The 144,179-nt window shown below is 34.9% G+C and overlaps 1 long non-coding RNA gene across 1 annotated transcript; it reads right to left on the reverse strand.

Moving 5' to 3' along the window:
• Positions 1-6,447: 6,447 nt before the first annotated feature.
• Positions 6,448-105,970, reverse strand: LOC119238248 (uncharacterized). Its single transcript, XR_005123507.2, has 5 exons — positions 105,934-105,970; positions 57,874-57,975; positions 24,292-24,393; positions 8,611-8,761; positions 6,448-6,562 (listed from the first exon to the last, which is right to left on the reverse strand). It is a non-coding gene; the product is annotated as an uncharacterized LOC119238248 (long non-coding RNA).
• Between the last annotated feature and the right edge of the window lie 38,209 nt (positions 105,971-144,179).

Below are 144,179 nucleotides of genomic sequence, written 5' to 3' on the forward strand. Positions count from 1 at the left end.
CATAGGTTGTGTCTTAACCCCTTGTGTCTTAACCAGGGAGGCCCTCTCCTCAAGAGGTTTTAAGCAATTGGAACATTCAGTTATTTTTAACTGACTAAAGCTACATATAGGTGATTTCCAAATTTGTTTTAATAAGTTATATCTGTCTTAATTGCTTTTTTTTGGTATAGATTTTCTTGGTATAGATTTGGTATACATTTTGAGATAAGTCCTGCTGTTTAGTTACTTAAACTAAAGAACAACAAAACTGCAACTGTATATTTTTCATGTAATTTATACTGAATGATATGGATTGATTAGTACTCTCTCACAAATTTACAGCAATCATGACATGTATAGTAGTATTTTCATGTTTACTAATGCTTCATTGGATTCTATACTTCACAGTCTTAAAAGAAAAAGCAATTCTTGGAATTTCACTGTTTTTTTTCCCTAAAATATCTAACCACTTTTTATTTATAGAAGTAATGCCACATCCAAATAAATCCTGCCATACATTGTTTACTGTTTTGCTTTTTATTCTCATCTTATATATCTTCTCTTATTATTCATATTTTGTGCAACAATTTGTGATTGCAATATATTGACCTGAAAAACTGAGCAACATCATTGCCATAGGTGACAGGAGTTGGTATAATATGTTAAGGCACCATATATTGAGAATTCATGTTTTGAGTGACTCATTCAATGTAATGAATATTTACTGTTTACCAAATATGTGCTTTCTGTCGGTTGAAAGTTTAAAGAAACATTACCCTGCCTTCAGAATCCTACAATCCAGCAAATAAAACACACACATACTTCTCCACGTATGTGTTTACCAGTCCTGGAAATCATAAATTTTTGGTATGAAATATTAAGATGATTTAGAAAGTATAAAGAGTATTGAATTATAATTTTGGCTTATCAATTTGTCCATGGAATCATCCCCAATTTTCTTCTATGTGATTAAAAATAAATTTGTTTTCAAAAATCTTAGAGTCAGAATACACGAGTTCTTTTGGTAGTCAATGTACTGAAATGTTTAAGGATCTAGAGTTCACTATCAAACAACATATATAGTACTTGCTGAAAAACGATGCTATTATGTATACAAGTCATTATTATATGCCTTATGTTACTATCTTAATATATGCAAGAATAATGCAAATAACTGTATCCACAGTAGAAGGATAAAACAGTGTCTAACATTAAGCAGAAGTTATTTTTATTGAATTAAAAGTAGTAGGGGAAACTTCGTGAAAATGCTGACAAAATCTTAAGTTTCTAAGAAATAGAACATATAGTTGAGCTGTCATTAATTGTATAAATAAAATGATAGGGAAGCGGAGGGGATGAAAAACAATAGGGAATACAGCTTTATCAGTCAAACTGACATATTTTTAATGAATAACATGGGATTTTTTAGTGTATGAAAAAAATGAGTTTGAATTTTATAGCTATTCTATAAAAATAAGTGGCTGCCATTGCTATATTTTGCATGGCACATGTTACTTCTCAATGAAAGTGCCATAAAGAGCTCCTAGTACTAACATTGCAACAATTATTCTGTTAGTGTCATGTCATGCAAATGTCTTTCCTTAACTTTATTTTAAATCCCAAAGTTGAATTTGTTGATGGAAAACACGAAGCAAAAGGTTCTGTTTGTGGAAATAGAAAGGAGTGTACATGAGGGGCAGAGTGTGTTTTGCTTGGCAGTTCCTTTGCTACCATTTTGTTTTTGTTTTTAGTGCTGGAGGGCAGCAAATTGGCAGGTGTAAATAAGGCTCTAGCTAGTTTCATACTGTATTTACAATCAGTTATTATGGGTTAAAATGTCTGTGGTGCATAGGGAATTAAGTACACAACTTCTGTTAAGAATAATGGAAGCTTAATGTCTAATTTCAAACATTGCATGAATGTAATTTTTCAGTATAATCTTGCAATAATTTCTAACAAATCTTATAAAGTGTACACACATGGATAATTAGGAATCCTTCTGCTTGGGCCTTATTTTGCACTTGCATAAAGTTCAAATTTTTCAATATACATATTTTTGTTTCTAAAATGCAAATGTAGCATATAATTTACCATAATATACAACTGCTAGGTAGGGAATAAAGATTCCTTTACAATGAGAGAGAGAGAGAGCGAGAAAGAGAAAGAGAGAGACAGATTCCTCAATGGAGAAAATTTACTGTCTTATGGTATCAATATAGCATATTGTTATAACTTTAAATTTTGAAAATAGCAAACAGCAATTTGCTTCTCTAATTTGATGTAAAACAGAATCATTTTATGATATAGTTTGCACTTTTCTAGGATTTGCATGTACCACATGTCAAATCATGTCCCAGAAACATAGCAACCACTAGCAGATAAAGCCTAATGTCACATGATGTTTTTTTTTTTTTTTTGAGATGGAATTTCCATCTCAAGAAAAAGAAAGCAAGAATAGCTTTATAAGAAATTTAGAATCGACCGCATTTTCACAATATACTGATCTGTAACAACTTTTTTGAAATCTTCTGGAAACATAAACAGCCCATGTCTCTGTATTTGTTCAGCACATTCAGACAAAGAACCAGATAATCTTGACTTTGAAGAGGAACAGAGGGAAAATATGATAGGAGAGGGGCATGAAATAAATAATAAATAAATAAGTGACTGTTGAATAAAACAATTAGTTTTGCCCCAGGCTTCTGCAATAACTTATGAATTCTTACCAGCATTAGTTTACAGCTGTAACTTCAGGATATAATAGGAGATTGAATCTTGTACAGGCAATGAAACAGATGATCAAATTCACAAGGGATTGTGTCAGGCTTTTTCCAGTACTAAAGAAACATATTAATCCTTGTCACTGTTTTCAGAAACGCTGTGACAGAAATAAACCTGTACTGTAACTTGGCCCTTTTAATGAGCTTCTGGAGTGTGGGCTTTCCACTCAGCACCTGAAAAACACAACAAAACACCTTTTATATTAAAGATGTGAGGTTTGCTGCTGGCTAAATTTGTACACAGAAGTCTATAAACCAGTGCTCAGCCAGCTGGGAAGCAAGAAAGCAAATTCAGATTCTGCCATGAACTTCACAGACCAATTATCTACTTGGAATCATGGGAGTTTAACAAACAAATACCAGCCCCTGCTGAGCCTTTTCAGGCCAGCAGCTTATGGGTGATTCAGTTGCATCCGAGGCTTTTAGACTGATCAATTCTTAATCACAAAGCGCAAAAATTATTCTCAGACTCATGTCAGTTTCTTTGGACACGTTTGTTAACAATCTGCTTCAAATCATTTTTTTTTAAAGAAACTGCAGACACTGTTTTTATTGACTCCCCACTTGTAAAATGTTTATAGCTTGTTAATTTATATTTACCCCTTTACTTTTGCTGCAAATCAACATCACTTAGCACAGTTTGGTTACACTTTGTCCAAAGGAAATTACAGAAGCCTGCTATGGGGCTAAAATGAAGGAAAGCTGCGGAAAATCAATACACTGCTGATTAAACAGATCGTAGCAAATTCACGGCTGTATGCTACAGCATGGAGACATCAGTGTGATGCCTATCTAGCAGTTAATGTGCTTTCAGTCAGGTGAAGAGAATTTCAGAATAAGGCAAAATCATCCAGAAAAACAAGAACTACCTTACACAAGAATGTATGTGCTTATATGAAACCTACATTTTGTGCCAGTTAGTATTTCATTTGGCAAATAGAGGGGGTGCAGAAATTTTACAAAATGTAGCAATGTAATATCTTTATTATGACATTTACCTTTTGTATTATGAAAGGAACTAATGACATTGCAAGATACCACCTATTAACTACCACAAGTCAAGGTTTATTTTTCATTTTATGGAATATGTGCTTTATTGACATTTTCTTGTATAATTTCAATTTGGAAGTAATTGAAATGACTGCTAAGTAGATTATTTGTAGTGAATGTACAAAAGTAATAATGATATGTAAATATTCTATGCAATCCAGAAAGAATAATTTAATTTCCAATTTCAGAGTAGATGAATAGGAAATAAATCAGGTATAAAAGGGAAATATGTAATTATTCTTTTAAATGTAGTGGTAAAGGATGTATCAATACATCACAGTTGTAAAGATTAACACTTACTTGTAAGTCAGAGACAAAGGCAACATTTGGGTGACAAGGAAGACCTGATGTATCCTGACTAAGGCAAGGATACTCTGAGTTAAAGGATATATGATCATTTCCATGCTACCCAATGCATGTATACTCTAAAAACTGATTAAGAGGTGGTACTTCCTTTAATCCAACTTAGAGAATTGCATTGAACCTTCCTGCAAAGGAATTAAGGAAGTTAGAAACAAACAAAAGTTTAAATACAATCTTTCCAGAAAAATGTAATATGAAATTTTGTTTCAACATTTTAAAAAATGTTTGACATACACATTTATTTATTTAGACTACTGTAATCTTATACCAATATATTTTTTTTTTCTAACTTGGTAGGTAAAGTTTGTGACTCTAGTGACCATTGTTCATTCAGGAAAACTACAGCTTTGATTTATTACAGAATTCTGGGAGATAACTTTCAGTAGTAAAACCTTAATATAAAAGAAACACTTGAGGAAATTATGTTCTAAACACAAAAGCCAACTTAAGTTTCAATCTCTCTGTTGTTTTTAAGTCTTTTTCAAAATATCAAAGTCTTTCAAATGGTAACATGGTTAAGTTCTTTGCCAAATTTCATGTGTTAAAATGAAGGTGTTTTTGAGTCATCAAAACTTATAAAAAGACCTTTAACAAGTAAACAGCTTTTCTCTCATTTTTTTAACTGGAAGATGTGGTATAAGAAAACACATTCATGGACACCATATGTGAGGCAAGTATTATCCCAAGATTTTGAGATATTTGAGAATTCCTAGAAAATGAAGGATTTAAAATTGTAGTTTGAGAGGGTCACTCAACGACACCATTTTCATATTGGTATAGCTACATCTACGTAGACACATAAAATATAGTTGTTATATTTTGATTATTCTCTTTAGAAAAATCTTGTATAGGAAAAGAGATCTTCAAATAGCTCAGGAATATGAAAAATAATCATTTACTTCAGTGATTTTGTTTTAGTGTAAATATTAACTTCCCTAGTGTTTTGGTAAACTATCAAGTTTTTAATGTGTAAGCTTAAAATGAGGTAATTTCTACTTAGTTAAATGTCATGGTATTAAAAATTATTGGATATCAATGGAAAGAAAAAGCATTATAGAAAATATAGAAAACACCTATATTTGAAATACTTATTGGTCTGCTTGCTTAATTTGCTCTTTAGTGTCACTGAAAGAAAATTTGTTCTTTGTGGCACTGAAGGAAAACTAAATTGAGTGACAGAATAGAAGGTGATATTGGAAGAAGAAAAAACTGAATAATACAAGTATAAACTTCTCAACAAAAACTATTTTCTAAAGTTCAGAGTTTATGAAAACACTTTGATATTTTTGTTGTTTCAGTAAGCTAATATTGTTTGTAAACATGCTTGCTTTCTTTAAAATCATTTACTGTATAAATATGAGAGTTGGCAGGTGTTTGAATTACCTTTGGTAGAAATCCACTTTCTTAATAATACATAGTAATCTATCACCATTAAGTATATGATCCCCCTGGAAAAAAACTGATGCACATTGCTCTCAAGACTATAATTTCACTGTTCATGATATTAATATTTAATTAAATTATAGTTATTTTAGAAATGTATATCCTTAATTAAATTATACCATGCACATAAAGAAGAAATAACTATGGCATGATTAAAACACTTTTTAAAAATGTACCAAATTTTGAATGCTGTCTGTCATCTCCAAAGTATGACTAACTAGGCTTCAGAAATGACTAGAAAGTCAACTGGAAAAATTGCCAAGTAAAACTACTTGGCTCTTTCAAGAACTGTGCATTAAAATTTTGGACAGTTTCTCTATTAAATCTAAATATACTTCTTATAGCATATACAGTATTACATTTCTAAATTAATTGCCATACTCCCATTTGTTAAAGAATTTCACTCCATGTGAAAAGCAAAGTCTCACTAGATGTGAATTTTACACTGTGCTAGATCAATCCCAATACCAGTAAATGGATATTATTAAACAGCATGGGGTAGTGCAAACTGGGAAAGAAAACTTGTAGTGTGCTGCCTTTGAGCAGACCTGGCTTGCATGCTGTGACAGGGCAATTGTCGACATGCTTTTTCATGCCAATCTGCAGCTTTTTCAACTCTAGATGCTATGGCAACCAGGGTTTAACAGACTAAGCAGCTAACAAGCTTCCCTGATGGAATTGTCTGGTTGTGTGATTGCCTTGTCTTAGGGAAAATATAAAATAGAATGAAGACGCTTGTGGACATTTGTCAAACTGATTATAATTTGGACAGTTGAATCATAATTGTCTGTTGTATACTGTACAGTAGTGACATACGCTATTTTCCACGTTCCTTGCAGAGCACACCATCACATTCCCGCATAGGCTACGTTTCCCTGGGGAACAATGGAGTCCTGGTTGCTGTGGGTTTGGTGCAACATGGCAGTCCACATATCACACCAGATCATCTGGGAAAGAAAAGAATAGTTAACAATTCTTATTTTTTTCCTCTTTGAAAAGGCTTATGTTTGATTTGAACTATATTTGCATGAAATATAATGAACACAAGTTGACGTGAAAAGATATTTCCCTTTTATAAAATGTTCGTGTTCATAGGGTAAGTTGTAGATCAAAATATGCAGGTGAATTAATTTGTTATTTATGATTGGGCATAATTTTAGTTCTTTGGGAATATTGATTTTTTAAATTTGCAACCACTTAAACATGTATTTGTGTCACCAATCATATGCATAATTTAAAACACTGAGGAAATAATCAAGCTTCTCTGATGGAATGGTCTTGTTTTAATACTCCCTTGTTCTATTGAAAATGAATAGAAGATACTCTATTCATTGTTTTAAATGATTAAAAGTCTACTAACAAAATTTCAGTCTCTTTAAATAGCCAAAGGCATTATATTTTCAAGATCGTTTGATATCATATCTTTGTTTTCCTCAAAAGGATAATCTTTTTTAAAAAATTAAAATCATTAAAACAAAATCTAGGTTTCCATTTTATAGACAGTTACATTAAATAAAAAACGAGTAAGATGACATCACAATTTTATAGAATATTGTGAAATAGACTGTTTTTGTATTTTAAAAATATCAATGTTATATCTTGGGATAAAAATTTGATATTTTCAATAGGCTCTGAACTGACTGAGGTTTGTTAAGTCTAAGTTGATAGTAAGAAAACCTGAGCAGAGAGAGGGTACATATGATCATGTTAGCCCAGTCATCTTGGCTACATCTCACCAACCACAGTTCTGCTTTTTTTCTGTTTTCTTAATTAAATTTTGAAATATTTCAAATTGGTGCCTCTAGTTGGAGACACTGAGGCCTTCAAGAAGAGTAGGGTTCTCTCTCCTTCATTTCAGTAGAATGGGCAGCAATTCAAGTTGCCTTTTAAAAATCCTTAAAAGTCACAGACAGTGACTTCTATCTAAATGGTTCAATTTCTAGAACAGGTACATCTCTAGCCTGAGAAGCTTATTCTTTTTCTTAAACAGAAAGACCTCAGCATAAGAACACATTCTTCTATGATGAGTGATGCACACAAGAAGGGTAAGAAATGAAATTGGGAACGTTTTGCTCTCTTCATAAAGAACCTCCCATAGACCCAGTTGTAAAATATACTGTTTCAGAATTATAGTGTATGTAAATTAATAAGCTAAGAATTACTGCCATAAAAGCTTTATTTTAAATGAGACTTAATCATTTTTCATAAAAATCGTTTTACTCATTGGGCTACTATGTCTTCCACTCTAACTCTATCTTAGTTTTGAAATTAGCCTACTTGACTTGTTGCCACAGTACCTGTTACTTTCTTGTTGCCAGCTACTGCTGCACTAGAAAAACATCTCTTCTGTTTTATCCCACTGAAGAATATAACTTTACTATCCTCAGGGAACTTAGTAGAATCATATGCTAAACCACTATCATTTCAAATTAAGGAAAGTCATTTTTTTTAAGAGGAACGAGGATTTTTGACTATATTTTTTCTTCTGAATATCAAGGATTCAGATTTGGTAATTTTACTTTTGAACTCCTTGAAGCTCCTTTTTTTAAATAATAGATTCAAAGTTAGAATGTGATATATAATGCCTATTTGGAGATTAAAGAATTATGCCTGAAAGCAAAGTAATTCTTTCAGTCATTGCAGAGAAGTATAAGAGTCAGGGGCTTTTTATTAGTCCAGTGACTGCTTTTCAGAGGATAAGAAAATTATAGTTTAAGGTACAAGTGATTTCCTTCATGTTTAGGAACTAAAGGCACAAAATTGGTTCCATAACATGAAGGTCAATTGTCATTCACCATAAGATTATACCATCCATACAATCTCTCACAGTGACTTTTTCAGTGAAAAAAAAACAAAAAACAAAAACAAAAACAAAAAAACTCTTTATCCTTCTATTAAACTAAGGCACTAGTACATGTCATTAAAATGAAAATATTACATGGACATCATTAACATTTTAGTACAAATTATTTTAAAGCATTAAATTGTGTAATACCATCAAAGTTTCATTTGGAGTTGGGCAGAGATTCTATCTTCAATTCCCCAGTCAGTTAGTCTTCAGCACCCATTTCACTTCTTGAAGGACCAGAAGAGATGAAAGAAAAAGGCAGTAATACTGGTGTCGTGTTGTCTCCCTCACTGAACTTCTGTAAAATAAGCAATAATTAAAAATATATAGAAATGAAAGTTGTTCCTGAAAACAAGTACAGGGTCTCCTTGAGAATATCAGAAGTTGAATTTTAAGGAAAACATGAAGTGTGCAATAAAATGTATACACTAAGATCTAGCAATAACTTCAGTATTTTTGTAAATTTGACCATTCTCATAATCTCAGGCAGATGAAGTGATATTTACAGTCTGACTGATATTCCCGTGTAGTTGAGGCATTGTTCACTTAGGTTACTTCTTTCTCAAAGGTTTATTATTATTGAACCTAAGATACTTTATATTGTAGAACTCTAGAATTCCGCTGACCAGGAGAGGCTATCACTGCATTGTGGAAACTTGTTACTTTAAAAATTTTCCTGCTCAGGCACAGCAGACCTCTCCTGTCTCACCTGCTGCTCCCCTCAGCAGTGTATTTCAATCAATCCACCTGTTCTGTTCCCCACTCTGTCTCTGGTGAATCCTCTTACTCCCCGCATCTCTGGCCTGTACCCCAGCTCTTGTATGTATAAAATCTTTAAAAAGAAAAAGAAATTTCCCTGCTTAACTTCCATAATTTTTCAGTAATGAATGACTGTATATTTTAAGTTGGTTTTTGCTTTTGTGTAAAATTCTTAGTTGAATAAAGCTTTCTAAAAAATAGTACAGGGTCTGGTGGAGCAGGCAGTTGAGTGCCTCGCTGTAAAGCTGTTTGCAGCCTCTGAAGCGCCGGTTTGATCCTGGCTTGCAGGGCAGAGTCCCACATGGTGCAGCAGACCTCTCCTGTCGCACCCGCTGCTCCCCTCAGCAGTGTGTTTCAGTCAGTCTCTCTGTTCTGTTCCCCGCTCTGTCTCTGGTGAATCCTCTCACCCTCCCGCACATCTGGCCTGTACCTGGTTCTTATATGCATGAATAAATAAATCTTTAAAAAAAATAGTACATGAAGAAAAGTTACTTTCTGATAGTTTAGAATAAGCTTTCCTAGCTATACAGTAATACATAGCCTCTTGGCAAGTTCTCTCAAACATTGGAACTTCAACTCTGATTGAAGGTCTCAGTATATCACTGGAACTAAGTAAATGGTTGATAATTCTGGACAGTGATTAGCACATTTGGAGTGATATTGGAAGAGACTTAAGGGACATGGGGAATACTGAGGACAAAGGGCTGGAGAGACAGGGAGCCTGATTGCTCTGGGATGTAACCACAGAAGCAGCTATAAGTATTTCTTCTCTCCTCAAAGCATTCTGTTCAGTTGGCCTCAAAATGATTAATAGCTAATTATACATCTCATCCAGATTCATAAATATTGAAATAGATTTTAACATTTCTCATTCTGCATTTACCTGCATACAACATTTAGCCTCTTTTGGAGATTCCTCTCCATTTCAAGTGACGAGGGATTAAAAAAAATTAAAATCTTTCCTTACTTTTTCTAATAATTCACAAAAGCCCATGGGAAATTATTTTAAATTATCACTGGAATTAACAGCAGTGTTTTGTTTTGTTTTTAATATTTAAATCTATTTTTTCCTCATGACAAGAGTAAAATGTCTGCCACAATAATCATAATACACAATCATAATGAAGATAAGTTAACATGTATTTAGTACTTCCTATATTCCAAGTTTTCATCTAATTAATGTATTAACTCATTTAGTCCTCCCAAAAAAACCTAAGAAAAAGGAACTGTTATGTCTATTACATAAATGGTAAAAATGAGCCACAGAGAAATTACTGGCTTGTCCAATGTCACAGAACTAGTAACTATGGAATCAATCAAGATTGTCTGAGTTCAGTATCAGAATTCTTAAAGCTCAGAAGTCTTCCTTTGATAACTAAAAAACTGCATTCTGAGGCTCAACACTAATAAGCATTTCATTAATTCCTTTTCTCAACTTGAAGATGGCCAAGGGTTTGTCTCCAGACATCATTTGATTGTATTCTTCACGTGTAACACTTTGCAGAGTTCTAACCAGAGTAAGTGTTAGAAAAATCAATGCTTAGTTTATCTCTAAATATAATTATATTTATGTAGTATTGAGTGGCAGAACAAAGGGAATATTAGTGTTCCTATTTGCATATAGTAAGAAACTTGTATAAAGAAACTTCTACACAAAACTAATAAATGACTACGAGTGAAATTCAAACTGAGGTATATTCAAATTCACATCTTCCTGTCAATGTTTATTATTATTAAACCTAAGGTATTTTATATTGTAAAATTTAAGAATTGTAGAAATGAGAAGTTATACCTTTCTCTATTCTTATTGGTAGTAAAGATAAAAAAAGAGGGAATGCCATTAATGACTTCATAGAGGTTGTAGAGATTCCACTTTTAAAAAGCTATTTGAGAATTTATATACACATTTTCAGCATTTCGGCTCCCAAAGATCTATCTTTACCCTGTAACAGGGTTGACAATTTACATGTAACCTATTTTAAGAAGTAGCTTCCTTTATTATGTACTGATCTTGCTCTGAAGTCTAAGGTCTATTTACAAAGAAAAGAAATTTTAGTTTAATTATAGGTAGCTCAGTTTAAGATTTTTTGTTATCATAGTAAGATATATCCACAAATTCTTTGATACACTTCTCTTCAAAAAGTGGAGGCTCAGTCTCCTTCCCTTGAATGTTAACTACTTAATGCTTTGCTTATAAAGGAAAAATTAAGATGAGTGTGACAATCTTTAACTTCTGAGATTAGCACATACATGCCTTATAGTTTCCTCTTAGTTCCTTCTCTGGTGTCGCTCACGCTGGGGGGAAGCCACGTGCCACCTGATGAGAATACTCAAAATGTCCATAGAGAGACTGATATGGCAAGGAACTGAGGCCAACAGTCCATAGCTAGTGAGGAAACAAGTCTCCCACTAAATGCTGTGGGAGTGAGCTTGAAAGCAGACACTGAAGCCCTAATCAAGACATCAGATGACATAAGCCCAGACTGACATTCTATTTGCAATCTCATGTGAGACCCAAAGTTATAACCATCCAGCTTAGTCATTCCTGAGCTATTAAGGCAATAGCTATTTTGAGGCAACTAATGTTTGTAGTTTTAAGCCACTAATTTTTAGGGTAATTTGTTATACAACACCACCTAATAAAATAGTTTCCATGAGGTAACATTCATTTGATTTCAAATACAAAAAGTCTCCTCAAAGAGTCTCCTCAAAGAGATTGTCTTTCCCTACCTGCTTTCTGAGATGGAAGCTTTCCAGAACAAAGCTTATGAAACAAGTGTTTTGTGCCATTCTCTAGGTCCTGTTCTCTCTGTCGAGAGGAACTTCAGTTCACCTGGAAACTAGCTTTTCTCAGTGAATTCCACTGAGGGGCTGGCCCATTTGAACATTATTCTGGAATCTTCTTCTGACTGTGAAGTTGGCCTTGCTTCTGGTTACAAAATAGTTGCATCTTTCAGACTGCCGTGGCCCTAGTTCTCCTTTTATTTATTTACCCGTATTTTTCAGGGATTAAGCATGTGGAAATTTTGGATGCCTTACTTATCAGGCACTCACCTACCATCACAGATTGCTCCAAACTTGTAACTTCTGAGGTGCCATGTTTTCAGTGCCCTATCTGTCTAAGATTTTTTTTTTTAATACAAGGAATTTATTTATTTATCTATCTATCTATTTATTTATTTATTTATGATTTATTTATTTATACAAGCACTGGGTACAGTCAGAAGCGCGGGAGGGTGAGAGAATTCACCAGAGCCAGAGCCGGGAGCAGAGCAGGCAGAAGGACCGAAGCACACTGCTGAGGGGAGCAGCGGGCGGCAGGAGAGGTCTGCGCGCCATGTGGGACCCTCCTCCAGTGGCCGGGGAGCAGCCAGGGATTGAACCGGCGCTGCAGAGGCTGCAGGCAGCTTCGCAACCCAGCGCTCAACCGCTGCGCCACCAGGGAGGCTCCTGTCTAAGATTCTTAAAGATTTCCTAGCTATATCCTGAGGACATAGGAGCATATTCTTTTCTGGGAATTCTTTAATTTTTTTATTGTACTTGCAAAAGATTGGAAACAACTTAAATGCCTAGATACAGTAATTAAATAAATTATGGTACATCTATATAATGGAGTGCAATGTATCTGTAAATAAGAATGGTATTTTTTTCAGTATATACTTTTCCGTGAAAAAAAAGCAAAGTGCAAAAAGAATGTGACCATATAAGCAAGAAGAACATATAAGAGAATATATACATATCTGCTGATTTGTAGAAAAGACACAGAGAAGGATACAACAAATTGGTTACAGACAGGGACTACTTGTAAGAAAGGGATGAGGCAATGGAACATGGTATGAGGTTAAAGGAGAAGCAACACTTTTGTGAATATATATATATATATTTCTTATTTAGCTCTTACTCTTAGAATCAAATCCAAAATGTCTCCTCAAAGAGATATTGTTTCATATATATCCCCAATAAATACATGATTAAATAATCCAGGAAGTGAGGAGAACTGAAAATGTAAACAAATAGTAAAAAGTGAACCTAATTTTATGATAAATTAATAAAATAACCACACTGATGAGAGTGGGAATAAAAGAATAAGTAACTTTAGAAAGTATTTTGACAAGAGACAAACAAAAAATAAGCTTTACACAAATGTTATAATGAGTTTAGTAAATCTATTTTTTAGGTATAATGAACAATTATGAAACTATTTTTATTTTATTTTATTTTATTTTTTTATTTATTTTTTTTTTTTAGAGGCATGTTTATTTCTTTATTTATTTGTTTTGTTTGTTCTGTTTACACATGCACTGGGTACAGTCAGAAGCGCGGGAGGGTGAGAGAATTCACCAGAGCCAGGGCGGGGAGCAGAGCAGGCAGAAGGACCGAAGTACACTGCTGAGGGGAGCAGCGGGCGGCAGGAGAGGTCTGCGAGCCATGTGGGACCCTCCTCAGGTGGCCGGGGAGCAGCCGGGGATCGAACCGGCGCCGCAGAGGCCACGGGCAGCTTCGTAACCCAGCGCTCAACCGCTGTGCCACCGGGGAGGCCCCGAAACTATTTTATGTTATATTAGTTTGATCAAGTAGACAAATACATTGTTAATAACAAGAATCACAAGAATCACATTTTTCAATGACAGAGGTTATCAATGAAAATGAGGAAACACTAAAATGAACCTTCTAATGCTAAATTGGGATAAAAATATCAGTATTTTTTGATATATTTTTGAGATATATATATATATATATACACAGATGACTAGATACACATAAAGAGGTATGTGTATTCATGTGTTACTGTATCTCTATATATTCCCTAGCTCTCTTCTCTGAGAGGGTCTAGAAACAATGACATCCTAATAGCAACAAGCATACTTAGCATTTAGATCTTAATATCTAAGTATTATTTTTCAATAAGAAATACCAGGATTCCTTAAGAAATGGTTAAGGCTAGGAAGAATCAGGGCAGGAAAAACAGGAGATAAATGTCAAGTATAATAGGAGGTTTATATGTACTCAGAGAGTTATGGACACATCTCAAACATCAAGTTTAAAGAACTCCCAAATGGCCAAAGTTGGTCCAATTAGAGAACAAACCAAATAATATAATGCTAGATGTGAAACATAATCCTTAGATTAAAATAACTGCACACAAATCTATGGGATGGAACATACAAATGGAAAAAATAAAGAGATGGCTCCCCTTTACATAAAATATTAATAAAACTATAAGGAATAAGGGGTGTAGGAAGTTTTCATTGAATAAATACCACAGTAAATTTGCTATATCTATCTACAAAATGTTGAGTGCATGTGAAAATAAATGAGATGTACAATATTTATTTAGTTTAAATGTATTTCCTCACAATTCACTTATCAGTTACAAAGGAAAAAATGTTAACATTATGATGGAGAAGCCTGGAAAACATCATTTAACCTTGTGGTCAGAGTTAACATTACCAGTAATAAGACACAGTATCAACATATATCCCACTGTATAATGTACTGAGAAGGATGTAACACCACTTCTGTATAATTTTAGCCACAAAAAGTATAACATCAAACTACTTGTGAGAAAGCACAAGACAAACACAAATTGGACAATCTAAGATATCTGGAGTGTACTTTTCAAAGGTGGCAAAAAAATGAAATACTGAAGAACTAGCACAGATTTAAGGACTATAAAGAGAAAGGACAATCAACTGCAACATCATACCCTAGACTGGATCCTAAGCTAGTAAAAAAGAGATATTAGTGGAAAATCTGGTAAAATTATGATAAGGTCTACACATTAGTTAATGATATGGGATCATTGTTAATTTCTTGGTTTTACTAATTGAATTAAGGCCACATGATCTTACTAGTAATAAGATGTTAACATTATGGGAAGCTGGGTGAAGGGTATTAAAAATTCCTATACTATTTATATAATTCTTCTATAAGTCTAAGTTAATTTTTTCAAAGTCCTTTAAAATCCTGGCAAAACTTAAGTCTTAGTGAATTTGCCTCGGTTAATTTATATTAAGTATTTGAGAAATACTTTCAATGTCAACTGAGCTCAACAGTAATTTCAGACCACCATCACTTAAACAAGTGTGATGAAACTGAAACAGTCTATGTAACTTAACATTTACTCACACACTTGCACACTCTTACATTCTATTATGTTAGCTTCCTCACTCTTTGGGGGGTGAAGAAATGATGAGAAAGGATGAACAGATTGATTTCAAGAATTTTCCTTTATTCTGTCTTTCTTTCTTGATTTCTGCCCCTAGAGACAGAAATACTTTTTTTTTTTAATTATCTAATCTGATAGAAAATGCTTCGGTTTATACCCTCCTTCTGTTGGTGGCATTCACTTTATCCTTTATTCATATGTGCACCTCTCAAGATGTGCTGAGTGGTACTTAGATGATACCACTGGACACATGTAGACTGCTCTATACATCTTAATACCTGATATCCTCCCATGTTAGTTCCCCAAAGTTTCTCTTTATGTTCCTGGTTACATTGTAATGTCCTGCCAGGTTAATATCTTACCTATCACTTGTCCCTATACTATGTAACAAACACCACTTAGACCGTGGATATTTTGTTGAGTTTTTGAAGCTGATCCATCACAAATCACCTTGACTACAGGATTAAAGAAGTATGGAAGGGTGATCTATGAAGAACAAAGTCTATCAAAATTTCCCTTCCTGCTTGTTTTTGAAAGGTTTGTCAATTCTATGAAAAAATTTGCCCAAGTAGTTTACCTTAAATTTTTCACTTTGCTTTTTGTATCATAAATGAAAAGTCATCATATATAAATTCTACCTAAAGATCATACTCATCTTCTATAGGAAGATGGTAATTAAAAAATATATTGTGACTTGAGTGCATATAGTTAAAAAGGCTATTCATGACTTGAACCTTCATGTTTAGAAAAATTCTTGGAGAAAACATAAAACATGACTTTTATCATTGCAATCCTAGCTTCATCCTTTGAATTGTGATAAATTTAAACACATTTTTCATTTAAATGTAACACTGAATGTGGGCAAATGGAGTAATATATATGGATATTTAGTAGTAGAATATAACTCATACAATGCTAGAGTTTGTTTTAACTTTATAGTTAAATGTAAAGACATTTTGGCAATTACAGGAAAGAGAAAATTTAGAAATGTTTGCTTTGAAAGCATCATGCTTTAATTTTCTAATTTTCACGTGTGCTTAACTTTTATTTATTTTTTTAAAGATTTATTTATGCATACAAGAACTGCAGTACAGGCCAGAGATGCAGGGTGGTGGTGAGAGGATTCACCAGAGACAGAGTGGGGAACAGAACAGGCAGACTGACTGAAATACACTGCTGAGGGGACTAGTGGACCAGTGGGCGAGACAGGAGAAGTCTGCTGCACCATGTGAGCAGCTCCCTGGCTGGCTGGGGATCCAACTCATGGTGCGGATGCTCTGGACAGCTTCATAGTGCTGTGCTTAACGCCTCGAACCTCCAGGGACGCCCTGCACTTAACTTTTGAAGTATGATTTTTTTCTGTGTGCATGCTGAGATGGTAAGAATAGACTTGCATTTTTTTCACAGGATTATATTTTTTAATATTGTTGAAAATTGCATATTCATACTGAACAATAAACTGATTGAATTCACTGAAAAAAGGACACTAATCTTGAAGATATCTGTTGCTTTTACATGCAATCTTGATATTGCTATTTCTAATAAAAACTTTTCTTTTTTCAAGATTACATTATAGGTGGGAAATAGCAATTTTCTTATTTTGGAGGTGCCGATTACTATAACAATAATTTTGTATGACTTAATTTGAGGTGAATAGTTGCAATTAGGATATTTATTATATTTTAAAAGATGAAACAATTATAAATTTCTTGTGAAATTATCTTGCCTAATTATGTGTTTATGCTTGAGAAAAATAACAGCAAAACAATGCAAACAACAAAAACATATTTTAGTTTTACTGGTTATTGTCCATGTATGAGAATAGCACTACCAATCCTACAACCATAATTAGCTGCTCCATCAAAGGAGCAGTACAGTTCCTCTCTCTTATATTTCTAGTAGCCAATTAAATGTTCATTGAATTTTTTATTAGTAAATGTTACATTAGAAATATTTAACAATATTAATTATAATTAAGAAAAGCTTATATTACTATGTTTATACAGCTAAACATAGGATGAGAATGGAATGTTACTCATCATATTAAAATAGCAATATGTAGTAGAGTTATGATTAAACTAGGAGGGGGCATGTTTAGGTGGGAGAAGAATCTAAAATAATAATTATTCAGCATATTCCTAGCACACAAAACAAGTGTACTCTGTTTCACTTCATCAAGGAGTTTATATTCAAGATGAAAACAAATAATGAAAAAATAACATTTTTCATAGAGCAGGTTTCTACAATGTGATGAAAAATGATAATAGTTAACATATATTAAGAACTTACTATAGGTCAGACACTATGTTAACACCTTTTCAGACATCAATTTATATAACATTTTATATAGTACTAACATAATCAGAAAGATGCTTTCAAAGGGTTCTCTGGAACAAATTCATTTGTATAATGAATTTTTTTAACTGTTAACATAAGCAGTTATAAGTATATTTTTTTCAGTGTAATTCTTTTGTTTTTCAAGTTATCCACCACTCTGTATTTGGGGATCCTGTTTTGATCTACAGTATATTTGCTTAAGATTGAGTTTATCCTTACATTTTTAATTAATTTTACTACAATAATATTAGCATAAATATTTATGATTGGGGGGTCAATTTTTAATGTTTAAGAAGAAAATGAAACAATGGATTGAATTTATTATTAGACCACAATTTGGAGGAAAAAAGTACATGAAATTGGGGCCTCCCTGGTGGTGCAGGGGTTAAAGACAGTGCTATCAAGTTGCTGCCAGCCACTACAGCATGAGTTCAATCCCAAGCCAGCCAGGGAGCAACCCACATGGCACAGCAGACCTCTCCTGTCTTGCCTGCTGCTCCCCTCAGCAGTGTAAATCAGCAGATTTCAGTATATCTGTTTGTTCTGATCCCCACTCTGTCTCTGGTGAATCCTCTTACCTCCTGCCCCTGTGGCTTACACCCCAGTTCTTGTATGAATAAATAAAAAAATCTTTAAAAAAAGTACATGAAATTACAGACACAAAACAAATGAGCCCCCCAAAAGTAAATGAGTCCCAAAATAAATTTTACATAACTTTAAAAAAATAATAGAAGTTTAATGGATTAAATAGAAATTACAGCATCAATATCTTCACTTGCAATACTAAAAAGAAAAGTAGAGTGTTTGCTTCGGCAGCACATATACTAAAAAGAAAAGTAGAAATGTGCTTTTAAAAAGCCTACAAAAGTAGAAACCAGTCCCATTAATTTCTAAAGGTTTGGTCATCCTGCCCAAATTTTAAGAATTTCATGCTTCTTTCAATTCTGAGTTTTATATAAACTTTTACTTGAATCCTATGTCATATATTTTATATTATGTACTATGCAAACATACATACAGTTATAAACAACGACTGATTTTAATTTTTATGCTCTCTTTTGAGGTAAGAAAAATCTGAACAATTCCCAATTTGGAAATAGCTTTAGGAGATATTAGTGATAGAAAAAATTTTTGAAGTAAGATTATTTCCCTGTCCTATGTATTCAGCTCAGTATATTATTTCCTAGTTGGTTTGAGAATATTAACAAAAATGTTGTACTGTGTTAAATGGATATCTGGTTCACTCTGATAAAGAATACAGAATAGTCAGGAAATGATGATACCAAACATGTTAAAAATAACTAGTTTGTACTGAGTGGTTGATATGCATCACACAGTATTCAAAGTGCTTTATATGAATTTTATCAGGTAATTCAAATCATTATCACCACCATCATCATCATCCTCATTTTCCAAATAAGCTTGGGTGTTTAGAGAGGTCAAGCAATTTTCCAAATGTGACAAATAGTCAAAAGGCTAGAACAGAATTTAAATCCAAGAATTCTGGCACTAAAGTACATTCTTAAATGTTAACACCTAATTGAATAAATGAAAGGTAAGTGTTCTAAGGGTTAGATTAGACATACTTGTAAAGCTATTACCTATAGAAAGTCAGTTTGTGTTATTGTGGAATTAGGGTCAAGCCAGAGCTGTGTGAAGTTTCTAAAAGGGTTGATCACTTATTTCTAACAAGATGCATTCATACCAAACAGAGACACTTTCCCATCAGTAGACTTTAGGGTAACGTCAAAATGGTAGTTTCAGTGAAATGGTCTGGGCTAGTCTGGAAAGAGTGACTCTTAGCAAACTTCAGAGGTACATGATCATGTTAATTTCAGAATATAGGAGATTCCAGGAATCAGAATAGTCCACATTCCTCCTTAGGTTTGGGTCTGCTTTAAACTAGATAGGAAAAGCAATGGGAAATCTTTTTTTTTTTTTAATAGAGGCATGTTTTATTTGTTTGTTTGTTTGTTTGTTTATACAAGCACTGGGTACAGTCAGAAGCGCGGTAGGGTGAGAGAATTCACCAGAGCCAGAGCGGGGAGCAGAGCAGGCAGAAGGACCCAAGTACACTGCTGAGGGGAGCAGCGGGCGGCAGGAGAGGTCTGCGTGCCATGTGGGACCCTCCTCCAGTGGCGGGGGAGCAGCCGGTGATCGAACCGGCACTGCAGAGGTTGCTGGCAGCTTCGCAACCCAGCGCCACCGGGGAGGCCCGCAATGGGAAATCTTAAGAGGACATTTCCGATATGCTAATTATGGACGAATTTCTTGGAAATAATATGGTATCTAGAGTTACATTCAAATGTACATCACACCAATACCTCTTTTAAGTTATTCCTGTTTAAATGGACACATTTTGCTCTTTAGGATTTCTTGTAAAAACCTATTGATATGCATCGGAATAATACAAATAATTTCAAAATGTAATTTGTTGACATTAATAATTCATGTGATGCTGGTATATATTAGAATTTAGAAAAGAAAACTAAATAAGCAAAAAGTTTTTAGCTTTAGAGATTCAACAATGTTATAAATATCCATTGAATGTTATTAGTCATATGCTCAAAATCTGCAGAAATTCCCCATGGGGTAATCTACACTCCAGCTACTAAAATGCAGGTTTAATTCAGGATATAAACTCAGATCATTAACCTGCAGGCCCAATGTCTGCTCTCTTTTGAGAGCAGGACTAGAGTCTTCACATTTGGTTTAAACATAAATGGCAGTAATGGAGCGTGGCCATATAATGATGTGAGGAGGAAGTGAAAACCCACTCAAGAAAAGAGATATTACAAACATACTTCAAAGGCTACATGTTGGGATGTACTGAAATGTTAAACTCAGTAATGAGAGATGATGGAAAGTCTTAGGCTACTTCACTGTGAAAATTGGGGCTTGCCACTATACTCCTCTTGTGTGGAACTCCCCCCAAACATGTAGATTTTTCTTTGATTTTATAAACAGGAATTCACTGTTCACACTACTTCCATTAAATACATTCTTGTTAAAAATTGGAAAGATGATGAGCATTTTGAGATTGAGATTCAGAGATGGCTGAATTTAGTTATGCTTTAAAATTTCAACTTTAATCTTTTTCTCATTGTCAAGGATTATGTATTTTTTATTTTATATAGAATCTGTTATACTCAATACTAGTTAATAAGAAACAACAATGTTAGCAAAGGTAAAAGTAAATAAATATTTGATGATTTAAGTAAGTCTGTTAGTTTGATGAAAGCCAAAAAAAAAACCAAAACCTGATATTACCTTTGCTTACTATATTTTCATTGTAGTTGTCAGATTTATATTAATTATTATTATTATTATATACTTACATGTGGAATGTAGCAAAATCAAACAAAGGTTGGATAAAGACCAGCTTAAAAACTAACCCTTGAAAGCTGACTACATAGCTGAGGTTTCCAGAGGGGGAGGAGGGCAAGATTTTGGAGAGGGAGCACAATGGACTCTGGTGGTGGTTTACAGGTGTTTTGGGCAACAGCAATAGAAACTGATGTTAACTCAATAAAAAAATCACTAATGAAAAAATGAATCATTTTATTAAAGATGTAACTGTTTATAATTAACATATGATAGAATAGTTTTTTAATAAATTTATATTCCTCAAATTAATTTTTGGCTACAAGTAGCTGCTTGATATCTGAAGACTGTCAAGTGGATTCCTTTTGAGAATGATTATCTATAAAGATACTGAGAAAAAGGCCTGGAATTTAAAATTTCAGTAAAAAAAATGACTAATGGGTTAAAATAGTTAATCTCAATTGAATTGGACCAATTCAGTCAACTGATCAGTCAACAAACATCTGTTGCACACATCCTGTATTCTGAGATGATGAAAAGGTTAAAATCATTCAAACTTTTGAGACAATGACAGTATTAAAACACACATATAACATTCTATGGAGAATTAGGCATGTGAACTAATTTACCTCACTTGCCAATTCAACTTGTATTTGATTTTCTGAGGTTAACAATTATGAAATGAACCCAGGCAGTATCAATGTACTCAGTGATAGAGGAAAAGATGGTAATTGAGTACTAAGGGAATTTGGGGTATATTTTGATGATGTGGTCAATTGCATGGCCTTTGTGAACATTCATGGAAAAACTGGTTTTACTTAATAAGTCCATTTATGAAAATAGCATCTATTGCACATTGGTTCTTATCAACAGCATTTTTTTTCCTTGAAGAGACTGTACATATAAGGCATCAAACTACCAATTAATGTAATTTGTTTATAGCTATTTTTCTTTCTGTACCATCAAGGCACTAGCTATCAAAGGTGAATGGTAAAATATCCAGCCCAATATGGGTTGAATGGCTATCCCAACAACTTAAATGAAAGGAGTAGCAGAGAACATATGTGTTTCATTTACCCAGATTTTTCCTTTAACTGAAGCTTTTAAACTAAGATTGATAGAAAACAGTGTTTAGGAATAATGCATACTGATTTATATAAAATGCTATTCGCTGTATTTTTCTTTTTGTATTAGCTTTAATGAATAGATATGCCTTTTTGTTTTGTGGTACCCTACCATTAAATGATACCATCATTTTTTTCTGCCTAAATAAATTCAAATTCTTGTCACCTACTATCTGTACAGGAAGATTTGAGACATTATTTCTAATTGAGATTTTTACTGAATATCTTTTAAAGATAAATTTGTTTTATTCTTTCACCCACTATTTAAAAGGATTTTCACATTTTTATCTTTTAAAGGAATTGTCAATGAGAAACTAAAACTGCATAGACTATACATTAAAATCACTTTAGTTTTTAAGCTGTCATGAACTGTTTCAAAAATGCTAAGTTGCTATTGTTTAATGTCTGTCATTTTATAATGCTTTAGAAGTTATCTATCCTGTAAAATTATTAACTGATGCTAAAATTGCCTTGTAAGTATTAGGACAATAGCAATTTTGTAACAGCTGGGACACTGCCAATGTAAGATAAGTACATTTTGCTCCGTAGATTCATAAAGTGCTTTGAAATGGTTTGTAACTGATGGATGGATGCATTTTCTAAGTGTAGAAAGCAATATTTTGTAGAAGGAAATGGCTTGAAAGCTGACACACATGCATGCAAATGCCATTCTCTTCAGTAAGTAATTTGCTTTTTCTTTCAAAAGCATAAATGGCATAGTTAGACACATTATTTTGTATATTGCACATAACAATACAAGATGCACAAAAACAGCAAGTACAAAACATTTCATATTGATAGAAGAACCCATGGCTGTGGTATATGATTAGCATAAATGTATACACACTGAAGTAATGCCTTCAGGATTAAAAAGTGAAACTGAAAAAAAATAGGAAAGTTCTACTAAACTTGAGGAAATGACAATATTTATTATGCTTTCCTTCTTTTAACTTAAATCTGCTACTTGATTGGAATGGTGTATTTTTAAAATGTAAATATTTTCCTTAAGACATTAAATATTAATCTTGGTGCAAGTACATGGTTATAAGTTGTTTTGCATAGCTGCTTATGATGGCTAGTATTTTTCAGCACTTAGAAAAGTCAACAATATATTTTCCTGTATGACAAATATTGATATAGGACTAGTTTTTAATCAGGTTACAATTGCTCTGTGACCTGAATTAGAGACTAAAATTAAAAAATACATAGTAACTGATGAATCATGAGTAACTAGAACAGACTGACAGGAAAGATGCAGCCAACAAATACTTGTATCATGAATTTCTGAAGTATTTACAAGGAGGAACAAGTTTGAATTGAACTATCTTCTAGAATTACTTGATTTAAAGCCATCTTTAGCAGTTCTGTATTTATAAAGAACTTCAGTTTTGGAGTCACTTGGGTTGGGTTTGAATCTGGTATCCACATTAATTAGTTTTGTAAGTTTAGGTCAGCCTAAACTTCACTAAAGTTAAAGTTAAAGGCCAGCGTTTAACTTCACTAAGTTTCAGATTTTTATTACACAAAATGAAGAAGCTAACGTATACTTACAGAGTAGTTATGAGGAATAAAACTATATTAGACAGTTTTGCATAATATTAGGCATTTAATGCTTGATAAATTATAACTTTTTGCATGATATTATTATTGTTACAGCTCCAGCATATCCATATTATCAGGTAGTTTGCTGTATCCACACAGAATTAGCTCACTAATTTAAAATGTTCTTTTTCCTTCTTGACTTTGACAATTTCTATAGAAGTCACTTATATAACTTTGCTCATTAATCAGAGCTGTGTCATCAGTGGAAGCTGTACTTTTATTTACTGAAAAAGTTATTTTTCCTCTTCGAAACATATTTCATTCAACATGTTCAAAGGAAATACAGAAATTATAACATTTCCTGGTTTGGGTAGTATTTGCGATAAAGACAAAACCTACAAAATATATTTTAGAATATGCTTCATCAATATTTTTTCTCAGCAAAATATATTAGAGCATCTAGATATCTTTGGATCCATCAGTCAATGGAAGATGTTATACAACATGAATTGATTAAAAGACCTACACCTTTATGAAATCTCACCTTTCTCAAAAGGTACATTCATTACTTACCATGAAGATTTTGTCATGAACGCTTTCAGACCACAGGTGTTTACATCTGAGTTACTTTCACTTGAGGAGACCTTTGATGGAACTTCTTAATTTCAAAGTCTTCTATAGGAAGAACAGAAACAAATACTTGTTCTTTGAAAAGCTTACAGGCAAATTTTGAAGACTTCTCATTTTTTTGATTTTGTGAATCATGTTGTATATTAACTAGCTACAATATCTCATGCTTAAAAACTTTGCAATATTCACATAGCTCATTTTACTTTGCTATATACTTTTAACTCTTGGGGCAGTCTATGTTTGTACATATATTTGTGGTTAGAGTTGGACCCTTTAGTGTTTATAATATTGCTTGTGTTCATTATAATAGTTCTTCCCCAAATGTCCTATGTATAAAAATGACAAAAAGCATTTTTCTAACTAACTTCTTATCATAAGGTGGTCCTATAAGTTTCATTAACCTAAGCCCAAAGCTCCTCAGTAAATATCAAAGGCCTTAATGACATCTCTGATTATTGTCCTAGAGATGGGGTCTCAATCTACTTTTTCTCTCATTATTGTGGACCCACTGAGGAATAACGTACTTCCCTGCTGGTCATCTACTTCTTTATCAAATTCATCTACTAGAGAAATGTTACATTCCACTCACAGTAGCTTTTTTAGACTTTCTCTCAAAAGTCTGTCACAAGCTGGGATCCTCAGATTACATAGATAAGAATTACATATATAAGATTTACATATGTAAGGTTTATATATTTATTATATATACACATACATACACACATATACACACATATATAGACACATTTCAGGCAGGCACGAGCAGGTTTTGGCACATATATCCAGCTATTAATACTTTTTATACTCTACGTCTTTGTAGACAAATCTGTAGGAACACCATTTGAGTTCATGAACTGGCAGATCTAGTGGGATAAATCAGTTTTGTGTTCAGTCATCTGGGTTCTACATGTCTTGTGGTTTAATAGCACTTTCATATCATCCTTTGTTTCTATGTCATATGACTTAATACTACTTTTGCATAAATTGCTCATCCTTTAAGGACAGAAAAATAAACGTTTTCAATATTCTGTCCATAAGATCTTAAGAGTTTTATCCTGCTCTGCATTTATTTCCACGAAAAAATCCCTAAAAATTACAGGTCACCAATCTGTTATTTTCAAAAATCTCTTGAAAGTCTTTTAATAGTTCACATAATTCTAACCTATTCATTTTTTTTTTTAAATATTAAATTTTATTTTTATATTCCCCCATACAATTGCAAACGCCCCATTCTGACCCCAATCCCTCCCCTCCCGCCCCCCACCCCCCAAAAAGTGTCTCTGGTTCATAGTTTTTTGTTGATTTTGATTTTCACTTTCTTATATTCATTTTCCTGGTCCCTTATTTAAGTTTTCTAGATTCCTGCTATGAGTGAGACCATCCGGTATTTTTCTTTTTCTTTTTGGCTTATTTCGCTGAGCATGATCCCTTCCAGTGCCATCCATGTTGCTGCAAATTGCATGTGTTTATCTTTTTTGAATGCTGAGTAATATTCCATGGTATATATGTACCACATCTTCTTGATCCAGTCATCTATTTTTGGGCATTTGGGTTGTTTCCAAAGCTTAGCTATTGTAAACAGTGCTGCTATAAACATAGGAGTGCAGGTGTTCTTTGGAATTGATGTTTCTGTGTCCTTTGGGTAAATACCTAGGAGTGGAATTGCTGGATCATATGGAAGCTCTATGTTTAGTAGGTCCAGAAATCTCCACACAGCTCTCCATAGTGGTTTGACCAGTTTGCACTCCCACCAACAGTGCAGAAGAGTTCCTTTTTCTCCACATCCTCGCCAACATTTGTTGTTGCTAGTTTTTTTAATATGTGCCATTCTCACTGGTGTGAGATGGTATCTCATGGTAGTTTTGATTTGCATTTCCCTGATTACAAGTGATGTTGAACATTTTTTCATATGCCTGTTGGCCATTTGCATTTCCTCTTCAGAGAAGTTTCTTTTTAGCTCTTCTGCCCATTTTTTGACTGGATTATTTTCTTTGTTGTTGCTGAGTCTCATCAGCTCTTTGCAGATTTTTGTGATCAGTCCTTTATCATTAGTGTTGGGTGCAAAAATGTTCTCCCAGTTGGTGGGGTTTCTCTTTGTTTTTGTTATTGTCTCTTTTGCTGTGCAGAAGCTCTTTAATTTGATGTAGTCCCAGCTGTTTATCTTTGTCTTCACTATCACTGCTTTGGGTGATGTGTCTGTAAAGATGTCTTTGATGTGCAAATCCCGTAGTGTTTCGCCTATATTTCCTTCTATGTATTTTATGGTTTCAGGTCTTATGTCTAGTTCTTTAATCCATTTTGAGTTGATTTTTGTGTATGGTGTGAGGTAGTGGTCAAGCTTCATTCTTTTGCATGTAGCGACCCAGTTTTCCCAGCACCATTTATTGAACAAACTTTCTTTGCTCCAATGCATAGTCTTTGCTCCTTTGTCAAAGATTAGTTGACCATAAATCTGTGGGTTTATTTCTGGATTTTCTATTCGATTCCATTGGTCTGTATGTCTGTTCTTGTTCCAATACCATGCAGTTTTGATGATTATGGCTTTGTAGTATAGTTTGAAGTCTGGGAGTGTGATGCCTCCATTTCCTTCTTTTTTTTTCAGTAGAGCTTTGGCTATTCAGGGTTTTTGGTGATTCCATATGAATTTCATCAATAATTGTTCTATTTCTTTGAAGAATGCCATTGAGATTTTGATTGGAATAGCATTGAATCTGTATATTGCTTTTGGTAGGATGGCCATTTTAATAATGTTTATTCTTCCAATCCATGAGCAGGGGATGTCTTTCCATTTCTTTGTGTCTTCTTCTATTTCTTTTAACAGTGTTTTATAGTTTTCTTTGTATAGGTCCTTTACCTCTTTTGTTAGATTTATTCCCAAATATTTGATTTTTTTTGTTTCGATAATAAAAGGGGTGGTTTTTTTGATTTCTTCTTCTTCAGATTTATTGTTTGTGTATAGGAAGGCTACTGACTTTTGCGTGTTGATTTTGTATCCTGCCACTTTACTGAATTGATTGATGAGTTGAATTAGTTTTTCTGTGGAGATTTTGGGGTTCTCTATGTATATTATCATATCATCTGCAAATAGTGATAGTTTGACTTCTTCTTTTCCTATTTGGATTCCTTGGATGTCTTTCTCTTGTCTTATTGCTCTGGCTAGGACTTCCAGTATTATATTGAAAAGCAGTGGTGAGAGTGGACATCCTTGTTTTGTTCCAGATCTTAATGGAATTGCTTTCAGCTTTTCACCATTGAGAATGATACTGGCTGTTGGCTTGTCATAGATGGCCTTTATGATGTTGAGGTATGTTCCTTGTATCCCAAGAATTTCAAGGGCTTTTATCATGAATGGGTGTTGCACTTTGTCGAAAGCTTTCTCAGCATCTATTGATATTATCATATGGTTTTTATATTTCTTTTTGTTGATGTGTTGGATAACGTTGATTGATTTTCGGGTGTTAAACCATCCTTGTGCCCCTGGAATGAATCCAACTTGGTCGTGGTGAATTATCTTATGGATACATTGTTGGATTCTGATAGCTAAAATTTTATTGAGGATTTTTGCATCAGTGTTCATTAGGGAGATTGGCCTATAGTTTTCCTTTTTTGTGTTGTCCTTATTCGGTTTTGGTATTAGTGTAATATTGGCTTCATAGAACGTGTTTGGTATTGTCCCTTCCTTCTCAATTTTTTGGAAGAGTTTGTGAAGGATAGGCACTAATTCGTCTCTGAATGTTTGGTAGAATTCATTTGTAAATCCATCAGGTCCTGGGCTTTTGTTTTTGGGGAGGTTTTTAATTACCATTTCAATTTCGCTGCTTGTAATTGGTCTGTTTAGGTGTTCTATTTCTTCTTTATCTAGCTTTGGGTGATTGTAGAGTTGTAGGAATTTGTCCATCTCCTCTAGATTGTTGAACTTGTTTCCATATAACTGTTCATAGTAGTTACTGATTATTCTTTGATTTCTGCTGTGTCCGTTGTGATTTCTCCTCTTTCATTTATGATTCTGTGTATTTGTGCTTTCTCCCTTTTTTCCTTTGTGAGCCTGGCTAGGGGTTTGTCTATTTTATTTATTTTTTCAAAGAACCAGCTCTTGGTTTCATTGATCTTTTGGATTGTTTTTTTAGTTTCAATTTCATTTATTTCTGCTTTGGTTTTTATTATTTCTTTTCTTCTACTGGTTCTGGGGTTTTTTTGTTGTTCTTTTTCTAGATCTTTGAGCTTCGAGATTAGGTTGTTTCTTTGAGTTCTTTCTTGTTTTTTGATGTGAGCTTCTATTGCTATATATTTTCCTCTTATTACTGCTTTTGCTGCATCCCATACATTTAGGATATTGGTGTCCTCCTTGTCATTCAATTCAAAGAATTTTTTAATTTCTTCTTTGATCTCCTCGTTAGTCCAGTGGTCTTCCAGTAGTGTGGCTTTTAATCTCCATGAGGTAGGATAGTTCCTTGCCTTCTTTTATGATTTATTTCTAGTTTGATGCCTTCGTGGTCAGAAAAGATGGTTGGTATGATTTCAATCTTGGTGTATCTGTTGATGTTTGTCTTGTGCCCCAGTATGTGATCGATCCTGGAGAATGATCCGTGTGCACTTGAGAAGAATGTGTACTCCGTTTTTTTTGGGTTTAGTGTTCTATAGATGTCTGTTAAGCCCAAATGCTCTAGGTCCTTATTTAGAGCTTTAGTTTCTTTACTTATTTTTTGTCTTGTTGATCTATCCATTGTTGATAGTGGTGTGTTGAAGTCTCCCACTACATATGTGTTTTCTCTGATGTCTGTTTTCAGAGAGGACAACAGTTGTCTGATATATTTTGGTGCTCTTTCGTTTAGTGAGTATATGTTAATGAGTGTTATTTCTTCTTGAAGTATTGTCCCCTTAATCATAATGTAGTGACCATTGGGGTCTCTTTTTATTTTTTTGAGTTTGAAGTCTGTTTTATCTGATATAAGTATAGCTGTTCCTGCTTTCTTTTTTGGCCCATTTGCTTGTAGGATTGTTTTCCATCCTTTGACTTTGAGCCTATTTTTATCTTTTGTAGCTAAATGTGTTTCCTGGAGACAGCAAAAGGTTGGGTTTTGTTTCTTAATCCAGGCTGCAACTCTGTGTCTTTTTATTGAAGAGTTTAGTCCATTTACATTTAGAGTTAATATTGATATGTTAGCATCTGTATTTGCCATTATGTTTGTCTTTCCTTTGATTTATTTATTTATTCTTTTAATAACTTTTTTTTTTTTTTTTTGGTCTTCTTTCGTTGTTATTCGTCCCTCTGAGGTTCTGGCTTTAGGATTCCTTGTAGTATTTTTTGGAGTGGGGGTTTAGTCGCAATGAAATTCCGGAGTTTCTCTTTGTCTGGGAAGGTCCATATTCTTTCTTCATGGAGGAAAGAGAGCTTTGCGGGATAGAGTATTCTTGGTTGGCATCTGTTTTCTTGGAGTCTGTTGACTATGTCCCTCCACTCTCTCCTTGCCCGTAGTGTTTCTTCAGAGAAGTCTGATGTCAGCCTGATTGGTTTTCCTTTGAATGTTATCTGTTTCTTCCCTCTTGTCAGCTTCATTATTTTTTCCTTGTCCTGGATTCTTGGGAGCTTTACTATTATGTGTCTTGCTGTGTTTTTCCTTTCGTCGTGGAAGTTTGGTGTTCTTCTTGCTTCTTGTATATCAATTTTCAGCTCCTTCTTCTCATTTGGGAAGTTCTCTTCAATTATATCCATGAATATTTTCTCTGTTCCTACATCTCTCTCCTCTCCTTCTGGAATTCCTATAACTCTTATATTTCCTTTCCTCATGGAGTCAGATAGTTCCCGAAGTCTTTCTTCATTCTTTTTCCTTCGTACTTCTCTTTCCTTTTCTGTTTTGGTTCTTTATATTTCTGTGTCTTCAAGATTACTTATTCGTTCTTCCATTTCATCTATTCTGCTTTCATTGCTTTTCCCAGAGTTCTTTAGTTCCTCCATTAATTCTTTGATCTCCTGCATTTCTCTTACTTCCCTCTTTAGGGACTCAATTTCCTTCTTCTGATCTATCACTTTTTTAATCATGGCAATTTTAAATTCTCTTTCTGGAAGGCTCAGAAGTTCTTCCAAGTTGCTGTCGTTGCAATCTGGGAGTGGTTTTCTTTTTGTGGTGTGCTTCTTTCCTGAGGAGTTTTTAGGTTGCGTGTGGTTCTTCTACTCCCTACTGTCTGTTTTCTAATTTGTCGTATGCGTTGGGACACTGTGTTGCTCGGACTGACTGACATCTTGGGTGAACTTCTCCGCTCCCCTCTGGCTATTCCAGGAGCCATCTCTGTCTTCTGGGGGAGCTTTCTGCTGGTTTTAGGCAGTTTTTACTGAAGAAATGTCCCTGTTCTCAAATGGCGAAGCGGGATGCAGTCCCTGTGCCTCCGGTTTCAGGCACACTCTTCTGCGCACCTGGTCTGCCCCGGACGTGGGTGCCTGCTCCCTCTGTGGGCTCAGACTGCTGGTCGGAAGGGGCCTGGCGTGGAATAACTTCCCGGCTGGCCACTGGGTCCTCCAGAAACCTTCTGCCCTTTTCAAGCAGTCTTAAGAAATGTCCGGCAGCCCGGGCTGTGTGTGCGTCTCCCGGGGTCTTTGTTCTTCTCTAATGGCGCCCGGAGCCGTTCGCTCACCGCCGTGGCGGATCCTGCAGGGTTCGCCTCAGCTCCCGTTCACGGGGTGTGGTGGCTGCAATAGTTCCTTTCCACTCACAGTCCCGCTTGCTGCGTCGTTTGTTCTTGTGGGCCGTTTTGGTTTGCTGTTTCCCTCCTCTCTGCCGGTCGGAGAGTCTACCCTATTCATTTTGATTGTTGTAGTGTTTCACGGTGTGAATAGGTGATAACTTATTTTGCAAATCTCAACTGACAGGCATTTAGGCTATTTGCAATGTTGTGCTACAAGTAATGTTTTGATATATTTTAATGAGCATTCTTTTATCTGTGCTCTTGTGTATGAATGAGTGTGTGTGTATGTGTTTGTGTGTGTATTTAAGGTGGATAAAAACTTATTAGATCATACAGACTCTGCCAAATCAGTCTTCCAATTTGTACTCTCACTCTTGGTCTAATACAAATTACCCCATATATTAGACAAAGAATATCAACTTTTTAATTCAGGTTAAATTATCTTTATGGGTTTAACTTACATTTCTCAATGTACTATTAGTTTGTTCATCTTCCATAAGTTTATTCCACAGCCTGTTTTTGCTTTTTTTGTGAATTTTCTGTTCACATAATTTGCATATTTTTCTTTTTTAAAAAAGATTTATTTATTTATTTATACTAGCACTGGGTACAGTCAGATGCACGAGACGGTGAGAGAATTCACCAGAGCCAGAGCGGGGAACATAACATGCAGACTGACGAAACACACTGCTGAGGGGAGCAGTGGGCGCGGCAGGAGAGTTCTGTGAGCCATGTGGGACCCTCTCCAGCGGCCTGGGATGGAACTGGCGCTGCAGAGGCGGTGGGAAGCTTCTCAGTCCAGTGCTCAAGGCAGCGCCACCAGGGGAGGCCCTAATTTGCATATTTTTCTGCATTGGTGTTCTTTTTCCTGCCCATTTGGAGGATGGCCTATTATTCGCCATGCTTCTTTATTATGTACGTCTTTTCAACTTTTATAAAAACTATGTCTTGTTAAAGAAACCATATAGTACACCATTAATTTGTAAAGCATAATTGAATTATTTGCATTTTAGCTGATGTAAGCTTGGCCTTATGATAAATTTTTGAAAATTTAATTTTAAATATTTAACCCCTTCCAATAATTATGGGCACTTCAGATTTTATCTCAGATTATGCCAGTCCTTCAGAAACATTCTATGCAGGCTGCAATATTTTGACCACTGTGACCTGAATTGATGGCCATTTTTTAAAGTCCTATGAAAGATTATTGCTTTAATGTTAAAAATTGTATTATCTGCAGGAAAATTATGAATGTTATGAATTTGGTTATATTCTGCAAGTTGATCATCAAGGGAGAACTATTTCTCAAATCATGTTATCACAAATAAATACAGATTTTCTGAGTAATTGCTTTAAAAACATACACCACTACATAGTTTGTTTACTTCTTTACATTGGTTGCCAGACAGCTTGGAACAAAATTTATCAGAAGATAGGTTCAAAGCAATTACTAAGATACCAACTATATTTTATAAAGTTCTGTGTACTTTGTTATTTTTGCACACTTACTTTCACTATGTGCTTATTTCTTCTCTTGCTTTTAAGAAAGTATGTTGCATCTATATTTGAAAGCTATGAAAAGATTTTGTAAATTAATTTTATTTAGGTAGATAGTTAGATACAATCTGCTTTTACACAAGATGTTACAGTGAAACTCATATTCTATTGTGCCAAAGCTATAAAGCTTTGACTAATGTTTAAATTTGATAAGATACAAAGGAAGGAAATATTTTCAAAATGCTTTCTATTAAACAGAAAAAATGATAGCTATCTTGTTCATATAAGAGGTATATTCACCTGTTAATAATGTTAGTAAGGGATTGAAAAATTATTGAAGGTTTGCATTTACTGATATAAAACATCACTAAAATAATTTTTTCATGGATCTGTTTTCTTTCATAAAACATACTGGTAAAGTTTTTTTAAAGAAAAATTTTTATTAGGAAAAGTATAAATAATCAACTTAGTCATAAATAACTGTTAAAGTAATGTTTTGCATTAATTGACTATACTTAGATTTTAGGATTAATCACTACAGGTAGTTGTTGTAGACTTTTTGTGTCCCCCTAAAAAGATATGTTCAATTCCTGAACCGCAATAAATATTTGTGAATGTGCCCTTGTTTGGGAATATGGTAATTGCACTGTAATTAAGTTAGAATAAGGTCATAATGGGTAGGAATAGTTCCTGATCCAATGACTAGCTTGCTTACATGAAGATGGAAATAGGGACAGACAGGAGGAATGCTATGCGATTGCAGAGGTAGAGACAGGAGTAATGTGGATTCCAAAGGTCAAGGAATAACAAGATTAGAAACATCACAAACTAGAAAGAGACTAGAAAGGATTCTTCTCTAGAGATTTTGGAGAGAGGTCTCTGAAAACACCTTGACTTGGGACTTCTAGCTCCAGAATTGTGAGCCAATAAATATTTGTAGTTTTGAGTCATTTAAGTTTGTGATTAGTTTGTACAGCAATTCTAGGACTCTAACAATGGTTATTATTTCTGGACAGAATTATATTACAGTACAGTACCTAAGAGAAACATATTAGGGACCAGTAATACTTTGTGTTCTCCATTTTGTCTCTATGATTATGACTAATGAAACTAAAATGTTGAATTTTGATACCACAAATGCCAGTCAGATAGGAAATTTGGAGATAAAGGGGTTTTAAAAAATTACTCCAGGAATAAATGTAAGAATTTCAATATTCAAACTAAATAAAGGACTGTATTAGGAAAAATTCTGTAAATTTAGGTAGGAAAGTGTCTGATCTCCCAAAATCAGGGTCAGTTTTCATATTTTAAAAAAATGAGCAATGGTAAATCTAATTATAAGAACTTTATCTACAAACATAACAATAATTTACCTTTTTATCTATTTTCTCTGTACCAACATTTTAAAAATCACTGAAGCTACTCTTTCAATAAAATATTTTAAGAGATTGTATTTTTCATTAAATGATTCATGTCTAGAAAATTGCCATGGACCATTCTTTAAATATCATATATGCAATTCTGTATTTACTTAAAGTAAGGAACTACATTGTCTAATGAGAATGCCAATGTTTGAATGACCTAATTCTGAAAGATTGCTACTATGGGAGTAAGAAAGAAATCAGAGGACTCCCTGGTGGTGCAAAGGGTTAAGTCTCAGCACTATGAAGCCATCTGCTATCACTGCAGCATGAGTTCGATCCCCAGTAAGGAAGTGACTGACATGGCACAGCAGACCTCTCTTGTCTCACCCACTCTCCCCTCAGCAGTATATTTCAGTTAATCTGCCTGTTCTGTTCCCCACTCAGTCTCTGGTGAATCGTCTCATACCCCGCACCTCTGGCCTGCACCCCAGTTCTTGTATGCATAAATAAATAATTTTTTTAAAAAGAAATCAATTTAAAGAAGTACTAGTCTCTACTGTTTACTAAAGTGTGTTTAGTCGTTATGAGCAAGAAAATAAAAAATAAATAGTAGAGGACTTATTAGTTGCTAATCAGATTACAGAAAATACAACAATCCTTTGTGATAACATATAGTCACCTTGGATAGATGATCTAGTCACTTTCTAACTATGGAATTTTCATGTTTAGAAATATTCATTACCCTAAAAATTCATGAGATGTACCACAATTGTAGTCTGCTTTAGGTACTTTAAAGTTTTCTTCACAATGTATCTCAGCCATAAAACTCATTCATCACGTTAGATGGGAGAAGACAAGTTTCCCATGACATGATCTTAACTTGTATTCATGATGATTAATCATTGCACAAGAGGAGTGAGGTCAATGGAAATTCATCATTCTCATAGTTTGCCATTTAAATTCAAAGAAAAAGGGCCATAGCAGAGCAATGTAGCCTTTAAAAATAGTTCTATAATATGAAGCTCCTAAATTTTCTTTAGAATATAGCAGTGGTAACAGTGTTCTTTTAACCTTGGGATTTTTAGCTATTTTTTCTACTGAGACATTTATCACTTTGGGATGCTTTCACTAGAAAATTTACATACATGGATCTAATTTATTAACATAGGTTTTGCATAATTTTATAGAAGTAAGATTATTATAAAGGTGATTCTAATATGTTAGTGCATAACTATCTCACATTTGTGCAGTCCTTACATATTTAAAAATCTAATCATTCTATTCCCAAGTTTTATAATTTTTTTCTTTTTTTTTTGTGAAGAGGCCTGACAGTGAGATTTATAATTGAGAAATAATTTTGAACAAGCATTATATTAATTAGAGTTTGGATTACTTAACATTTCTGACACAGTAAGATAAATAATAAGTTAAAAGCTACAGATAATACACTTTAACATCCATGCATTTCACTATATGTAAATTTAACTTCAATTTAAAAAAATCCACAAGAAGACTTAACCAATTCTCTGCTCTTACAAAAAATTTGATATGTAAGAATGAAGGATTAAAATTTCTAAATATTATCATTTATTACATATTCCCATCAAACATTTTACAAATGATAGTCTGATTTTCTTGCAGTGTATGTCATTCTAAGATAAAAAATTGAGACATTTGCTTGCAAAATAGCAATTACTGCAATTATTTTCACAGAGAGATTCAGGAATGTAAGGACCTTTGTGATGTGGTACTTAACCACCTCCCTAATTTCATTTTTCATGCTCCCTCCATGTGCTCCCATATTAACAACTTCATTCCTACTATCACTTATTCTTTTAAGCACATACGTTAATAGCACAAAGAACTGTCTATGCAAAATCTTGTCTTCTAAGACCTTCTAGGCACTCTGTTCCCACTACCTCACAGAAGTTGCAGTCCAATATTCTCTTTGTTGTGAAATTCAGGGGTCACTTTTCAATCTATATTTTAATTGTCAGCAGAATTCAATGTGAATGATTCCTTCCTCCTTTGGTAATTTTCTATTTTTGTTGACTTCTACTCAGCCATCTGATAACTTCATATTGGGACTCCTCTTATCTCTCTATGAAGACACACATGCTGTGTCCAAATTCCAGTCTTACTACTTAACTTACTGTATGATTTTGGGAAAGTCTCTTACCCTTCCTGTGTTTCAGTTCTATCATCTCTAAAATGGAGGTAATGATAGTACCTACTTTACAGAATTATTGTACTAAGAGATAATATAAACAAAATATAACAGTCCCTGAACTTATTAAGTGCTTTATAATTGTTAGTGGTGCTTATTATCACAAGTCCCTAGAATATCTCCTTTAATAGCATTACTTTAATTACTATCTCCATGTTGATAATAACCAAATTTGTATTTTTTTAAACAGTGAATATATGTTTCCACAAATAGTTTTAGCTGCCAATTTGGCATTTCCACTATATGTTTAAAGGACATATTAAACCTTACATGCACAAAATGAAAATCTAGATATATTTCTTACACACCCATTTTATTTCCTTTTGGACACTATCATCAATTTGAAAGCTCAAGTGAAAAATCTTGGGAGTAATCCTTCATTTATTACTTTTTCTTATTAATTGATTTACTCCATTGGCAAGCCCTATTTGTTCTATCCTTGTGGTGTATAGTTTAAACCCATTCTTCTCTCTGAATCTCCATCGCAACCAGTCTCGTCAAAGTGACCATCACTTTTTGTCTGATATTATTTTCTAGAAAGTCCTCCAGTTTCTATTCTTGCCATTTTGTAACTCATTCCTATACAACTACTCTGATAATCTTTCTGAAACATGTAAGTTCACATGAAGTACATCGCAGTCATTCAAAAATACTTGCTGGATGAATCAATTCATGTGTTATGAGCTAGGTACCAGAGAATCTCAGTGGTGTTAAAAAAAGCAGACACTGTCTTAAGTTTAAAGCTTTCTTGAGACAAAATTCAGATTATTATGAAGGAGAATAAATAGAAAGTGAGCAATTTACTTACAGCAAGACTGTTAAGGAAGTTTACTCTTAAGTGGGTATATTTTAAGTAGACATATGCAGAATGAGAAGGAGCTACTCTGGTGAAGGCAGAGGATTTCTGGGAGGTGAAAGCTCTTGTGCTTTTCATAAAATCCAAAGATAGTAAATGTGTCTGGAGCTATGTTAGGGAAAGAAATAAGTTTGGAAATTAGACCAGGGACAGATCTTCTTAGACTTTGGTATGAAAACTGGAGGTGATTTTTTTATTAAGAGACCACTCAATGGTTTTAAGCAGGGACATTAAATAATCCAATCTATGTTTGTAGAAGCTAAGGACTGGCTTCTCTGTGGAAGGGCTGGAAGGAATTGAGTGAAAAGAGGGTAACCACAATGGAAGTAACAATTTGGTGATAAAATGAATAATCAAGATGACTTGCTGATATATGACCATGAAGAATGGGGAAGGAAGCATTTAAGGATGGTTCCAATTGCCAGTGGATATTGATGCCAGCTTGTGAATTGGGAGGTGAGAAGTTCCATATTTGACCCAATTCAAGAGAGAAGTTTGTGTTAGAGACATAAATTTGAAAGCAATCAACACACAGAGGCATATTATCAAGGCAATAATTGAAATGTCCTAGAAAGAAAGCACCGAGAAAGACTAGGGACGAAATTCCAGTTATTAAAGCTTGAAAGAAAGAGGATATCAAGAATGTGATACATATATGCCATATCGCTTTTCTATATCTATTTCTTTCACAATAGCACCTTTATAATCTACTTTGGCAAACTTCTCTTCCTCACAAAGACACTACTTTTATTGCATGTCTATTATAAGTAATGACAATTATTTAACCAATATTTATCAAGTGATTATTAAATGCCAAATGTACCTTAAATACATGTGTTGAATGTATTATTCCACTTAACCCTCATTACAACAATTGTGTGAGGTAGCTATTATTATACTATAACAAGGATGAGAAACAAAGTAACTTATAACTGGTTACCAATGGAACTGAGAGTTGAGCCCAGATAGTTAATATTAAAGTCTATGTATATTTCCACACTGTTTTGTTTCATACATATCTAGCATTTTACTTTCACAGTGTATTTTGCATGTGCACAGAAGTAATAAATATAAGAATGAAAAGAAAAAGGAATATAAATAGAAATTTAAATTATACTTTTTTTCTCCCTTATTAAACTATTAGCAAGTGGAAATTACAATTCATGGACTACTGAATTTTGCAGTGTCTGTGCCACCAGTGTTTGATGTACATAGCAGATACTAAACAAATACTAGTTGTATGAGTAAATGCCTGACCCAATTCAAGAGTTAATTCTGATAAACTTTTAAGTTCTTCTACTTCATCTGTTATTTGCATATCTATATATTCAATTGTTCAAGGTTAGAGGTAGAATCATATCTTCATCAGTGGAATTTTAAATCTAAGCTCTTAGTTAAGTTTATCAGACCTAAGCTTTGCTGTGTACATCTTCTCCCTACCAAAATTACTTTTTCCAAGATTACATCACCAAAATATCATGCTGGTTGTTTATTAAATTATTTTATGTAATTTGTCCTAAGTTGTTATTTTATGCAATTTGTTCAAGCCTATCTTTTTTTTCTGGATTCCCCACCATTTTGAAGTAGTCTTCTATTACTAAGAATTTAATTTCATGCTGCTCTCAAGTATCTTGAATGGAGACCAAAATGTGTCTGACTTCTGGAATGGTAAAATACTAATTTTGTATAATTCACCAAAGATAACTGTGTTAAATGTTCTTTGCTGTAAAAATGCAGTAGAAATAAAGAAATATTCTTTTAAAGTAATATTAATTCAGCAAACTACCTTTTATTGTTAGAATTATGAAAGAATGTAGCTTTAAAAGGACTAGAATTATTACTGAATTAAAAGATAAATTGTCTCTATTTTAACAATGACTGGGTTCTGCATCAGAAAAGTTGACATCATTAAAATGTTTCACTTTGTCAGGCAATTTCCAATGAGACCACTTCTGTTATTAAGACGCTTTCATTTCTTTTACACACTTTCCAAAATGCAAACTGTTTTCCTATATAATTGAAGCCAAAACACTCAAAAAAATGTTTCCATGCAACGTGTATTATACAATCATGGGGCTGTATCTACTAGTTTAAACATCATTTCTATTTCATTTGCAGGACAATTTTGCTTCCTCCCCTATGCCAGGTATAGAAAGATCTCAGCTGGAATTCACAGGTAACAGGTTATTTTTGGGTAGAGGGAAAAATCATTGAAGACAATTTTATACTCCTCCAAATGGGCTTAATTGGAAATATATTTTAAGTTGAACATTCTCCTTAGTTTTACTTAGTCTATGTTTTGATACCTGAGAATCTCTACTTAGCAGACAAACTTCCATATAAACATTCATTCTGCAAAATCACTCAGTACATCTGCTGTAATTTAACAATTTTCTTTTCAAGTTTTAAAATTGAAGCAATATTGCATCATAAAATTATGTAAGTTTAAAGTGTGTATCATTAAAAGTCAATGTGTATTTGTTACATAAATTTCATTTTGGAGCTTTTAATTTCCATCCCATATACAAGTCATATGAAGATATACTTAAAAATTAATTTTTCAGTTGTTCATATATCTGTGCAACTTAGGGGTTCCATTTTATTTATTCAGACTTGCACATATTTCACTTACCCTTCCTCCAAACCTCCCATGCCAACATGCTCTCTCTTCTTCCCCTGTCCCCCTTCTTCCTCCCCACTGCGTTCTTTCTGGTAATCAGTATATTTTTCACAAAACGTAAGAGATATTTTTGCTGTGCTTTGCCAGTATATATTTTTTGTTATTTATATTCCACAGGTAAATGAAACCATCCATATCTGTCAGTTTCTGCCTTATTTTACTTAACATAATCATCTCAAGGCCTATTTCATCTTTGATATTATATGAGTAGTATTCCATTGAGTAAATATTCCTATATTCCTAATAGTTATATGTCATTGGGCACTTAGGTTGTTTCCATGACTTGGTAATTATGTTTAGTGCTATTATGAAGATATTATATATACATATTAATATCTTAATATTAGTATTTTCATATTCTTTGGGTAAATACTTAGCAGATGTATTACTTTCCACTTTTATTTTTTAAAAGGATTTCCACTTTTATTTTTTTAAGGTATCATCATACTATTTTCCATACTTAATGATTTTCTAAGGATGCTTTGTATATGGCAGGTGATGAGTCATTCCAGATTTAATATGTCCTCTAAAGAACTATATCCAAACCAGTCTGGTCACTGGTAATATCATAAGTCATTCAGTGGTTCTATTTTGTGGTTTAATATCATTAATTTTTGTTTATTATAATCTATTATTTTTTATTGAAGTAACACTTGTTTAGAACATTGTATTATTCTACTCTGTTGACCTTTCACTTGTTACCTTCAAACTAGTTCCTACTATGCCCTGCACAGAGGAACAAATGAATTTACATGCTCTAATTTATTACTTGCCATCCCAACTCCTTCATTACTTTCACTTTTTGTAAACTACCTCTCATTGTCACAATGAACTTTAGCCTCTGCATTTATGTAATCTATTGCTCTACTTTGATTAATTGGAATCTTAATGATACACTTAACATTACAGAACCTATTATCTCTTTGACCTACTTAGTATCTCTAGACCTATTATTAACATCAATATTATCTTAAATAATCCCTACCTTCCATATGCTATACTCAATGCCCACACTGTATAGCTATAATTAAGAATATTATTAACAATGTGCTTAAAGTGCACTAATAACGCATGTTAGCTAACTTCGTCTTAATCCACATTAGAACAATTATATTTTTATTTCTCAGAAATCACCAGATAAAACCAATCTACCTTCATGGATCACCTCCCTTTTTCAACAAGGAGATATAGAAATCTTCTAAACTAAAAATACCGGGGTGTAGAATTGAGGCAACCAGGTGGTGGTAGGGAGGCAGCCCAATGGACTTTAGTACAGGATTATGGGTGCTTTGGTGGTGGGTATGGAATGGCAACACACATTTACAGAGGTGAAAACCTATCAATATTCCCCTAAAACATAGCGTTGCAAATGAAACATAGTGGCTGCAAACCAATACGAAACGCCAGTTTCTTCTATTTCCGTTTCTTTTTTTCACTACCAAAAAGACTGCTTTTTATTTATTGATTTCTCTTTTCCACATACAATTGCCTTTCTGTCCCCACCACTACAGAATCTGGTTTCTTGAAAGTAACTAATGACATCTTTGGGGTATTTGTACCTTTGCCAATGTGTCATTCATCATGCCATGTTATTTCCTTGGTTTTCCAATATTATAGCCTTCAACCTCTCTGATAATTATTTTTGTCTTATTTGTATATCCCTTTCTATTTTTGTCCTTTAATATAGGTATTTTATCTTGAATCTCCTTTTAGTTCTCTCAATATTTTCTTTCACCTCTTTGCATTATCCTTATCATCTCTGTGTACAACCTCCAAGTTACTATCTCCAGGTCTAAATGTGATTCTTGTTAATACCAGATACTATTCTAGGCATTATCCCTGTTCTCAAGAAGCTCAGAATTTTCAACAAAAATGGCCACGACAAACAATTAAATGAAGTTCTAGTTAAATGCTAAGTAGAAGTTGCTAAAGATATTATGGCAGTATAAAGTACATTTGACCAAAAAAGCAGAAAGGAATGGGCTTAAAGATCAGTATTTGGTAGAATTTACATAAATAAATTGAAAAAGAGGAACCAAAACATTTTTGAAAGCTAACACATATGTATTTTCTTTTGAGAAAACAGAGTAAGATATTAAAATTATATAGCTTAGGTAATAATGACTATGATTATTATTTACTTATGTATTATCTACTTTTTCTTTAATATGAAAAAGTTTTAAAATGCTTATAAATAGTAGGCAGGAATTTTATATTCAAATTACATATACCACATTCATTTCCTATGTATATATTCTTACATACTGTGGCTGGTGGAGAGAGATTATCCTGCTGAGTTTCTACCTACGGATATATAGTATTATCACGCAGATTTGCTTTCAATTCTTTCAAACATCTTCAAATCCCACAAGGCAGAAACATTTTTTCCATGGTCATTTTTGTACTTACTTTATAACCACCACTGTTCATACTCCTTATTTAAAAATATTCAATATAAAGATAATCCATAAATATATATTTATGTGTATATACAGTATATGTATATAAAGATAATACACTTCAAAGATAATACATACCAGAGTAATTAAATGTTTTATACTTTTAATAACATACCCATTTCTCCCTTCTTGTGAAAATTAGGTGCCTATTATTTCTTAATATCCCAGATGACAGTTATTCTATACACACACAACAAGCTGAAGTGGTCCAAAATTTGGTACTGTGTGCATGAATATCTGTAGTCTTTATTAAAATCATTAAAAGGAATCTAACTAGTTCAAAGATACATGGACAACTCCCGGGAGCCATTTTGTTCCTTTCAAATATGACATCTGAAATGGAATCCAACCTCATCACACTTCAGTCCCAAATGAGACTAAATTTTATTTTTTCTGGATTGACAGTGAAAAATGATTGCAAATTTTGCCCAGGAAAAGTGAGGTAAGATTCTTCTCAGCTTCAACCTTTTGTTAGCTTTATAACTTTAAGTTTGAATTCAAAATTTTTATTTTAGACATAATATATACATAGCAATAATATATAAACATATATATATATATAGAGAGAGAGAGAGATAACAGTGACAACGTTTACATGATTTAGAGGTATAGGGTGACCCCTTTCAAGTGTATGTTATTACCACAGCACATCCACATAAAATTTTAAAAATATAATTAAATTTTCTGAGAGGAACCCTCCCAAAAGGTGGTAGACATCATGACATTTCACAAAATTTAAGCTCTGAGAAGCTAAGCAACTTAGTTCTGAGCTTTCATAGCGCAATTCTGGGCCTCAAATAGAATCGAAGATATGTTTAAGTCAAAGTTTTTAAAAGAAACTCACTCTATAACACATTCTAGAGATGCACCCAACACATATTCAACTTTCTGATTTTCTGGGCTTTTTAAACCATTGCATTCTTGGCATTTTAAAATAATACACAACCAAATTACACTAATCATATGTATTATAAATATATGGTTGACCTTATCCAGCAATCTTGTTTGAATGATCAGCAGCTTTTATACTTTGTTCACATGGGAGACAGATTACTCCAATAAAAACTCAACATTGTATTGGAAGTTGTTATCCAGGGACTGTGATTAAAATTTTCCTAGGTTTTAGTAGCTAAAGAAATTTGTTGCACATGTGTTAGCTTCCTCAAGTGATACGCTTACCTATTATCTATGGAGATGACTTTAGAAGAAAAGACTTTGTTTTATGATATAGAAAAAACAGAACATTTTTATGATAATTGGAAGTGAATTTTCCTACATTTTTAAACAGCTGTAGCAGTGCCTTAGAAAGTGGAACTTTTGCTTTTCTCACAGGTGGCACTGTAGTTTTATTTTATTTTTTTGGTCTTTGCAAGACATGCTGAGTCAGCAGGGTGGGAGAGGGCATGAAGTCCAGGCACAGTTGCAAATGTGGGGTGGTAAGGAGGTGGTTAGGGGAAGGTTTGCTCATATTTGTGATACTGCCAATATTTCTCCTTCAGGAGTCCCAGATCTGAGACTTGGCAGTTTGTGCATGTCAGTACACTTAATCGGATTAGGTTAGTAGCAGTCCTGAGAGATGGGGAAGGAGTGAAGTTTAGTTTACTTTCTCTGTTTCTTCCTTTATTGAGGATCTGACCTACATGGAGCAACTCAGCTTCTCCATATGGTTTCTGTTTTCCTTCTTGCAAGAGTATGCACTCCCATACCATTTCAGCTCTCCTTTTTCCAGGGCCCCTTTCTGAGACAGCCACCCTAATGTGCGAGTCCCTGCTCTAGTCTGCAGCCTTCAGGTGTTTCTCTCCACCCACCCCTTGTCAATGAAGAATGAATCTTTCACGTAACTCTTCTTAACAGTTTGTATTGGTCTCTGATATCCAAGGTGGTGTTTCAATGTCACCCCACGCCATGCAGCTTTCTTGGTGTAGTGTCCCCCATGTTAACTGTTAAGACATTCCTCTCAAGGAATCTTGGTTCCTTTCTGGAACAAAATAAATCAACAACAGAAATGAACTTCTTTTGTCCACAAGAAATACTATTCTTTCCTTTTATCTTTCTATTCCAGCCATCCTGCTCTTTTAAATATCCAGATGTGTAATGCTCCCTTGGTCTTATTACATTTAGGTATAGTACCTTTTCATCTCTAATCCTCAAGTAGATATCATCTGCTTACCCAGACTAGGTTAAGACTCCTTATCACAGTTATTTTAACATCTACATAACTATACTTACTTATTGAGTGTCTATTTTCTCACACAAAATATATTTTATTCAGTGACAGAGCCCCTCATACATTGCTATTCTTACTACCTGTATCCTGGTTGGCACTTTGAGATGTATCCATTTATCAAGCCATTGAATAAACAAATACATAAGAACATAAGAAAGTCATCATTTCTCAATAAAGTTGAGAACTTTATTTGCAAGAGGAATTTGAAGATATTTCAGGAACAAATTCATTAAAACACTAAGAGGTGGGCCTCCCTGGTGGCGCAAGGGGTTCAGTCTCAGCACTATCAAGCTATCAGCAGCCACTGCAGCACGAGTTGGTTCCCTGGCCAGGGAGCTACCCACATGGTGAAGCAGACTTTTCCTGTCTTGCCCGCTACTCCCCTCAGCAGTGTATTTCAGTCACTCTGCCTGTTCTGCTCCCCACTCTGTCTCTGGTGATCCTCTCAACCCCCGCACCTTTGGCCTATACCCATGCTCTTGTATGCATACCCATGCATACCCCAGCTCTTGTATGCATGAATAAATAAATCTTTAAAAAAAAAAACATGAAAAGGTTGTGAAACTATGCCCATGCTGTTATTAATTATCAGTGACAAAGATTAGATTGGTCTTCAGTATACCACTGGATCATATATGAAGCACAGAAGTTGCTTGTCAAATGCACATTTCTGGTCCCTACACCAAAAAGTCCAATTCAATAATATATGTATTAGCCACATTATGCACATACTCTAGGAACTATAACACTTTCAGGAACAGCTTTGTGAAATGTTTTAACTTTTTTTAACCAAAAGGAAAAAATACAAAATTTTAGGTTCAAGAAAAATTAAAAACATAATTATTACTAGATTTGGCCCTCTATATCCAAGGTTCTCCATACTCTGGTTCAACCAATGACTGATGAGAAAATACATACTATTATAGTTAGGTATATGATGGTTGCCTCTGTATTAAACATGTGCAGGCTTTTAAAATCATCATTATTTCCTAAGCAATACAGTATGAAAACTATATAGCATTTACATTACTTTATGTACTATAGGTAATCAAGAGATGGTTTAAAGTATACAGGAGGATGTACCTAAGTTACATTCAAGAACTGTGTTATTTTACATAAGGAATTTGAGGATTTCCATTATCACTAAGTAAGATTTAGCATAGCCAAGAAACTTTGGAAAGATATTTAAAAAAATCACCTAATTATCTCAAAATGATGATGAGAAGAATTGTTAAACTTCCATATCAATTCTAGATTAAAATACTAAAAATTATGTTTGTAGTAATTCTTTCTTAGTATGACAAAGAGTATACATATAAAACTTGGAGGGCCTCCAGGTTAAGCACAGCAATTTGAAGCTATGATCCCTGGCCGGCTAGGGAGCTATCCACCTGGCGCAGCAGACATCTCCTGCCTCGCCCACTGCTCCCCTCAGCAGTGTATTTCAATCAGACTGCCTGTTCTGTGTTCCACTCTGTCTCTAGTGAATCCTCTCACCCCACCACCTAGGCCCGCATCTCTGGCCTGTACCCAAGCTATTGTATGCATAAATAAAAAAATCTTTAATAAAATAAAATAAAACTTGGAGTCAACATCATACTTAACGGAGAAAATAATAATAATTCTGTTTAAAACAGATATAAGAATGCACTCTGTATCAACTCTTATTTAATAACATATCAGGGCAATTAAGCCATAGCTATTCAAAAAGGAAAATTAAGATGTAAATTTACAGAGTTGTGTAACTATCATAATTCATTTTTAAAACATTTTTATCACATCAAAGAGATCTCTCCTGCCCATTAGGTAGTCACTCCATATTCCCACTGCCAGGACCTGGCAACCACTAACCTATTTTCTTTCTCTATAGATTATCTTTTCTATACATTGCATATAAATGGATACATGGGTCCCTTTTTTTGTAAGTTTTTTTCTTAATTGAAGTAATACTGGTTTATAGTACTGTGTATGAAATTCAGAGGCACAGGATCAATTCTCCTCAGATGCATGTAGTTATGCCACACCCACTGCCAAGGCACCAACAGTCTTCCACCATCAGCCACTGTGCCCCTTCCCACTGCTTTCCCTTACCAACCTCCCCAGCTGTAGCCTCAATTCCATAGTCAGATTTCTAGGGTTTGTCATTGGTTTGATATTTTCTGGCCCTTTGTTTTTTCCTGCTGTATTCCACATATAAATGACACCATCTGGTTTGTCTTTCCCTTTCTGACTTATTTCACTTAACATTACCATCTTTAGTTCCAGCCATGTTGTTGTAAATTGCAAGACTTCATTTTTTTTAATAGATGAGTACTATTCCATTGTGTATATAAACCATATTTTTCTAATGCACTCATCTGTCCTGGGTACTTATGTTGTTTCCCTAACTTGCTTATTGTAAAAAGTGCATCAACAAACATGAGTGCATATACGCCTTTGGATTAGTGTTTTTGAGAACTTTGTGCAGATACCTGAAAGTGGAACTGCTGGGTCACATGGTAGATCTATTTTTAACATTTTGAACACTTATAATGGGAGTATTTTATGGACTGAAAATATACCTTAATGTTTTAAGAAAAGAAAAAAAATACAAATAGGTATTATGTTATTTATAGTGTTGAAAATCAAGTGGTTTATTCTTATATCAATGTTCTTCCATTATAATATAGCGATGCCTGTCAAAGAAAATGTGTTTTTTAATCTACAGTCTTCCGAATGAGTTGGAGAGGAAGAGGGTGTTACAAAACAGTACTAAACTTAAAAAGTAAAAATATGAGGAGCAATTTTTCAAAGGAATAGAGAAGAAAATGGTAAATGTATGATAATAATGAAAGTGGTAGCATTTGTTATGTTTGATTTAAGGAGAAAGTGACTGAAAAGGAATTCAAAGATTCTGTGGAGATACTAAAACAAGGAAATTATGGTTCTTCAAACAGTGAGGAAAGTTTGGTAAAGCTTCAAGTAGTGAGGTTGAAGAAAGAGCAAGCATTCAAATTCAGTATTATAAAAAATAAGGTAGATTTGATAATATGTAAATTGGCAGACTTGAATCAGAAGATTTGAGTTTACTCAAATTTGTATGTAATTTAACTTTTTGAAAAAGATTTATTTATTTATTTATTTATACAAGCACTAGGTATGGTCAGAAGTGCGGATGTAATTTAATTTTAATATCCGTTTTCTCAAGTGTAAAATGGAGAAAATAATTCTTCATCTAAGAAGGTTCTTATGGGTCACAAATGATATAAGGAAGGTAAAATAATATTTAATTGTAAAAGCTCTTCAATGAAAGAAATGAATTACCATCCATTTATATATTTTTAACAGTTAGACATTTACTACCTATTTCCCCTACAGGATATTGAGATTATAGCTACATTTCTTAACAGTTTGCCTAGAACCTAGCTAAACAAATATCTGTCAAATGAATGAGCAAGTGATTATAAAACAGAAAATGAGAAAATAAATGACTCACATCTACAAAAAGTAAGGTAAACGTCTAATAAAATAATTAGATATGTGGATAGATGATGATAAACAGTAAGTAATTTTTGTTATATGTATCTTTATATTTCTGTCTTTGGTTTTACATTTTTATTCCACACACCTAACCTAACATTTTGCTAAACTTAAGACTCTTGATTATCGGGTTTACTCAATGTGGAATTATTTTTTTACCCCAAGTGCAGTTATATTAGGCTAATAAGAATGTTGTGGGATATGTTTATTACCTTGGCCTGCTCATTAATGAGACTCATGTGGGTTTCAGTGTGTAATTATCCACCTTAAGGGAATGAGGTGGTTTCCTGCCTGGGAGTCAACTGCTACCAGATGAAGAGTAACATTATTTCACCCCAGCAGTTTAATTCTACTTGGAGATAATAATATAAATGACATACTATCAGGCTTATAATTTTCAGTGTACTTTGTCAACATTAACTGATTTATATTTAATGTTGTTTGTTTATCTGGGTATCCAATTACTAATGTGATTTTGAAAAAAAAGTGCTTTTTGATGATAAAAGCTAGAGGAGTTGGATCACTGCACTGGGATTAGACATTGAATGAGAACTAGTATAAATTATCCATGATGCTGTTTTATTTAAAAGAAACAGAAACAAATTTAAGATAGATTTTGAGCTGCAATAAGAGCTCTGTTCCAAAACTGTGATTACTAGCCATTTTTTAGGAAACCACAAATAATTTTCTTGGGAAATGTACTTATTATGCTAGTTCAATATTCAGATCTACCAAAGCAAATATACTGTTAAATTGACTCGAACTACAGGTAGTTACACCTACTTAAGTTATATACTTATTTCAAAAAAGTACCAGTTAATTGAAGGGAAAATATATTCCAAATTCCAACTTTAATGTCTGTCTGAAATATGTAGCACTGAGAAAAGAAACCTATTCCATATACTCTTAACTTCCATCCAGAGAGTAGAATTAGATTCTCTTTTGATCCCTGGAGAGTAGTAACAGCTCTAGTTAGGAAGGAAAAGGTGTTAAATACTCCAGGGTACAAGCTGGCAAGCTTCTTATGTAAAAGGCCAGATAATATATTGGTTTGTGGGCCAAGAAGCAAAATTGAAGCCATTATGTAGGTATTTATAAAAAAGAGAAACAAATTTCCGTATTTTTATTTACAAATTCAAAATATAATGAAGTACATTTTTTGTAATTAGATTTACTAATAAAAAAGGTAGAGTCCATATTAAGATTTCTTTTTAATATTGGCTCAAAATTAGTATTCTCTAGCAATAAAAATAATTACAGATATCATGTTAAATCTGATCTGGGAGAAGATTTTAAATATTTTTTTACATTTTTTTTTTTAAAGATTTAGTTATTTATACAAGCACTTGGTACAGTCAAAAGCCTGGAAGGGTGAGAGAATTCACCAGAACCAGAGCAGGGAACAGAACAGGCAGACTGATGAAATACACTGCTGAGAGGAGCAGTGGACTCAGCAGGAGAGGTCTACGTGCCATGTGGGACACTTGCTGGTGGCTAGGGATCGAACTGGCACTGCAGAGGCTGTGGGCAGCTTCGCAGCCCAGCGCTCAACCGTTGGCCATCAGGGGAGGCCCGATTTTAAATATTTTATCTTTAAAAATATCATTCAACAGATAGCCATTGCTAAAGTTGATAGCAGCCCCTGAGTTACGACCTTAAATTAAACATACATTTTATTTGGAAGGCATTTATAGAATTCTATTAGATTATTCTTTTGACATTGGCCATTTACTGTCATTACTGTCACTTTCTTGATGGTATTATTTGTGACATAAAGGTTTGAAACTTCAAAAAAAACCAAACACTTTCTTAGTCCATATGATTTGTCTTTTCCTTCTGTTACTAGTCTTTACAGAACAAAGTATTTAAGTTTGATAAAGTCTGAGCTATTTTCAATTTAAATATTCTTCTGTCATGTATTATGCTTTTGGCATAGTATCTAAAAACAAATTGTCTCACTCAAAATCATGCAGATTTTCTCCCTTACTTTCTTATAGAAATTTTATACTTATACATTTTAATTTAGCTCAGTGATCAAGTATGAATTAACTTTTGTTTGCGGTGTTAAGTATGTGATCATGTTCATTGCTTTTTCATATTCATGTCCAATTTACCAGTGACATTTAGATAAATTATTCTATCTCCATTGCATTACTTTTAACCCTTTCCCAAAAATCAACTGGGTATATTTGTGTGGTTTCTTTATTCTGCTTCACTGATGTGTGTCTATGCTTTAGACAATACCACACTGCTTATATTACTTCAACTTTATAATAAAACTTGAAATCAGATGTGAATATTCCAATTTTTTCTTATTCCAGAATCACCTTGGTTATTTTAGTTTTGTCTTTCTATATGAGTTTTAGTATCACCTTGGTGAGACCAGCAATAAAGCTTGCTGTGCATTTGATTGGCATATTACATTGAATGCATACACAAAATTGGGAAGAATATAAACATCCCATTGATGATAATATTGAAGCTTCCAATGTGTGTACATGGTATACTCTCCATGTATTTTGAGATTCTCTCTTTTTATTTTATATAGTTTTTACATCATTTTTCATTTTTGCACAATGTATGTATTTTCACCAGGGTTATTAGTCCCCATACAATTCCCACCCCGCCTTGTTTGATCCTACTACCTCTCCCCACCCTCCCCCCATAGTGTGTCTCTGATTTATAGTTGCTTGTTGATTTTTATTTTTATTTTATTATAACTAGGCTTTTTCCTGGTCCCTTATTTAGGTTTTCTAAATTCCTACTATGAGTGAGACCATCTGGTATTTTTCTTGTGCTTTCTGGCTTATTTTACTGAGCATGATCCCTTCTAGCTCCATCCATGTTGCTGTAATTGCATGAGTTTATCTTTTTGATTACTGAGTAATATTCCATTGTGTATATGTACCACATCTTTTTGATCCAGTCATCTATTTTTAGGCATTTGGGTTGTTTCCATAGCTTACCTATTGTAAGTAGTGCTGCTATAAACACAGGGATGCTAGTGAGGATGTGGAGAAAATGCAACTCTTCTGCACTGCTGGTGGGAGTGTAAACTGGTCCAACCACTACGGAGAGCTGTGTGGATATTCCTCAATCTGCTTAAGATGGAGCTTCCATATGATCCAGCAATTCCACTTCTAGGTATTTACCCAAAGAACACAGAAACATTAATTCTGTCTCTTTTTTTTATGTGTTTTTTAGCTACCTGTATATTATACTAAGTATTTCATGAGTAAAACTGACTTTTTATGTTGATTTTTATCTTGCTAAATTCACTTATTAGTTTCAGCAGATTTTTGTAGCTTCTGGAGATTTTGTACATAGACAATTATATAATCTGAAAATAAGGACAATTTTATGCCATTCCAGTTGTATGGATTTCTTTCTTTCTTGTTTTATTTCTGGTGTGTTTTATTCTTGCCAGAACTTCCAAATATAAAGTTGATGCCTTGTTTTTGAATTTTTTCATTTGAAAAAATATTTTTCAAGATACTTAAAAAATAAACATTATTAGGCCTCCCCTGGTGGCACAACGGTTATGTGCTGGGCTGCGAAACTGCCCGCAGCCTCTGCAGCGCCGGTTCTATCCCAGGCTGCCAGGGAGGGTCCCACATGGCGCGCAGACCTCTCCTGCCGCCCGCTGCTCCCCTCAGCAGTGTACTTTGGTCCTTCTGCCTGTTCTGCTCCCCGCTCTGGCACTGGTGAATCCTCTCACCCTCCCGCACTTCTTACTGTACCCAGTGCTTGTATAAATAAATAAATCTTAAAAAAAAAAAAAACATTATTACTAACTTTCAGGCCATATAAAAACAAGTGGCAAACTGAATTTGGCCCATAGGCTGAGTACCCCTAATCCAGAGCTGTGGAAAATCTAGAGTGGAGGATAGTAATAAATGTTTCAAAGACATAATCCTAGGGTTGGCCAATACCCTGCCATGTATTATTTTGAGAGCAGGTAAGTCTGTGTATATATGTGTGTGTAGATGTGTCTATGTGTATGTATAAAATTGAGAGTTTATGTGAATAGATTTTTAGGTTCAGGCAAATGTATGCATACATATTGTAAGTATGTTTATGTATTAATATGTGATATGTACGGGCATGTAAGTGTTTTTTGTGAATATCTGTTTATTTGCAAATGAGTAAGGACTCAGTAACAAATCTCACCTTTTTCTCTTATGAGATGACTTCAGGCTTTAGCTCAAAATTATACTACCTTATAGTTTTATTTTTTTAATATATTATTTAACTTTCTGGAGTATTTAGAGATACTATTGACAAAGGGAGGAAATATCAAGTGTAAAAATTTTTCACATCGGTATGACTGTACGCGGGGGCTAGGGAGAAAGGTGGACAGGTCAGTACACATTTTCTTGCCAATTCCATATGTGAAATTCATGGGATACTCAGAAAATAGTGTGTACCTCAATCTACTCAGCTGGAAAGTTGGATTTTAAAAAATGGCGTGCAGAGAGAATATGGAAGGTATGGTGCTTGGCAATTGAAGTGGACTGTAGGAGATTCCAAACACATTACACATCTCAAATGATGAGCACTCCAAGTAATATAACAAGGAGAAAAAGGTTATTATCAAACACTGCCTTCGTCAACAAGAGGGTTTCCTGCTGTCTGTGGACATGGAGGGATGAGAAAACATGAAGTCACGGTAAGTACTGTTTGCTCCAAGATATTTAGAAGTAATTTTATCATAAAATTTACTTCTATTCTGTAACTGCCAGAAGCCTTTGGAAAGGAAACAAAGCTTTGGGCAAAGGAACAGTCACTGGCTCCACCATTTAAACCTAACTTTCCACTTATTCAAGATCTAATTATTTTATGTCTGTAGATTGGCTTCTTATGGGCTGGGGGGAATAATCTGACTTCTGTTCATATTGAAAATTTTTCTGCTTTAATTTCTAAGTAATTCTTATAGTTGCTTTTCATCCCTTAAAAATTATGTATTATTTTCTTATGTTGTGCTTCTAGCAACACTTAATAGGAAATTTACTTGATAAATAAGGTATCTAAACTTTTGTCTTTCTCAAGTGTTTTGCCTGACTCAAAGAGGATAGATGTGTACTTAAAATTAACTGATATAGAAAATTCTGTCTCCCAAACATATCTGAAACACTTGAGAAGGAAAGAAATGGGAGCAGGAGATCTAGACGGTGTCCACACTTAATTAACTCCTAGACTGATGAGACATTTGAGCTGAAATGTATGTGACCCATGACTGCATTTCTGTGTCTGTCTCTTTAAATATATCAGTCTGAATTGAAAAAAGAATTAAGAGATTACAAAAAAAAATTAAATCAATACATAAATATTTAATGCTTGATCTTAGCTGAACCTAATTATAAGTTTTCTTTCTGTTTACAGATAAGGACGTTTTCTCCTAAACTGTTAGATTTTATCATCTGTATGACATACATCTTTTCAGCTCCATACTATGAAAACATCCATATGGATATGAATCATTGCTTTTCAGGTGTCAAAATTTGTTGATAAATATATAGTTTATAAGAAGCATGTAAGTGGCAATTTACCAACTGTGACTATTAAACTAATATGAAATTCAAATAAAATTATATGTGTGGTCTAATAAATGAAGCTGATGGCCTTGTCCTAGGTTCAAATTAGGAATGAAATAGTTCTGTTGGTGAAATTATTTACCTAGGTATGCCTATAAAACAATACGAAAAAAAGCAAGAATTTATTGAAAATTATAAACTATGCTTAGTTTCTTAGTAAATCAGTCAATACCTTTTTAAATGAAAATATCAGTAATTTCAATATATAATTGTTTCCAGGCTATATTATGCTCAGGAAGGATGATTTTTTTCATGATATAGAATGGCTTAATTTGGTTAACTGTGTTTCTTTCTCAATATACCATCTGTTTGAGTCAGGGTTAAGTTGAAGATAACTGAAACTACTCTGACTATTTTAAGCAGAAAATGATTTAATACAGGAATGAAACTCATACAAACTTGTTAGGGGGAAAAAAAACAAACCTGAAGGACAAGCTCTAATACCACAGAAGCTGCCCAATGAAGAGGATTTTTTATGAAGAGGCTTTTTTCCTTTTTATAGTTACAGGGCACTGTCATTGCAACCATAGGATCAGGAATATGTCATTTTAGTTTTTTTAACCATAAATTAGAAGACTATGTACTGTTGACTTGGAAAAAATGGATGCTCTGAGCCCTCCAAATATTCATAAATCATATATGGAGCACTAGGATCTCTTCAAATGTTGTTGGAGAAAAATATTCTAACTGACAGAAATGGTAGGCCCGTGACCTCCACTTTACTCCCTCTTCCAAATATCACCTAATTGTATCTGTCTAAACTAAACTATATGAACCATGTGTGCAAGAGACTTGGAAATGTAGATTTTTTGCTTCTCAATCTCCTAAGTGTCAGAAATAACATTAGAAAGAGTGAGTAGTTACTAAACAAGAATGCACCATTAGGGCCTCCCCTGGTGGCGTAGGTGGTGAACGCCGCACTGTGAAGCTGTCCCCAGCCTCTGCAGTGCCAGTTCCATCCCGGCCTGCCAGCAAGGGTCCCACATGGCGCAGCAGACCTCTCCTGTCTTGCCCGCTGCTCCCTTCAGCAGTGTATTTCATCAGTCTGTCTGTTCTGTTCCCTGCTCTGTCTCTAGTGAATCCTCTCACCCTCCCGCGAATCTGGCCTGTACCCTGGTTCTTGTATAGATAAATAAATAAAATATTAAAAAAAAAATGCACCATTAACTCCCAGAGACTGTCTGTTGATCAGATCATGTTTCTTTCCCATATATACATTTCCAAGTAATAGTATTAGCAGTAACTGTTTTCCACATAATACAAAAAATACAGTGCAACTATTCCCCCAACACAAGTGAAAACCTATCCTGTGCCCAAAAGAAGAAACCCAAACTTCTATTAGTAGTAGGATCCTTCCTTGGCTGCTGTTCACCTCCTTCTAGTTCACCAACTTTCTCATCTATATATTCTATATATTCAGTGACATCATCAAAGAAAAATATGCAATATAAAATGATGTAAAAATGTAAAGTGAGTGTAATAAATACCTGTCTAATAAAAGGCTACAACAGCCTTTGTTTCTGTGAATGGTCATAAGCTCATTATTATTATTCATTGCATTCTTCTGCTTTGAATTCTATGCTTCCATCACCCTCAGTTCTTTGGCATTAAATGTTGGGTGAGTTAAAGTAAACCTGTATTCCTGATGGGCTTGAGCCATTGGTGAGCACACCTGTCCTGTCCTGGATTGTTGAAATTATACATGAACTTATACCTCAGGATATGGTTATATGAGGACATGCTCTAAAATATTCCCTCCATTCCAGATCCACACCTAATCCTTCTGACACACATTTTAATGGCAGCAGTATATCCCCTTAAAACCAATATTGAGGGCCTCCCTAAGGTGCAAGGGGTTGAAACAGCACTATGAAGCTATTGGAAGTCATAGCAGCGCAGGTTTGATCCCCGGGCTGGGAGCAAACCCACATGGCACAGCAGACCTCTCCTATTTTGCCCCTCAGCAGTGTATTTCAGTAGATTTGCCTGTTCTGCTCCCCATTCTGTCTCTGGTGAATCCTCTCACCCCCCACATCTCTGGCCTACACCCCCGCTCTTATATGCATAAATAAATCAATCTTTAAAAAAAAAAATCGATATTCCTATTCAACAAAGAAGCTCTTTTCCTGGTACTTGAAGGTCATGAGGAGTCCACAAAGAGCCTCATAGCAGTCCCAACCTCCAGTTTTAGGAACCACTGTGTCATCTGGTAGGAATATTATTTTTTCGGTTATTTTATGACTCTAAACCAGAAGAGGTCAAAGTTACAACTACAGTACTTTTCCAAGAGGAACCCTTCTCAAGTTCCAACATTAAAGGAGAAAATGCACCAAAATTAATGCTGTACACTTAACGTATCAATGAAGTTCTTAACATGACACTGGGACTTCTGTGTCAGAACAATGCAGTCACCATTACCATACTTTCCAGCAAAGACAGCAGAAACAGTGGAAGCAAAATCCATCTTGCTTCTATCTCCAAATATCATGTGAGTGCCTCTGATTATGTGAACCCAGATCATACTGAAACCCACACTGCAAGGGAACCTGGGAACCATAACACAGTGGAAAGAGGATTCAATGGAAGTTGAGTATTAATCCATCCTATCCACCACACCACTGCAACATTCTTTTAAGTTGAGGTAATAGTAATCTAAATCTAAAAGCCAAAAATGATGAACTTTTTTTTTACTACTAACGTTACTTCAAAAGGGCATAAAACCCTCCAATTTTTCCCTCAACAGTTTAACTGTATTTCTTGTTTTACTCTAGATCTTAATTTTAATTCTTCCAGAGAAGTCTCTGTCAAATTTGAATTTGTAACTGTAGGAGCTAAGATTTTATATTATTTCTATGTCTGCAGTGGTTCACTTCAAGTTATCTTGCCCATGGCAAACTCTTACATCCCGTTATCATTTTCAGCTAAAAGCTGTGTTTGCCTCCCACCCCCACCCTGCTGCCTTGAAATGACTTTCTAAATGAAGTTCTCCTAAACCCAGTCTCTGAATCTGCTACTTAGTCAATGAACAACCCTATGTATTGCTAATTATCTTTAGCCAAATGTTGCATATGTATTTGTTTCTAATACATACTACTAAATACTCTTGAAATTTTTACTCCTGAATTTTAATTTATATGACTCTCTTCCTCTTTATATAAATATGTTAACTTTTTTCCTTTCATAATTCAACAAATATTTACTCAGTAGTACTATCCTAAGCAGAATGTTTTAACTGAATCCACAGGATAGGAAAATGTAGTCTGAAAAATATAGAAAAGTACCTTATACACAAAAACTCTCATAGTGATTATGACTTAATGCCACAAGAGAGACAGTTAAATGTTGGTCATAGACCCTAATCATGCAAATCCACACACATTTTGCAAATATATCTATCACACTGCATATTGAAATTTAAAAGAAGGGCTTCATGGATTCAATTTTTTTTTTTACTTTGCCATCAAAATATTCAACTTGTACACGAGAATAAACACTAAATAGGTAGGTTTTTTTAAAACTTACATTTCAGCTACTAACATTATTAGACTTTATGTTTTCAGGTTCATTGTTTAGTTCTTTTGAATTCAAGGATTATTCCACAAAGGAAAAATTAGTTTTTAAAAGATTTTTAAAGGAACATTTAGGCAATAATTGATTCTTTTATTTCTCCTTGCTTAGTGGGCTTCATGAAGTCAAATTCCTTCATAAAAGAGAAAGAAAACATTTCATAATATTACCTCTTTCCTAAAACTACATATAAAATATCTAGCAATATTTATTACAAAATAATTTGAGTGAAAGTTCTTCCACATAACTCTTTCCTTTATTGTCTTGGTTGATGGCTGGGGCCTATTTGGTTCAAAATTTTAAGAAAGAATGTTAGTGGTACATATAACCTAAAAAATGATCAATATAACTATATGTAATATTTTATGTTCATGTATCTATGGAAATAATATAGCCACATACACATAAGCAGTTAAAATGTGTAATTTATTTTGGCGAAAACAGTTTAGAATATACTAGTCAATTTTTTAATTGCACCCGTATCTATCCAAATCTTTAAATTTCTTGAAACTGCCATTTACTTCTCTTCTACCAGAAATTAAATGAATAATTGTGTGCCTATTAAACTGATTTTTCTTGCTTCTCAGTCATTTTTATTCATGTAATTTATCCAAACTGCAGGAGAATTTATTTTTATTTCTGCAAGGAGATACATTCACCTATAAATACGTCCTGCCTATTTTTAAGAAAAGTAAAACAGTAGCTATTGATTTTCAAACTTATTTAAGAATATTTTAGGTTATAAACAATGTGTATTTAAGTTCAATGTAGTTAGAAATCCTGAAACAAAATCAGGATTGTATTAGCATATTCACACATATATCAATTAACAAGAGAAAACTGTAGACCCATACCTTTATGTTTCTGCAATTGCCAATTACTAATACAGGTAGCAGGGTATAATTGGACCATTTCTTGGTGTGAAGTGGTGATGTCTTCTTTTTTAGGTGCTGTACCTGTAAATCATAGCAGGTAACACATCTTAAAACTGAAGTGATAGGACTGACGCATGCATTCACACACAGTTGGTGTAAGTCTTCACACTACGTTCTATATAGTGCAATAATATTTGTCAATTAATATTACTTATACTTAAAAGCTTTAAACATATTTCTCTCTTCAAAATTACTTGGGAAGTTTAGAGTTGCGCACAAGAGACATTTCTTGAGCATCTTGGTTCAACCCTGAGTTTTAAAGTTAGTTTTAGATAGGCCCAAGTTACTTAGTAGGTGAAGGGACTGGTCTATAATGAAAACTCTCCAAAACTCTTGTTTCCTTCAGTTCTAGAGGCTGTTTCTCCCTTTGGGAACAAATGCCTTTTTTGTAGTTCACCCTATTATATTGTTCTGTTCCTGGAGCAATCTGATCAAACTATAGCTTAGTCTCATACTGAGATGAACAAGTTATGACTCATTTGCACATTCTTATAAAATGGATTTATTCCAGTATAATCCTTTATCTTCTAGAATTTAGGCTATTTCTTGATGAGTTGGGCATTAATCATCTACATTGGCATTACACGACTTATTGGCAAAATTGTCGCTCTTGCACCTTACCCACAGACCTATATATCAGAATTGGCATTAGAAATGGGGATTTTTTTCATACTCCACAGTCTTATAGTCACTAACAGAAAATGAGTAGTGGTTAACAGTTACATAATACAGTGCTTTTAGATAGTGGGTGGAGATCAGTTTGAAGTTATAGTTTGCTTGTCAAACTCTCTTGACTCTGAGCTCTTGGACCCACTGGCTTCATCAGTGACAAAAAGCTTTTCTGTTTTGCCAGCAGAGGTTATGGGCCAGGTCAGATGATTGTGACATAAAACCCAAACCTAACAGTCAGGCTATATTATTGAATTAAGATTAGAGTTAGACAAAAGATAAACAATATGCTGACTATAATTGTTGGCAGATAAAATATACACCAAAATAAGAAATGCCTAGGAGAATAGGGAATATACTGAATGGTAGAATTAGGATCCAAAAACACTTTTACAAGCAATCACGGCATGGAGGTGAATCATAATAGGTTTTAATTTAAACAACATCTCTAAGTCATTTTATAAGATAATTTATACTTGGTTATACAGATAATTGAATTAGCTAAATGTATTCCAGTAAGAAAAAGATAATACTCTTCTAAAGCAAACTATTTTTTCTTTCTTCATTTATAAGATCAAGATCAATTAATGATAAAATTCTGGATCCTATTAAAGGACAGAGTGGCAAATCTCTACCAATATTTTAAAAATGTGAAGACATTTCAATATCTTTATTAATTTTGATAATATTAAAAATAATCAATTTATTGATTTATTGGAAAGGTCTTTAAAGTATAAATGGACTTTCATTCAGTAAATAAATTGTTAAATCACGTGTATCACTTTGAGATATCTATGCCCTGGATATAGAATTACAGCAGCATTTTATTTTAATGCTGTTGTAATTAATGCTAAATTAGGATGACAAAAGTACAAAAGCAATGAATAGCAAATGAGCTAATACAATAAAAAACAAATGAATCAGTACTGACAGAGAACTTATTAGATTGATATAATTACAACTTTCTTTAGTCAATTTGAGGCGGTCTTTGAATTTTATTTTATTTTATTTTTTTTTTAAAGATCTATTCATTTATTTATACAAGCACTGGGTACAGTCAGAAGCGCGGGAGGGTGAGAGAATTCACCAGAGCCAGAGCGGGGAGCAGAGCAGGCAGAAGGACCCAAGTACACTGCAGAGGGGAGCAGCGGGCAGCAGGAGAGGTCTGCACGCCATGTGGGACCCTCCTCCAGTGGCCGGGGAGCAGCCGGGGATCGAACCGGCGCTGCAGAGGCTGCAGGCAGCTTCGCAACCCAGCGCTCAACCGCTGCGCCACCAGGGAGGCCTAACCCTCACTGCACATTTTGACAATAACCCTGAGACAGCCCTCTACTTTAATCACAAACTTCAACGGAGGGCTCTCCCTCCAGAGATCTACACATATTTGTCTGATCCTCTCTATCATACCAGGAAGGAGCAGGCTTAGATCAAGCTGAGGAAGTCCTAAATTAGGATGGGCTGGGGAAGGAGCATAACGAAGAAGTGAAGGGATGAGAAGGAGTACAATTTCTCCTCTTGCCCATGATTAGAGTTCTTAATATCACCAGGTAAACACTGGCATTATGTCCTCTGGGTGCTGACATCTACTGGGATAATTAACTGAAGAACACTGCTAAACCAAGGAGGTGGGCAAGAATTGATGGAAAATGTGTAACTTTAAAAGAACTGGATGGAGGAGAAAATAAGGAAGGCAACAGTGGGAAACAGTGAGGCAGGGGAGTGAGAGACAGTAGAAAGGAATTCTTGTGCCAAAAAAGTAGGGCAACTTCTTAAACAGTCCTCCGTGGCCTTGCTAGATTATTCAGGCTTACTAAAAGACTAATTTCTTGAGGAACATGACAATTTTACACATTTCACTGGGGTCCCTAACATAACTTGAAAAATTTTGTGTTCCATTACCAGTTATTGATTAATAAATTTGATTCCATTACCTCCCTTTCTAACTCCCTTCTACGCTCTTGACTACAATTTGGGAATGCAATAGGCAAGAAAAACTAGCCAAAAATGACATGCACTGATTCAGTATATTTCACTCTGATGATTTTTAAAAAAGATTTATTCAATTTATGCATACAAGAGCTGGGGTACAGGCCAGAGATGCGGGGGTGAGAGGATAAACCAGAGACAGAGTGGGGAGCAGAACAGGCAGACTGAAATACACTGCTGAGGGGAGCAGCAGGTGAGATAGGAGAGGTCTGCCTAGCCATGTGGGTTGCTCCCTGGCTGGCCGGGGATCGAACTCATGCTGCAGAGGCTGTGGATTGCTTCATAGTGCGGTGCTTAACCCCTTGTGCCACCAGGGAGGCCCACAATCTGATGATTTTCATGCTCTTTCCATATCAGAGAGCATTTTGTTATAGTTGCATGAGTGGGAAATACAAAATTGCAAAAATGCTCCAAATTGGTAAGACATTTCCACTTTTATTATCAGGATTTTCATTAAAGAAAAACATTAAATGCTTGCTCCTTTTTGAATAATTCATATTCGTTTTGTATTATTAAACTTTTGCTACTCAGATTGATCTTCATTCACAAAAGCAAATTTATGTAATGGCTTGGTTGGTGATATATAGTAATTTCAAAGCCACTTTTCATAAGACTTTAAAAAGAGTTAACCAACTTTCCTTTCAAAATATATTTCTCATGTATAGATGATGTTGACATTAAATGAACATGATGGGGCAGTTTTTCACAAAATATAGTAGCACTAGACAAAACAATGTTTTATGTAATTAGTGTTATATATTAATAACTGTTCCTTATGATATATCTTTTCATTATTAGTGTCACTGCAAGAGCAGTTTAGACAAGGATAAAAATCCACAAGATGACATCAGTTAATATAGTGAAGACAGCTGAAAATGTAGAGCATTCATACAGGAGACAATGTATTGTAATGGAGATTTCCGTTTCATCTCTCAGCAGAGAGCAGCCACTGTCTTTTGTATTTAGATAGACATATGGATATATGAAAAATTATAGACTAGGATAGAGGACATGGTAATCTAATGAGTGTTCTGACCGAATGTTCTAACCTACGAAATTATCAGTCCATAACTGCATGTTCAGAACTTATGAAAAACATTATCCTGCATTATATCAGTAAGAACATTAAAGGAAATAGCTGGAAGAATAAAATTAAGAAAAAAGATTTTTACTTAAAAAGCTTTTTTTTTTTTCCAGGACTGGTAGGAGTTTTTCCCCAAGACACCTTAATTTTAAAGTGGCTACAAGAACTTGGAAAGTGGTACTAAAAGTAACTAAAAGTATCTTAAGAGGTACTCACTTTCAAAGCTGTTACTGCACTTCATGTTAAATTAAATGTGTGCAAAGAAAAAGTGTAGAAAATTATTTTAATAATCTTGACTACTTCTTTTGATTTGGACCCTTTAGGTTTCTTTTTTCTCTTTGAAAGTCCACATTAATGAAATATTAAACAAAGAAACATTTAAAGAAACACACAATTCACTGAATGAATCCTTCGCACCATTCAGAAAAGCATTAAGTTCCAGCATATACTATAATAGCAAATACTCTTTTGGCTTTTCACAAGTATAGCTCAGGTAAATTAGAATCTACTTATTCCTTAGAGGCTTTGAGGAGAGTGTCATACCATTGGTGCTGAGAAATATAGTCAGGGAATATTAGTTACTCAATGATGTCTGCATTCTTCAGCATATTTATGAATATAACTACACTTATATACACACATACACACATTTCCTATTGGTGGGTGATCTGTCCAACTCATCTGGACAGCAGGAAATGTTATCAAAAATACCTAAATAGAAGATTAATGGTTAGAAATTATGTAAATTAGAGCCAGTCATTTCACAAATTTATTTTTTTATTTTTTTTTTATTAAACATTTTTTTTATTTTTTTTATTTTTTTAAGAGGCATGTATTTTTATTTATTTATGATTTTTATTTACTTGTTTGTTTGTTTTGTTTATACATGCACTGGGTACAGTCAGAAGTGCGGGAGGGTGAGAGAATTCACCAGAGCCAGAGCGGGGAGCAGAGCAGGCAGAAGGACCGAAGCACACTGCTGAGGGGAGCAGCGGGCGGCAGGAGAGGTCTGCGCGCCATGTGGGACCCTCCTCAGGTGGCCGGGGAGCAACCGGGGATCGAACCGGCGCCACAGAGGCTGTGGGCAGCCTCGCAACCCAGTGCTCAACCGCTGCGCCACCGGGGAGGCCCCACAAATTTATTTTTTAATCCTTTTGATTATCTATCAACTCAAACCACAGGTAAGCAGAATTTATAGTTCTTTAGAATAATCATGCATAAAACTGACAACAGATGGGGGACATTTTCTCCACATCTGTCTGAGGGTTGGAAACCTATACTCCTGCATAAAGATTAACTTACAAATAACACACTTTCCATTTCTCTCTTTTGAAGATTTACTTTGCCATTCTTTTTGTTATCTTACTTTCATTCACTCAATAAGCAAGTATATCTTAAGCTCCATGTGTTAGGCATAGATTGAGATACTGAGGGTGTCATATCCCTTTCCCAGAGAACTTCCATTCCAGTAGGACAAGGCAGACAAAATGAAAGTAAGTAATTAGAGCTAGTTTCAGAGAGCCATAGTGCTTTGGAGATGAGCCAGATATAGAAAGAAAAATACTGCATGGTCTCACTTATAACAAGTTGAATTCATAGAAGGCAGTAGAACACTAGTCACCACAGATGGATGGGTAGGTGGGGGAAAAATGGAGATGCTGGCCCAAGGGTACAAAGTTGCAATTATGCAGGAGGAATAAATTCTAGATACCAATGTACAGAAGTGTAACTATCATTAATAATATTGTACTGTATTCTGGAAATTTGCTAAAAGTATAGATCTCACACATATACATACACAAAATGGTAACTCTTTGAGGGGCTGGATATGTTATTTAGCTTGACTGTAGTAATCATTCCACTATGTGATGTATATCAAAATATTATGTTATACACCTTAAATATGTATACCTTCTATTAAAAATTAGTAAGTGGACACACACACATATTCAACGGAGTACCATTCAGTTATTAAAACAAGGTGAAATAGTGACTTTTGGGACTAAATGGTGACTAATTATGTTAAGTGAAACATGGTTTTATTTTTGGGATACAGATAACCAAGGGAAAAAACACTGGCAAAACACTCTTAGACTCTATGAAAAATACACTGGTTACCAGAGGGAAGAAAAAGGAGAAAGTGGGGTAACATGACAGTGTCTAGCACTGGAGATAAGGAAGAAAGTGAGGGAAATGTGTACATATTGCAGTATGAAGCTTTACTCCCCAAATTATATAGTTATGTAAATGAATGGCAAATCGATAAAATTTTATTGAATTGGAAGGGGTTATGCCAAGTTAAATAAATCAGAAGGAGAAAGACAAATACCAGATGGTGTCACTTATATACAGAATACAGAGAAGCAAAACAAAGGGTCACACAGAACCAAACTAATGACAAACGCTAGAAATCTGAATGTGGAATTGGAGCTACCAAAGGGGGGGCAGGGAGGAGAGCAAAGTGGGGAGGGGGCGCAATGGACTATGGTGAAGGACTGTTGGTGCCTTGGTTGTGGGTGTGGTGTGGTAACAGGCACCTGAAGGGTATGATCCTATACCTCTAAATCATATACATTGTTTTTAAATCAATTTTTTTTCAATAAAAATTTAAAGTTAAAAAATCACTAATGTATAGATGATTGATATAAATTTTTTTGAGCAGACTTTGATTATCTATAAATCTTAAAATAATGGATCATATCAGTGAGAGAAGAGTTACTTGCTGCATTTACTCCTATGTTTTAATATGAAGAGAATTATCAGAATTGTTTAAATAAAACCTTTACTTAGTTTGGGATGATAAAAAAGATAAGCTTATGTGGTAGAAAACACTTCTTTAGAGGAAGGAGTATGGGAAGAGCTTCTTCAAATAAGGGAAGACCTTTCTTGAAATGTAACATTTGGGCTGGGAACTGAATGTGAAGGAAAAGCTGACTATCAAGAAGTCCAGGGGAAGAATGTTCCAGGCATAGGGAACTACAGGTGCAGAGGATATGACAGCAATGAGGCAGGTCCTGTCAGGGAAGAGAAACAGGTCTGTGAGCCTGAAGCCAAGAGTACTAGAGGGAAAGAGGAATAAAAAGGGAAGAGAGGCAGGCTGGAGATAGGCCATCTGCAGCTTTGAGGGACATGCAAAATAAAGTCTGGATTCTATTTAAGGCAGTGGGAAGCTATCATATAACTGTAAGCAGGAGAGTGAGATGGCCTGAGTGTTTCACATTCTCAGACAAACACTGAGGTGTAGCTGAGATGTGTATGTACAGGATAAAGTCACTGCCATTTCATGAAGACTATGAATCAGATCATAAAGAAAAAACTTTATCCTTCCACTGACTCTTATTTTTTGTGTCAATCATTTATAGTTCTGTACATTAAAATCTTTAAAAAAAATTCAACTATGTCTCCCGAATTTCTGTGAGTTCTTTGAGGAAACAGATGATATCTTGAATTTTGTCATATGCTCCACTTTCTCTAATGATGCCTTTAAAATATCAGGTACTGAATAGCATTTTTTAATAAAATTTTATTGATTTACCATTCAGTTATGGAACTCTATAATTTCAGGAATATATATATATATAAATTCACATCTCAGGTAATTATATATATAGGTAGATATAAAAATTCACATCTCAACATTTTCACATGCTTCATTCATGCACCAGCAAGCCCCAATGCCAGTACACTATCACATTGCCACCTCTATCTCCTCATCCCTCCACTCTCCCACTTCTCTTAATTTTGGAGGATGTTCTTTGAAAAATTAGTAAGTTTTGTGTTCAAACCTCAAGTTTTAAAATCCATCTCCATTTCTCAAATAGACACTTAACACCTTTCCTATTTTTATCTGACCAAGTATTCACAGAAGAGATATTGACTCACATAGCTCAAAGAGCATGTGCAGCATCTGAAATTTTTTAATTTCTGTTTTAACTCCAACACTTTTTCCCCTCCCATATATCAGTCAGAGAAAGAGGAGAAAGAAAGGTCAGGTTGTCTTTGTGTTTGAGAGTAATCATGGTTTCCTTAATTGTCAGCCACTATTGACAAGATGTTGCTCTTTCAAACAGTGCAGCAAACCTTTATTCCTGGACAGTATTTTAGTGAAACTTGATATGATGTCAGAGCTTCATTGAAAACTTAAGGCAGAAAGGGCCCTTATTAAATCATCTGTGTCTATCAGTCCCTACAGAATATTGAAGGATGCCAGAGTGATTCCAGAATAGATCCAATTAGCCTGAACACTGTAAATGAAAATTGTTTCTTTCCTTCTCCATTTATCAAAGTTCTTGTATTCAGCAGTTGACCTTCCTGTTAAAGTGGTTCATGTTACTATGTAAATCAGTGTTCTCTATCACTTTAAATCCACTATTTTCTGATCATATCAGTGACAGAATAAAAAATAATTTCCCTCCAAGAAATATTATTTTATATATTTTATGCTAACATATTGCATCCATTGCTCTTCTTCCTGAAATTATCTACACTGCATATTCAGTTGCTACGCATCCTGATATTCTATTTTCTTTCTCTGTCTTCTTTGTTTACTGATTGGGTTATACAGCTGCACCTATTAGCATTCTGGGCCCAATTATGACTTTAATTTCATAATACTCTGTTGCTTTAGCAGGAAAATAAAATCACTGGCTTCGATATCACATTAGTACTTGTGTGGCATGCATCTTCCCAACAATTTCACATCTGCCATCTTTATAAATCCCAACATGGTCTTTATACAGCATGAATTTTTTCCTCCTCAGCCCTGCTCCTCTCACCTATCACAGATGGATAACAAGAGGAATGAAAATTTTAGAAAATGAAGTCCTGAAAATAGTCCCACTCTAATAGTTACCATCCACTTGAGAGTGAAATCTGTGTGTCTGGAATATATACCCACCCCCTTTGCTTGTTCTTTCAACTCTATTCAAAACATACATTTACATTTTCTTCCCATTTACTATATAGAATGGTTATTTATAGAGTAGGAATCAGGAGGGTGAACTCTGGAATATGACACATCCAAGCCTGATCTCTGGTTCTGCTTATTTCATCTGGAACCTTGACAATGATTGAAGTTTAGCAAAATCAGTTTTTCTTATTTATGAAATGCCTGCTCACTGACTAACCGAACACTGAAGTCTTTCCAAAGATGTGCAGTATCTCCCAGGCATCTGTTATCTGTTCACCCCCTAGGTTCTCTCTCTCATTCTTCATGTTCCATGTTAGTTAAATTTTTGAAGAGTCTGGTACACACAATGTACCTGTATCCATTGATACATGCATCCATTACACCATCCATTTCCTCTGCCTGATTTCCTCATCTCTCTTCCTTTGTCTATATCTTGCTCCTCTAAAGTCAGACATCACATGCATATAGACACCTTCCTTTTCTGATACCTGCCAACTCATCTCTTTGTAATTGCATTTATCATTTTATTATAATTGCAAGTGCTTGAATTCCATGATTATCCATCTGTCAACCCCACCCCAAATGCAAACTTCTCAATATCAAAGGTCAAATTCTACTTATCTTTATATACCTGGTGCCAAGTTTAGTGACTTCTGCTACTTTTGCTCACATTAGGGAATCAGTAGAACTCCTCCCACTATCGACATATTAACTTCATATCCTGTAGAGACATACCAAGCATTTAGGGTAAAGGAAAATCCACTTGAGAGGGAAATCTGTGTGTCTGGAATGTACCCTCACCCCCTTTGCTTGCTCTTTCAAGTCTATTCAAACATACATTCTCTTCTCATTTACCATCTCTGACTAGCTGCTTCCTGCTCTACACTTCTAAGATACTTTATGTCTCTGTTTCAGCTTTTACCATACTGCATCTGTGTATGACCGTCTCCCTCTCTGGAGTGTGTTTCCTAAGAACAGGAAGGGAATGTCTTTTTTATTTACCCCTTGAAACAGTTGCCACATGTGGCACATCAGTGAATAAAAACTCAGTAAATATTGAATAAATGATCCAAGTCAGCCTAGTGTTTAGGAGCTGCCAGTCAATATTACCTGCTGGTCAGGAGGAATAAGAGTATATTAAGATATATTATAAAAGGCAAAAAAAGAGGGCCTCCCCTGGTGGCGCACCTGTTGAGCGCTAGACTGCGGGGCTGCCCGCAGCCTCTGCAGTGCCGGTTCATTCCCAGGCCGCCAGCGAGGGTCCCACAAAAAAAAAAAAAGGGCAAAAACAGACAAGCCTTTCACTATGAAGAGTATGGAGTATGTTTTCAGTGCCTTCTTAAATGTCAAAGGGTGCTTCAAGTTCATAATGTTCCTGATGATTTAAGGCAGAGAAAACTGGCATATCTTAGTTATGCCAGGACTCTTTTTTCCTAATTTGAATGTAAATATTTGTACATTAAAGAGACTCCACTGATCTGGATAAAAGACAATTTTCTGAATGTACTGGAGACTCCAACTGCTGGTGATGTTTCTCTTATGACTGTGGTGCTTGCTTTCAGGATCTTCCTGTTCTCACTTATATTTTTTTTTAAAGTAGAATTCACCTGAAGCCAGTTTTCACACTGCAGAGCTAATTTCTATGCAAAAGTGAATGATGTCTCACATTAACTATTCCTCAGAGCATAAAGCTGACATTGAATGTATAATTTGAAACAGCTTAAGCAGTATTCACTAAAGGGTTGACACAGGAGCAAGGATCACAGGAAAATGTAGGTGAGAAGTGAACTGATAGGCTTTTCCCATCACCTTAGGATCATCATAGCCTCATTTATATTGCTTTTTACATGGGGTTCAATTTTCATTTTAAAAACTGGGTCAGATTCCTTAGGAAAATTGAACCTTTAAACAAAGAATAGGGCTATTTGAAGGTTCGTTAAATTTTCAAGGACACCAGCAATGTGAGGGGGCAAAAAAAAGCAATAATACAGTTTTCTAATTGTTATCTTTAATTATTTGAAATCCAAATGAGAGTTTTTAATGACAAAGTTTTAAAACTCAAAATGACTACCTTGTGCTAGAATTAAAGTTTACATGTCTAATTCTTAAGTAAATATGTTAGTGAAGAGACATGTTTCAGTCATCAGTAATTGTAAATAAGCAGATTTGGAGGAAATTCCACATTTGATGGCATAAAAACTTAGATGCCCTCATTCCAGGATAATTTGGATTTTAGCTCCGGCAAAAGCATTACTTATTTAGAAAATAATTTGAGATGGTTGACCTTTTGCTAAACATAGTCACTGAAGAGGAGCGTGTGCATTTGGCTAATTTCACATGCGGTAAGTTATGTAAATGCAGAGTGGAATGCAAAAGAAACCATAAATACTTTTAAATTTATATGTAGCACAATATATACATATAGATTGTCCTTTGTATTTGAAGGTGATGCTGCCATTATTGTGTCTGCTATTTTTTGTGTGTTCAGATCTGGCTGTTTGATTGGCAATTCCTACTGTGTACAGACTGCATATGTGTCAACTAACAACTGCAGCCATTGCCTGGAGGGCTTGATTGCCGGGTTGTTCAATATTTATTAAGCACCCAAGAAGTGCTAGGTGCTGCACTGAATAGTGCTAGTGTAAAACTGCTGCTGTCCTCTAAAAATACTATTTCAAGGTGACTAGTAGAATGCATGTGCTTTTTATTCTTCTTGACAGTCGACTGAAACTATGTAATTAGAAAAGGGAACTCCATTTACCAGATACTATTCTTCAGTTATGCATAAAGTAGGTAACTAATGTCTTTCCCATTCATTTTGAGTAGTGTATGCTTTCTGCAAGTATTCAAGTTAAAAGACCATGTTTGAATGAACTTATTATAATGGTCTACTAGATGTGAAAACCAAGAAAGGATGAGGTGAAAATGACAGAATAAGATGTGAAAATGACAGAATAAGATGTGAAAACAACTCTGGGTTAGGGAAACTTTGTTTAAAGATAATGGAAGGAATCCAGTACTCTTTTTTTTGGTCATAGTAAGCTTTTGGGTTATACTGAGTCACCCCATCTTTGGACACTGCTTACATTAAATTCTGATTTAATTGTTCCACATTTTAATCAAAGTATTTATATTGATAATGACATTATTTAAGATCAGAATGGTAACCAGTAGCCTCAAATCACAATATTTGTTTTTTAGAGTTTGGGTACACTCTGTTAAATTTCTAAGGTATTTGACACCAATAGTTGTGTTTTCTTTTAGTGACAATAGAATCTTAAAGTAATCGAAATCAGTGAATTGACAATAGGATTTTAAAGTAATTGAAACTGAAATGAATAGGATAAAGGTTTAAGAAATCAGCTGAAATTTTATGCAGTGCTATTTACAGTTAGTGTTAACCCAAGCATATCATTGTTAAAAACAATTAATTATTCCAAAGTATAAAGAAATCACTATTCTCTTAAATGTACTTCTTTAACATGAACCTGAGCTTTTATCCTCAACTGAGTTATTTATAAGTAAAATAGCCAATTATTAGACTGTGAAACATGAAGGATTCTATGTATACTAAAAAAATATAATAATGTGTTGCATTTTCATTGCAATTGAAGAAAAGAGCATATTTAAGTTTAAAGTTTAGGAATTTTTGTTTTGATACTTTTCAAATGACAAAGATGTCATCTACATAATCACAATAACTCTTATTTTTACATTCAGACAATTTTAAGGCATTTAGTTCAAAATACCCTTAATAAGATCTGATAAAAAGAGTGCTAATGCAATGTCTTTTCTTTAGTCACAATTATAACAAAGTGAATGTTACACAAAGAAGAGTTGGTCAGGACATGAGTAATAATGTAGTATTGACAGCCAAACTGCTCTCTCTTTTGATGATTTTAATTTTCTGGGATTTAAGTAGAGAAGTGTAAGAATGTCAACACCCACTTTGCTGCTACTCATCTAATAGCTTCTTATCTAATGGGATATGCATTAATTCTTTTAACTGACTTAAACATTATCCACATTTTAGTATAATTTTATGGCCATAACTTATCTTGGAACTATGTGGGTAAAGTTAAGAAAAAGTCATCTGCAGATTTTCAGAAAATCCAGAAACCAATTAGCTTTGATACAGAAGTTGGAAAGTTCCAAAGATTAAATTGGAGAAAATGAGGGTAGCAGGTGGAAGAGAGAATGACCTGGGTAGGGTGTGGGGTGTGTGAATTAACAGAAGGGCAGAAGATGGTATGGAGGAAGTAGTAAAAAGAAAAAAAAAACATTAAAAATCAGACTACTGAATGAAATAACTTAGAAAGTTTTATCTGCAGATGGTTATGGGTTCCAAGTCTATGTGAATAAACTATTGTTCTTGGGTACAACTACTTTTTGCATTTTGCCTCATTTGATGGTCACATTTATTTTCAGTCAACAGTTCTAACAACAGAACCAAGTCTTAGTTCAGAGGAATGGGGAATTTCCAAATTAGAACTCTATTAGTAGAAAATAGTCCTTTCTTTCTCTCTTTCTCTCTCGCTCTCTCTCGCTCTTTCTCACTCACACTCACACACACACACACACACACACACAGAGATTTGATTAAAATGCTGCACTTCTACTAAAATAACCAAAGAGGTCATCAGTCTTAAGTCCAGTAATAATTCTAACACTCTTCTATTAAGACTATTTCTTGGGTATGACTCCCATTTTACAAGGAGGAACTAGATCATATTGAGTAGGATGTTTTTCTAAGCTCCGTGGACAATAAAAGAAGAGACAGGGCTAGAACTCAGGAACTTAAGTCTTTCAATTATTAGTGCATTGATTTATTTGCTTTCATGCAGCCTTACTTTGAACTGAGTTCTTTAAAAACAGGAATGCTTGTCTGGAGGTGTGTATTGTTTGGTTTTCTCAAAAACTGAAACATACTGAATTTAGGATTCAATAATTTTGTTTTGTACTTGCCTTGAATACAGAGAAGAAATTGAGAAGAAAAGAGCAGAGATACTGAAGCTTGAATCTCTACAGTGCCTTTAGAGTTGTTTAATGCACTTTAAAGTTATCATTCCTTTAATACTGTACTCACGAAAAAGCTGATGAAAAGTAGAGAAAAACATTTATTTAAATCATCTCAAATAAACAGCTGTTAGCATTATGAAGATAAATTTTTAAAACTGTGATCCACAAAGCTGTGGGATTGTTGGAACCCTTTTAGGAGAAGCCAGGGTGAAACAAATTAAAGGTAGTGGGAGGCTGGACTCTGTACAGTCCTCAACTCCACAAGAGCAACCTGACTTTGATTGCTAAATATGCTGAGGCATATCTGGTCTTATCTTTTGAAGAAAGAGCAGCAGGACTAGATACAGACAAAATATTTAGATATTTTTTGCAAGTCTACATATCTGAAATGGAACCAATGCCTCAGACAGCTTATCTAGGACTTAATTAGAGTTATAACTGTCATAGGTTATACTTTGCTGATAAGAAGACCTTGGCCCTGAAAAATAAAGTGCCTTTTCAAGAGTCTCATAAAGTGTCAATGGCCCTACTGAATATAATTTTCAAGGCCAGGCATTTCTAGTTCAACATTTTATCCACTAGACAACACTACCTCTTTGCTTTCACAGTTGTTTATATTTGGTTTAACAACAGTTTTCATTAATGCCTCCTAAATGATTGAAATATAGTTTTAAAAAACCTGAATTGTTACAACTGCATTGTTACCTTTGTCTTTATTAGTAAAACAATCTTTTTTTTTTCTTGTTTACTCTGGTAAGTGCTAATGTAAATAACAGCTTTTATTTAGTGTATTTTTGCTGACTGTTTTTACACTTTTTTGCTACCTCTAGCCTAACCATATTTGTCTCATTCTTTTGCAAATCTTCTAATTCTAAATTAAATGAAGCTAGGATCTATTCTAAAAAGAATGGTACAACAGTGTTCCTGTTTTTCAATTCTAATTAAAGCCTTCAACTCCCCTGCACTTACACTTTTGCAAATTCCATCGTTGCTGTACAAATGCTATTTCAGCTTACATGGGAGTAATTTTAATATCATTAAAGTGATCTAATATTTCAATTGTTTGCTGAGAAAGTAAGTGCATTCTTTTTAGACATTCCTCAGTTTAACTTCTAGACAGCATTGAAGGAAAAAAGTCATCTTTATAATCTTATGGCTGATAAAATTTTTATTCTTGATATGATCATTTAAATATTTTTTTTTCCTTCAGCACTGCCTGATTGCTTGTTTAAAATTACAATTCTGGTGTTAATAAGCTGTGTTGTTGTAAGAAAAGCCACTTAATCTCCTCAAAGTCTTTGTTTCTCCAATGGAAGTTTTATTAAAGAAATGCTCCCTGCCTCCCTTGCAGTATATATAGGGTTTACAGAGGAAGTGGACTTTACCAGCTTCCTCCATCTGGGTTACAGAGGGTGAGCCCACATTCCTTTTGAGTTAAAGCTTTCACTCCGGCCACGTGAATACTGGAGTGGAGGCACTAGTGCAGGTGTCTCAACCCACTCATTGATCCCAGAAAATCAAATATAAAACTGTGAATCACCAGTTTTGTAGCTTACAGCTTTGGGCATAAACTTTGGGCTCATATCTTGGAGCCAATGGCCACTTGTGGCAAAAAAAAATAAAATAAAAAACAAAAACAAAAACACTTTATATGCTCTATTGATAATAAGGTCTTCAAGCAGTTTCAGTTCTGATATAACTGAAAGGTAGATAAGTCAATTTCTAAATATTTGACCACCTCATTTTTTTGGAATAAAAATGAAGTTCCTAGATTAGATTATTAATCTGATGGGTTAGCTACAAAGAGCAAAGGTGAACTACAGTGAAAACGTAAAATGTGATTGTCTTCCTATTCCATCAGAAACCTATTATACAAACCATTTTAGGTCTGTTTTTTCCGTCTTTCAGTCGGCCGCAGGCCTACTACCTTGGCTCTTATACAGGGTATCTTTCACAGGATAGTGGTTTCTCTAACCTGAATCAATTTCATGAACACCCTGACCTTTTTCCATTGTACATTGGCTGCTAAAAACAGGACAGCACCCCAACCCCATGAGAGCTTTATCGGCATTCCTCTTCATCTCCAGCCCCTGTCATTTATTCATTTACTCATAAGAACAGATAAAAACAAGAGAAACAGATGTTGCTGAGCTCATCAAACTGTGCACTTTTCTTCAGCTGAATCTCACCTAGCTTCAAACAGGAACATGATGTTCTTTCTGCTATGGATGTTCTTCTACTGCTAATTTCCAATTCCTTATAATTTTCCCAAGACTCAGTTTAACGATATCAAAAGTAAAAAATGCTTACATGAAGGCAAGATCTTCCTTTAATGAATGAAAGAGCTCTTAGGAATTCTTATTACAATATAATCTTCTCCAGAAACAAAAACACTAATTGAAACAGAATTGTATGGAAGGAACAAATCAGCAACTTTCAAACTTGTTTTTTTATGACTACAAGAAGTGTAACTTTATGGATACTATCGACCTTTATTTTTCTTTCCTGCATGTCTGAGATCTTCCTGTTGTCATTTTGGTTTTCCTATTTGCAGAGTTGATAGCCAGATGCACTGTCTCCAAAAAATAGAAATTTTAGAGGAAGTCTCCTAGTATGTTCTTTCTTATCATCTACTGCATTGATATCACCAAAACTCAAATAAATTTTATAATCCTAAGGAATGATAGTAATGAATATTAAAAAGGCCTATTTAGGAAATTATAATAATAGCAGAGAGAGAGAGTGTGTGTATGTATGTCTGTATGTCTTTTTTTGAAGAGGAGGGAGGTATAAATTATAATTTCAGGGCTGTTGGGACACTGTTGAGAACTTTTACAAAAATGGATTTTTTTAAAATGGATTTTTATAAAAACAAGATTGGAAATCTTTTTGTGGATTTAGTAAAGACCAGTTGGGGAAGCCAACTGGAAGCCTAGTTAGTCAAGGAGATACAATGCATTTCAAATGTAATTTAATTTACTCTGTAGAACAACCCATAGAAGCAGATATCACAAACCATACTTTAAATGTAAGAAAATTCAAAATAGTTAGACAACAAGTCCAAGGACATGCAGCTAATTAAAGGCAGAATCAGAATTTGAATTCATGTTCTTCTGTCACAATATTGACATCTTTACTTCAGAGTAATAGCCAGCATTTTCTGTCCTACACCCATATGTAAAATACTAAAAGATATACAGACGAGAAAGAAAAAAAGACACATAAGAAATAGGTTGACATAAATGTGAAGGGGGTGTGTCTAATTATTCTACACTACAGAAATAGTCGAGAGACACTTCTTTCAACCTCTTTTAAAGCAGCAAACATTATATACAAAGCACCCATTCTAGGTTGTCTGACTTATCTAAAATCATTGAAGTCAATTGTGGGGACAGAAATAGAACTCAGTTCTCTAAACTCTCAGTTTCTTGTTGAACCACCAGAGAACACTCCTTTCCTACTAGTTCACCTTTGTAAGTATTTTGCTAATGAAAAGTGCTATTATTACCTTGGAGCTTTAAAAAAATTAAGACAAAAACATTTCTAAAACAATTATAATTGATTATGTCATCCTTGCACTTTAAGCTGCTGAAGTTCACCAAATTATAGTGCACTAATAAATGAAGATAGTACTTCATTAAAGACTTTAGACATTTTCTGAAATGAATTAAAATTAACAAAAGGATCTAAGGGTGAAATGCAAATCTTCTGTAAATTTCTTTTCTACAAAACTGTTCAAAAGACTAAGTGATTAATGCAGCAGTAGATTAGTATGAATTTAAAACAACATGAGTTAACTTTGAAATCAAATAAATGCAGTTTTCACTTTTTTTATGTCCAGACACTGTTAACTTATTACAACAACACAGAATTTAGCTGATAAATTTATGTCTGTGTACAAACACAGGAAAAAATACTCTTTAGCTCTGCTGAATCTACCCAATTCTTCATTGCATGGATTCCTTTTATTAGCTAAAATCTCTGGTCAAATAATAACACTTAGTACATACAGAGCTTCTAATTCTTGTAAAGAGTAGGGAAAATATTATCTCTGCTCAGACAAATGAGGAAACTGGTGATCAGAGAAAATGATAAATGGGAACAACTAATAAATGGGAAAGCAAGGATTTTTATCCTGATGACTTAGCCTCCAAAATTCGTATATTTCAACTATGATTTTAGTTAGAAAGTAAGAATTCTAAGTCATTTCCTATTTATTTTCTGTTTTTTTTAATGTTGTGTTATATTTTGTGTGTGTGTGTGTGTGTGTGTGTATGAGGTGGGGAGAGGAAAAAGAGAGAAGTACTACAACATATTTGAAGCTAAAATTACGGATTGTTTAGATCTCCTTTTTTTCATGTATAAAATACAAAGAAGAAACCAAAAGATGTTACCTGGCACATATCAATCTGGATTATACAGATCAATCTATCATCAAGTTCTGTTGCCTGTTAGAAACCCACTCAAAGTGTCTGCCAAGAAAACTTCCTGTGAATAAATAACTTCAAGTTACCAGAAAATTTTATTCTTTGCCTCAGATTTTTATCAGTCTTGGTGGTATTGTCTTCGGTGAAAAAAAAAATTGTCATTTATGGATCTCCCATATTAACAAGAGTATGCTTTAAATTACTATTTTAGTTTTGTTAATATTACTTCAAAAATCAAAACCAGGTTAATCAACTAATAGTTAGCTATGATCCTTTCCATATGATCTTTTCTTTGCAGACATATCTCAGCTTCTGCAAAATGATTTTCCAATCTAAGTCTAAGTTAAGAACATCTTAACTACGTGACTTTCCTTTAGGAAAGGCTGATTAAATAAATAGCAAATTCCCTACATTTTCCCCCAAATTAAATAGCTATATTTTATTTGTAGATGTCAGGACAGTGACTAACATATACTAGTGGCCCAAGACACTGTTCATTGTACAAGCAAATGGAATATTAATTTAATGTAAATAAAACCATCTTTTTCCCAGTAAGGAAGAATACTGGAAAATTACATTTTTCATATCCTAAGAAGTTTATCCTCTATATGATGTATCTGATAACTGTTAAGATTACTTTATTTGCCCGATATATCACTTCACCTCTATAATCAATACCAGTTCCTTTTGCAATAGCCTATATTAATAGGTCTGAAAAAAGTCTTTTACTTTTGACCCATGAAGGCAATTCTTTAAAATAATCTCTGAAATTATTAATACTTAAGAAGAGATCAAGTAGTATGACATCATCAATAAATATTTTGGATTCTCTATATATGTATTTCTTTTTGTAAAGATTTATTTAAGCATTATTTATGCATACAAGAACTGGGGTGTAGGCCAGAGGTGGGGGGGTGAGAGGATTCACCAGAGACAGACTGGGGAGCAGAAGGCAAGACAGGAGAGGTCTGCTGTGCCATTTGGCTCAGCTCCCTGGCTGGGGATCGAACTTATGAAGTGGCTTGATAGAGCTAAGACCTTTATCCCTGAGCCACCAGGGATGCCCTATATATATAATTCTAAGTGGGAAACTTTTTCCATATAAATGAGGAAGGAATAAGAAAGTAAGATTTTTTACTGTAAAAATAAGACTTTTGTAATATTTATTGGGATGAGACTCTCAGCCCAGAGACAGGATTGTTAAATTACAGGATTTAGGTAATTAGGAGTTAGAAAACCTTGAGAGTACATATAATATGCACATAAAATATGTAATATATTATCATATTACACGTTATAGACATATAGTTATCTAACATCTCCTCACCACCACACTCATCTTTGACATTTATTTAGAACAGGATGAAATTGGGAGATTTGGTGGCTTTGGTTTCTAAAAAATCTCATAATCTCTCATTCTGAGCTGGACTTGAACAATTTTAGATTCATATAGCCTATCGTAAACTATGTCCAAAAATATCTCCTAAAATTCTTGTAATTGATATTTCATTGTTTTTTCCTTTACATTGTCTTAGAAACTAAGTGGGTGCAATGACTACTGGGGTGCTACATCCTGGAGAATTAACTCTCCATGACTTTCATGTACTTTTCTTCTAAGTTTCTTCTATGTCTAGGACATTCTTTAGATTGATTCCCACTTAGCTACAGACAATAATCAATCCCCTTTTTTTGTCTACTTCTTCCTAATCTTCATTTCCTAACAAAAGAAGTCTAGAAAGCCAATAAACCTCACTGTTAGAAGAAAATGAATGCTTAAGATATATTTTATCTAGAATGAGTAGGGCTTAACCCAACTGCTACCACATTGGTTACATGGCATATATAGACCAATATAACATAAGGAGGATGAAATTAATTCTGTCCCTTAAGAAGACTTTGTAAGAACTGTTCCTTCTACCTGAAGTCATTCTATTCCTTGTACACTTGGTGATGTCCGAAACACCCTTCAGCATCCAGTTCATACCAGTCGCTTTTGCAGCCTCTACTGGCCCTCCTTCACACCCATTAATAGCTATTGTCTTCTTGGTGCTATAATCATTCTTTATATACGTGTTATATATGTCTGTTTTCCCTAATTAGCTTTGAACATTCTGTTGAAAGAATCATATTTTTCATCTTTTTTTTTTTTTTTTAAGATGTATTTATTTATTTATACAAGCACTGGGTACAGTTAGAAGCGCGGGAGGGTGAGAGAATTCACCGGAGCCAGAGCGGGGAACAGGCAGATGGACTAAATACACTGCTGAGGGGAGCAGTGGGCATGGCTGGAGAGGTCTGTACGCCATGTGGAACCCTCGCCTGGTGGCTGGGGATCGAACCGGCACTGCAGAGGCTGCAGGCAGCTCGCAGCCCAGTGCTCAAGTGCTGTGCCACCAGGAGAGGCCCATATTTTTATCTTTATTAAATAGATGTTTCTGAAAGCAAATGTGAACAGAATGAACAGAAGGAAATACAGAGGAAGAAGGGAAAGCGAAGGAATGAAAGAGAAAGAAAGGAAGGAAGAGAGGAGGGAGGGAAGGAGTCGAACATATTTTGGATTTGGGTTTGAACACTGTGTTTTCTTTTTGCTGGACTTCACATTTTTTTTTTAATGTTTGTCTCTGTAACCACAGCAATGAATTTAAACTCTGGAAAAGAAATATCCAAAAGTTTCACCCATTTGCTCTGATTTTAATTTGCTGATTAAGAATTATTAGGGGCCTCCATGGTGGTGCAAGTGGTTAAGATGCAACCTATGTGTTTATCTTTTTTGATTGCTGAGTAATATTCCATGGTGTATCTGTACCACATCTTCTTGATCCAGTCATCTATTTTTGGGCATTTGGGTTGTTTCCAAAGCTTAGCTATTGTAAATAGTGCTGCTATGAACATAGGGGTGCAGGTGCTCTTTGGAATTGATGTTTCAGTGTCCTTTGGGTAAATAACTAGGAGTGGAATTGCTGGATCATATGGAAGCTCTATGTTTAGTAGGTCCAGAAATCTCCACACAGCTCTCCATAGTGGTTGGACCAGTTTGCACTCCCACCAACAGTGCAGGAGAGTTCCTTTTTCTCCACAACCTCGCCAACATTTGTTGTTGCTAGTTTTTTTAATATGTGCCATTCTCACTGGTGTAAGATGGTATCTCATGGTAGTTTTGATTTGCATTTCCCTGATTACAAGTGATATTGAACATTTTTTCATATGCCCATTGGCCATTTGCATTTAATCAGCATTCAAAAAAGATAAACACATGCAATTTGCAGCAACATGGATGGCATTGGAAGGGATCATGCTTAGCGAAATAAGCCAGAAAGAAAAAGAAAAATACCGGACGGTCTCACTCATAGCAGGAATCTAGAAAACTTAAATAAGGGACCAGGAAAAAGAATAACTATAAAAAAGAAAATATCAAAGTCAACAAATGACTATGAACAAGAGACACTCTGTGGGGGGCGGGGAAAGGAGGGCTTGTGGTAAAAATAAGGGGGTTGTAATTGTATGGGGCATATAAAAATAAAATTTAAATTAAAAAATAAATAAAATTAAAAAAAAGAAGGAAAAAAAAAATAAGATGCAACCTATGAAGCTAACTTCAGCCACCTCACCATGAGTTTGATCCCTGGCCAGGGAGCTACCCACATGGCCGAGCAGACCTGTCCTGACTCACCCACTGCTCCCCTCAGCAGTGTATTTCAGTCAATCTGCCTGTTCTGTTCCCCACTCTGTCTCTGGTGGATCCTCTCACTGCCCGCACTTCTGGCCTGTACCCCCCCATTCTTGTGTGCATAAATAAATACATCTTTTTCAAAAAAGATAATTATCAGAGCTAAAAACAAAAAGACATAAAATCTCCCTCCCCACCTTTTTTCCCCTTATGATAGCCTTTATATTTTGATGAATAATGTCAACACTAAAAAATATTAGGTAAATTTAAACAAAGTTTGTTTCATTATAAACTTGTAATGACAAATTTGAAAAGGTAAAAATAGCTCAACACATTTGGTTGGAATAAAAATGATGCTTTATGTATATGAGAAACTTATATGGTAAAGTTTATTCTTCCCATTTGGATATTTGACCTACCAGAAATTTTGAAATAGTGGTTATAATGACTAAGGCATTAATTATTGGTACAGTCACAAGGAATATGAATCTTTGTTCTTCCATTTGTCTACCCATCCACCTATTTACAATATATGAATAAAGATTCTCTCCTTTGTAGGTACCCTCATTTTGTTCCAACTTCCAAGTGTGCCAGAACTCTTAAGTCAGACTTTTCTCTATCCAGCTCATTAGGCTGCCACCTCAAACCAGTTACAGCTCAAATTATAAAACAATGAAATGTTACTCATCTTAAAGCCAAAAGACTAATATCATAATGAACATTTCAAGTGGCCCATATTTAAGACATTCACAAACTTTTAATGATTATGCAGATTTTTCTAATAATTTCATTTTACTGTAAAATTTATATTCTGCTTATACTTTCATTAAGTTTATCATTCAGTATGTACTTTTCTTCAAACTAGTAATGTTACTATCTGTTTCTACTTAATATGTGAAAATATTACAAAAAAATACTGAACTAGAGAAAGTCATGGTATAAAAGAGAATCTTGGCAGTTACCCAGTTTATTTGATTACTCTGGGATACCGGTCTGTATAATCTAATCTCCAGTCTTATTTTTTTATACCTGATTTATATGGTTCAATCATCTGCTAATTCTTAAATTGATAATCACCTTTTATTTTAAAGCAAGAAAGGTCTTCAGAGTACTGGGTTTCATTTTTATGAAGATAAACTGATAATTTATAATGTTTAAATAGTGGCAAAATCAGGAAGGTGTCATGAAAGAATCCAAGCCCTGACGAAGTTATTAACAATTCAGCTTTTCCAATACATGTGGAAATATTAATTCTACATCCTAAGATAATTTTAGAGATGTGCTTCATAATATGAAAACATCTTGCCTGCCCACTCAGGCTGTTGTTTTTAACCCTATCATCTGCTATTGTTAACATAAGCACAGCCCTTTCAGTGGCCCTTAAATAGTTTATTATGTCTGGCAATTTGCAAATAGTTCAACTAATAAAAACAGAATGAGAAGAAAAAGTGAAAATAAAAGCCATAGAATAGCAACATTTCAAATCATTTAGTAATTCTAAGAAGGAAAAAAATGAGATTTAAGTTCTAATCTTGAAAACTTACCTATTATACTTACAAAAAGTCACTTTGATTTTGGAGAATACAGTTCATATCTCTGGCCTCAGCTTCCTAAGGTTTGCTGTGTTTGTACTATAATATATAATCTTTAAAGTTTCTTATGGGTCTAAAATTCTTTTTATTTTATGTTGTGTTTTATTATATAACATCATATTTAACTTCTCATACTACACTGGAAAACCACATTCAGAAAATAATGGGGTTTTGGTTGCTCCTGTCTGTACCTCTTATCCCATCCCCTAAGTTCCCAGTGGACATGGATAACACTTGCAGTCAAAGTTTCAGTGCTGCAACCAGAGGACTTGAGAGACTCCTGTCCCTAGATAGGAGGTTGCTTCCCCAGAAAGACATCCAGACGTGTTATCAAGATGGCAACAGAGGAGGTTTCTTGTGTCACATCCAAGGAACACCTAACAGTTATCCAGGACACTATACACAGAGAATCCCACGACTTGGTGAAAAATTGGTGTACTCCTGGGATACCAGAGACCAGCATAGACTGCACAAAGCAGACAATGAGGACAGTCAGACTTTGTTGAACAGGAGGTTAGCAGAGAGTAATGGCAGGAAAATAAAATACTGTGGGACAGCTGGCTCAGCCAGGGGGTCTACGGAGGGAAGAGCAAAATGCATGAGACATTTTGCTTATAGATCTCACTATTTGGAGATCCATCCACTGTCATCATTATGCTAGTCGGTAGAGCCATCTATTCCATGGAAAGGAACTATTCTAGCAACATCTGTACAGCTGCATAGTAGTCAACTCTGCTCATGAAGCAGAGGCCAGAGCACAGAACAACAGCTCCTTTCAGATTTCAGAAGGGACAGGCTTCAAATTTGCAAGGGTAGACTGGTGCTCTTAGTAGCCTGCAGAAAAGGTTAAACTAAATAAATGGCATTTCAGTTTCTATGGATAGTTTCTTAAATTTACATACTCTCCTTTAGGAGTTTTTAATGTAAAAGTCTAAAATTATGGATAATTTTCAGTTTCAAGTAATAGTGCCTTTTTTACAGCTGAGGAGTAGTACACAGCTAGTACTTTTACTTCCTTTTACTTTTACTTCTGGTTCTTTTAACATTTACTTTCTTTTTGAGATTTTGGGTTGGGGTTAAGTATAGAATTTATGAATTATAATTGGTGAGAGGGTATTAAAGCTCAGAATTAAGTGAAGTAAAACACCACAACATTTTTCATTTTTGCAATGTTTTATGTTAAGCACGTCGACGACTGTATATTGATGATCCAAATATACATATAAATAGTTTTTTAATTATACATGTGATTGCGCCTTAACTTTACTAATACATTGTTACCATGGAACTGAGAGATTTTAATTTTAAAATATATTTTATCTTAATTTGCCTTCATTTTATGAATTTTTAAAAACAACACCTACAAGAGAAAAAAATGCCACCTCTCTGGTGACATTTATGTATTTGTATACATACTGATCATTCAGACTTTAACATTCTTGCAATAGTGAAGTAAGTTTTCAGCTGTTTAAAGAATTGTCATTTCTAAACGAGATTTAATATTCACCTTTCCTTTCTAATTGTAAACACTGAAAAATGACTCTGCAGGGTCATATTTTTTCTACACTTTAATGAAAAGGTCTAGTGTTCGGAAATGCTTTCATGCTCAGGTGAACTTATATATGACATGTAATTATATGTTCTAACTAGATAGTATCATTTATGAAGGATGATTTACCATTGGACATATTTTTTACTCATTGTTCAAAAGCTCATTTAGTATTTTTTGGACCATAATTTTTTGCTTTTGTATTAGCTTTTATGATTAATTTAAGAGCAATTTATAAAACAGAACTTAATATATTTGATGTTCATGAGATCTTACAGAAGTGTGACACAGACACTATTGGGTGACAAGCCCACTAAGGCCCCTGCACTTGCCTCTCACCATGGCTTAAATCATTTAAGTGATTTCTCTATTTCACTCCAAACATGTGGTGTGAACATAAGGCTGCAAGAGGTTGCTGTTACCTTGCCTTCTGGTCACAGTTGGGAAGATGTCCCTCTCTGATTGAAACTTAAAGACAGGCTTATTCATTGTTTCTGTTATCTTTATTCTATAAAATTCCCATTTTTCTCCTCCATTCCTTACTGTTGGCACCTTACTCTCTCTAGGAATACAGTGCTGTCCTTCCTGTTTCTGCCTTTGGCTGCTTTCCCAAAAGGAGAAGATAGAATTAGCACATACTCCCTGAGGAGGACGGGAGGAGACTCAGCAGGGTGCTTCCTTAGTTCCTTCAACCACTGGCAGGGAGTATTCACAAAGGCACCCCTGGAACCAGCTAACATTGTATTTTGTGATGAGTGGTACCAGTGCCTCTGTATTCATGTATAGCCAACCCGAGGGAAATAATACACAAATATTAATTATTTGGAGATAATAATATGTGTACTGCTCTTGATCTGTGTGTACAACTTCCATTGATATTCTATTAGGAAAACAAAAACACATTCACAGTCACTGTTTGCCCAACTTATTTTTAAAGAAGTGTGGGTGTCTTCCAAGGGGAAAGGTATAAAGAATCACTGCTTATTAAAAACACAGGCCTGAGTATAATTTTGATAGTTAAAGTTAGACTCTAGCATGAAGTCTTTTGCATGCTATTACCAGGAAAGAACGCTAAACTACTACTTCTGTGTAAGCAAAATCTTCAAATTAACTGAGTGAATTTGATTAGGTTTTGCTGATACAATTGGATTTGCACAACAAGAGGAGGTAAGAAAGTAAGTTCATAAGTTAATTATCCACATTATTAGAGGTCAAATCAAGTGAGGAAAATTTAATGTACTTTTTCCAAGTACATTAAAACTTTAATAAATAAACCTAAATAAATGGTGTAGATTATTTTCATTTCATATATTACTTTGTGGGGATAGCTATTTCTAAATACAGCAGTGTCATATGGTTTGTCTCCATTAGCACTGGAAGATTCTTCTCCAGAACCTCCCACTAGCCAGATACATACTAGTTGAATTTCACATCTCTCCTTCAGTTCAATTCCACGCTGACACATCTTCTCTCTAGAGAGAAGAGTGTGGCCTGGTGGTAGCAGCACACATTCTAAGAGCCAGGAATCACTGAGTTCTATTCTAAACACCAGGTTCCTCAGTGACTTAGGCAAGTCACTTTCTTATCCCTTAGGTTCCAAATCTGTAAAGGAGAGTTGACAATGCAATCATGGTGTGAGTGGTAATTAATGTTAGTAAAGTGTTACCATAATTCTAAATATTATTATCATTACTTCAACACAGTTGGTTCATTTGAGCAACCTCCCCTGAATTGAAACGTGCTAGCTGATTTAACTATAAATACATATGGTATATGTTTTCTGCAATCAGGTATTTGCCAAAAGTGTTAAAAACTTATAAGTAAATCATAATTCAAAAATTTATTGGAAGGTCATTTATTATTAATTTGGGTTATATTTATCTATAGAACAGTGTCAGTAGTTATTTAGGCAAGCCTATAATGGCCTGTCTCTCATGATGTGCATTTGCAACAAAAATATTGGAAACTGATATTAAATTCATCATATAGAGAAATTATTTTGATATTATTTGCTATTTTTGCTATTATTATTTTTGCTATTATTTTTGATATTATTTGTTATTTTTGAAAATAGCAAAAGAAACATGAAGAATTTCACGTTTAGAAATTATGAAGACTATAGGTCAGAAATAATCCAACACTAAGTCTTTCATTTATTAAGAAATAATACTTGAGTACATCTTCGGTTAAATAATATTACAGGAGCTGGGGACTAGGAGAGAATAAGACTCTATTCTCCAAGTTGGGGGGAACATGAAAAATAGACATACATAATATTTCAGATTTACATTAAGTGCTATGAAAAATAATGAAGCAGGATACAGAGGGTAGTTAAGAGTAGGGATGCTGTCTCCATGCTATATTCATAAAAGATCTGCAATTAGATGATATTTAATCATGCACCTGAATGAAGCTGGAAAACCAAGCATGTGAATACCTGAAAGTATATCATTTTAGGAACGAGAAAGAGCAAGTGAAGAGCCCTGCTAGGAATGCATATTTGGCATATTTGAGAAACAGTACAGGGGCTGATATGACTAGAGTATAGTTAATGAAGGATTTGTGGTATTAGAAACCAGTGCAGCGGTTAGAGGGTTTGATCATATAGAGTCTTTAGATTATTGTTAAATTCTTCATATTTCATGCCATGTAAAATAGAAAACAAACAGAATATTTGAAATTTGGTATTGACCATGGCCTGATTTCTGTTAGTTCTCAACAGAATTGACTGTAAGGGAGTATGGCAGGCTGAATAATCATCCCTCATGTCTATGTTTTGATCTCCAGAACCTGAAAATGTTACTTTATATGTAAAAAGGGACTCTGCAGCTGTGATTCAACTAAGGATTTTGAGTTGAGGATATTATCCTGGTTTTCTAGGGTAGGCCACTATTAACCATCCTGAAAAAAAGGAAGCAGAGTGGGTTGTAAGCAACACGACCTTGAAAACAAGAAACTGGAGTGATGCAAGGAAGGGGTCATGAACCGAGGAATGCAGGTGGCTTGTGGAAACCATAAAAGGTAAAGAAATACATTCTTCCTTCAGAGTTTCCAGAAGGAACTAGACCTGATGACACCTGAACTCTGGTTATAGTAAGAGTAATTCTAGACTTCTGCCCTATAGAAGAGAGAACATATTTATATTGCATTAAACCACTAATTTTGTGGTCATTTGTTTCAGCAGCCACAGGAAATGAATACTGAGGGAAAGAGTACAACCTGGAAGGCCGGGTAAGAGGCTGGAGTCTGGGATGGTGATGACTGGTACAAGAAAGATGTCGGTAGAGGTGATGAAAAGTAAGATTCAGAATCTGTTTTGAACCTCAAAGGACTTGTTGATGATTTGGATAGTGTGTGCAAGAAAAATAAATCAGAATGACTTTAATTATCTGGGCAGGAGGGCCTCCTCGGTGGCGCAGCGGTTGAGTGCTGGGTTGGGAAGCTGCCCGCAGCCTCTGCAGCGCCAGTTCGATCCTCGGCCCCCTGACAAGGGGCCCACATGGTGCGTGAACCTCTCCTGCCGCCCGCTGCTCCCCTCAGCAGTGTATTTCATTAGTCTGCCTGTTCTGTTCCCTGCTCTGGTGAGTCCTCTCACCCTCCTGCACTTCTGACTGTACCCAGTGCTTGTATAGATAAATAAACAAATGTTTAAAAAAAAAATATCTGGGCAGGAGCAACTGGTAGGATAAAACTTCTACTTGCTGAGATGGCAATCAGTGGGGGGGGACAAAAACAAATATTGTTTGGGCCTCCCCGGTGGCGCAGCGGTTGAGCGCTGGATTGTGAAGCTGCCCGCTGCCTCTGCGGCGCCAGTTCGATCCCCGGCTGCTCCCCGGCCACCAGAGGAGGATCCCACATGGTGCGCAGACCTCTCCTGCCACCCGCTGCTCCCCTCAGCAGTGTACTTCAGTCCTTCTGCCTGCTCTGCTCCCCGCTCTGGCTCTGGTGAATTTTCTCACCCTCCCGCGCTTCTGACTATACCCAGTGCATGTATAAACAAAACAAACAAACAAATAAAATAAATAAATAAATAAAAACATGCCTCTATAAAAAAAAAAAACAAATATTGTTTGAGTTACATATTAAATTCCATGCATCATTCTAGGGCTGAAGAAATAAAGATATCCGCACCTTCACAAACTTACAAAGCAGTATAGCGTCTTTCAAGTGTGACCTCTGGAACGCCTGCATCAGAATCACAGTGAAGGATGATAATTAATAAAACAAAATTCTTAGACCTTAACCAGAGAATAAATTACTCACTTGAGTTAGGGTCCAAATATATACCCTATAACAAGCTCTTCACAGCTTCTCGTGTTCACTGAAGTTTATGGAATATTGACCTTGTGGTTCGTTATTATTCTAATTTTATGCTAGAACTTGAGGTTTTTCTTTATAAGGATGCAAGCATATCATTAGCTTTTATATTACAAAGATGGTGTTTAGCTCACACATGCAATACAGCTTTTGTTTGTGTGTGTGTGTGTGTCTTGGAGCAATGGAAGAAGGGAAATTAAATTATATTCAGTTATCCGCATAAATTATTTGCTCAGGGTGAAATTATCAAAAATGTAACAAATACAATATATCCTTGGAAGGAGAAAGGGGAAAGAGGGAGAGGAAACTGATGCAGAAGACTTGGGTAGAACAGAATTGTTTCATGTGGGGTGAAACAGAAACCCATAATGTGCATTTTGGGGATATATGTAATATAGATACCACCTGAAAAAAAATTCTATTTATTTATTTATTTGCACTGTGTAGAAGAACTGGGGTGAAGGCCAGAGGTGCAGGGGGTGAGAGGATTCACCAGAGACACAGTGGGAGCAGAACAGGCAGATTTACTGAAATACACTGTTGAGGGGAGCAGTGGGCGAGACAGGAGAGGTCTGCTGTGCCATGTGGGTTAGCTCTCTGGGGGGGGAGTAAACTCAGGCTGTAATGGTGATAACACTAAGACTCAACTCAGGCCACCAGAGAGGCCCCATTCCCCTTTATTTAGACCAAAGTAGTTTTAATCAATTGGCAAGTTATGAAAGTGTATCTTATTTCCACAGTAACAACATGACAGGTAGGAAAATAGGTGATAGTATTGGTAAGTAGGTGATGGAAATAGGATTGAGATCATAAGATTACTTATTTCTATTTTACAGAGAATGTTAAACCTAAAGAGGGACAATGCAATACATTATAACATTGTCACAATTAAAAAAAAAAAACTAAAATATTGTTTAATATAATATACAAAAAACCTACCCTTCTCAATATGACATACATCAAGCTTCTCTAGATTAAGAGTATCTTAATATTTTTTGACATATTTATTAGATAAGAGATGTAGTGGCATGAAAAATCTGAAAATCAAATTTGACATATAATGACTTACTACTGGCTACCATAAACATTTTTACCTGCACCTAACAAAAAATGAGGAATTAACACACTCACTGGAAAAAAAAAACACATAGTATTTAGGTATCACTTCTCAGTGAAAATTATGAAAAAATGCACTAACATGAGATTAATTTACAGACGTGGTAATGACACTACAAACCAATTTTGTGTTTATTTGCTGAAATACATTCAACACTATCTCTCACTTCCTTTATTCTAAACTCTAAGCCTGTTTTATAATCTAGAGTTATTGTTAAGCTTATCAAGTATTTACTATACACTAAACACTATGTTAAGCAATGTGTGGTATGACTAACTTGATCCTCATAAAAATGTTAGTTATAATATGATTACTTTACTTACTGCTGCAGAATTGGGAACACTTGTATCAATGAATAGTCTCCCAAAAAGTAGCCTCATGGAACATTATAGGGTTGACTCTGTCCAATTAATAATTTTCATTAAAAGCAAGTGACATTTATTCCATGAGTATATGTGGACTTAGAAACACCCTTGTTTTAACTCCTTAATGTTGAATTCCCAATTTTATTTTTGTCATTGTATCTCAAAGTCACATGTACAATCTCTGTATTTCAGCAACTCATTTCTACCATGGGTTCCCTGGCATTTCTATTTTTCTGACTCTTCCACTATCTGTGATATAGTATTTTCTGTCCCTCTTTAGAGTATTTTACTATTCTGTGACTCATGTCTTACAAAACCCAACACAAGGTTGTCGGGAAAAGGATCTTCATTTCCTTTTATCATTTTCAGTCATCAGTTACCCCTTCCCTCTTGTCACCAAAGTCATTTTCTATTTTTCCATTTTCTGACATGTAATAGTTATTTCACACAGCTATGTAGATATGCTTTCAAACAGGAGCTCTCATACTGCTACTGAAGTATGATGGTTATTCTGTCTAATCTATACCATTGCATTGTGTATAAATCATTCCTGCTGCATAGGAATTAAAAGCCTTCTGCAATTCCTTTAAAATAAAATCTATTGCTTAACCCACATATTCATAGCTCTGATACTGGAAGAGTAATCAACCTCAAAGCAGGGTTATTTTTTGCAATTACGGCTTTAAATTTGTAATTGTATATTCATTACAAACTCTTTATAGCTATAAGGATATCACAAAGGGAGGGAGAACTGAAATTCCCTAGATGAGTGTATATTAAGATATATTTGGCTGCTGTAAAAAAGTGATTTTGAAAGAATGTGGCTTAAACAAGAAAGGGGTTTATTTCTCTTTAAGCAACTAATAAGGAAAGGCAAGATGGTTTCATGGTTTTAGGGATTCTTGCTCTTTCTGACTTCTTGCTTTCCTGTAGTTTGTTCTTGTACACATGACTAAAACGACTCTCCCACATCTTCGCCAACATTTACTATCATCTGTCTTTTTTATTCTAGTCATCTTGGTATAAAGTGGTGTCTCATCATGGTTTTGATTTGTAGTTTGCCAACTGTGTTTGTTAAATATCTGTATGTCTTGTTTGGAAAACATGTATTCAAATCTTTCATGCTTTTAATTGGGTCATTTGGTTCTTTAGTTATTGTGGATAGTAGAACCTTATAAGATACAAATTTGCAATTATTTTCTTCAAAAAAAAAAAAAGAGACTTTCCAAAGTGTGTGTAGTCAGTGTGATGGAAAGGAGAGAAAGAAGACACATTCCCTCCTTATTGGCATTACATTCCAGAAGTTGCTCCTATCATATCTCACATTTCATAAATAATGGAACCTATCCTAAATAAGAACCTATTTCCATGGTGATACCTAGGTACAAAAGAGGTTACAGGATGATGTTTTTAGATATATTAACTTAAGCTTGCTAAAACATCTATTAATATAGAAAAAGGAAAACTGATGTCAGAATAACTATTGGTCTCAATCAGAGAGGAAATCATGAACATTTCTATAGCTGAACCATGAGGCTTTCTTGCCTCTGTGCTTTTACTCTCTTCTTTCCTACAATGTCTTCTACTAACCATCTCATTTGTCAAAATTTGACTCAGACTTTAAGGTCCACCTTACATTTTGTCTCTTTCCTGAAGCATTCTTGTTGTCTATTTGTCCATACAACCTGGTCATCTGAGGGCTCGGGTGAAGACTCTGATTAGTTTGGCTAAAGGGCTATAAGCTGAAGCAATGTGGATTTCCTGGCCCCTTCCCCTTTCAAGATCAATGTGGAGCTTTTTTCTGGATGAGACAACCACATGAGAGTGGAATGTTCTTCAGTTTGGACTCCTGAATGGTGATTAACTTAAGTTTGAGGTTATTTATTATTTCAATAGAGTCAACTTCTTCGGTCTTCCCAGTTAGATTTGATTGATCTCTCCATTTTGGACTAACACAGTGTGCACGCATAAGCACACAGAGATTTTGTACTGTCACATTATACTTTTTTTTTAAAAAAATCTTTTTTTTTTAAAATTTGATTATACAAGCACTGGGTACAGTCAGAAGCACAGGAGGGTGAGAGAACTCACCAGAGCCAGGGGGGAGAGCAGAGCAGGCAGACTGATGAGGTACACTGCTGAGGGGAGCAGTGGGCGGCAGGAGAGGTCTGCGCACCATGTGGGACCCTCATCTGGCAGCCGGGGATCGAACCGGCACTGCAGAGGCTGTGGGCAGCTTCACAACCCAGTGCTCAACCGCTGTGCCACCGGGGAAGCCCCCTGTCATATTATACTTTTTTGTCTGTATGTTTCTGGTTTTCTGGGAGGCAATAGGTTCCTCAATAGTATCTGGTATACAACAGAACCCAACAAAGGGTGACTGTCTAATTTCTTAAAATTTAAAGAGAAAGAGGGGAGTAACAGAGAAGATGAGATTTAGATTGAATATAGGAGCATTCTATGTAGCAAATTTGACATGATGTAATAATTTAAATGACTATATTACCCTAAAAGATAACATTCCTGTTAAATGACCTCTGCATATCTTTTTGGCAACTTGTAGCCAAGGTTATCTGTCTTTTATTTTTGACAAGCTAAAATATTTATATGTTTGCATTTTTATTGCTCATTGGCAATTATTGGCAGTAAGTGCTTTTATTTATTTTATTTTATTCAGGTAACGCTGGTTTACAATGTTCTGTGTGATTCAGAGGTAAAAGCTCATAGCTTTTCAGATATATGCAGCCATTCAGTTCTTAATGCAGTAATTGCTTCTTTCATAAACTGCAAAATTGCTTTTGTGTTGAAGGACTGTAATAAAATTTATCAGTCTGTTTAGTGCTATAAATTTTACTATATAACATATCCTAAAATGATAGTTATTTGTAAGAAGAGCACATGATATAATATTGAATAAAATTAGTATATTTTGCACTATTAGTATACACAAATTAGTATACTTTGTAAAATTAGTATACCTCCTACTTAGCATGATTCAATGACTTAGTGATTATCATGAACCCCATTTCACAGATTAGGGAAATGAGGGGATTTTAATGCTGTGACATAAATGTCCACATTTTGTAAAATTACTTATTTCATGCAAAAATATATAAAAATTATTATATTCTAATATTCAATTTTTAAATTCCTCTGAGTACTGAATATATTTCCATTATTCACTTACTTTTTCTGTATAAATAATAACAAAAATTAATTTATTTTGATTCATCATTTGGACTCAGTTCAGAACTACTTTCTAAAAGAGCAACATTTACAATGAAAAGTACAGGACTACCAATGGAAAGGGTTATGCTTAAATTGTCTATCACCCTGAAGTAGTTACTCAAGGGTAGAGAGTTCAAAGAAGTAAGCCAAGAAGTTAAAATGATCGTTTTTACAGACATTTAAAAAGAGCAAAGACATATAGATTAGATCAAAATTTGCCTGACTTTATCCACTCCCCATACATAAGCGGGCTCTGTAACTTGTATTTACATAGATAATATAGTAGGAAAGCCTCAGTGCAAGTTGATACTTTATCAGCAACAACACAGTTGTTTAAGGCTAAATTTAAATGAAAAAAATTTGGAGCTGCTTTTCAATCAGTCAGAGAAACCATTTTAAGCAACTGAGATATAATTACTTAAACGTAAGATTGAAAAAAAATGAGATAAATTAGATTTCATCTTGTTTCTTTTCCATTTTCATTTTATGTGACATAAGAATTGGCCTTCATCATTATCTACATGTATCATTTTTATTGTATGACCATAATACAGGGTGTTGAAAAAATATTTTCCAGTATTTCCTCAGAAAGGGAAAAAAGGAGTTTCTTCTAGTCAGTCCAAGATTTATAGTTGCTGAAGGTAGCAGGGATTGCTTGCTCATATTTTAGGGAAGAATTTGGCTTCCTGCCATAAAAGTTCAAGTGACCACTTAAGATTTCTCATAGAGAACTACTGTATGCAAACACATGAGCTGTGGATTGATTCTTAGTTAATTGCCAGACCACCAGCTTTACCAGTGCCATTAGCTGCAATACAATCTTGAACAATGTGCCAAACCATCATGTTTTTGCCTTCTGATAACTCTGGTATGTTTCAGACCATCTACGGAAGATTCAACAGTAGTACATATAATTTCACACTTACATGTCAGGTTGATGGAAGAAGTGGGCATGCTACAATGCTTTCAGAGTCACAATTCAAGTGAAAAATCCAACAGCATATTAAGTTCATGGATGAACAATGGAAACATGAAAGCCATAATTTCAAGTTTTATTTTTGCAGGTATTGGCACAAGACACCAAATTACTAAGTCTAGCACAACACAATGTGAACACATGAGAGGCTTACATAGGGGTAAGAAAGCGTTGTGGAGTTTGGAAGTATGAGAAAGCTGTGGAATACTTTAATAATAGCAAATTTTGTGAAACATAAACTGAAAAATTGTTTTGAAAACACCTCCACCTACTTTTCTATATGTATCTAGCTGTCACATAAATGTGCCAGTGCTGACATACAGAAATAATGAGGTAGCAGCCAGATACTCGTTAGCTTTGGTTGCTTATTGCTTGTGCATATGAGAGCTAATAATCCAAGGAAAAAATGCATCGTTTGCCCATGAGATTTCCTGGGTAAAGGAGGTGGCAATGGACTTTTGGAAATAATACCCTGTCCCAAAGTTGTTTTCTTTACATTCCAATCTAGTTAAGTTTACAAATCATTTCTCTTATGATGTCAGCAGTGAAGAGAGGAAGTGTGTCACTGATGTGAAAATATTCCTACACTTTTAGAGGACACAATGGCAGGCATATTTGCGATAGCAAACAGAACCAAAAATCTACTGAAGAAATATAGTTGGCAGACTTTAAAGCACTGATCATAGGTCAGAAGACAATGATCTCAGTAAGGACTTATGGTCAACAACCACGGTAAACCTGGTTATTTGTTTACTTTGGTTACTTTCTCTCGGGCTTAGAGATCAGGTAAGGAAAAAAGGACATGAAGGTCCATAAAGGACATAAAGACACCAGATTGGATGGAGTTAGGTGAGCAGTAAGATGTGACACTAGATTAACTGAAAGTTCTGATGTTTGTGAGACCTCAGTTAATTCAAGTTTTCTGCAATTGTTTATGCTGACTTCATATGCTCCTGAATCTTCATTCCAGAGATCTGTTTTCTTTTCAATTCTTTCTTCACAGGAGCTCCATGGTTTCTGCGGGAATTCTCTCCTTCCTTTTTTCATTTATAGATACCTCTAAGCCCACCATAATAAATAACGTAATATGCTTGGCTACTGAGTTGATAAGAAAGCAAAGGTTATTTCTTCTGATTTCTATTATGTTGGTATAGCTTAATAATGGACCTCTACATATACCTTTGCTCCCTGTTTGGGGAACTGATTTCACAATTTCAAATTAGGGTGGGTAAGGTGGTGGTAGGGTGGTGGGGATGGGAGAGTTATCTTACTTGCTGTTGATAAAGATTCGTTGGTATTGCAGTCACATCATTTAGTGGACTGCACTACTCAGATTCTTTCCAGAAAAGTATGATATAGATGATCATTCTATTACAAGGATAGCCAGAGACATGCAAATGCCAAACTTCTTGCTTAGACTTATGAATTTTCAGTTCAATATTTTCCAGGTCAGAGACCTTATGAAAATAGGAAGCCCCAATACCCACTTGGAATATGAATAAGCACCTGTGAAAGTCCTGTGAATTATTTCTCCATTGTCTCTAATCAAAACATTGTTTTGTAAGAGCTAGTTGATAGTCAAGTAGTCTTTTAAATGATATTATTTAAATCAAGGAAGTTAACTTGGAAAGCCTGTATCGTAACACTATTGAGGTGATTAATAGTATTATAGATCTGCTTTATCAAAATTCACTTCTTAGACAAAGTGCTATTCATATAATATCTCTTTTCATTTTCAACAAGTGCTTTAACATAGAAAGAAAAGAGTTCCTGACACATCAGATTCTCAAATGGCATGATTTTTTGGTTGGGCTTTTAGATTCCATTAATAAAAATCCATACCTAGTAGATGATAGAATCACAGCATATAATCTAAAAACAAAACTTTCTTGAAATTATGAGTTTTTATTTGTATAAATAAAGTAAAATAATATATTTTGTATTAATAATAAAGAAAAATTCTGATGGCATTCATGAAGGACATGTAATTAGACCCAAAATTACATCTACTTAATTTAATTCCATTACAAATAGGTATATTTCTATAACATAATTCAATTAAGCTAAAATATGTTAACAGCTTTGTTTCCAGCTCCATGTAGACTTCCAGATTAAATATGGAAATTCACTTAAATTAGAATTTCAGGGAAAATTCTTTTGTTTTTTGCCCGAGTATGTATTATGGACAATATATGGCCCATATTGCAGGATAAACACTTCTACTAAAACCAAAATAGGGCCTCCTTGGGGGTGCAAGGGGTTAAGACGCAACCTATGAAGCTGTCCGCAGCCTCTGCAGCACATCTGGCCCTGATCCCAGCCCCGGCTGGCCAGGGAGCAACCTACATGGTGCAGCAGACCTCTTCTGACTCGCCCACTGCTCCCCTCAGCATTGTACTTCGGTCAATCTGCCTGTTCTGTTCTCCACTCTGTCTCTGGTGAATCCTCTCACCCCCACACCTCTGGCCTATACCCCAGCTCTTGTATGCATTAAACAAATAAATAAATAAATCTTTAAAAGAAGTTTCAATTTAAAAAAAATCAATGTTTAGCTTTCATTCAAAATTTTATTGAGTGTGCTGCATTTTATTTGTTAAATCTGGCTACTCTAGCTAGTCCATCATTAATTTACTCCAGTGGATAACTCCTATATTTGAGAACACTGTTTATAGGTTCAGAGTAGAAAAATATTTCATATTCATTCTAAAAAGGAAATCTATAGAATGAATGTCAAAGGTGAGACTTTTGAGTCCTTTCAAAAAGTGGAGATTTCCAAAGGCAACTAATATAAGATTAGAATGCCAGCCTTTACAGTAAATTTATCAAATTATTTTAGAGTTTAATTTATTAATAGTGGCAGAAGAGGTTCAGGTAAAAGTGAAGGGGAAGGAATTAGTAAAATAGGGAATCAACAATCTTAAAGAGAGACAGGAATAAACAAAGGAACCATAATAACTGTAGATTAATATATGACTTTGAAACTCACTTTCCAGCTTTACTTATATAGTGCTTACTATATTCTAGACATTGTCATAAATGTTTATCAGACATTGGCTCTTTGATCTTCAAAACAAGATTGTGAATAGATACTATTTTTAGCTCCATTTTACATATGAGAAAAGTAAAGCAAGGAAAGGTTATGAAAATGGCATAGGGCCTCCCTGGTGGCACAGGGGATTAAGTTTCAGCATTTATGAAGCTATCTGCAGCCACTGCAGCATGAGTTTGATCCCCGCCAGGGAGCTAACCCGCATGGCACAGCAGACCTCTCCTGTCTCACCCACTGCTTCCCTCAGCAGTGTATTTCAGTCAATCAGCCTGTTCTATTTCCCACTCTGTCTCTGGTGAATCCTCTCATACCCCGCACCTCTGGCCTGTACCCCAGTTCTTGTATGCATAAATAAATATTCAAAAAAAAGAAAATTGCATAATGTTACACAGCAAGTAATGGTGGATCAGGGATTTGAAACTCACTAGTATGTGTCTGTTGTCTTCAAACCAAACTACTATTAATTTTATTTTTATGCATAATATACTGTAGCTGAAATCAGAAATTAATATCTACACTGATGTGCCTATTAAAGTACTGGTGCTAGAAAAAAAAGGACAATGTGAATCTATTAAAAATGGGGAACATTTTTCATGTTAACTAATGAAAACCATTTGAATAGTGCTTTTTTGACGATAACACCAAAATGTAAAATAAATGAAATGAAAAATAAATTTACTTTGCCTCAAAACAAGAAAATTAAATTTATATTATCAACAATACACTCTGAATCTGTGAATTTAGGGGGTAGGTTTGGGGCATAATTTTTCAACCAATTTATAAAAGACATGTGGCAACCTTTAATTATATTTCTTATTTTTAAACTTTTCCAGTGTAATCTTGGTGAATGTAAGAGTTGAGAGATATGCAATTAAATATTAATTCATTCACCTTCCGAAGATCTTGTCTTAGATTTTTGGTTTTCAAATAACTCTCTTAGGAAGCACCTGCTGAATGATTATCCTTGTTGATTTGCTTTTCAGGTTCTGACTGGTCTAACTCTGAAATTCTCTCCTTTATCAAAGGCTTTGTGATGTGATTTCTCAGGCAATTATTCAAATTCACTTTTTATTATTGTCATATAGTTCTGAATCTATTGCAACATTAATAATCTTACTTTGTAATCAGTTTTGACTATTTTAAAATTTTATTGTCAACTGTGCAAGATCAAACAACCATGTAAAGCCTGACCAACTCCTGATGCAATGGACAGAGAGAAAGAGCCGTAACTTGGAAAAGATGCTTGAATGGTTATTAGTTTTGTAAATGGTCAATTCACTAGAAAATATTTTCATATTTTGATAGTTTTGTCTCCCTAGGTAATGATTTTCAGATAAATCCCTCTCAGTTAATCAGGCTGACATATTTGGAATTAATTAAGATGTTAGTTATCATTCACAAAATTCTCTCACATGGATAGAAGTTGTCATTAACAATTTTTGTACTAGTGAAAAGAACAGCTAAATGTTCTGTATTATTTTGGTAATGCAAGGAATTTCCGAATTCTTAGGTCTGAGCCTTAATTTATTAAACTGTGTCAGCTACTTTAAAATTTAATCAGCAGTGTATCCAGTTAAAATAATTGTGAATTGAAAATTGCACTGAATATATTTTAGTTATAAACACTTATTCATATTTAGTATGTAATTTAATGGGAAATTATTTTTATCTTGCAAATTTTTAATGTTTTTTTATAAGTGTAAATCAGATACCAGAGTCATGCCAGAGCTTTCTGAAAGGATCTGGAAGCTAGTTAGTCTAAAAGCCTTTTCTCTAGGAACTTCTCCTGCACTGTTGGTGGGAGTGTAAACTGGTCCAACCACTATGGAGAGCTGTGTGGAGATTTCTGGACCTACTAAACATAGAGCTTCCATATGATCCAGCAATTCCACTCCTAGGTATTTACCCAAAGGACACAGAAACATCAATTCCAAAGAGCACCTGCACCCCTATGTTTATAGCAGCACTGTTTACAATAGCTAAGCTTTGAAAACAACCCAAATGCCCAAAAATAGATGACTGGATTAAGAGATGTGATGCATATACACCATGGAATATTACTCCGCATTCAAAAAAGATAATCACATGCAATTTGCAGCAACATGGATGGAACTGGAAGGGATCATGCTCAGCGAAATAAGCCAGAAAGAAAAAGAAAAATATCGGATGGTCTCACTCATAGCAGGAATCTAGAAAGCGTAAATAAGGGACCAGGAAAAAGAATAACTATAAGAAAGTGAAAATCAAAATCAACAAACTATGAACCAGAGACACTCTATGGGGCGTGGGGGGGTGAGGAGGGGAGGGATTGGGGTCAAAATAAGGGGGTTGCAATTGTATGGGGAATATAAAAATAAAATTTATTAAACAAAATAAAAGCCTTTTCTCTGCTTTTCTAGTTCAATCAATGAATAATAATAAAAAAATCCTAAAATCTAATTGCTGCCTTAGTTTGAATAGGTGCTTGTCTTTCTACTAAATATCATACACATATTTCTGCCTTTACTGTATGTTCATTTTCTTCTTTCTGCCACGTTTCCTCTTTCCTTCCCTCCTGTTCTTTCTCATCTATCATTTCCCTTCTGATAATGACTTTTATATTGTCCTCCATTCATATAAAATTTATGCTTCTTTCACAGATAATCAGTTCCAGTCATACTCCCTTTATATTAATAGTTTTCCCCTAGATATTTTTAATGAATTTATTAATTGTTGATAAATGTTGATCCTATCAAAATTTACCATATATTTTATTATAGAAAGTAAATCTAAGATGTGAAGAAAATAAGGTATTTTGATGAATAAAAAAACATTTAAGACTCAATCTTAAAGTTAGGAACAATATAGTTCTAACTTTCACCTACTTGTAAAATACTCACATACCAAAAAGAGGAGATAGTCAATTTCCTTTTTATAAGAGAACCTTATCTCGAGAAGATGGATGATTATGGACTGTGAGTTTGGATTCAACTCTGTTCTCAAGCTGATTTCATGCAGTTCAAAATAAAGTCTCTTGATAGCCTCTCAAAGCTCAGGAAAGTGCAGTTCACAATATTGAGACTAAATGTCATTACATCTCCTTTGTTGCTTTTGCTTGAGAGAGACTGCAATCCCTCTTTAGTGTTTGAGGAAACTCTAATCCATGTGGTTCTTTCTGCATGCAATTTCAGGGTTACCTTGGACCTCTAACTCTTCTACCTTACTTGCAAACTAGTCGATGGCACATTTCAAGACAGTAAACTTGGTTGCAAACTCACTATGAATTCAAATAGTCCCCTTGAATTGTCCTAAGCAAGAGAACAGATGCTGGCTGCATTTATGCTAGCTGAATCCAATTGCTCCCAAATTGCCCCAGCTCAGTCTCATACTCTAGGACAGCATTCATATTTGGACTACAAGAATTACTTTCTGTAGACTCAACATTTGACTTTGTATACCTGTGTTTCATGATTAATTTACCTGTAGGTTCCAATTATCTGTGATTAGGTATATGACCTAAGTAAATTATAAATGAATGAACTTATTCATATTCACCCTCAATATTATTTTCAGCTGACATAGCACTTCAGTTTGAAAGGTTAAGATTTCCTTTTGATTGCATGGGGAATATTGCATGAGAAGTAGGTGTAATTCTTGTTACCATGCCTGCTGTTAGAGTTGACCAATTTCAGTGACTTTGGAGTTCAAATCTCTTAGTAGCTTCTGTTAGAACATGAAAATCTCTTCAAGAATCTCATAAATATAGAGAGTATGAGAATGAAAAACCTTGAGAGTTATTTTAAATTAGTAAAAATTTAAGAGGGCTGTATACCATAAATTAAGAGACTGAAGGAAAATATCACAATTATAAGCAATTAGACTTCAGAAATTGTTCATTTTGATACTATTTTGACATAATTGGGTGTCAGCTATTTGAGCTTTCAACAGATTCCTGTGAGGTAAGGGACTACATAGTCTGTTGAGTACAACCCTTGTGCTAAGTATTTACATATTCCTTCCTAATAACTCTATGAGATACTTGTTTAAATGTCTATTCTAGAAATAAACAAATTGATGCCAAGAGAGTTCAGGTGACTTTTCCAGGGTCACAGAGCTCTTAAGCAGTAAAGCTGTGCTGGAATTCTGATTGTGGAAGTGCATTGTCTGCTATACAGTTCAAATTCTGAATTTCAAAAATGAATTGGAGTGAGGAAAAGTGGAACAAAGAAGAAGCAATTACCATTGCTATATTAAAAATGTCTTAAGCCATTTCTGGAGTTTTTTAGAAATCTAGGATTTTCTTTGCTTGTGTCTATGAGATACATTATAACTCTTTCAGAATGGGCACTAAATTTAAAAATGTAGATGTAAAAGAAAGATACAGAGAAATAATACAAGGAAAAATAGAAATATAGATGACACATAGGGAAAATAGTATTACTTTTTAATATGATTTAATAAATACCAATTATAATGGAACAGAACATAAGAAACCTGCGAGTTGTGTGACTTAGAAATTAAATTTTCCCAGTGTTGTGTTAGATAATTAGGGAAAAGCAGTAGTTGTTGCCAGTTTCCACTACCTAATAGGTAGGCAAGGGCTGTAGAGAGTCAGTTAAGAGTTGGGTGTAAAACCCCCATATCCCTATTAGAAAGATAGGGAATTTTGGAAGGCTTAATGGGGTACTACTGCTAACAGTCTCTGAACATCAGGAAATATCTTCCCTGACTGGCAGTGAGACTATGTTTTTTTACTCTCTTACAGTCTGTTGACATCTTTCTATCAAACTCATCATAGACTGGCTGTGACAACTGCACAGGATCACAGAGGACAACGCTCAAGCCAATGAAGCTTTAAATATAACGAAACATTCAATCATAGGCTTAAGTGTTAGCTTAAGTGTTAGCTACCTCACTCTTAAAAGTCTTCTATGGTCCTCTTACTACTAAATCAACAAACTCCCTTATTTTCCATTCTTTCTTTCCTCTCTATAACAGTTGTTATTTGTCCTTGAAAAGCATTTCCCCATGTTTCCATATATAATGCCCTCATTCCCTCTACCTCTTCAAGTTCTCCTGATAACATTTTATACTCAAGACTGTGGATGTTGCCCCAAAATAAGTCTTTAACCCTTTGGTCTTCTTTTTTGTAAAAGATTTATTTATTATGCATACAAGAGCTGGGGTACAGGCCAGAGGTGTGGGGGCGGTGAGAGGATTCACCAGAGACAGAGCAGAGAACAGAACAGTCAGATCTACCTAAGTACAGGTTAGATCTGAGGGCAGCAGCAGGCAAGTCAGGAGAGGTTTGCTACACAATCTGGGTTGCTCCCTGGCAGGCCAGGGATCTAACTCGTGCCGTGCCGTAAGAGGCTGCGGACAGCTTCACAGGCTGCATCTTACCCTTGCGCCACCAGGGAGGTCCTGGTCTTTTTTTTTAATGCACGTAAGAAAATATTTGCTCTCGGCCTTACCTAAACTGCTGTATGCTAAAATAAAATTTGCATTTCTTTTTTGTCCCCTCTTATAAGTTCACGAGAAAATGGCCACCTACTTATTAGTTCCTACCTTTCTATCATCTTGTTTTTATTTCTAAGTCTACACATCTGAAACCAAAATTAATATATACTCCAATAAAAAATGTCTAGACACAAACAGGAAATGCACAAAATGAAAGGAAAAATGACTAACAAGTATAAAATGTTTAAAATCACTAGTTATCAAAGAAATGCAAATCAAAAAAGGCATGCCATTTACACCTATCAAGTTGTCAAAGACTATTTTAAAAATCTTAATACAAAGTATTGACAATAGTATAAGGAAATGGTCACTCATATATTGTTGACAGAAGACTAACTTGACAAAACTTTTCTGAATGAAACTAGGTAATATATATCAAAAGCCTTAAAATGGCAAAATAAATATAATCCAGTAATTTCATTTCTCAGGATATTTTTTATGGGGAAAGTAGATGATAAATATCATAGGTATATGCAACTTATAACATTTTTTATATAAATTATACAAATTAAAATGGGAAATGATGTAATTGTGACACAGAAGAAGATTATTTATATATATAATGGTATACCCACACAACAAAATATTATACAATCAAATAAATGCAGTTAGAGAAGAACTGTGATGTGAAAAGATGCTACTGATACATTTATGGTCAAAGATAAGTTGTTTTGTAGACATTTACTAGTTTTATCATCCAGTATTCATTCCCTCATGTTCTGGTAATTACATTCCAGTTTCATAGCCTAGAAGATTTCACTTCAGCCAAAGGATTAGGCAAGACTTATTGGATACTCTTCCTGGTTACAAATTTTAAGAGTAATAATAAAGAGATTAAAAATGGCAGCATAGGGCCTCCCTGGTGGCGCAGCGGTTGAGCGCTGGGTTGCGAAGCTGCCCGCGGCCTCTGCGGTGCTGGTTCGATCCCCGGCTGCTCCCCGGCCACCGGAGGAGGGTCCCACATGGTGCGCAGACCTCTCCTGCCGCCCGCTGCTCCCCTCAGCAGTGTACTTGGGTCCTTCTGCCTGCTCTGCTCCCTGCTCTGGCTCTGGTGAATTCTCTCACCCTCCCGCATTTCTGACTGTACCCAGTGCTTGTATAAACAAACAAACAAACAAATAAATGAATAAAATACGTGCCTCTTTAAAAAAAAATTAAAAAAAAATGGCAGCATATGAAAAGAATGCTTATTAGTTCATGCTACAAAGCCACCAGTGATTCCAGGTTTCTGCTACTGGAGAAAAATTCAATTTCACTTAGCTACTAGACATTCTTGTATGAATTTCTTCCTTGTTTTCCCTTCTCTCTCTCTCTCTTTCGTCCCATATTCATAACTTCTTCCTCTCCCTCTTTACTCCTTTTCTATCTCTTTTGCATAAATAAGTCAAGAAAGTTTCTGTTGCATGCATCTCAAATCAACTAATATGACACTCAAGATTCTTCAGCTAGAACATATGTTAGTGCAGACATACTGTAAATCTCACTACCTCCACAGTTTGTGTTTTATCCATTACATTTTAGAGTGTGACCACAACACTCAAGTCACCTCTGGTTTTACCTGCTTGAATGCAAATGTGCCCACTTTTATCAAATTTTGTATAAGCCACTTTCCCTACTAAGATATATTTCCTTTTCTTCTTCCAATTCTATTGAAAATCTCACATTGACTATCAAAATACCCACTTCCTAAAAAATATTCATTAAACTTATTAGACCACAGACACTCTCTTCATGACATTTATTTACTGGGGGCATTTCAGACAGAAGGATCAAAGCCAAGAATAACTCTTCAGTTTGAAAAATCACCTTGGCTCCCCATGACTTGGAAGATAAAATCTACACCCCAGAAACCTCACATGCAAGGTATTTTTTAGTATTTCTGCTATAAATCTAATCCCCTAGTTAGATCTGACACTGCTTTGCTTCATTTCTCCTTCCCAGTGTTCTCTGCACCAAAACTTCACCCTTATCCAGTCACACGATTAACACATACTGCTCTTATTTTTGTTCTTAAAGTAGCATTCATTTGTTGTAAAACCTCATGTGACAAGTTTTTCATTGTTTTGTACTTTTTAAGATATATTTTTATATGTTCAGGGCAATGAAAACTCTGAGTTAGTGAACCTCTTCTGCTCTGATAATTCGGTTTAGATAATTTATTGCTCTCATCTAGTCTTCTCTCCAAGGATCTTTTTCCTTCCCCTCCCTGTACCTTCCTTCCTTTCTCTTTTTTCTCTCCTTCTCTTCCTTCCACCCTCCCTTCCTTCCTTAGCTTCTTTCTTTCCTCTTGCTTTCCCTCCTTAGTGGAAAATGAATAGAGAGAATGGCTGTGACATGATAATTTTGAGTTACAGTCAAAGCAATATTTATACTATAAAGACATTTCAATATACCAGTGTTTAAATCCATATATAAATACTGTAATAGAAAAATAAAGAATTTTATGTTTTCTTTGACATTTTCATTTCTCTTTTTTTCCACATGCTTTGTTAAGGAATAGATATTTTCTTAAGACAATGTGGGACTTTGTCATTATTACTGATGTTTTGCTACAAGGGTTTTTGCTTCTTTGAATACAAAATTACTTTGTACAAAATAAAGTGAAATACTTTTTTCTAAGTTAGATGGAACATATTCTACACTGCCGGAAGCAAATCATTTGAGAATAAATATATTAGGATATATGAAATGCCTGTGTATAAAGAAAGGTGACATCAGATGACTTAAGCTTAACATATAAGGCTAATATATTTAAATGCAATATATATATTTAAATGCAATATCACAACTTGTCTCTGAAACACAAAGACTTACATGAGATTTTAATAGTCTAGCCTTTTTCCACTATCTTAGTAAGAGCTGAAACAAGTTTTCCTGCTTTCTTACTCTGATACCACTTCTAATAGATATTAGCATTATTTGGGTTTTGAAATTATTTTAGGTGTGGGGGACTGAAAGAGTATCCCCAGATGTTAGGATTTTTTCACTCTGCACAGAAATAGGAATATATTTACATATTGGTGTGACATTTCTACAGGAAGCCCAGAGACCTATCTGTTTACTACATGTCACCAAAGTTAAAGTGTAAATGTGGGTAAATTTCACTGCTTGTTTAGACTTTACAAATATAATTACTCCGTGTTAGACAATAAGAAATGGAAAACACTTAAGTGGCTTTCTTATACCTGCATTCGTTGATTTTGTTTTTTCAATGAGGGCTTTCATTAAGAGTCACTGAAGGTTAGTCTCTCTCAATTGATGTAGTGGCAACACTTTACTCTCTCCTGCCATAGTAAAGATGGAATGAAAAGAACCTGTCCTTCAATCTGTTTGTGGTAGAGATTTTTTTTTTTTAAGTATAAACATTGAATTCCTCTGCTTACTTGGAGATGGAAGGTCATTAACAGGGCACTTGAGCAGATTGGAATTACAGTCAATTGAGACGCTGAAACATCCTAAATGGCCTAATGCAGCAACTAAGTGCTTCTTAAATTCCAAAACTTTTACTTGAGCACACCAATCATGCATTTCCACTGCATTTAGTAAATGCTGTTTTTTTTATGGTTTTGTATGAGGAAGCAACACAAATTTAAATTACTATGCTGCTTATTTTGTGTAGCAATATTAATTTGTGGAGATGTTAAACGTAAAATTTGATTCTAAATTATATATTGTTAGATATTAAAATTAATAGAAAATAAGTGAAAAGTAAGTTTGGTGGCATAGCTAATAATAATGTAATTTAAGATTTTGTTTAATATTACATATTAATTTGTCCTGTTATAGGCCATGTATGTGCAAAATAGCCTATTCTGGGAATCAATCAAGTCAGCTTGTCCCTCCCAATCTTTATCTCCATCTCTCTCAGTGTATGTGTGGGTGTGGGTGTGTACAATCTCCAATCTCTTAAATGTTGGTTTAACTCCTAGAAACAGAAATTCATATAAAAAATACAAAGATTTTGTGATTCATGACAGAGAATGGAAAGAAAGGTCAACCTATTATTTTCAAACACGACCAGCTCACAGGTAAGATTTGTGATTGCCCATGAACAAACACCAACAAAGGTGCTATGGAAATATCAAAGAGTCACTGACAGAAGAATCTGAGCCCAAAGAAAATACAAAAGATTTCTTCTTGAATTAACTAAAGCATTATTTCCTTCATCATCATCTCCAAATGTTTTACTTGATTTTTATTGCTGCTTTTCATTTTCAGAGGCTCACCAAATATATTTTATGCATTGTTCCTTAATATACCTTGGATTTTATTGTTTTTTAACTCGTGCTATAAAGGACAATGAAAATTTAAGTGTGTTGTGGGGTGGGAGAGAGCAGGAATCCAATCACAAGAAAGGATGTGGAAGTGTCATTAGCAATCAAAATTATCTTTGATCATCTACAAAGCAGTTTATGAAAATAATCCATATCCAAAGTTTTATATTAAAATAACCACATACAAGATAACAGTGAAGTTATACTTCTTTACTAAGTCTTATTGGATTTTAGTCTTAGTAAGTCACTTACCAATAGTAGGGTTAAGGCCACTTGATTTTGCTTTCCTTAGCTTTCCTTATCTGTGAAATGAAAAGACCTCATTAGATGATTTGTGAAGTTATGAACAACTCTAAATTCTATATTAGGTGCACTTGCAAACTGATGACATTATTTTTTTTTTTCATTTCTTTAATGAAACCAAGTTATTAGTGCAAATAAGCTAATAGAAATTTTGGGGGATTTTTACGGTCTGATATAGAGACTGTGGATTCTAATAAAAAACAAAGGAAAAATAAGTTAAATAGAAGGGGAGACTGTTAGGTAGGCATATTTAGTCTTATAAAACCAGCTTAGAAACTGAAAAGATATATGGCGATAGGGACTCTGTCGTTAGAGCTTGAAAGACTGGACTTCAGAAGAGAGAAACTGTGAACTGGGAAACAGTATGCCAGTGTTACAGGTGTACACATCTCTCTGAGATCAGAGTTAAAGGGAAGGCAGGAAATGAGGTGGCAATTAAGTAATTGACTGCTGTCAAGATTAGACTTTTTTTCCAAGAAGATTGTTTAGGGCAAGGTCAAAGGTAAAGAGAGGGTTGAATAAAATAGGAATCACACTTTTTGATTTCCTAGGTGAAACAATCTAAAAAACTTCAGTAGAGTTTATACTGGGTCAGCAGTGCATATTTTGTAAACACACAAATTCTCAAACCTCATACTAGTAAATAACATGCTTGAGACTCACTTGTGAATACCTGCCAAGGCCTCAGAATAGTACTGAGAAAACGTGAACAGCTCTCTTATCATGCTTTGATAAAAAGTCTACCAAATAATAATATGCATTTTTTAAATGACTAAATATATACTTACATAGGGGACCATTCAAAGCCATTATAGACTAGTAAGCAAATAATAAGTGTTCAAAAGTCCATAACTATACATTCATGTAATACACAGCTGTCAACTTCAATAGATTAAATAATGCAACTTCTCAAGCATGGTCCTTTAACCAATATCTCTAACCATTTAGATACTTTCTAACCCAGTCATTATTACATGTAGAAAAAAAGTCTTTATCTTTCTTAGGTAGCTATTGTTGCAATTAATATTTAGTTGTTGTTTATAAAACATTTTAATGTTGAAGACTATTCCAAAATATTCTTATTGCACATAAAATGTTAAGTTTAATAATAAAAGTGATTATAAATTATCAAAACATGTAGGAAAACCATCACTTTTAATGAACAATTTATATGCAATAAACTATGAATGTGTTCACTGATATTCAGTAGCTATTTACTTAAAATTGTTTTTGCTGATGATGTAAACTTTACTATCTGATATAAAATAAGAATTTACTTCTCAGCACATGAGAGAATATCAGAGTGGATATCTGTCTTGAAGATTTCAAGAGAATTCCATTTCTAGCAAATTTCTATGGGTAATTAAGACATTTAAATCAGAATATTTTTAACTATATTTAAGAAATTCATTTTATCATTTTATTCTTGGAATTTGTGAATAACTCTGATTACTCATATCTCATAATAGAAAGTCAAAAGATCAAGCTGACTTTTTGCAATTTTAAAAGTCCCCATTATTGCTCCAGTAGACAGCTGAACATTTCTCAGTGCTCTCTGGAAGTCAAATAATTGTATTCTTTGCATTATCTTATCTGAAACTCTGTGTAGTAAAATGCAACATGAAAAGAATTAAAAGTTATGAGTCATTTTCAATGTCCTCCACCATTCTATCATTTTTTTCTTCCTAGCACTTGTTTTCCATTTTTTTAATTTATATATACTTTTTACATCATTGTTCATTCTTAAACAATGTTTGCTCCCCGCTTCCCCAGGTGTAGTCCTGTGCTGATGGTGCATGGGTGCCTTGGGGAAAGAAATTCTATGGGGACTCAATCTGAGGGGGTGGGAGGAAGAAAATATTCTCTAAAAAAATTAAAAAATGATAAATGTGAAAAAATAAAGAATTTCCTTCACCTGTGCACCATCACCACAGTCCCCTGTGCTCCTCCCTCCCTCCCTCTGATCCCTCTCCCTCCTCCTCCCCTGCAGGATGTCTCTGGTTTATAATTGTCTGTTTGTTTTTGTTTTGTTGTGCTGTGTTTTGTATTATTTTTCCCCTGATGACTTACTTGGTTACCCTATTTCCCTCCTGTAAGTGAAACCATCTGATATTTTTCTTTTTTCCTTCTGACTTATTTCACTGAGTATAATTCTTTCTAGCTCCATCCATGTTACAGTGAATTGCATGAGTTTCTCTTTATTGAGTGCTGAATAGTAATATACTATTTGATTGCTGTATATATACCACATCTTCTTGATTCAGTCACCTATTTTTGGGCATTAGGGTTGTTTCCAGATTTTACCTATTATAAATAGTGCTGCAATAAACAGGGGTACAGGTGTTCTTTTAAATCAATGTCCTTGTGTCCTTTGGTTAGATCCCTAGGAGTGGAATGGCTGGGTCTTATGGTAGCTCCATTTTTAGTAGACTGAGGGACCTCCAGACAGCTTTCTATAGTGGTTGGACCAGTCTGCACTCCCACCAGCAATTTAGGAGAGTTCCTTTTTCACCACATCCTTACCAACATTTGTTGTTGTTGTTTTGTTGTTTTGTTTTTTGTTTTTGATATGCCTACCACTTATTTCTTACTACCACTTCAGTCACCAGCCTTGGTTGTTGTTCTAGCTGGTGGTTTGGTAGCACATTTGACTTATGTAAGTTGTAAACATAACAAAATCCACCATTCAGAAAGCAAAAATGCACATTGGCCTGATGCAGCGCTATCAGAGTAGTTCCTTTATCTTTGCTATGTATTTGATATTTGGAGTTTGGCTAATTTAACCTTATATATAAACATGAGAAAAATTCTTGTCATATGAGACAATGTGGAGGGAACTGGAGGGGATTATGCTAAATGAAATAAGTCGAAAGGAAAAAGAGCAAAGTAGATGATTCCAGTCATATGTAGAATACGGAGAAATAACACAAAAGAACCGACAAAATTAAACCAAAACAAATCCTAGAATTCTGACTGCAGAATTGAAGTTACTAATAGGGGATGAGGACTGGAATAGGAACAATAAGTCCATGGTAAAGACTACAGTGTTTTGAGGTGGGGTGGTGATAGACATCTGAGGAGGTATGAACCTAGTCCCCTAAATCATATACAGTGTTGTAAACCATTACCTGGATAATAAAAAGCTGTTTAAGTAGAAAATGCTTTTCACTTATGATAACTAGAAGTCTTTCCCAATGACAATAGTTGACCTTACTCCTAGATTAGGGTGAAAATTAAAGCTACTTGGGAATCATTTATCTGAACCATTCATCCATTTTCTGCAGATGTTTCTTTCTCCTCCTCTCTTAGCCTTTCTTTCCTTCTAGTGGTTCCTTTCCCTTAGCCTAAACACTTTCTCAATTCTCTTTCCCTAAAACTATTTTCCTTCATCATGCATCTTCTGGCAAATTCTACTTTCTCTCTGTCACGCATACTTAGCTCATGCTTCATTCATCCTTCAATTCCTGCAACCTTGCATCTGCCCCCATCATTCTGCAGACTATTTTTGTTCAGGTCACTCATTATCAAACCCAATAAACAATTCAGTCTTTTGTCTTCCCTGATAACATTTTTCAGTGAATATTAATGATCATGTTCTCTCTTAAAACTTTACTTTTATCTTTCATGATACTACACTTGATTCTTCTTGTTCCCCTTTTTCTTTCCCTGTATCTCATTTAGTTTGGTCCTTATATAATTGCTATAAAGCATTATGTCATTTCCTGTAAGATTACATCCTCTATCATATTTCAAGCATACCCTACTTATCTGTGGATAAATTCCATGTCTCTATCTCTAGACCAGTCCAATATGAAACCGTTTTTTTAAATGCTAAATGAGCTCAGATCCTATATTTTCTGCCTTATCTGCCTGGATCAATTTCCATTCTATCACTTTTGCTATAAGCCTGAATCTTGACTTCTTTCATTCTCTTTTCCTCTTAAAATCTTTTTTAAGTTCTGTATTTAATCAACGACAGATGCAGATTTTACATTTCAACATCTCTGAAGTCAGGATATGTTGCAGCAAACAACAATCAATATATTGTTATAGTTTGATTAGCAGAGGTTTTATTGTCTCATAGTGGTACAAAAAGAAATGCTGTGTTCCATGCTCTGGTTTATGGGGCTTTACATTATAGCTCAGTATCTCCACTTCATTGCTGTGTCTATAATTTGAGTTTTCCTGTCTACTGTCTATGCATTTATAGTCACCATTCCCACAATGTGAGAGTCTTGCAGTTACAATGCATTCTAATCACAGAATTGCTGTACTTCAATCTTTTAGCAACTCCCTATTACTTAGGGAATAAATGCTAATGTTATTTACATGGAATTTAAGGTTTCCCACACTCTACTAACTTTCAGTACCTTCTAGACTTAAATCACACCTTCCAGACTTGAACTTACAAGCAATATTGTTGTGCCTGGTTCTCAAGAAATTTTCTTTTATGTTCTTTCTACCTAGAAGTTTTCCCTCGCATATATAACCTCGTCCTTCTTTAGAACTCGTCATCTGAGAAAGGAGGCACTTATTTCTCTGAGCAAGTTTAAACATCCCACAATAACCTATACACATCTCCATCACAGTGCTTACCACATGCACTATAAATTGTATTAATCTGGCTGTTTATCCCACTTGACTTTTTTTTTTTTGGACAAGCCTTTGTTAAGTAATTTTGTACCATTAACACAGAATATAGGATTTATAATCTGGAGGATATTTGGTAACTATTTATTCAATGAGCGTTGAATGGGCTATTATCAGCGGACAATTGATAGTTAAAATTTGTTGAGGGTTATCATTACATGCAAAGACGAAAAGACAGCTAAGGAAAGAATTCCAAGGAACTTGATTATTTAAGGGACAGAGAAAGACATTCTTGCAAAGTATACTGAGAAATAGAGATTAGAGACCGACAACTTTGAACGGTGGTGATGTTAAACTCATATTGTTGTCCCACACAAGGTTGGCCTTTCCCACCAAACTCCTAACACCACTCCCTTCCCATTTCTCACCTACCTGCCCTGATGAGATAGATCTGAACTAGGATCCGAAGGATGATAATTAGATTCACAGTAAAGGGATGACTATTTCAGGTGAACACCTGTTTCAGGTGGGTGGTATCATAAACCAGCCCAAGACTGAGGCAGAAAGTTGTAGATGGGCATAATATGAGGCTAGAGCATAACACTGGGGCCAAGAATGCAAGGCCTTATGGATCATGATAGAGTTTTCTCTTTAAACTTGTGACAAAAGAAAGCCAGGGGAAGGACTTAAATCCTGGTCATAAGAGACCTTATGATTGAGATAGACATTTTCTAAAGATCATTCTTTTATTGATTGGAGAGGAATTAGAGTGAACACAGGAAAACAGTCATGTTTCTTACACAAATTAGGGAAATCAGTGAGGTACAGAGATAGAACACATAATTTATGGTTATCACAGACCCATATTTCGGGGTTTCTAAGACACTGAAGATTACATGAGAGAATTCATAAAAAGCTTAACAAATATTAGTTTTCTTCCACCTCTCTTTAACTCAGTTTTCATTAAAAGTTTATCAAAGAATTGTTACACACAAAATACATTCACTTTCAAATTTTAAAATACCCCCAAAGCTTTTATTTAAGATTTAGTCATTTTGTTATGAATAGCTATATATATAATACCTAACTTCATACTTTCTTTTTAATGTAAAAGGTAAATTCCATTCTGATGAATAAAAACAAAAAAAAAATGCAAAACTTGTTATATATACTTAATGAATAGGTTGAGGTAAGGAGAGATTACAATTTTGGCCAACCAGCATCAACTCTAACCCTTAAACAATGCCTTCTTTTATGTACTTCACTTCATATGGGTATCAGAGTAGAACTGTGTAATGACAGCCCTAATAGCTACCAGTCATAAAGAAACAACAGAAGAACAAATGTTGAGACTTGAAAGTTGGAAGGATCAATAGCTAGATAGCATTTGTTATATGAGAGCTGAAATTAGATCTTCAAAGAAATACTGCCGAAAGCAAAATAAATTAGGTAATTTAGTAGGTTCAAAAAACAACTTATTTTAAAGTTTGGATCCCAACACACACTATATATTTCTGTCACTGGTAATCTGGTTTAAAGGATTTATCCAGTCTAACTTTTGTTTATACTCTGGTTATTTTTCACGTCATGCTTTATCATCAGCTATCATTTTTATAAGATACCCTCTTCTTTTTGAGGATGTGTGTGAGCTTTATCATCCATGGGTAAGTTTCTAAAGTCAGATACTATTTATCCTTTTCCCCTAGCAACTTGAAAATCATGTGAAATATGTTTGCGTGCATAAAAATATTGTAGGTTGGGTAAACATGTGAATTCATGTGGAGGATCTCTGTTCAAATACTGCCTTCTCAAAAAGTCCTTTGCTACCTACTTTCACCTTTCTCTACTTTGTATTTCTTAATGATACTATCTACTTATTTGTTGTACAAACAAGACATGGAGATGGGGACTTTGTCGTCCTTACTTCTATACCCCCAGGACCTGAAAGAAAGCCGGCACAGTATACATAAATATATTTAATAAATGAATAATCAAAATTTATAGTGCTGATTCCATATTACCTTTTCATACTTGTCAGTCAGTACTTGGTAAGATAATAGTATTATCCTGGAAATTAGTTATCCTCTAATTGTTGACATACATTAAGTCTAGGCTCTCTAGAGAAACATATCCAACAGGAGATATATCTATCTATATATTTAATCTATATATTAGATGTATTTTAAGAGGCTAGCTATTCTAAATAATGCAGAACAGGTTAGTAGACTGCGAATTCCAGCATGAGTTGATGTTGTAGTCTTGAGTTGGAAGTCCAATGTTGTAGTCTCTAATTGAAGACTGGAGACATAATTCTTCCCTTTTCAAGGAACTTCAACCTTTTCTCTTAAAACTTTCAACTAATGGGTGATACCCTCTACATTATGGAGTATAATCTACTTTTATCAAAATTTACTGACTTAAATGTCTAAAAACATCTAAAAATATTTCACAGCAATATCAACATTGGTATTTGACTAAATATTGAATACTCTGGACTAGTCAATTTTATCCAAAATTTAACATGACAGAAAATCTTCTTTTACCCTAATCTTGAAATCTTGTTTCTCTTATCATGGATTACAAACAGGAGAGGGTCAACTCCCTATATGCTGCCTGAAAAGATGTTGCCAGCAGAGGGCACCCACAGGCACACAAATCCATGGCCAATCTACTCAAAGTAGTGTCTGTAGACCTCTATTATCTACATCACCGGAAAGCTTAATAAAAGTACAGAATCTCAGGCACCATCTTAGATCTAATGATTAGAACCTGCACATTAGCAAGATTGTCAAAGAATTCCTACATACATCAAGCAACTGTGTGCTCTTTCCAGAATTTTGGAGGCAAAGAAATCTTCATTCCCAATCTCTATATACACCAGCTTTCAGCTCCTTCTTTTACTTTTAATTTGCATTATATATGGCCATATAACATTTTTTCTAGCTATAAAAGAGACTTAGAGTAGTTGACCTCCTCTGCTTTTCTCTATTTAGAAAAAACAGTGGGTTCTAATAATGATCGGTATTGTTAGACACTATAAAATATTTGATGTAGGCAAAAATTTCACTTTAATATTTAAAGCCTTAAAGGAAAAGGAAGCATGATAGAAAGTGTGCTTTGCTGCCTATTGGGTACTTGGATATAAGTATAATAGTTTCTAGCCACATGAAGTTGAAAAATGATTTTCCCCTGGCTGCAATTTCCTAACTATATATTGAGACATTTGAATTAGTTCATCATTTTTGAGCTGACTTTAATCTCCAATATTCTGTTATATAATGAGACTATATACATATATATATATATATATATATATATATATGAATGGAAGTACTTATAAACTGCAAAAAAGTATGGTGATAGCTAATGCTTAGTATAGCTTAGAGTGTTCTCATGAAAGAGACAGATGACCAAATCCTAAAATTCTGTATTTGAAGTCATCTGTTGGTGGGTATTTGACATTGATGACTTGACTATTATGAATAATGCTGCTATGTACACAGGAGTGCATAAATCTTTTCTATGTTTTCATATTCTTTGGTATATGCCTACAAGTGAAAATTGCCATATCATATGGTATTTCCATACTTTCTTATGGAATCACCATACCATTTTCCATATATATTCCCTTTAATAGAGGATGAGAGTCTGTTTCATACACATCCTAGTCAATATTTGTTATTCCCAGTTTTCACAGCAGTAATTTTCACAGGAGTGGCAATATTTCATTATGGTTTTCATTTGTATTTCCTTAATATATATTGAGAATTTTTTCAAGAACCTGTAGGCCATCTGTATGTTTTCTTTGGAAAAGTGTCTATTTAGGTCTTTTGTCCACTTTATGTCTGGTTGAATGGTATGCTGCCATTTTGATTGCAACTTTCTTCCCTCTCCCTGTTCTGCCTTAAGAGCAAACCAACAACTTCAGAGCAAGATATACATTGTTCAGTTGCTCCTTGCCAACAATGAACTAGTGAAATTTCCTGACAAGAAAATTTAGTTGTTTTTTACAGCTGCATTTAGGAGAGGGGTTCATGACACCCACCCTAATAGGCCACGTTGTGGACAAAACACAAATCTTGGTTATTATTAATCTTTTATACAAATGTCTTATTTAGCTGACTTATTTTCCAAAAAAAAAAAAGAAAGAAAAGAAAATGCAATAAAAGAGCTCATACAACAATGAACCAGTGTGTATAGTTGAAGGAAAGGTCTTAAGTATTTTTTTCACAGTTCTGAGGACTTGGGTGGTTAATAAAAAATACTTAAGATTCTGTTCTTATGATACCTGGCCGTATGGCAGATTTTAGGCACAGCTATTTTCTACAATCACAAGTCATATTTGATGTTGCCATTCACCTTTAGTGATTCCAAGATTCCTAGAACTATGAGACTTTGTGGAACTAGAAACATCAGTAGTTATCCATAGGTTAGAATATGTCTCCTCTGCAAGAACATCTATCTGAAGGTGAGGAAGCAAGCTCTCCAAAGGGCAACGTGTAATAAAAGAACAGGACCTACGTTCTTAGACATTTATCAAGGTTGAATCAAAAATAAAGGCTCAATGGAAGAGAGAAAGGAGTAGCAAAAAGAATTAAAATCAAGAGAATATTATATCCTAATTCAAGGAGAGAGATTCTTTTATTAAGATTTATTTATTTATTTATACAAGCACTGGGTACAGCCAGAGGTGCGGGAGGGTGAGAGAATTCACCAGAGCCAGAGCAGAGAGTAGATCAGGCAGAGTGTCGAAGTACACTGCTGAGGGCAGCAGTGGGTGGCAGGAGAGGTCTGTGCGCCATGTGGGACCCTGGCTGCTGGGGATCGAACCAGCGCTGCAGAGGCTGTGGGCAGCTTCGCAACCCAGCACTCCACCGCTGCACCACCAGGAAGGCCCAAGGAGAGAGATTTTGATGACAGTATAACCAACAGAGTCAAGTTGATGGCCATGGATGATATGCATATCATGTAATTAAATAAGACACTGTCACCTTATAATGGGATATGTGTTAAAGAAAAGGTAGTATTTCATGTTCACATAAATAAAATATTTAAGTTGATGCTCAGTACTAGGAGGAATTAGTGTAGGAGGAGGGAAGTTGAGTTGGGTTTCAAAGGAAGTATTTATCCAAATTTGCAGTGTGTTTGCATGTGTGTGTGTGTATGTGTGTATACACATGCACACTCAGAATGGATAAATAGGTTAAACACAAAACTAAACATGTTCTGTCAGCAAACTATAATTTTAATTTCAAATTCCCTTAAAATGGTCCATAAAAGGGAAGTGTTCTGCAGACTTCAAGTATATGACATAAGAATATTTACATAATGAATATTTACATATTCATTCAGTTATTAGAATAAAAATATTTTTGTGTGTGTGCAGAAGAAGTGGGGTGTAGGCTAGAGGTGGGGGTGGGTGAGAGGATTCACCAGTGACAGAGTGGGAAGCCAAACTGGTGGAGCTACTGAAATACACTGCTGAGTGGAGCAGAGGGTGAGACAGGAGAAGCCTGCTGTGCCATATGTGGGTTAGCTTCCTGGCGGGGATCAAACTCAGGCCTTACTAGTGATAGTGCTGAGACTTAACGCCTAGGCCACCAGTGAGACCCCCCAAGAACAAACAATTTTTTAAAGTTAGATGAAAGCAATCATCTTTTTTTTTTTTTTTTAATGGAGTAACTCACTAAAAAAACAGTAGACTGTGCTTCTGAGATTCCTCTAATGTGCCTGTGGTACACTACTAGCCTTACACTCTCCCCAGAACAGGAAGTGAATTTTTCTCAATGTGCTGTCTGTACCAAGACCACTGTCATTATAGCAATAATTAATCTGGCACTATGGCATTGAAATTCTGCAAATAAAAGAATAAAGTCAAGCAAATAAAAGAATAAAACAAAGGTACCATAAATACCTTTTGTTTACCGATATCAACACCTATGTTATCTTATTCTTACAACTTCTTTTAAATAAAGTCTTTGCTATTTTCATGAACAATATAGAGGAAGAAACTGAAACACAGAAGGAAAAGTAACTGTTTCCTAGTGGACTGACATATTAGATAAGAATCCAATATCTACAAGCTATTAGATCCTCCAAAAATATTAACCTCAGATGTTATTTGCTATTTGTAGATACATATGAGAAAACCTTTTTTCTTTTTTTTAAATTTTCATTACATTTTATTTTAAATAAATTTTATTTTTATATTCCCCATACAATTGCAACCCCCTTATTTTGACCCCAATCCCTCCCCTCCCCACCCCCCACTCCCCATAGAGTGTCTCTGGTTCATAGTTTTTTGTTGATTTTGACTTTCACTTTCTTATAGTTATTCTTTTTCCTGGTCCCTTATTTAAGTTTTCTAGATTCCTGCTATGAGTGAGACCATCCAGTATTTTTCTTTTTCTTTCTGGCTTATTTCGCTGAGCATGATCCCTTCCAGCGCCATCCATGTTGCTGCAAATTGCATGTGTTTATCTTTTTTGAATGCTGAGTAATATTCCATGGTGTATATGTACCACATCTTCTTGATCCAGTCATCTATTTTTGGGCATTTGGGTTGTTTCCAAAGCTTAGCTATTGTAAACAGTGCTGCTATAAACACAGGGGTGCAGGTGCTCTTTGGAATGGATGTTTCTGTGTCCTTTGGGTAAATACCTAGGAGTGGAATTGCTGGATCATATGGAAGCTCTATGTTTAGTAGGTCCAGAAATCTCCACACAGCTCTCCATAGTGGGAGAAAACCTTCTTTCAATAGAAAGGAAATATAATCACGAGGAAACGAAATACTTTTAAAATTATCAATTTTAATTAAAAATCCTTAAATATCTTATTGTGTTTCTGTTAACCAGTGCAAAAAAAAATGTTAAGAAAAATTCAGTAGTTTAAGAATTAGACCAGGGAATAAAACAGTCCTAGAATTCCAGTACCTTTTGTTTACCCATGGTAGATTATCTGCTTTGTGAATAATTCATGACTAATTTTGAATCTTAGAGCTATGTTGCCCCACTGCCTGCTTAGCTCTGAGGCCCTTTCCTCCCACCACCCAGCTGGTGTGTGTTCAGGGAAGACAAACTTTTTAATATGAATCCAAGCAAAATACAATTAGGAAAGCAAATGTGTTCAGAAAATAATAATATCATGGATTACAAAGCCAAATATCAAAGACTTGAATGTCACCTACCCTTTTGAGGTAGCCAAATATTTTTTTCTATGTAATGCTTAAGTAATTATTTGGGCCAGTCATCTCACAAAGAGACTTTTGGTTTGATCTAAATAATTGAACTACAAAGTCTGACTATGCTAGAGCAGTAGCTGCAAGTCTTATTCCTTTCCCACGGACTGCAATTTCTCAGAAAATAAATCAAACCTTCTACTTAGGAAGAACTAGAGACATAATGTAAAACTACATTTCTCTTCCATGCTGAAATATCCAAAGGGCCTCATGCCTTTGAAAGATCGCACAGCTCCCAACCACCTCACAGCCCATCTCCCCATCACCACACACACACACACACACACACACACACACACACACACACTCCCCCCAGAACTTACTGCACCTAAAAAATTTCAGTATAGATTTTATTAATAGGTTAGCTACTCAATTTTAAATCAAATTTCATTATATTCTTGGACCTTGTGCCTGTTTTTAATACTACCACCCTTTTTAAATAAATCAAATTTCACCAGATTCATGGACCTCATGCCCATTTCCAAATGAGAGAAAGCTTTTAGCAGACTTGTATCCAAAGTATTTACTTCCTTAAAAATTAATGTCCTGTAATGGACAAAATGTAAGTTTCCAAAAAGTTTCACTTGGTAAGAGGATCAATATTTAAATTTTTCTTGAAAATCGGGAAAACAAAACATACTGTTAAAAAGTTAAACTTTAAACTCTACTGTGATTTAATCAGTAAATATACTACATCATTTTTCTAAATAATTTACTCAGATGAAAATACTTTTAAAAATCCATTGATAATTTTTGAATATATTTGAATAATCACTTTATATTACAGCCTCTCTTTTGCAAACAAAGTTTGTAATACCACTTTACGTTCATATTTCAGTTGTTTATTAACAAATTACCATTAGCTATTATAAGTAGTGTTTCATTAAGTAACTCATAATATAAGGGATTTGAATTAAAATGTACTGTACTTCTTTAAGTATTTTCTGTCTTCCTCTGAAAAAAAATGCCTAAAGATTAGCATAATTTACTTTCAAGAAATTAATGCTCTTCAGAATAGTAATTACTCTCATTTTGACCTACTGAGCTAGATTCATATTTACAAAAAAAAAATTAAGTGTTGATCAGAATGTGGTATCTTCTGAGACTTTCTATTCACCAGATGCTAAACCAGGGTATTTCTTTGATGACCCAACATAAATATACTTAATGAATGAGCTATGGACCTTTAAGAGCCTTTTTCTACACTAAATTTTCCTAAGAACTACTTAGGAAGATTTACTTCATCAATGCACTATCTCCTTGTGCTAGCTTAATCTTTCACTTTAGTAGTAGCTCAAGGGAATTCATATGATAATTAAAAAAATCAAATTAACAATAAAAAATTGTAACAAAACTTTACCAAGGTTATCAAGGTATGCCCATTTCATTTACATTAGTGAGAAAGCTTGTTCCAAATGTAGTTGTTGAGGGATAAGTTTTTCTTTACAATAGTTGGCAAAATTTCCAGTCATCTTGAAAAGCACTGAATTACAGAACGTAAGAAATAAGAAAGATCCAATATACCATCAAATTTACTTCTGATTTATAGATGTTTGTGATCCAGAGAAGTGAAGAAATATGCATAAAGACACACAGTAAGTATCAGAAGCAATACTCTTTTTACGCAGATTTAAATATGTTTTTTCTGTATTTGCTACTCTTAAGTTATATACATATACATACACATTTTGGTGTGTCTTATTGTCTATTAAAAATGACTGTTGTCTCCATGCAATGCTATACTGAGGAAAGAGGAAATTAATGGAAATATGAATAAATTAAATATTTACATAATAATGTTCAACTGTAATGTAAGATGTTAAGTTAGAGGAAGCTGGGTAGAGTGTATATTTACTATTTCTGGAACTTCTCTGGAAACTTATATTGAAATTAAATTATATTAAAATTACTATGCATGTCAAGTCCAAATAAGACCAGTTATATGTTTTTAAAAGAATAAAGATCCCAACTTTCTTTATTTTTATATTCCCCATACAATTGCAACCCCCTTATTTTGACTCCAATCTCTCCTTTCCCTGTCCCCCTCCCCCCACAGTGTGTCTCTGGTTCATAGTTGTTTGTGGATTTTGATTTTTTCTTTCTTATAGTAATTCTTTTTCCTGGTCCCTTATTTAGGTTTTCTAGATTCCTGCTATGAGTGAGACCATCCAGTATTTTTCTTTTTCTTTCTGGCTTATTTCGCTGAGCATGATCCCTTCCAGCGCCATCCATGTTGCTGCAAATTGCATGTGTTTATCTTTTTTGAATGCTGAGTAATATTCCATGGTGTATATGTACCACATCTTCTTGATCCAGTCATCTATTTTTGGGCATTTGGGTTGTTTCCAAAGCTTAGCTATTGCAAATACAGGCTTTCTTAATACAAATAAAACACTTTCATTATAAGCTACAATTCTCTTTTGGGCTTATGAATGTCCTAAGCTCATTCCTCAGGAAACAGACTGACAAAGATCTGTACCAGCAGGATTACTGAGGACAACTCTTAAGAATAACATCTGTTAGGCAGCAAGAGAAGCAGGATTGGATAGAGGCAATGATTGAAATGCAAGTTGAAAAAAGTTTCAGCAGTTTCAACAGAGAAGCTCCTAAGCTGGGACAACTGTTCAAAGATATTCCAAACAGAGGCAAGACCTTTGTACGGTCAAGTTAAAAATCATTGCAATTGAGTTATTCCACTTTGGGGAGGGGCCATATTTTGGGTGGGCAGCATTTTTCAGTTGAAGGTAATTCCTGGGAGGGATTAAGAGACAATAACCCTGAGTAGCTGGAAAAATGAGCACCTTGGAATCTGACTACAATCCCAGGGCAGCTTCCAAAAATGAAGTTAACTTTTGATCACAGTGATTGATGATGGTATAAATATAAAATTAGGTAAGGGGAAAATTTCACTAAGTACTAGTAATCAAAGTTAGGTGAGTTTTGCTCAAATTTTTCTTGTTCCAAGTAGATTTTCCTTAGTCTTTTTCTTCATGTTTGTACTTATAATTATCTATATATTTTATAACATCTATCCTAAGAGACAGCTATTTGAGTTGAAAAGGAAATTTAGAATAAATTAAAAAGTATATATTTTTATTTTTTTTATTTTTATTTTTTAAATATTAAATTTTATTTTTATATTCCCCATACAATTGCAAACGCCCCATTCTGACCCCAATCCTTCCCCTCCCGTACCCCACCCCCCAAAAAGTGTCTCTGGTTCATAGTTTTTTGTTGATTTTGATTTTCACTTTCTTATATTCATTTTCCTGGTCCCTTATTTAAGTTTTCTAGATTCCTGCTATGAGTGAGACCATCCGGTATTTTTCTTTTTCTTTTTGGCTTATTTCGCTGAGCATGATCCCTTCCAGCGCCATCCATGTTGCTGCAAATTGCATGTGTTTATCTTTTTTGAATGCTGAGTAATATTCCATGGTATATATGTACCACATCTTCTTGATCCAGTCATCTATTTTTGGGCATTTGGGTTGTTTCCAAAGCTTAGCTATTGTAAACAGTGCTGCTATAAACATAGGAGTGCAGGTGCTCTTTGGAATTGATGTTTCTGTGTCCTTTGGGTAAATACCTAGGAGTGGAATTGCTGGATCATATGGAAGCTCTATCTTTAGTAGGTCCAGAAATCTCCACACAGCTCTCCATAGTGGTTGGACCAGTTTGCACTCCCACCAACAGTGCACAAGAGTTCCTTTTTCTCCACATCCTCGCCAACATTTGTTGTTGCTAGTTTTTTTAATATGTGCCATTCTCACTGGTGTGAGATGGTATCTCATGGTAGTTTTGATTTGCATTTCCCTGATTACAAGTGATGTTGAACATTTTTTCATATGTCTGTTGGCCATTTGCATTTCCTCTTCAGAGAAGTCTCTTTTTAGCTCTTCTGCCCATTTTTTGACTGGATTATTTTCTTTGTTGTTGCTGAGTAAAAAGTATATATTTTTAAAAGATTTATTTATTTATTTATTTATTTATTTATTTATTTATTTATTTATACAAGCACTGGGTACAGTCAGAAGTGCGGGAGGGTGACAGAATTCACCAGAGCCAGAGCGGGGAGCAGAGCAGGCAGAAGGACCAAAGTACACGGCTGAGGGGAGCAGCGGGCGGCAGGAGAGGTCTGCGCGCCATGTGGGACCCTCCTCCAGTGGCCGGGGAGCAGTCGGGGATGGAACCGGCGCTGCAGAGGCTGCGGGCAGCTTCGCAACCCAGCGCTCAACTGCTGCACCACTGGGGAGGCCTAGTTTTTTCATTTTTTAAGAGATATTACTTTAGATGTTGAAAATGTGTAGAGAAAATCCACTGAATTTGCCTATCCAAGGGTATAGCAAATCTTCACCCTATCCCTCCAGACCTGTCACATTTGTCCAAGTGAAGTAATCTTCATTTTCATTAGGTATTGCTAATTTATGTTGTGATAACAATCCTATCCCCAGATCTCAGTGGTTTACTCAATATATCAAATCACGCATGTTCAACAGGGGTTAGCATACAAGGCACTGCTATCTTTTAGTGACCTCTGGTCACAGCAGAAGTAGAGAAGAACAGAGGAATGTACCTGTTCATGTATGCCTAGAACCAGAAGCGACATTCTTGCTGGTAGTGCACAAGCTGGGAAATGTAAAGGAATGCAGGGAGTACTGGAATATTCTTACATACATAGGTCAAACTCAGTAAAGAAAGAGTGAATTATATGTCAATTTCATTATTGGCTACTTATTCATCAATGTAGCCTCTTGGAGTAAAGAATAAGGTCAACGTTTATGTCAGATCTATTTGCATATTAGCTATACTGGTTAAGAAAGGCAGAACTCGAACAATCACAGAGTTAACATTTTAAGAACACACATAAAAATGCTTTGGTGAATTGCATAATTTTGAGAAGACAAATTTTATTTAAAACATCTTTTGACTCTATTATGGAAATTAGCCTTATATTTTAAAAATCCTAAATTTTCAATATCTAGGCCGGGATAGTTTATGTTCTGATTGCTTTATAAGAAGCCAAAATATATTAGGACAAATAAGATATGCAAAAATTGTCAGCAAAAATCCAAACAGGACATTAGTAAATAGTACCAAGAGGGTAGTTTAAGTAGAAAGGCATATATTTCCTTACCATATGTTCCTAGATTTTCAGTTAAGGATTTTTTCTTTCAGAAAAAAAAAATATGTATTCCTTTCTGTTAATGGTAAATAAAATCTGTTTTATAATCTAGAATTATCATTTATTTCATGAATACCAGTTATTGGAATATAAGTTTTTTAATTACAGATACATAAAATAATGGCTAGAAGTCTGGATTCTGGAGTGAGACTGCCTGGGTGTAATTCTTGGCTCTGCAACTTACTATTGTCTCTGGGTAATTAACCTTCTGTGACTCAGTTTACTCATCTATAAATTGAACATAGTACTGTTATCACCTGACAAGGGTGATGTGTGAACAAAGGTGTAGTATTTGTAAAATCTTTAGTCCAGTTACTGGCACAAGTAAACTCTGTGTGTTTACTGTAGCTATCCCTGTTGCTCAATCTCTTCTAAATAGCAACTATTTGTAAGAGGAGAAGACTTTATGGTGGAAAAGTTAATTTCAATATAAAAATTATAAGAGTAATGGTGCCAATGTAAAATTGTGAATGCCAAAATGTTTTGCCAATATTACTCATTCCTTTCACTTCCTGTTCCATAAACTTCCCCAGTAAGAAATTCAGTTCTAAAGGAAAATATGCTAGCATTTTCTGTTTATTAACTAATGCATCTGATACAAGTTTAAGGTAGCAATTAAGAAACAAAAGAGGAGGGCCTCCCGGTGGCGCAGCGGTTGAGTGGTGGGCTGTGAAGCTGCCCGCAGCCTCTGCAGCGCTGGTTCGATCCCCAGCTGCTCCCTGGCCTCTGGACGCAGACCTCTCCTGCCGCCCCCTGCTCCCCTCAGCAGTGTACTTGGGTCCTTCTGCCTGTTCTGTTCCCTGCTCTGGCTCTGGTGAATTCTCTCACCCTCCCGCGCTTCTGACTGTACCCAGTGCATGTATAAATAAATAATCTTTTTTTTTTTTTAATTTTATAGAGGCATGTTTATTTATTTATTTATTTGTTTGTTTGTTTTGTTAATACATGCACTGGGTACAGTCAGAAGCGCGGGAGGGTGAGAGAATTCACCAGAGCCGGGAGCAGAGCAGGCAGAAGGACCGAAGTACACTGCTGAGGGGAGCAGCGGGCGGCAGGAGAGGTCTGCGCGCCATGTGGGACCCTCCTCCAGTGGCTGGGGAGCAGCCGGGGATCGAACCAGCGCCTCAGAGGCTGCGGGCAGGTTCGCAACCCAGCGCTCAACCGCTGCGCCACCGGGGAGGCCCAATAAATAAATCTTTAAAAAAAAAAAAAAGAAATGGAAGAGGAAAAGTTTCTTCTTGCCATCCTGAATTCTACAGAATCATTCCTACCTCATGGACACACCAACATGCCCATTTTGCACAGCAAAACACTGGCTGGTATTCTGGCAGGTCAGATAAAAGCAGAGCATCTTGGAAAGAGGGGTCAGAAAAAGACCTGAAGGATGTAGAGAATTTCGTGCTCTGAGACCCATGACTAGCCAAAGGGAAATGCAGGAATTCAATTAAAGTTATGAAAAAGTAAGCCTAACTTCTGTGTACCCACTCCTCTCTTGCCCTGCAATATTTTCTGGGCGGGGAAGGAAGAGATGTGATCAAAGCATTCGTAGGTTTTGGAGACTTCCAGTTGAACTTCTCTTTTACTGTGATCCATGAATAGGACTTCTGGTCCTGTCTGTGTATAAGCAGGAGAGTCCCTTTTCAGATTGCTGCAGGGTATTGCCAAGATCCTAGCACCTGAAAGCCCTAAGCGTGCATTCTAATTCCATACCACATAAGTTACGGACTAAGTTGAGTCCCCCCACTCAAATCCTTATACATATTATATTTGGAGACAAGGTCTTTAAAGAGGCAATTAAATGAAAATGAACTCATTCAGATGGGCTTAATCCTATGTGACCAGTATCCTAATGAGAAAGAATCTGAACACACCAGGGATGTACACACATAGAGGAAAAACCTTGTAAGTTCACAAGGATTGCCATCTCTAAGTCAAAGAGAGACTTCAGAAGAAATCAAACAATGATTTGGACTTTTAGCTTCTGGAGTGGTGAGAAAATAAATTTCTGTGGCTTAAGACACTCAATCCATAGTATTTTGTGATGGCAGCCCCAGTACACTAACACAACATATTTTTGGATTCAGCCAACTTACTTGCTTCCTATCTACTTCTCTGCCAGGCAGTCTTGAAATAGATAATAAATACTTCGCCTCATTTAACATTATTCATTGTGTTAGAGAAAATAAACTGACTGAAAAATTACATAATTTACTGGTTTACTTAAAAAAATTCTCATTTTGAAACTTTGGAGTGGTAATAAACAATTACATTTATGTTATTTAAACTTTACCACACATTTATTCATAATAATTTTTAATTTTGCAAGAACTGATGTTGAAATTGTATTCAAATTATCATTCTTTTGCCCCCTCTATTGTACTCCCCCGAGCTAAGTTTATTAATATCAAAGATTTCTATTCATTCTATGTAAATTTACTAAAGTCTGTTAAATCTCCTGATTACTGACATTTTAGAGTTTTATACACTTTTTGTCTCTCTTTTGACAAATCACACACATATCTTCAGGGACTCTTATTACAGAGATAAGTACATTGTCTGACAAAAGCTGAAGAATTTTAATAGATAAATGACAAATTTTAACAAAGAGCTCTACTGAGTTAATTTCTGAATCCGTTTACTGTATGTATAGGAAACTGGCAGAAGTAATTTGGTGAAGTGCAGGTTTTCTATACATGATAAAAGAGAAAATGATTAGTAGATATATTCACTAAGATCCATTTATTTGACAGATAACCACAAGAATACTCTATCAATACAAATATGGCTTGTTTTTCTTAAGTTCTTTTTTTCTTACACTAAAAAATAATAATGTCATCAGTATCTATCATTTCTATCATTTTGTTTCTATTGCTGCCTTTAAAATACTGGAATTAATTCTAAAAGGCAAGTTCAAACGAGCAAAGGAAGCAATTTTACTGCAAAAACAATGACATCTTAGACTCCAAAATAAAAAAAGAAAGCTTGATAATTTAAACATGTACTTCATTATGGGAAGTAGTGTGTGTGTAGTGTGTAAATAAATGGGCTTGGTGGGATCACTGAATGATCTGTTCTTTGTAGGTGCTGGGAAAAATCAAACAAAGAAAATCATCATGAAGTGAAAGTGATATTCTTTATAAGCTCCTGAGGTAAGCAGGCCGATGAATACACAACAATCTTATTCATATGATATCAAACACAATCAACACCTAAATGATTCTATCTGTCAAAGCCAAGAGGGTACCTACAGGATTGGTATATAACTCAAAATGGTATATTCTTTGTCCCAGTTAGTCAGTGCCTATTGGCAAAATTTCTAGGTACTGTAGGGGTAGGTCAAAGAGAGACCCAAAGTTAGATTTTATCCACTTCTTGGGGAATGAGCAAGTTACATCAATTATCAAGCAACATTGTTGAGTACTGCTGACTGAAGAGCAATTAAAAAAAGACACTTTAAAATCATAAGTTATATATCATATTCTTCAGAAAGATATGCAAGCATGTGGCACTTAATCTTTGTTCATAATTTATGCTCATGTTCAAGACATTTTTAAAATCCATATTCCTCAGGCTCTACCTTTGCAGCTTTATTTACTGTCAGTTAGGCAGCAACTTTCAGTATACGAAGTCCCACTGGTGATTTACCTCTGAGTTTTCCTACACAAGACATTTAAGTCAGAATCTGGACCCAATCTGCTACAACATAGTTAGCAGCAAGTGAGGAGGACTCGATCCCACTGGTATAAACATACTCTTTGAGGGAGCAGCCAAACAGTTTGTTAAGCCTGCATTTTTTTCTTTTAAGAAAAAAAGAAATCCCTGGGTAAAAAATAATGCAGACTATCATGGAAAAGCTATGTATGTTTTCTGGGATGATTATTTTTAGTTAAAAATGAAAGTATGAAATGATGCAGTATGAAATTTATTTTAAAAAGGCATCAGAAGGAAATTGACGATAAAGTTTCCTATGACTTTGGGTAATATTTTCTTCTAATTAGATGTTAATTTTGTTGTGTATAAGCTAGAAGTATGACTAGCAGAAATGACACCTGTTTTTAAGATGCTAAGGAGAGAGATGGGCAATTTCAGCAGCCACATAGCAATCCATTTCTAACATGTGCCAAATCTTTTTTTGATGTCATATCACCATCTGACTAAACACTAAAAGGTAGGCAAGAAGAATGAAAAAGTAAAATGATGCGTATCATGTGTGCATATGAACAGATTTAAGCTTCATGTATATTATTTGGTATTGAAAACAAAATAGAATAGCAATATATATTTTTTTCTGCTGTGTTCTCATTACTAAATAAGAACCTAGCCAACATATTTCAAAGCAATCACATTATCCTATCATTATCTGTGGTCACTTCAGTATGAGGGATATCATTTTAAAATAGTTTAATGGTAGCTTTTTCAGCTTATAGATTTTAACCTAATAGCAAGCTGCATCAGTCTCCTAGAGTCTACGAAAAGTTTTCAGTGTCTGAACTTTTGATTGATCTGAGCCATGTTTAGCTTTAATCTATCCTTGCGCATGACCCGGGAAAGAGATGTTCTATCAGATTCTGCCCTTGTAGCTTTAAGTCTTTCTCTGCGTGCATTGAGAATGGTGAAAGTTTTCAAATCCAAAAAGGGTCAGGATTTAACCCTTATTTAGATTTTATTGTGATTGGCTGAAGTAGGACCTGAAAATCTCCACAAAAGAAAGGAGCAAGACCTTGGGAAAAATACATAGAGTTTAGGTTGGGCTGTGACTCTTGGCCTGAGGAAATACAGAGTTAATGGCTTGGAAACGGATTTCAACTTACTTGTGTATGAAACTCAGGGCTGAGTCACAGAAGAAGCAGAGTTGACAGCTACAAAAAAGACCAGTTGGGAGCAGGGCAGAAAGGAAGTGGATGCTAAGTAGAGAACAGCAGGAGCCTGAAGCAGGGCTGGAAGAGATAGTATGTTATGAGTTAGGGGAACAGCAGATGAGGTGTGACTGCCAGCCCACTGGCTAATTAGAAAATACTAGTTTGTTAAACCTGAGCTCTAAGAGGAAAGTCCTTAATGCAACATATTTATGAACTATGTATTATTTTCTATCATATATATACCATATAGTATATAGTATATTATAATAAAGGCAGTTTCCCAATGCCTTTTGGACATATTCTCCTTACTTGCTATGACCTGAAATGACAAGAAATACCATTTCCTTTAAGCAAAGAAAATTTCTTGCAGGAAATTTTCAAAACAAATTACCAATTAAAATGTTTGATAAGACACAGTATCACAAAATGTTGTACAAAGAGTAATATGGTTTAATATTACCTTAAACAAATATAATTAGAATCATATACTGATATTGACCTGAAAATATACCTTGGTTTGTTTAGAATAACAGTTTATAAACTACAAATAAACCATCATATTTGGGCAATGGCTCCCAAAATCACTTTAATGGGTTAACTTCTGATAAATCAGAACACAACCACTGAACATTGAACAATTTGAATTTCAATTAGGCCCTCTCCCAACAGCACGGTTCAATCTATTTTATAGAAACAATGGTTTAATGTGGACAGATCTGGGGCCATGGGTAAATGCTTATCCATTTACTTTTGCTCTGATGAGAGAAGTAATACCATATCTACTTGTTGCTGTTGTTAATAGTAGTAGAGTAATAGTGACAATGGAAGTATGGCTTGAATGACCAGAGTTGTTAAGTTCTTAAAACTTCATACATGGACATCAAATATGGAAGGAAGTTTTTTATTTTGTTCTTACCCTGGGAGAGGCTTGAGTGGTATTACCCAGACAGAGTATCTTTTAGAAAATTACATTTGAAATGTCTTATCAGTGAAACCATTGCCCATTTTGGATAAGAAATAAATAGCATATTACTAACCCCTATTAAGTATTAGATATATTTTAAAGTTTCTTGCAATGCTGCCAATTATTACATTTTTCTGCAGAGGTGACATAAGGCAGTAGTTTTCTGAAAATAATTTATTAAGAAAAATATTGAGCTTTAGGAAATGAAATATTTCCCTGTTAATGGCAACAAATCCAAAATAAGAGTCTAAAAATATTGGCATAATCTAATAGGTAATGAGGTTACTTGACCTATGAAATTGAAAAAAAAAAGTATTGCTAAGGAGAAATCACTAATATCCAATAACTTTCTCTTCATTTTTAATCACAGTTGGAGGGAATAAAATGAACTAGGAATTTAAGATTTAACAAAATGGCAGACATAACTAGAGCTATAATTCATGATAAAAAATATGAAAAAAATGTTTAGGTAGAAGGAATTGCAGATTATTTGGATCAAGTTCTGAATTTTATTAATGAACTGAGGTTCCAATTACATGTCTTGCTTTCATCTCTTCATTTCCCATTCTCTCCTCAACCTCTCCAGTCATCCTCACTTCCACCGCCTTGTCAAGGATATCATTGACATCTATCATTTGCTAAATCCAATGACTTTCTCTCATATTTGATCTCTGCAGAATGTGCAGTTGTTCACTGCCTACTGACATATTCCCTTTATTTAACTTATTCAAACCCACAGTATTTTTAATTTCTTCCTTACTGACTGCTCTCTCTATTTCCTTTGCAGTCTCTTCTTTATGTTAGAGTCCCTAGCTCAGTTTTTGGCATTTTCTTTTCTATCTATAATCACTCTCTATGCAAGCTCTCCGAGTCTCTTCATCTAAATGCTGATGATATTTAGGTTTTTCCAACAATGCAGTCTTCTCCCATGGGCACTAGACTTTTGTATTCAATTTACCTACTAAACATTCCCTTCCTGTCCCAACACATATAACAAACTTAATCTAAATTAGAGTGTCTTTTCACCTCATCTATCCCTTTCTGCAACCTGTTCTCCTAGTTTTCCTCACCTCAACAAACACTATCTCTTCTCTGCTCATATCTGAATGCTTATTTAAAAATTTAAACCAGATTTATATCTCTCTTCTATAGAGAAGACTCTAATGGTTCCTTACTGCCTTCAGCATAAAAGTCAAGCCCATTGGGCCTCCCCAGTGGCGCAGAGGTTGAGCACTGGGTTGCGAAGCTGCCTGCAGCCTCTGCAGCCCTGGTTCGATCCCCGGCCACCAGGCGAGGGTCCCACATGGCGCAGACCTCTCCTGCTGCCCACTGCTCCCCTCAGCAGTGTACTTCATCAGTCTGCCTGCTCTGTTCCCCACTCTGGCTCTGGTGAATCCTCTCACCCTCCTGTGCTTCTGACTGTACCCAGTGCTTGTATAAATAAATAAGTGAATCTTTTAAAAAAAGTCAAAAAAAAAAAAGTCAAGCCCATTATCATGGCCTATGAAACCCTGCATGACCTGACTCATTCCTACTTTTCTATCATGATTTCCATTCATTCTTCACTTAACTCACTCTAGCAACAGTAACATTTTCTCACTTAATACTAGAAATTACTGAGGTGTATGTCATGTAGTGTTTCACCTATATTTCCTTCTATATATTTTATGGTTTCAGGTCTCATGTCTATTTCTTTAATCTATTTTGAGTTGGTTTTTGTGCATGGTGTGAGGCAGTAGTCAAGCTTCATTCCTTTGCACGTAGCATGCAAAAATGAAAAAAAATGATGTAAAAATATATAAAATTAAAAAAAATAAAAAAAAACAAGACAAAGTAAAAAATGGAGGGGATGAGAAGCAGTGCCTATACTAATTTAAAGACAATTAGGGAAGGGGGCGGAGCAACATGGCGGCGAGGAGACGCTGCGAGTAAGATCTCCCATTAAAAAAAGTGAATAGGGAGGAAAAGCGGCAGGTCCCAGTGAGAACTGGGACACGGAAGATAAACGGGTGACGCCAGCGAACTGCCCAAAGAAGAAACTGGCCATAAAAGAGGACTAGAAGGGAGGGAAGCGCAGAACCCTGCTCCCCTCCCCCGCCCACAGAGGCGGCACTCTCCGACCGGCAGAGAGGAGGAAACAACAAACCAAAACGGCCAACAAGAACAAAGGACGCAGCAAGCGGGACTGGGAGTGGAAAGGAACTATTGCAGCCACCACACCCCGTGAACGGGAGCTGAGGCGAACCCTGCAGGATCCGCTGCGGCGGTGAGCGAACGGCTCCTGGCGCCATTAGAGAAGAACAAAGACCCCGGGAGACGCGCACACAGCCCCGGCTGCCGGTAAGCTGGCGCGGAAACGCGGCGAGCTCGGGGAGCTTGAAAAGAAAACGCGGACCAGGATCCCGGCTGCCCAGGTCCCCGCGCCTGCGACCTAGGCTTGCGGGGAGATGACCTAGGCTTGCGGGGAGACGCGCGGAGGTCCTCACTGAGGTGAAGGTCCCTCCCTGAGTGAGCAGGAACCAGGCGTCCAGGCACGGGAGCAGTGCAAAAGGCGCCATTCCCGCGCCACTGAACTGGGCTACAGCCCGCGTCCTGGAACTGAGGGCTTTGAACTGAGACCCGGGGCACGAAAATTCGGGGCGTGGTTTCTCCACGACGGTGGGGCACAAGGCAGACACAGCACCCCAAAGCTGTTGAGGCGTACCCTACCATTCCCGCTCTGTTCTCTGTCCCACGGGGTGGGGGGAGGCGAAAAACAGCCCCCCAAGGACAATAGGAGAGATCTCTGGCGCCACCTAGCGACCAGGAAAAAAAAAAGTCACTAACACCCTATAAAACAGGACATTTCTTAAGACTGCTTGAAAAGGGCAGAAGGTTTCTGGAGGACCCAGTGGCCAGCCGGGAAGTTATTCCACGCCAGGCCCCTTCCAACCAGCAGTCTGAGCCCACAGAGGGAGCAGGCACCCACGTCCGGGGCAGACCGGGTGCGCAGAAGAGTGTGCCTGAAACCGGAGGCGCAGGGACTGCATCCCGCTTCGCCATTTGAGAACAGGGACATTTCTTCAGTAAAAACTGCCTAAAACCAGCAGAAAGCTCCCCCAGAAGACAGAGATGGCTCCTGGAAGAGCCAGAGGGGAGCGGAGAAGTTCACCCAAGATGTCAGTCAGTCCGAGCAACACAGTGTCCCAACGCATACGACAAATTAGAAAACAGACAGTAGGGAGTAGAAGAACCACACGCAACCTAAAAACTCCTCAGGAAAGAAGCACACCACAAAAAGAAAACCACTCCCCAGATTGCAACGACAGCAACTTGGAAGAACTTCTGAGCCTTCCAGAAAGAGAATTTAAAATTGCCATGATTAAAAAAGTGATAGATCAGAAGAAGGAAATTGAGTCCCTAAAGAGGGAAGTAAGAGAAATGCAGGAGATCAAAGAATTAATGGAGGAACTAAAGAACTCTGGGAAAAGCAATGAAAGCAGAATAGATGAAATGGAAGAACGAATAAGTAATCTTGAAGACACAGAAATAAAAAGAACCAAAACAGAAAAGGAAAGAGAAGTACGAAGGAAAAAGAATGAAGAAAGACTTCGGGAACTATCTGACTCCATGAGGAAAGGAAATATAAGAGTTATAGGAATTCCAGAAGGAGAGGAGAGAGATGTAGGAACAGAGAAAATATTCATGGATATAATTGAAGAGAACTTCCCAAATGAGAAGAAGGAGCTGAAAATTGATATACAAGAAGCAAGAAGAACACCAAACTTCCACGACGAAAGGAAAAACACAGCAAGACACATAATAGTAAAGCTCCCAAGAATCCAGGACAAGGAAAAAATAATGAAGCTGACAAGAGGGAAGAAACAGATAACATTCAAAGGAAAACCAATCAGGCTGACATCAGACTTCTCTGAAGAAACACTACGGGCAAGGAGAGAGTGGAGGGACATAGTCAACAGACTCCAAGAAAACAGATGCCAACCAAGAATACTCTATCCCGCAAAGCTCTCTTTCCTCCATGAAGAAAGAATATGGACCTTCCCAGACAAAGAGAAACTCCGGAATTTCATTGCGACTAAACCCCCACTCCAAAAATACTACAAGGAATCCTAAAGCCAGAACCTCAGAGGGACGAATAACAACGAAAGAAGACCAAAAAAAAAAAAAAAGTTATTAAAAGAATAAATAAATAAAATCAAAGGAAAGACAAACATAATGGCAAATACAGATGCTAACATATCAATATTAACTCTAAATGTAAATGGACTAAACTCTTCAATAAAAAGACACAGAGTTGCAGCCTGGATTAAGAAACAAAACCCAACCTTTTGCTGTCTCCAGGAAACACATTTAGCTACAAAAGATAAAAATAGGCTCAAAGTCAAAGGATGGAAAACAATCCTACAAGCAAATGGGCCAAAAAAGAAAGCAGGAACAGCTATACTTATATCAGATAAAACAGACTTCAAACTCAAAAAAATAAAAAGAGACCCCAATGGTCACTACATTATGATTAAGGGGACAATACTTCAAGAAGAAATAACACTCATTAACATATACTCACCAAACGAAAGAGCACCAAAATATATCAGACAACTGTTGTCCTCTCTGAAAACAGACATCAGAGAAAACACATATGTAGTGGGAGACTTCAACACACCACTATCAACAATGGATAGATCAACAAGACAAAAAATAAGTAAAGAAACTAAAGCTCTAAATAAGGACCTAGAGCATTTGGGCTTAACAGACATCTATAGAACACTAAACCCAAAAAAAACGGAGTACACATTTTTCTCAAGCGCACACGGATCATTCTCCAGGATCGATCACATACTGGGGCACAAGACAAACATCAACAGATACACCAAGATTGAAATCATACCAACCATCTTTTCTGACCACGAAGGCATCAAACTAGAAATAAATCATAAAAAGAAGGCAAGGTACTATCCTACCTCATGGAGATTAAAAGCCACACTACTGGAAGACCACTGGACTAACGAGGAGATCAAAGAAGAAATTAAAAAATTCTTTGAATTGAATGACAAGGAGGACACCAATATCCTAAATGTATGGGATGCAGCAAAAGCAGTAATAAGAGGAAAATATATAGCAATAGAAGCTCACATCAAAAAACAAGAAAGAACTCAAAGAAACAACCTAATCTCGAAGCTCAAAGATCTAGAAAAAGAACAACAAAAAAACCCCAGAACCAGTAGAAGAAAAGAAATAATAAAAACCAAAGCAGAAATAAATGAAATTGAAACTAAAAAAACAATCCAAAAGATCAATGAAACCAAGAGCTGGTTCTTTGAAAATAAATAAAATAGACAAACCCCTAGCCAGGCTCACAAGGAAAAAAGGGAGAAAGCACAAATACACAGAATCATAAATGAAAGAGGAGAAATCACAACGGACACAGCAGAAATCAAAAGAATAATCAGTAACTACTATGAACAGTTATATGGAAACAAGTTCAACAATCTAGAGGAGATGGACAAATTCCTACAACTCTACAATCACCCAAAGCTAGATAAAGAAGAAATAGAACACCTAAACAGACCAATTACAAGCAGCGAAATTGAAATGGTAATTAAAAACCTCCCCAAAAACAAAAGCCCAGGACCTGATGGATTTACAAATGAATTCTACCAAACATTCAGAGACGAATTAGTGCCTATCCTTCACAAACTCTTCCAAAAAATTGAGAAGGAAGGGACAATACCAAACACGTTCTATGAAGCCAATATTACACTAATACCAAAACCGAATAAGGACAACACAAAAAAGGAAAACTATAGGCCAATCTCCCTAATGAACACTGATGCAAAAATCCTCAATAAAATTTTAGCTATCAGAATCCAACAATGTATCCATTAGATAATTCACCACGACCAAGTTGGATTCATTCCAGGGGCACAAGGATGGTTTAACACCCGAAAATCAATCAACGTTATCCAACACATCAACAAAAAGAAATATAAAAACCATATGATAATATCAATAGATGCTGAGAAAGCTTTCGACAAAGTGCAACACCCATTCATGATAAAAGCCCTTGAAATTCTTGGGATACAAGGAACATACCTCAACATCATAAAGGCCATCTATGACAAGCCAACAGCCAGTATCATTCTCAATGGTGAAAAGCTGAAAGCAATTCCATTAAGATCTGGAACAAGACAAGGATGTCCACTCTCACCACTGCTTTTCAATATAATACTGGAAGTCCTAGCCAGAGCAATAAGACAAGAGAAAGACATCCAAGGAATCCAAATAGGAAAAGAAGAAGTCAAACTATCACTATTTGCAGATGATATGATAATATACATAGAGAACCCCAAAATCTCCACAGAAAAACTAATTCAACTCATCAATCAATTCAGTAAAGTGGCAGGATACAAAATCAACACGCAAAAGTCAGTAGCCTTCCTATACACAAACAATAAATCTGAAGAAGAAGAAATCAAAAAAACCACCCCTTTTATTATCAAAACAAAAAAAATCAAATATTTGGGAATAAATCTAACAAAAGAGGTAAAGGACCTATACAAAGAAAACTATAAAACACTGTTAAAAGAAATAGAAGAAGACACAAAGAAATGGAAAGACATCCCCTGCTCATGGATTGGAAGAATAAACATTATTAAAATGGCCATCCTACCAAAAGCAATATACAGATTCAATGCTATTCCAATCAAAATCTCAATGGCATTCTTCAAAGAAATAGAACAATTATTGATGAAATTCATATGGAATCACCAAAAACCCCGAATAGCCAAAGCTCTACTGAAAAAAAAAGAAGGAAATGGAGGCATCACACTCCCAGACTTCAAACTCTACTACAAAGCCATAATCATCAAAACTGCATGGTATTGGAACAAGAACAGACATACAGACCAATGGAATCGAATAGAAAATCCAGAAATAAACCCACAGATTTATGGTCAACTAATCTTTGACAAAGGAGCAAAGACTATGCATTGGAGCAAAGAAAGTTTGTTCAATAAATGGTGCTGGGAAAACTGGGTCGCTACATGCAAAAGAATGAAGCTTGACCACTACCTCACACCATACACAAAAATCAACTCAAAATGGATTAAAGAACTAGACATAAGACCTGAAACCATAAAATACATAGAAGGAAATATAGGCGAAACACTACGGGATTTGCACATCAAAGACATCTTTACAGACACATCACCCAAAGCAGTGATAGTGAAGACAAAGATAAACAGCTGGGACTACATCAAATTAAAGAGCTTCTGCACAGCAAAAGAGACAATAACAAAAACAAAGAGAAACCCCACCAACTGGGAGAACATTTTTGCACCCAACACTAATGATAAAGGACTGATCACAAAAATCTGCAAAGAGCTGATGAGACTCAGCAACAACAAAGAAAATAATCCAGTCAAAAAATGGGCAGAAGAGCTAAAAAGAAACTTCTCTGAAGAGGAAATGCAAATGGCCAACAGACATATGAAAAAATGTTCAACATCACTTGTAATCAGGGAAATGCAAATCAAAACTACCATGAGATACCATCTCACACCAGTGAGAATGGCACATATTAAAAAAACTAGCAACAACAAATGTTGGCGAGGATGTGGAGAAAAAGGAACTCTTGTGCACTGTTGGTGGGAGTGCAAACTGGTCCAACCACTATGGAGAGCTGTGTGGAGATTTCTGGACCTACTAAACATAGAGCTTCCATATGATCCAGCAATTCCACTCCTAGGTATTTACCCAAAGGACACAGAAACATCAATTCCAAAGAGCACCTGCACTCCTATGTTTATAGCAGCACTGTTTACAATAGCTAAGCTTTGGAAACAACCCAAATGCCCAAAAATAGATGACTGGATCAAGAAGATGTGGTACATATATACCATGGAATATTACTCAGCATTCAAAAAAGATAAACACATGCAATTTGCAGCAACATGGATGGCGCTGGAAGGGATCATGCTCAGCGAAATAAGCCAAAAAGAAAAAGAAAAATACCGGATGGTCTCACTCATAGCAGGAATCTAGAAAACTTAAATAAGGGACCAGGAAAATGAATATAAGAAAGTGAAAATCAAAATCAACAAAAAACTATGAACCAGAGACACTTTTTGGGGGGTGGGGGGCGGGAGGGGAAGGATTGGGGTCAGAATGGGGCGTTTGCAATTGTATGGGGGAATATAAAAATAAAATTTAATATTTAAAAAAAAATATAATAACTATAATAAAAAATATATTAATAAAAAAAAAAATAAAGACAATTAAGAAACAACCAAACACAATGGTGATTTTGACTTCTATGTTGAACAAAACAGCTGAAAAAAAAAAGTATTTTTGGAAACTGAGGAATTTGAATATGAACTGAGTATTAAATGATATGAGGGAATTATGGCAAAAAAATATTAGAAATTAAGTTTATTTGTTTCTACTTCAGGTCTTTATATTCTTATTCTCTTTTCAGAAAAAATTTCCTACAATTTATAGGGTTTTCTGTCTAACTTCTTTTACATTTCTACATTTCTGTTTATATTCCACTTCCTCAGATCAGCCTTCACTGATTACCCACAAAGAAATAGTGCCCATCTCTTCCAGCACGATCTCTCAACACCTATCTCCATCATTCTACATGTTTCACTACTTGAAATATATTATTTATTAACTTGTTTAGTATATGTCTCCTGACTAGAGTGTAAACTTCATGAGGATAAGCTCCTTTTTTTATTCAGCACTTTATCCACAGTGTTACACCAATGGCTTGAACACATCTTTTTTTTTTTTTTTTTAAAGATTTATTTATTTATTTATTTATACAAGCACTGGGTACAGTCAGAAGCGCCGGAGGGCGAGAGAATTCACCAGAGCCAGAGCGGGGAGCAGAGCAGGCAGAAGGACCGAAGTACACTGCTGAGGGGAGCAGCGGGCGGCAGGAGAGGTCTGTGCGCCATGCGGGACCCTCCTCCGGTGGCCGGGGAGCAGCCGGGGATCGAACCTGCGTTGCAGAGGCTGCGGGCAGCTTCGCAACCCAGCGCTCAACCGCTGCACCATCTTAATAAACATCTTATTTTTATAAGAGGAGGCCCTGGCTTGAACACATCTTAATAAACATTTTTAGAATGAATGAATATTGATTGGAAAATATAAGCTGCTTGAAAGCTGTACTTGACTAAGTTAAGCCTTTAGGTTGGGAAGAACATGTATTTCTTAACAGCGGTCATTTTGCTTGTAATTATTACTCTTTAGAAGACGGCTTTATCACCCTTGTTAGTTTTCCCACCCAGCTTCTTACATACCTTCTCATGCACAATGGTCAGTATTATCATTATCTCTCTCTCTTTTTCACCAAATGCTTCTTTAGCTATATAAATCTATGAGAGGGTAGAATAAAGCTGCTCTGTTTGGCTATGAGTGGGGATGGCATAATGAGCTGGATGGAAGGAATTTAGCTGAGTATTCTGTAGTCCTTGTCCTTTATCATAGATTTTGTTGGCCCACACATAGAGTGTTTCTCAACTTCTCTTTGCCTGGCCAAAACAAGTACTGCATCTCCGTTTCTGAGTTCATCCTCCCTTCTTCCTTTCCAAAGTTTCTTTTTTTTTTTTTTTTGCAACTGCCACTGCTGTACATTTCTTTAAAAAACGCGTAACAGAAAATTGAGTTCCCAAACACAATCCCATACCATATGTAAAAGAGCATGTCCCTCTCTCAACTGGAGGTATATTTTGAAATAAGTAAGTAACAGCTCAGCAGTCATTTGCCATAGCTTGCTGAGTAAGCTGGGCTCAGGTTAAAAGGGGTTTATAGGCTGTCAGCCAAAACACTGACGGCACTGCTGAATTCAGTGATTCAGAAACTCTATATGTCCCAAGGATTTTGTGTGGATGCCATTAATTACATTCCCTTCTGCTCTATCATTGAGAGTGTCTCAATTCAATTTTCTCATACGGATCAAAACAGATATGAATTTAACCTTAGAACTTGCTAACTTCTGTCATAAAAATATATTCACCATTACACAAAACAATCATGGAAGAGTATTGCTATCAGAGTGAAATGAAATCAGAAATGAACACAATCACTTGTTCACATAAAATCTCTCATCAATTTGGATGGAAGGTGTTTTATACAGATTATGCAGGTTGTATCATAATTTCCCCAATAGTAACTCATGATGATATTATAACTGTAGGTACTTGGAATAACCAAAACAGATCTGAAAGACAACAAAGGGACACTACTTCATATATATGTTCCATATATGGCAAAATTTCTAAGTATGGTCAACACTTAAATTGTTATTTTTTACTTTATCAATTTTGATATAAGATCTTTCAACTGATAGAAATTTTGAGGACCCCATGATTCCAAATACTTAAGATGTATCTGCATTATTCACAAGAATGGTGAGTAGCAAAGGTCTTTGCTTTTGAAAGCATCCTATTTATTTTTCACAAAACTTCTGATGACAAGAATTCTTCATGTTTTTTCCCCCAATAAGATACCAATGCAGCACACTTTGACAGGTTTAAAAGTGAATTTTCATTTTTGTAGGAGCTTTTAAGCTGTCTCCAATCTGTAACTTGGAGACATTCAATCAATATTTGCATTTTAAAAATTTCATAACTCTCAGAAAATATTTTGCCCTCATATATTTAAAGAGTACCCAGATACAGTGTTATTTTCTATTAGTAAGAATATCTGAAGGATAACTGAGAAGTTTATCTTGTAAATCAATTAGTTTTGTAATCCTTATCTAAGATATTTGAAAAGCAAATGTTTAATTTGTGTTCATTATAATTGAGTAGACAAATTTTTCCACCAGGTTATATCTGTTTATGCTATTTTATTATCTATTGAATGGTATGATATGAAGGCTCTTTATTGCAGTTTAGCTAAAGAAGTACCATGCCTGTGATGGAGCTGTCAATCAGCATTTAGTCATACAGTATCTATTTCTATCCCTGTTCTTCTTAGCACAGAAGGGCTATTATAGTCTACATTGCGGCATAGCTACTTTGGATATAGATATCCTTGAGGGGCAGGATTTATTTTGAAAGAAGATACTCAACATAACATGACACATCATTTAGACATCTTTAAAAGTACACATGCAGGTATTTCAAAGCAGAATATAGCAAAGGCTAATTTTAAACATTTAACATTTTGTGAGTGCATTTCCTTTTTTCCTTACTTTAATAGCACTGCAAAAGACCAAATGGGGTCATGTGACTCTTCTGTAATTGAAAATGTCTATTTAAAGAAATTCCTGTGCAAACCTTCATTGCATTATCACCTATAAAGGACTAGCTTTTGTAAGATACTATGCATATCAAAATTAGCAAGAGAGAACCATTTAAGGCCAAAGAGGAAGAAAAATAATGCTGAAATGCATTTATAAACACCTGAAAAGTGAAACTTTGCCAGCTGTCCAATAATATGTATTTCCAAGTACACTACCAGTATATATGGAATATGACTAAAAATTAACGAGACTGATTACAGACCACAAACATGAAAATCAGTCATGCAGCTGTATAACACACTGGATGTGCTTCCAGATGTGAAGATAAAAATGGATACAACCTTTTAAAGGATGAGTTTTGGATATGCTGTGCATGTGGCACTCATTAGCTAAGCAAATGGATGTTAATCTTTATGACAGTCAATTGCTGTGCTGCATTTCTATGGAGAGCTTATCATCTGGTCTGACCTGATCATCAAGATCATCATGACTTAATTTACAGGATTATTCTCCCTTCCCCTGCAATTCCATGGATTCAAAATGTACAAGAAAGTTTCTCAGAAGAAATGGCTAAACATTTAAACTTTTCTATTCCTCATAGCTTTGCAGTAAACAGGTAATAGCATACGAAGATTCAGATTCACAGATTCGATTCCATTCATCAAGATTAAATATCTAATTTCTGTGTTTAGGATGGAGAAATTAACCTCATTTTCCCAACTGATCTGATGTTTACTGTATAGCTGAAGCCATTAGTCTAAGAAAATATTTAGTCATTTAAAGGATAGGCAGTTTTAATGTGCAGCTTATAAATGGTATCTATATTAGATAAATAGAAGAGAAATGTCATGTCATGGATCAAAAAGAATCAGAAGCATCCCTACTGTCCTAACAAAAATCACCTCTTAGGAAAGTTATCATATTGCCATATTTGCCTACATCCTCATATCATCAGGAAACTTGTTGCTTTGGGCTACCTTGAGTTAATTATGAAAGGCGTGATAGAATACCAGATTTACCCCTATGAAACTGAGAGCTTGACATGTTAGACATAATGCAAGAGGCAATTCAAACTTCTCACATAACTCTGCCAGCACACATCAACTTATTCGACAGCAACTTCTGTTTCTTAGGCAATTTTAGCTGGAGACAACCATTATGCCAACATTTTCTCTTTGTGATATGTTTCATTGTCCCCCAGGGGTGGCAGATACCAATAAGCTGCATTCCTATTCTAATAATAACAGTTAGAAACTGAAGATGGTCTCTCCAGAAAGAGACTGAATCATCTCTATTTTTGGTAAAAGCCTAGAGTATTGTGAGCACTTAATTAATGAGTTCATGAAAGTAAGTAAATCACTTCCTTCCAGAGTTTTAGGTGCTTTGGGAGTAGGTTTAACTTGTTCAGTTCAGTATAGAACTATTTAATGTAGTGAAATTTATGAGATTTTAGAGATGTGAATTAAGAACTTTTCAAAATGTCTGACACTCTCATGGATAAAGTAATAAATATCTAGATGATTAAATAATTAATTTTGAAAATCCTACATTTCAAAGATAGCATAGTGTTTCTCTTTTAATTACCTAGTCAGGAATTTAAATGCAAAATTCTGAATATTTATGGATACAGAGTATCACAGAACCACAGATAAATGAAGGGTGAATGAGCCAGATTACTCTCTTGTAAGGAATGAGTGTGATGTATGGTAGCATGAGAGCCTTGGTGTGTAGAGGCATGTGGTTTCCCTGCTGATGAAAAGCAACTTTAGCAATTCCAGGAGTTTTTGTTGCAGTGTATTACACAGAACAGATAATAAAATAATAGATTTTTTAAAAGAGTAGTCATTATAGTTCTTCCAAATAGGATCCAAGACGGTAGCATTAATCAAAAGTTTTGCCATTGATTTTTTCCTGCATGGTCTATCTCTTGGTATAAGTATTTTATAAAAGTTCATCTTGGGAAATGAAGTTCTACTAACATCAGTTTAGAGATTGAGTTTGAAAGTCAGGAAAATAAATAATTTTAACACTAGATTACATGAGAGATATTTAAGATCTGAGCTAGAGAAGGAATGCTGGGAAAAAAGATAAAGATTGCAGAGTATATTAGGAATAGAATTACAGACTTTGGCAATCAATTACTAAGACATTTGAATGACAGTGTTTGGCACGCAGAGAGGAGCAGGGCTATAAGTGAACTGGTAATCATTCACATATTAATAAGCATATGATGTTGTGAGGGTTAGTGAGGTTGCAGAGTATGTAGGGTAAAAAGAGAAGGAATTCTGTCTTCAGCTTTGGAGGTCTGCTTATGTTGAATGACTAGACAAAAGGAAAAAACGCTTTTCCAGTAGGCTAAAAGGCAGAGTAAAAGAGGCATAAAAGGAAGTATTAGCACAGTCAGAATCAATGTTAGCAGAGAGCTTCAAGGGACAGTTTGGTAATATGGACAAAGGGAAAGACCAAATATGTATCATGAGATTAGAAGGTTGGGGCATTCATATTGTAAGAAACAGAATCTGGATTGCAAAGTTTTAAGGACTGAGAGACCATGAATACAGATTATATATTTTTTTCAGTGTAGACAAAAATGCCAAGGAGAATACTGAGTTTAAAAATAACATATTTTAAGATGAATTTAATGTCGTATATACATATCATGAAGCATGACATGCATATAAAACTTATATAAAATGCACCTGAAGCTTACAGAATTTTATAATGCAATGTTATGTCAATGAAAAAAATTTTAAGTAATCTTTTTATTGTCTTTTTTTAATGTCCATTTTTATTTTGGAGTAAGACTTTACTAGGTTTATATACTAAGAAGAGGTCTTCTTAGTAGATAGGAATATCAGAGGTACAGAAGTTACAAAATATAAGAAAAAATGTTATTAAAATTATAATTAAGGACTAAAGTTTCGGTTTAATGAATATAGGCAACTTCTATATGGGAATTAATAATTATTAGATTGTGTTACATATATATTATATTCAAGGGAAGAGAAAAAGTAGTTTCGAAAATCAATTTTGTTTATAACTTAACTAAGACCTTTCAAATTTCTGGATGGCTTAATGGCCAATCAACATAAACTACTCATTCATATTTATGAATATCTGGTGATCTGAAAATATTATTTTGTGTAATCACAATGATTTATCACAAAACAAAAATAACCTTAAAACTCCATGCCAAGAGAAAGATAAAAACACTCATGGAAGATACCACAAAATTCCTCTAGTTTATCAGGTATTATGTTTTTGAACATTATGTGTAAGTACTCAGCTACACAATGTACAAGATATAATTATAAAACAGGATTCATACTCAAAGATTTTATAATTAATATGGTGAGACAAATCAGATCCCCGAAACATATTATTATCCTTATGGCACTTAATGGAATACCGACATCTAGTTTTCAGAATATAGCTTCAAATCAACAAGTAGCAGAAAAGGAAAAAAATATCTGCATGTGAAAAATACCTGCAACAAAGCTCAAGAATTTTACTTCATAAGAAAGAAACTTGGACTTGTTAATTTTATTTTTTATTATGATTTGGCCAAGAAGTCTATGTTATTAGCCTTCTTTATTTGCATGCATTTAGATTACTAATATTAAAATCTTCTTTATAGATTGACACTTAATCTCATGAAGCTTGTCTATTTCTGGCAATATTACTTGTCTCAATATCCACTTTGTTTGATATAATTTATACCAGATGTGCTTCTTTTGATGTTTACATTGTTTATTATTTCATACCCGTTCTTTTCCAATCTTTCTACAACCTTATATTTAATGCATGTCTTCTGTGAACAGCATACAGGCTATAAAAAGTCCAATTTAAACTGCATTTTAATTGGCATATTTTGTTTAAAATTAATTTAAATAATGACATATTTACTTTCAACCTGTTTTCCAACTATTTGTGTTCTATTTGCCTCAACTGTAACTTGAGTTATTAAAGTCAAGTTATTAGGCTTTTATTTTTCAGACATGCAAAGACCTTAGAACACTTAAAACATTTTAATACCATTTTTTCCCTTTTATGCTTTTTGCTCTTTTTAAAATGAAGTTCTATATATAATTAGGTTTTTAAGAATTGTTTAT

Source organism: Talpa occidentalis, unplaced genomic scaffold, assembly GCF_014898055.3.
Source record: "Talpa occidentalis isolate TD23 unplaced genomic scaffold, MPIMG_talOcc4v2.1 talOcc4.11, whole genome shotgun sequence".
NCBI classification, from domain to species: domain Eukaryota; kingdom Metazoa; phylum Chordata; class Mammalia; order Eulipotyphla; family Talpidae; genus Talpa; species Talpa occidentalis.